At 46.0% G+C, this 102,825-nt stretch overlaps 3 protein-coding genes and 1 pseudogene across 3 annotated transcripts; all 4 read left to right on the plus strand.

Annotated features, from left to right (window-relative positions):
- Positions 1-574: 574 nt before the first annotated feature.
- LOC115310375 lies at positions 575-21,909 on the plus strand. The gene is made up of 4 exons (XM_042286711.1): positions 575-626; positions 9,756-9,874; positions 14,506-14,625; positions 21,859-21,909. Exons 1-4 carry the CDS (start codon positions 575-577, stop codon positions 21,907-21,909), a joined length of 342 nt encoding a protein of 113 aa, XP_042142645.1.
- A 19,432-nt stretch (positions 21,910-41,341) lies between these two features.
- LOC120851142 (neuroglian) lies at positions 41,342-63,656 on the plus strand. The gene is made up of 8 exons (XM_040223722.3): positions 41,342-41,456; positions 43,798-44,059; positions 54,122-54,321; positions 55,325-55,545; positions 56,910-57,229; positions 60,539-60,682; positions 62,416-62,688; positions 63,572-63,656. The coding sequence occupies exons 1-8, from the start codon at positions 41,346-41,348 to the stop codon at positions 63,574-63,576; spliced, it is 1,536 nt and encodes a 511-aa protein (XP_040079656.2). The 5' UTR covers positions 41,342-41,345; the 3' UTR covers positions 63,577-63,656.
- Positions 63,657-69,414: 5,758 nt separating this feature from the next.
- LOC121833431 lies at positions 69,415-70,002 on the plus strand (annotated as a pseudogene).
- A 19,499-nt stretch (positions 70,003-89,501) lies between these two features.
- Positions 89,502-98,446, plus strand: LOC8050804. The gene is made up of 4 exons (XM_040223723.3): positions 89,502-89,554; positions 90,013-90,140; positions 94,493-94,675; positions 97,938-98,446. The coding sequence occupies exons 1-4, from the start codon at positions 89,512-89,514 to the stop codon at positions 98,238-98,240; spliced, it is 657 nt and encodes a 218-aa protein (XP_040079657.2). The 5' UTR covers positions 89,502-89,511; the 3' UTR covers positions 98,241-98,446.
- The last annotated feature ends 4,379 nt before the right edge of the window (positions 98,447-102,825 follow it).

A 102,825-nucleotide genomic window follows, 5' to 3' on the forward strand; every position in this document is an offset into this window, starting at 1 on the left:
CGTTTTTTTTTATTTTTTTTTTTTGGAAACCAAGGGATGTCATCCATGCTATTATTGCTACGGAAAGAGCACATTTAGTTCTATAATGTAAGCGATAACATTTCCTGCTCGTTAATACTGTTTAGAAGAAAAATGCGAAAATGCGCCGATGTCGTGTTCACGCTAACAGTCTCGAGATGTGTACAAGAATGCCAGTACTGGACCATTCTAAAGTCCAGAATTCTATGACACATCTGGCCTGATTTTGTTAGCAATACTGTCAGTCAAGAATGCACACCTTAAAGTTATAAAGACGCCTCAAAACACCATATAGATTTCGCGACTCATTCCCTGAAGTTAAAACAATTTTGGAAGATATGAGGAAATTTGTAAATATTTAGTGGAAATCACTGATTAGATAATGCCAAGAAATCCAAACGGCATTTGGTTAAGAATGTAAAATAATCTTAATATTGGCAATTTAGGAAAAAGAAGCTCGAAATATTTGAGTTTATTTTTTAATCAGCGTATTTAATTGTGTTTTTTTTTTCAGGACGACGATTCCCGTGATAGCGTTTCACGTATTAACGTAAAAATGCAACTGACCCTCTTCATTGTTATTGTTACCTTTACACATTTGTCTTGTGGTAAGCATTTACTGAATACCAATATTTTACTACTTAGTGATATGAGCAATGCTCTAAGAAATTCGGAGAGTCTACTTTCCCGCAAAGAATTTGAAAGATCCATTCAAAAACACTGAACATGACGCTTAAACCTGCTTAGTGTGACAGTGCAGACTGTATTTTAGGCCTAAATATATTTTAAGGCTTGTCGTTCACCAAGCCCTCCCCCACGTAGATTGTGTGACGACCATTGACAACCGTGGTCTGATTGGTTCGGTTCCAGGAGGAGAACTACTCGTGCATTTGTTGCTGCGCTTTATACTCTAGGTATCTATGTACAGTGGGCCAATTTTTTAATAATATCAAGCGAGCGTCGACCGCCTTGACGGTCAGTGCCGTGCCGCGGAGGCTTGCGGCGATACGGGAGAGATTAGGCGCTTGCGCACAAAGTTCTTTCTGGTGGGAGCGTCGTCTGCTAGGCTCTTCCTTTGATCGCACACAGCCTCTGCTCCGTATACACCAACTCATCTCTGTGACGTCACGGCGCGGTGGTGGCGCGTCGGTCGCACTTCCGGTCTGGGGCTGTGGGCAGAAGTCCCCATGCCAGACGTGTATTCCTGCGTTGTTTTGAAGGGAACCAGACAAAAAACTGCCTTCTCGTCGAAACGCCGGGACTGGGGCCGTGCCAAAAGAGTCGAGAAAGATTTGAAGGCCAGTTTTTACGTGCTGGGTTCGTCCGAGAATCTGGATATGTGCCGTGAAAAGGGAAAAGCAAACGCCGACGGACAACGATTGCTTGGGCGGGAAGCACTTTGAGTTGAATTCACGGATACTTGTGGTCATCAGATTTATTTGTTTTATTCCAACATGGACGCCAGAAAACCATCAAGTTGTGCGGACCATCTGCGGACTACGTTCAGTGCGTCTGCAAGTTCAAACGGCCGCCTGATCGTTCGAACTGTCGTCTGCTCTTTCAAACGTTTCTGCTTGTCGTCTGCTCTCTTAGACGACGCCGGCCTGTAGATTAAATGTTGGCCCGGTACTTGCTGTACGAAGTAAGTGCAGGTCTCAAAAGACTTCAGTTTGAAGGTTGGTAAGCAGGCTCGATGTAAACAGTAAATACAAGGAGATGTTGATCATTGTTGCGAGTGGCGGTCACTGACTTGCTATGCCTAATTGACTTGGTCCGATTCTGCTTGCGATTTTCAGAATCGACGTCGACTATCTCAACTACGGTTCAAGCTTTTGCAGCCCGGGCGGCGTCGCGACTGAAAATTGCGAACGAAATCTCATCATGCGAATCAGGTTTTAGCGTGCATACTGCGGCGTCCACGCGGAATGAATCGCCACATGTCACATTATTCACGCGAAGTTTCGCGGTGTAGCGAGCCTCGGTAATTTCGCTGACGCCGCTCAAGCAGTCAGACATCGCCAGGAAGACGTAGAATCAACAATTCGAATGCGAAAAAGAGCAGGGGGACTAACACCGACGCCGACAACATCGCATTCCAAAGGTTTGTTTACGGGCGACGGCGAACTTCTTGCCCACACCCCCATCGCGCATGCGCGGCGCCGGTGGCGTCCGCTAGGGGCGCTCCGGTTTGTTTGTAAACATGAGTTGGTGTATAGACCTTTGTCCGGAAGTGCTCTTTTTAGCCTCGACCGCAAGGAGCAAAAGCGAACAATAATCTCGAACCCAGACGCTCACGGGGAGGGGGGGCTGCGTCGGCCTGCGCCGCCGGTTCCCGTTGAGGGCTTCTTCGCTGGTGTGCCGACTGCCGTTTCGCCGGCATCGGTCCTGTTTACCGCGGTATGTGAGTATAGTGCTCGTAATGTGAGAGCCGTGTGTCCATACGCCACTTTGCCGTTGTTGGTTTTCATCTAGCCGAGCCAGAAAACATCTCGCGACGAGTTGACCGCGCCGCGAGTGACGAAGAAGAAGCAAACATGGCGACGGTTTGTGCGATTGCTTTGGTGGCTCCGGTGTTGAGTGTCTTCAACGTCCTCGTGAGAAGGTTCCCCTGCCCTTCGAAGTTATTGCAAGCACCACGAAAGATGTGGAATCATCGTCTCAACTACAAATAAACAGGCCTTCACGAGCAACAACGGTGCCGAGCAGGCGCTCGGCACATTTGTGTCAGGCTCACGCAGCCAGCGGCACAGTTGTGTTGGTTGTGTCGTCAGATGTTCAACAACGCCGAGGTATTTTCATTTATCATTTGGAATGGCTTCAAGAGTGGGAAATTAATCTATTTCGCGGATTGTTAACGCCGAGGCGAGTGCCCTCCGTTGCAGTGCCGTCGTCGCGCAAAGTGCAGAGAAAACCGGGTGGCGATGGCGGCGGTGCTCTTTGATCTTGCGCCGTCGGGTTCATGAAGTCCGGAGTAAACGTACGTACGTGCGTCTGCTGGATCGGTGTTTTGGACTTCCTCAAAACTCTTTCTCACGCGCATTTTCCTTGTGAAGCTTAGTAGCTCATTACACCTCATCGTCGACCGCGCTCATTTGACTACGACGGACGAGCCTGCGTGATGTGAATTTCACTGCCTAAGATCCTTGGTGTGCTGTAACGAGGGCTAATAAAATATCGCCGCGAACTTCTGAACAAACGAGTCGAAGTTTCGTCTGCTATCATAACTGATCGCCTGTCACAATATTAATCAGTAGCGTTCCTAGACTCCGCCCCCACAGGCACCGTGCTTCGTTGCCCGATAGTAAGTGTCTCCTGGTACCTCGTAGAATTCCAGCTCCCACTTCAAGTAAGTAGCATCCTTTAGAACTGGCAATTAATAGTTTCGAACCCAGACGCTCGCAGTGTGTGTTTGTGTGTGTGTGTGTGTGGGGGGGGGGGGGGGGGGGGGGACGCGTGCTAACATACTCGGAGCCCTCGTTTACGCCGCTTCGCAGCGGCAGACAAGGCGCCACATTACAAAAGAAAGCTAATCCGAGCTGTCTATGTAACTAGACCCATTCGCTAATCATTCGATGAAACGTCGTGGTCTCGTTTTCATTCGCTAAAACTGCGTTCGATCAAGTGAACGCCTCCCACTTATTTCGGCTCGGCAGAGCCGCGCTGCCGCAGAAAGGCAAGCAGATCGCGAAAATCGGTCTCAAACGTGCCACGAATATAATGTCGTATACAAGAAGCCAACAATCAAGCATTTGAAAGCTACAAGAAAGCGGTAGCGAAATATTTACTACGCAATGAACCCGGACTGAAACGCGGATGTCAAGGGTCAGCAGACACCGAGAACATCTAAGACAAGAAAGGTTTTCCCTTATTTTCCTTGATCGAGGTGGGTTCTCGAATGTTCACGACATCTTGCCTGTCGAAGAACGGGCCGCAGAGGCTTCTGGTGAAGACATCTTTCACGATGTGTCGGTGCATTCGGACAGCCTGCCGCATCCAGCTACCCAAAGCAACGCCGCCAACGCAGCCCCCCCTCCCTGCCTGCCAGTTCTTTCCGCGTGGTGGCGCGAGCGTAGATAAACATGGCGGCGCCCCGGAATTGGCGCGGACACTGGTCTATACCAAGGGAGCGCAAAGCGCTTGCAGTGTCGAGGTGCATCGCCGATACGCCCTTCCTCTTGGGATGCGTTCACAATCCCATTGAGTGTAACCTGTGTATCTCGGCTGTTGTTGCTATCTCCCTTTGTGCCACGCCGCCCAACGACATTCTCACAACACGTTCCCGTGGTTGTATAAGCACTTGAGGAAACATAAAAATGTGCGCGCGCCCGCTGGTTAAAGAAAAAAAAAATGAGAGGCGCTATCAAGCGGCTGCGGTGCAGCTTCACACTTGGTTACTGCGCAAAGGAGGCGCACAGCTGGGCACACGGCGGCGCCAGTGCGTCTGCCGCGGCTATGACGTCACTCCTCTGGAATGCGCAGACCGGCGAGGCGCGCGCGGCGGCGGTGGCTCCGGCGCGCCAGCTGTGCGCCGTGTGACGTCACTGCTCCTCGCGCATGCGCCGCACGGCTCTCCAGGAGCCACGCGAAACACCTCGGCCAGTGTAGCTCAGGCTACAAAAGTGTGACTACCCGGCTACATAAACTAGATGACGACAGCAGCAACGTAGCTGACAATACAAAAACCAAGCGGAAGCCCTGTCTATAGTCCGTTTCACTTTGTTTTGTACCGCAGCCGACGCTACGAGTCATCTTGGCCAGTCCATCGCTAAAAGTGTGTCGCGTGGCCTTCCCGTTGGGTACAACTGCACGCGGAAGTACGATGTCACGTGGCAGGGGGAAAGCATTGAATTATTTTTTATGGCTGGTAGCATTCGCTGCAGTGTATAGATCAATGCAGCGTTGCATTCAGTTTGACGTGTCACCGTATTTTTTAAATTTTTGTTGGTACTCACAAATAAAACGCAAACATAAAATGAAAAAAAGAAAAAAAAAAAACTAAGCTCGAGATGAGGCGCGGTTTATGCCACGCCTGAGCAGTATCACGCAAGCAAGCGCCCTTCCGATCTTTGTTTAAAGGCGGTCAGCTTTGCCAGCGGACAACGAACAAGGGTGGTGTGCGCTCATCGGAACAGCCTAGCAGACGACGCTGTCGCCGGAAAGAGCTTTGTGCGCACGCGCCTAATCTCTCCCGTGTCGCCGCATTCCTCCGCGGCACGGCACTGGCACTCCCGGCGGTCGACGCTCGCTTGATATTATTAAAAGCTTGGGCCACTCTATACGCATGTGGTGGTTGCTTGGGAACAGATTACTCTGCAAGGTCTTAACAGATTGCCGCGATTGGGTCTCCCGACTGTTTTGCGCGGAAAGTAGACGTCCCAGATTTCGTAGAGTTATAAAGAAGTAAGAAGTAGTCCAGGGAAGCTCACTAACAAGGTTTATTTTGTGTTATGCCGTCAAGCAATAACCCTCGGCAAGTATGTTTACTAAATATGTATTTTTAACCTGTGTTTTTGATGATCGTAGATTTTAGTGAAAATGAAAGTTTATTTTAAATTATTTTGTAGAAAAAGAAACCTTAAAAATGTATGGGTTTCCAGAGTGGTAAAAGTTACTCTTAAAAAATGTTTGAGATGCAGCTAGATGTTAGTGTAACCCAGATGTAATTGAGCTTCAAACACAGCTGCAACTTTGTAGGTGCATCTCGTTACAGTTACAGTTGCGCTCAAAAATACTGAATGGTCCACCTACCTCTTAGTTTCCAGGGAAGGATAAATAGCGGTTAACTAAGAGAAACAATAAAATCACGGTCAGCTGCTATCTTTTTTAACCAGAATTGCATTTTAACGAATTCCAACACATATCTCGTGAATACGCAAAGCGTGGCGTAGCACATATTTATTTATTTACTTCAGTTACACTATAGCGCCCTCAAGGGCGCTATAAAGTATTTGAAGGTTAGCAGGGTTGGGCATATGCAAAGCACTTGTTCCGCAGATAACCTGCCAAACGTTCGCGTGTTGACGCATGATCAGTCACCCCACACGAGGCTCCGTCGCTTCATCCTGTAAACTCCTCAGCGCGTTGTCGAAAAAAAAGGAAAAAAAAAAAAAAGACGTAAAAGGGGCCAGAGGCGACGCTTTGTAAAGACGCGGCGGCACGTACTGAGAAGGCGGATGTTGAACGTGAGCGGCGGCTGCTTTTCTCATAAAATACAGCTCTGCGCATGGCGGTTTCATCAATATATTCAAATAAAAATTAAACATCTAGTTTTTTTACCTGACAGAAATATTTGAATGTCTCATATGCATCCTTAAGCATTGGCTTTGTTTGAATGTCTCGAAGACGTGAATCGCGATAGTCAAGTTGAGGGGGCTGCAGGCCACATTAAGGAAACCTGTCGGCGATATAAACACAGCATGTTCGTCAACAAGCGGTCAGCTTGATGGTCGTTCGCTGTGTTGCCTCGCATTATTTTTATATTTTGCGAACATCTGCACGATATTGATGACAGTGACGATGTTTTGTTTGAGTAACAGCATATAGGCGAACTAAAACGAGAAACGAATTATGCCGAATGACACATGTTGACCGAATTGGCGGCTAAGTCAATTTTGGACCGGAAACATACCGACACAGATGGCTCAAATTGAAGTGTGTCCCGACAGTAGGTCTTGTATTTTGCGTAGGCATTCGTCTAAATCAAAACTTGGCCGACAATATTTAACGGTATTCAAGCTTTATGTGGAGCTGAAATAATGCGGTATTTTACACGCCACTTTGGAAAACAAGACTTGATAATTTCTTAGCTAAGAAATTGACTAGTAATAAAATTGAAACTTTCCGGGGTGATTGGACGACGTCATGAAGAAACAAAAAAAATAAATTTCATAGTCACTCGGCAAAAAGACATGAAATTAAATAAAAATAACAATGAAAAGACTAGCGATGGCGATTTAATGCTTATGATAGGAGAGAGTTCACGTAACCATGAGTTACGACACCTAAAGATAATGAATTCTTAGTTCCAATGAAACGCAAAAAAGGCAAACATCAAAGAAATTTTAATAATAGGCTCATTGGTAGCTTAGCCTGACGTTGCGGTAGAAAATCTTAGTTATATATCGAGCTAGAAACCTTCTTTTTGTGCAAGGCTCGTCAAAGTAGAAAAACGCAACAATCTGAGTTAAGTTCTTTCTTTGGAACATGTTGACGCTCCGCCCATTCAAAATCACGGCGAAATAGCTCACGCGCACTTTTTGTGAAACACTTACTTTCTCATGGACGACGGTCATCCCCCAGCAATCTCTTGCGAAAGCTAGAATAGCTCGTAAAATCGCATTCCTGTGTCGGGCGCACGCTTACGGAAGTAAAAAAAACAAAAAAAAAAAAAAAACATTTCGGTGTGTCCCCGTGTTCTCTGCAGTGGGTGACGTCACCATCGTTGCCCTACTTAGTACGATTCGGCGAACAGATCTGCTGCCAGGTGAACACAGCAACATGTTTCTCGCGACTTACTCCCACCGAAATTCGTGAGGATTGCCGAAAACATAATGCATTTGTCTCGACAAAAAAAAAAAAAAAAAGCTTCCTCTGTTTTTTTTTTGTGTACGGATGCTGTAAGGGTGCTCAGTTGTCAAACCCATGTTTAAAGGGGCGATGCAACGACTTCTGTACTTTGCGGAAATACCGCTTAGAACGGATTCCTGACCCTGAACTCTAAAAAAAGCCCGTGCGTCTTCTTTCCCGCACAACACTCGGAGAGCCAATCACCGCAACTTACGGAGGCAGCTCAGCGAATGACAATTCCGAACATATGTTTAGACCAAAAAACGCAGTCTGAGTTGTGACATTAAGCAATGCAAAACGTCACACTCACATTGCTTAATGTCACAACTCAGACTGCGTTTTTTGGTATAAACATACGTTTCGGCATCGTCATTCGCTGAGCTGCTTCCTTAAGTTGCGGTGATTGACTCTTCGAGTGTTGTGCGGGAAAGCAGACGCAAGGGCTTTTTTTAGAGTGTAATAACCTATGAAACACGCGTTCGTTTTTCGCCACACCCACAAGAAGTCGCAGAAAAAAAAATGACGAAAAACGAGCAGCGTTCATTTCCTCAAATCGCAGCCAGAACAAGCGGCCACGTGATCTGGAGCCGATTATATTCCGCCAATGTTGATTGAGCGCTGGGGTTGGCCAAGCACAAGGCAGGCGCTGAGTTCCGGACATTGTTATGGTTCGGCTATTGTCGTCATTGCAGCGATTGGACATGGGCCACTACCCGAATGCTACTCGAACTATCAATTATCACGAGACCAAATCGAGTGTCCACCCAACGCTGGGGTACAATCTATGAGCCGCATTCAAGTATCGCCACAGGAGGGTGCTGCGATACCCCCAGTTACATCATCAAGTTATGCGAAGGAAGGAGAGATGGAATGCTGGGGGGAGGGGGGAACACTCGGTTTTGTCCTTGAAATCACACCGGAGTTTCTTGGCCAGTGGCGTTGCGTGCGAGTATCCTTGAGTCCCACTACTGCCAGTAAGCTCGTGTAAAGTAAAAAAACATTTTAATTGAATATTGTTGCACCACCCCTTTAAGAAAAACTGGAAACAGAGGATGGCAGTGAACAACGAAACGAAAATTTCTTCACCGCGTGCACATTTCTCATCAAGGTGATACCGGGTACCACCCTTAACGCATCGAATTCTTAGACGACTATTGGCTGCAGTGTATTTTTTTTGTAATCACTATTGTGACAATAGTGCTTGTGGGATTTGGCAACGCTTGGGGTTACCACGAGAACGATCAGGGTTTTAACTTCAAGCCCCCCTCGGCCGGGATCTTTCCTTGATCAGTATTTCCTCTACTAAAACATACCGATCCATTCTCGGCTCTCGTCGTGTTTATGCCTTAGAATTTACCTGAACGTACTGTGCGTATGAAAGCAGGGTACGTACTTTTTGTATAGATGGAGAAGTAATTCGCAGAGCCAAGAAAGTCACTTTTTGTGTCCGACGCATGACGCTGCGGAACCTTTATTAGTTTGATTGGCAGGTGAAAGTTCGCCTAATTGAATAATCATTGTCAGCTCTACATTCGCCTACTCTATATTCACGGCAATATTCCAAATTTTGAGGTTTTCGGCACATTTGTTTTCAACCCCTGATAACCGCGACTGAGCGAATTATCCATTCCCAAGAGCCAATTCCTACCTAGTTTGTTTCGTAAATTCAGTTGTGGCCCTTCCCTCAAAGGAAATTGAATCATTTGGAAAAAAAAGACATAAATATCTCATAAATAAAATTTTTTGTTACTAAGATTTGCGCGTACGATTTGGCAACCCGCTCAAATTTCAAATGGTTTTCATCAGTAGTGGTGAGGTGCGTCATTAAATATATATCTTTTTTTTTTCTTTTCAAGATTGATTCTTAAACGTGACAAAATATTGTTTTCATAATATTTATGATGTATTCTGCGTATATACGAAGATTTTGGTCAAATGAAATATTGTTATCTAGATATACGCACCCCCGTTTTTAAGATGTATAGTGATGCATATTTAAACCCTTTAGGCATTAGTATAAATTGTTCCATCGAAAGGGCGGGTTTGTAAATGAAGGACATCCTGCCAGAGTGCGTTATGACGGGAGGAAACCAACTAAATGAAATAAGTTGATTGTATTTTTAAAGTTAAAGTTTTGCATCTCAATAAGCCTTACAATGTATTCATTCCAGAGGAACGATCGGAATACATCCCGGATGTCCATGAGCAGTTGGAGTACTTGCCACGAGATTGTAGAGACAATCTAATAAATCAAGCAGAGTACAAATGTATGCAATCATACAGCCACAAGGTAAGCAACTCATTACTTTGGAATATATGACTGTTACTTGCAGCGTTTCTAGATCGACTCATTTGGCAAGGTTCCAACTAGTCAGATTCTGCCTCAACTTGAACGACATTCTTCACCAGAAAGTTCACCTTAGTCGCCAGTGCATTAAAACCTTCTTTCACACTGCGGCGCCTGTCCGAAACGACACCTCCGAACGCAGCCTCAGTGGGCAAAAGTGGTTATGGTTCAATTAGCTGGTGATTAAACTTGAAAGAAGTGGTTCAGACGCTGTATTCAATCGTTTATGCAGGTCAAGTGACCCAAATGTGTGCCCGGTGCTTCGAAAATAAATTATAACTACACTGACTTGACCACTGAAGTAACAAATTACCATTTAAAATTGCTTGCCGTGAAAAGTAATTAAACTTAAACGTTGTTACTTTATTCGACTACTTCTGAGTTACACAATCACAATCATCCAAGACATGCAAGGTTTGCTAGACTCCCCAGGAGCTCCGCCGATTTTTGTATTGTCTAATTTGGCTGGAAATTGGCAGACCGCATCAATAACCGTTTATCAATAGCTGCTAGCCAAAATATTTTTTTTTCAATTTGATTATATGTTTTTTTTTTATTTACACGAGCGCTGTCAACTGTCATTGCTTAAAGAACAGTTAACTCAGTCGCGATCGTGCGGATGTTTCACGGCGGCGCCAACTCTCACTGAGCCGCTTACGATCATTGAGTTCAACTGAGCTGTGCTACATCAGTTATCTGGGGGAAAGAGGGGAGGGGGAGGGGGGTGGGGGTTACATCAATTCGCCCTTTTGTGGCAACAAACTCAGTGGCGCCATCTATTGAGTTGTCGCGGCATACTTTCGGTTCAGGTATATGTCTTAACTTTTTGCCCATACTTTTTTTATCATAGGAGTGAATTAAGTCTGACAGTGCTATAAGTGCCCATTTCCAGACGATAGCGCGTGTATTTGATGTGGCAAATTATGCGTAACCCGCGGTCTAGCTCAGAACCGGAAGTAGATGGGGCTATTTGCACACATGCGCCACCACGTTTCAACTCCCGCGACAAAGAGCGAACAGAGATAAAGATGCCGGCTTCCGCCATATTGCCGCCGATGGCCAGCGCCAGCGAAGCATTTACTATTGCGGAAGATTGAGGGAGGTATCTGGAAACTATCGTAGCAGAAAATGTTAGAGACTTCCAGCAAACCTTATCAGCGTTCCGCGTACCGCACTAACGGAGCCTTTGAAGCAGCCCGATTGATACCCTGACCGTGGAGCGCGCGCTAAAAATCATGCTTCAAACGCTGAAATAGTGCGGTACGCGGAACACGGGAACGTTTTGCTAAAAATCCCTATTGTCCGGAGAGATATGACTGGGGTGCAGAGCTACCGCTAAAACGATCACGGCACGTTGCGGAAACGCACGCTCAGAAAGCGCGGCCATTGTGATGTCGGTGCCGATAAGGCTTTCGTTGTGTCTCTCTTGCTCAAAATTGTGTTAACCGTTATCATTATTGTATCTTTACTTTTAAAATAAAACAAAACAAAACAATTACGTTTTGCCAAAACGGTTATAATGAACATAATGTGCGCATATAATTTATTTGCGCCGCGTAAAGAAATAAAGCTATGGGACATCAGTTTAGCTTTTATCTCGGTTTCCACGGGATCGAAACTTGAGGTTGTTAGGCGTGTGCACCTTGTTACACTTGGTAACACCGGACAACTTAGTTGAGCTCGATGACAGTTGTTAGATGCCAGCGATCGTTGGCTCAATGATCGTTGAAACGGCCCGTGTACAGAGGTATCACATGACGGTGTTTTATGCAGAGGTCGGCATTTTAGGTCGCCCTCACTTACTCTCACCCTCACCTCAGCCCCTCACCCCCATAGCTCCACTACTCCCTCAACCCCTCACTCACCCTCCCTCTCGCACTCACCTTCAGTTCTTCACTCACCCTCACGCACTCGTTTCCCTCACGCCCCTCATGGCCCTCACGCGCTCACGGTCCTCACGCCCCCACGCCCCTCACGATCCTCACTCACCCTCACATTAATAAATTTTCGGGGTTCAGAAACTCACCCTCACCTCACCTGTGAAGATGAGGGTGAGTGAGGGTGAGAGAGGGAAATCATGAGTGAGGTTTGCTGTGGTATGCCGCCAACAAGCAAAACGCCGCCCGTTCAGCGGCGCCTCGCTGTCTGAAGCGGCGAGCGAGCGAGCCCCCGACCATTCCGACCCAGCTTCCTTTTTTCTCCCCAACGTAACGAAGAAAACGGCCAACCAAACGCTTGTTACGCAAACCGGGCTATCAAATAGCGCCAAGCAGCGAGCCTAAGCTCGCGCTAACCGAGCAGACGAGGAACTGGACAGAGAACGAACTCACAAGCCGAGGAACAATGGAGAGCCATGACCGGACTGGAAGCGCGCGCTCTCTTTCTCTTAGAGAGCGCGCGCTCCCAGTCCGGCCGTGGGAGAGCAAAAACAATGACAAACAAAGAAAGAACAACAACAGCAGCTTGCATGGTGCATGGTGCCTGCTCCCTCCTTTTCTAATGTATAATACCGCGGACCCGCTGGGGTCCGCGAAGCCAATTTTGGGGTCCGCGAAACCCTCGCATCAACCTTCAACCCTCCCCCCTTAACCCTCCCCCCTTTTCATGAAAAAAAATGTGCTTTTTTTTTTGTCGAACCTGGCAAGGTGTCGCAAGCAACTGCCCGTAATAAAGGGTACACGCCGTTACCATCTATCCAGTCACTCATCCTTTTACGTGATGTTCCCCACTAGTCTTGTTTAAAACACTAAAGGATGCACTTTTCACACTGCAATTAGTTGTCTTATTTTACACCTACCCCCTTTACCCTTCCCCCGCTAACATAGAGCCCCCCCCCCCCCCCCCCCCCCCCCCCCTCACTTTGGCGGGTCCCCAAGGGGTTCCGACACATCCATGCCTGGGAACCACTGTACTAAATTATAAAATCAGAAACCAAGTGAGGGAAAAAAGCGGGGGGGGGGGGGGGGGGGGGGGGGCGGGGAGGATGTTGGAACGCGCGTGTCATACCATATCACATGAGCAGCCTCATACCACAATCCCTACAAGTACCAGCAGTGAACAAAACAGAACAGCTCAATTAAGAAAAAACGACGGAGAAAAAATACTGCTCTGCAAGCTGCAGATCGAAATTTATAAAGTCATTCTCATCTTCTGCCAAGGATGTAGCGTCGGTTGCCGTGGTGTTTTCCGACGCATCGTACATTCGCACCGTCTAAGGAGGTCTTCTGTCGTTGAGTTTGAACCAGGAAGAATTCACTCCCGGTTGAATGGTTTTTGAAGTTTTCCCACAACACCACACCAAGCATGTACATCACAGGCGTATATACCCAGTAAAATGCACCCCATAGTCTACTTATCATTCACCACTTTTTAGAGGCGAAGCTCCTTAGGGTCTAGTCTTGTCCATCCGTCCGGCGTCCGTGATGACATCGATTGCACTGCCTCCGGTATCGGCCCAGATTATAAAAAAAAGAAAAAACGTACGCGCGCACGGGGGTTTGAACTCAGGACCGTTTGCTTACGTCTTAACCACCACGCTGCAATCCAACGTCGCATGTAGCCGCTCAAGGTCTATACAGGAGAGGGCGCTGCGGTCAAATGCGTATATAATCGCATTAAACTTTGCATGCATTGGCTCAACGTTTATAGACGAGAGGGCGCTGCGGTCAAATGCTCAACTGCGTAGGTAACCAGGATTCATACCACACATTCTCTTTCTGACATGGACCGTGGAATTAAGCGGTGGAGATGCGTTCCCATAGCTTCTAGCGGATCCAAGCTGATCCGCTAGAAGAACCACTGGCTCTGCATTTCACCGACCATAAAGCAGGAATAATGAAGTCAAAACGCAACCCGGAACTCGGCACTACCTATGAAAAATAAAATCAGTATCATCAGCACCACCAGAGCTTCGCCACAATCAACACCATTCACCACGTGGAGATGCGGCATCTTTTTTCATATTCTGCGAAAGTTACCGTATAACGCATACATAAGGAATAGACGGAATTAAAGCATAATTTTTTCTTCGTTAAGCTTAGCGGGTAAACGCTTCCTACTCCATTTTGCGGTAAAATGTCTATTGCTAAATTTAGTGGCTAAGAGTATCCTTTGCCTTTTCCTGAGAAATGTATCACTCTAAGTTTAGTGCGAAGTGTTCTCCCGCTAAATTTAGCAGAAAGTTTACTTACTAAAGTTTGCTACTGAGAACCGACGACTGTGAGAGACGACGACGATCGCACATCACTATCTGCTGGGATTGCGTTTTAGATGCGGATACCGACATATATAGAAATAATCTAGCTCTCAGATTATTCTCGCAGTCGTAAAGTACACTAATAACACAAGAATCAAAATGGCCTTTAATGCCTTTGGGATATAGGACCATATGACTGCAATGTAGATGCAAGTGAATTTCCCAAGAAAGAAAGGTTTGCCACAGAAAATTAGTTTCTTGCAAACTAGCGGTCACGCGACCTTGCTTTTTTTCTTTTTTTTTTCTTTAAGCCATAGCCTCAATTTTTACGCGCAGAGAACCTTGCTGACCGATATTTCATGTAGTGTCCTTTTTTCAGCTTATAGAGATTAAAGATTGCCAAGTTAAATGTGGAAGCGCAGACGAAACCACTGGTATGAAGTTAACAAGTAGCCAAATGTTTCGTATGAAGGATGGCACCCCTTGTGGTCACAGTAGGGTGAGTATTATCAGAATTTCTGAGCGCCAAAGTCATGCGATCAAGCGATTCCATCTAAGCGGACAGATGTAACATTGTAGTAGTGAAGATTAGTTAAAAACACTGTGACGAAAATTACTTATTGCACTCCTGCAAAAACACTTTCGAACAGAGAATTCGCACATACAAACACTTGCATAGAGAAACGGAAGTTGGATGTCCGTGCAGGAATGTGCCACCCGACGTCCTGCCGTGACGCCACCTCAGGTCACGTGGCTCACCGTTTAATGGGACATATTGATATGGCCATGTATAAATTACGTACGTAACGTTAGATCTGTAATGGCGTGACATCCGTTCGTGATGCACTCTTTCATGCACTCTAAAGTGCGCCCCCAGATATGGCGTTCAGTGAATACCCTCTATGCAACAAGTTCACAGGTGTTCCTGTTCATGTTACAGGACATAGTTAACTTTGATGCAACATTTAGAAGAAAAAAACACTTTACACCCATTTAGCAGGGAAACATTCATGCTACATTTAGCGGGAAATGGATGTACACTCCGTGCGCGGGTCATTCGTATATACACTCTAAGCCCGGTCCCACTTAGTAAGAGGGACATTTCTTCGATTTTTTCCCACTTAACTTTAAGGGGGGCGACAGACCTCTTAATATTACATGGAGATGCTCCCTCTTAATTAAGTGAGACACCACCCCTCTTAAAGTAAGCGAGGCGGCGTCTCCCTTAAATTTGAGGTCAGAGTCCCTTAATTAAGAGGGACAGTTTTTAGATATTTTCTTCCTTAAATTCGGAGGGACGGTGGCCCGCTTAAAATGCAGGGGCATAGTCCCCCTTAAGTCGGGGTCACGCTGCTTATACTTCATACAAAATACATTCTGCAGACATGTTCCGAAACGAGTCGCCTCGACATCCGCGCTTCGTACGCCACGAGGTAACCAATCAAGAGGTTACTTTCTCACGTGGCATACAAAGCACGGATGTCGCGGTGACTCGTATTGGAACATGTCTGCAGAATGTATTTTGTATGATGTATAAACAGCGTGACCCCGGCTTTAAGTTACCTCTGTTATTGTATCGTACAATTTCTGCTCTTTCGTGTTTTGAGTGTAAGCTGACATGCTGCACTGCACTTCTCGCACTTTTGCTGATATGGTTTAACCAAAGTATGTGTTAAAGAAAACAGTAACAATCTTTAAGAGTAAACACTGTTTTATTTGCCATGACACAAGAAAATATTTTGATATGTCTTCATCAAAATAATAATTCTATAACGATGTTCTGGTAGCTTTTACGAATAAAAAAAGACTTAGAACGACGCCAGAAATCGGCGTTTCTTGGAAGCTATCACACAAAACATTTCGTGCTGCAGAGTGACTCATTTTGCCTATCATAAACAACAACAATACAATCGTGCTGGAAAAAAAAAAAAAACTTTTTTTAGCGGATAACACAAAAAGAAAAGTACATTCTAAAAAAAAGCCCGTGCGTCTACTTTCCCGCACAACACTTGGAAAGCCAATCACCATAACTCTCGGAGGCAGCTCAGCGAATGTAGATGCCGAAACATATGATTATACCAAAAAAATGAGTTGCGACATTAAGCACAACAAGCGTGATGTTTTGCATTGGTTAATGTCACAACTCGGACTGGCTTTTTTGGTCTAATCTCATGTTTCGGCATCGTGATTCGCTGAGCTGCTTCCGTGAGTTACGGTGATTGACTTTCCAAGTGCTGGCTCGGGAAAGTAGATTCCAGTGCTTTTTTTTTAGAGCGTAGTTACCCACTTCATAGCATTAAAAACTAATTATTCGGCGTCTCTTGCCATCAGCAGAAACTCAGAATTTCTGTTGTTATTGAACGGCCATAAGCGATTTTATGAGCTTCTCCGACATAAACTGAATCGAAACACTTTATTTTCAACGAGCAGACCCTAGAAGAGTCCAAGGGTTTGTCCACATGCCACGGGGTAGGAAAGTACCGTTATGTAATACACCCATAAGCACATGACTAGTGCCCCCTCCATAGTCGTGCTAGCGGTGAGTTTCACTGACCAGTTCCCAGAAACGATCCCTTTCTCCGAAACGAAGAAAGTCTTGGGTCTTGGAACTTTTTCGTCACGGTAAAATCGTCCTGCAAGCAGCAATTCTTAAAAAAAAAAAAAAAAATTGCGTCAGCGTCAAACTTAGATTTCTATTTTTGCATTCGCTTTTTCACATACCATAGGTGATGAAAGAACTTCTGGCCAATCGAGACCGGAGGATGGTCTTAATGTTCAAGAATGTTGTTGGGTTGTCTCCGCAGAAGGCCCCTTTTACCTCCTCCAGGTTTCCCAGCATGGTGACGATCGTGTTATGGAACCGAAGTTGTGCATCCACCTTTAGCTGAATGAAAGACCATATTGTTTTCCTTTAGATACAGAGGGTGGGAATTAGAATAAAGGTAATTGTTAAGTGCTGAGTAATCAGGAGTCGCTTACGGAAAGCACATGCAACGAGTAGCTTTACTCTGCGATCGTGATGGCGGCGTGACCGAATGTGCCTGCATGCGCAGGCACGTACACTGTCTGATGTCGCAGAAGAAGACGAGGGGCGTGTTCTTCTTTTTCCATGTTATGCCGGACATAACACCTCCCCCCACTAGACGTCATGTCCATATCTTTGAGGTGGTCGCCGGTCTCGGGAACTTCTTCGAGTGCCTGAAGTTTCAGGCTCTGCCGGCGGCACAACAGGAAGCGATTCCTCGGGAATAGCAGTTGTGCTGTTGTCCCTGATGGTTGTCGCGGGTTGCGGAGCCTGGTCATCACGGCTGTTAATGTCCCATGCGGGTGCCACAGCTGTCTGTGGAGGTTGATTATGCGATGCCACTCTTCGCGGCCGTATATGGTTGGTGTGCCGGCGAATTGAACCTTGCTCTACCCGAATCATCCAAGTGTTATGCCGGACATAACAGTAATGAAGTGCTTTCACCTGTTATCAAGCAGGCGATAGGAAACAAATGCGAAAATAAAGTGCAAACAGTTCAAAGATTCGGAACCCAATCTGTATGCGATGAAATAGCGAGTGACATTAGCTTATGACGCAACTTCTGCTACTATTAATTTTTGGTACGAGAATAGACTGCAGTTTTAATAAATTTACGAGAATCAATTGTTTCTGTATTACCAAGACAAAACGAAAACGCATTTAGTAGTAGATGAGCTTTAGAAGCCCGATGTGCTTTGGAAAGCATGGATTGCATTTGCGGCTCGAAGCTGCAGAAGTGATCTAGCGCATGTTTTAGAAAGCAACATAATCACATAAAAAAATACATTTCTGTAGATATTTCGCCGCAAGCCATTCATTTTTTTTTTTTTTTTTTTTTTCAGAAGCAGTGCATATGCCAACAGAACGTAAATAGAGCCTACCTACATACCGGAATACAAAAAGTTAACAATTACCGAGTTCGTTGTGAACCGTGTGCGGGTGGCCGCAGTAGGCTCACCACTCAGGGTGGTGCGTTCCACCGTGCAGAGGGTCCCGTTAGAGCTCTTTACACGAGCAATCCGAGCGGAACCCCCGCCTGATTCCCTTCATGTCAACGTTCGTTGCCATTGCCTCACTCTGAAAACAAGATTGTTAATAACGGTCAGTCATTTAACGCCCACAGTCAACGCACTAGCCCTAAAGCGCATAAGAAAGAAAAGAAAAAAAAAGCAAACTTTTGTTTATATATTTTTCGCGGATGCACGACACAGAAAAAAAAAATATTCAGCCAGCTACAGAAAACAAAGAGCATAATAAACATCATAAATAAAATCTCCAAAAACAAAAACATGGTCGGCGCCAAAAAAAAAAAAAAGCCGGTAGCTGTGCCGGCACGACCGTCAAAATATAAAGAACAAGACAATACGCCAAAGAAATACAAAAAAAAAAAAAAGTGTACTCCCTGGCCGCCGCTACACCCTTCCCCCAGACGCCGCGACGCCGACGCAACGCGAACACGCGAAGAAAAAAAAACCTTTATTTCTTCTTTTTGTTTTGTGCTCGTCCAATCCCCCTGCCCTTTTCACAAACATACACACACATTATGGGTTTTTACTCGCCGCCCACTTGAGAAAAAAATGTTCATAATCACTGCAACGCTAACGACGTCTACAACATAACGTTGCAGTGTAAATTGCTGTAATGAATTGTGAAGGCAAACAAACGCAAAATCGCCAACATTGTTTCTGTCAATCAAAGCTCTCGGGCGGTCAACTTCAAGCATTTAGAGTGCACACCGAGAAAGAAATCGGCGAGCCAAGCTTACAAACACTGACTGCCCCAGCTAGGGCGCCTTTATGTTGGCTTTGCCTTAGGGAGGGTGATGCCATCCTTTGTAGTACTCGATGCCGACAGTGTACGCTCACGGATAAAATACCAGGAAATTGCCGGTAATAAAATGCCGGCGTAGCACTGCCAAAGTTAGCAGCTCGAGCTGGGAGAAGATCGATCGCGCGTTCGAAATTGAAAAGTAGACAAGCGTCGGACAGAAAATGGTCTGATATCACCAGCTTAAGACAGACGCGTACACATTGGGACACCCTAACCCGCTAAAAGTGTTTTGTGCGAAAGACAGCCCTGCGGCTCACGGCAGGGCAAACGATTAGCGACGCTTTGTCCTAGCTGAACGAGCAGATCCAGGAAGCGACCGCGTCCGCGGACTACAGCTGAACACTCTCACTCTACATGCAAAGCTCGTGCATCTCACGGCCAGCGTGAAAATATTGATGGCTCGTTATTCCCACCCGCAATGCACCCAAAACAAAAGCGCCAATATGACAGGATTACTCACCCGAAGGAAGTCAAACGAGCAGCATGACGCTTGCGACTCTCTGGCAACGACCGTTTCCAGCTCTCCGTGAATTGGCGCGAAGCCTTAGCACCGTCTGAACTCTTTGCCGTGGATTAGAGCGCCTGCCCCCCTCCTCCTGACCGAACTACATTGGTCCAGTTAAGAGGGACCGGTCCCCTCTTAATATGAAGGGACACGCGTGAATCTTTTTGTCTGTCTTTCCTGTTCAGAGGGACTAACGAAACGGTTTCCTTGGTCTCTCTTAATATGTTGGTGTCCCTCTAGATGTTGCTATTTTATTTTTCAATTTCCCTCTTAAAAAGGGCTGTCCCCCTGAAAGCATTGTTGTCCCCTCTAAAATCAGAGGGACAGCGTTTTTTATGAGGGACCGGTTTTAGAGTGTAGGACAGAGAGTGCACAACGACATGGAGCTAGAAGCGGAGGTATGGTGATCACTTGCTATAGCTTCTTCCAGCACCCCAGCACGGTTCCACGCTTCATGCTTCTGTGTCACCATCACCATGAAATTATCATAGAACTCGCAGCCGTGACATGAGACTGCCCTCTGCACTGTATTTGTGATTTCGAGCTCCTCTCGCCCTTTTATCCTCGTCCACATTTTCTTGCCAGCTCGGCGCAGGGAGCGTTTGCAACCTATCTCACCGGCAGGGCTTTGAAAAAGTTTGTTTTCGCCGGACCTGTCAGTCGCCTCCCGCTTATCTAGTTACCCCACTCTCTATGCGATCTGGGCGATAGTATGTTCAGAAAACGAGATCACATGTTGCAAGACTCACGGTTGACTGGTCTCACGAACATGTCGCTTCCGCCTTTGTGCCAGCTTTTTGTGACTAGACCATAGGAGCTCAAGGTGCCACTGCTACCGGCACATTGATTATCCTCTGCTTGGTTGTCGCGAGACCGCTCTCGCCCTGCGCGATGGTCACAACCTACCGCAAAACATGTCTGCTTTGCAGGGACGTTTATGGAATACTAATTTGAAGGTGTCGATGTTCACGTGTTTGACTTTTTGTTTTGTCAATACAATCTCTCTAAACCTACAACAGACTTTACATTCGTATTTGTAGGGGTGATCGGTGACACGACTATGTTGACGCTCTGAAGCACATGTAGCACGCGCTGACGCGCTGAAGCACACACCTCGCATTGTAGAACGTAGGCACCCTGAGTTCGATCCCATTCCCTGCCCGTCTGGATCTGGATGAAGATATAGTGCTGACGTGCGTTGGTGTATCAGTAGTGCCAGATGCATGTTAAAGACCCTTGGCTTAGGGGGCATGCCACGTCAGTCGGTAAGCGATTGACGGCATTTTTACAGTGCTGTACTTTTTGGCTGACTATGACAATGCCAACAATAAAAAAAAAAAAAAGATTGGTTACCAAGTGGGTTAGCGCACACCAGCTCGGAGCACATGGAGCGAAAGCTCGCGCTGCAGAACCCAGGGATCCTGGGGTCAGTCCCTACCCCTGCCCGTTTCGATCTGGATGAGCATCGTACCGGCGTGCGGTCGTGTATCACGGCAGCGTGGTACACGACAGCACGCCGACCAGAAATTGGCGGTTGTACCACACTGGCTAAATTGTTCATCTACAGCTGAGACACCAGACACCCACTGGGGCAGACCAACTTAATTCCGGCTGTATGAACATACACGCAACAATTTGCTTTGTTTTACCCCAGGCTTAAGGTGGTACTGCGGCGAATAAATTTTTTTATCTACAGCGTGTAAAAATGTTGTCATAAGAGAAAAGACAGACTAAAATATCGCTTGGGTTTGCGCTAGTTGATTTTTAATTATATTTTCGTTAGTTTTGCCTTTTGTGTGTGATTGTCGTCCTTCTTCGTGCCAGAATGTAAACATTAGCACCGCAGAGCAAAAAATAAATTAACGCTTTCTAATTTAACGTTCAATTATATTTTGTCTGTGATGTTACCCCTGATCCTTCGTGGTATACATCTTTGTTCAGAATTGCCCCCGAACAAAAACCCTCCGTCTGCGTTAACATTTGATGCCATAAGGCCTTAACACAACAATATTATGTCAAATATGTCGCATAGATTTCTGAACATCTTTGTGCTCTGCCTGAAATAAAAATAATGACGTTCGGATGCTTGCCGGAATAAACTCTTTTTTCTAGAGGTTTAAGCTTGAGCAGCATTATCGGTATTCGACAAGCGTACGGTTTCTAATGCCGCGACAAATCTTGCCGCAATACGCATATGCACTGTTTCAAGTACACCCACAGGTCATTAAAAAAAGTAATAAACAACTACGCTAGTATGAACGTGTTGCAGGTTTACTGCATGCATTCCTAAAACAATCGATTGAGTAAAATTGTTTAATGACATATTGTTAAACGTTACTTGTTTTATCAACTGTTTTTTTTTTCTTTTATAGGTATGCATAGGGGGACAGTGCGTCGACACATGCCAAATGACCTTCGTATAAATCTATGCTTAAAAGGGCGGATATAACCAATCTACGAACTGGAAACTCGTGTCTTTAATGACAATCCGCAATCTCGATAAATATATAAATAATCCTTGAAACTGAGATGTGCAGTATTACGTTTCCACAATCACTTACGCAGATCTGAAATAAACAGTTAAAGGATAAACAACTGCTTGGTGTTTTCATTTTGTCTCTCTGAAGAGCTACAGTTCACTTGCCATACCTACGAATAGTTTCAGGGTCGAGCTTAAAGTTCCAGCAGACTGCAACATACCATACACTGTATGGGTGCCGCTCCGTGGGATTTAGTGACCACGTCCATTCACTCAAACCTTTTAAAGTAAAAATGTGTTATATGGCTGACTGGTAAACACTTCCTGTAACAAACTTGTAAAATAGAGACTTTTTGCTAACCGTTACCGTGTTCTGCGTATCGCACTACCAGAGTCATTAGACAGTTTTAATATAACGTTGCTGGCTCTTACGTACGCAATACGCAATGGTATAACGTACGCTAAAAATGACCTGCTCGGACCGAATTTAGTTGTGCGTTACGTTTTCGAGTGAACGCCGCGCATGATCTTGGTTAAATTTGCTAGAGCCGTAGAATTCCGCGTGCTTATAGCGCAACCATTCCCCTGGGAAGAAATATTGAGAAAGAAAAAGTGTCCAATCATTTTATCTTAGATTAAACCAAGCCACAGCTGCCTCGTCAAGCGCGCTTTTCTGCGGGGTACAGAGGCTACGAGTACGAGTGCGTAGCCAAATTCGATCACGGAGCCTCCGTCAGTCGTCCCGTGGAAACGGCACCTTTTATCAATGCTATCGCGGAATGAAATTCATGACCCTGATCTCCAGTGCATAGAGAGAACTTCGGCTATTTCTCTTAAAGTCGTTCGTCCGTCGGCGATGAACTGTGGGAATAGGCTTAGCGTTGAGCAGATCGCAGCGTTGACGCACACTGCGAGCGGCGAACATTTCCACTGTGCACTCCTTCAGCTGCACGGCGATCTGATTCGACCGCGGTAGGTCCCAGAAAGAATCGCCGAGCTGAACGCCACGCAATTTCACGTAACACAGAACTTCGAAAACACTAGGTCGCCCTTGCTGCGCCAGTCGAGGCAACCGCCATCTTGAACTGGAGCTCTCGTTGGGTCCGAGATCTCTCGAGAGTGTACCGCAAAGCCCGCTAGCCAGCAACGTATAATCCCCAGCGTTGTGTGCGTACGCAATACGTTAGCCCTTCTATTGCGTTCTGCGCATGCCCACTCACGACCCCCGATCTCCTTGCGTACGCAAAGCTTTAGCGTACGGTCCACTAAAACTGTCCTTTGAAGCATGCTCTTAAGCGCGCTTGTGCGGTCACGGTATCACATGGGCGCGCGCTTAAAAGCATGCTTGAATAGAGCTATAAGCTTTGACTGCATAGCCAAGAAACGCTGTCCCTGAGTAGCAGGAACCGGTTAATTCCGATTCTTAGTTTTATCATTATTCCACTTTATTGCGCCACCATTTTAATACATATATATTGCCGACAACTTTTGTCACCAGTGCATACTCCTGTCGAGCTTCGGTACCACGGTACTTGTCCCCGGTATCCCCGGTATGCTAAAATCAACGTCACTAGAACATCTCAGTTGAAAAACTGCCATTGAGCCTGCTTTGAAAAAAAAAAAAAAAAAAAAAATAAAAATAAAGACTTCTACAATTCTTTGTAACGCCCAATTAGAGCGCAGCTCCTGAGGAGGAGGGGAGGGTACGGAGAGGAGGGTATGGCCCCCCTCCTCATCCGTACCCTCCGCTCCTCCTCTGCTGCTCCCCTCTCATTCACCGGGAAATGTTCGCTAAATTACCCGCTAAATTTAGTGGGAAATTTTTTTCCCTAAATTTGGCGGGGGAATTTTTCTACTAAATTTAGCGAGGAATTTTAGCGGGGAAAATTTTCCGCTAAATTTAGTGGGGAATTTTCCCCACTAAATTTAGCGGGGAATTTCACCCGTAATGCAACGCGCGGTGACGTCACGACTGACATCACTCGTGTCTTTCCTGACGTCACACGTTACGTCACGTGTGACGTCATTATGAAAAACGTCCCATAATGCAACGCGCGGTTATGCCGACGCCGACGCCGCTCAAGCCAGAAACGGGCGCCTAAGAGCTGCGCTCTAAAAGTGACTTCGATCCGTACTCGAGAACCGCACTAATGGAGATCGCAACGCCGCCATTTCTCCCGCAGCGACCCATCCCGTCTGCATGTATCGGTTCAGGTCGAGTCGCGCTAGCGCCGGTGGCGCCATCTCACATTGCCATTTCGCAGTAGCAATATAAATGAACCTTCCTGTTTTGACTAGTCGCTAAAGGATGGCGCTGTTACCGTATTTAGTTTGGTCGCGGTGGACGCGAGCAGTCTGGGTTTCAAGGGCGAGTTTTCCAACTGAGTGTTTTAGTAACGTTGACTAAAATCAAATGTTGCTTGATTTGAACGGTACGTGGTCGCACATGCGCAGTCGGGCCCACGATAACTGTAGTACGGTAACAGTCTGCTAACTGTAGTACGGCACGCAGAACACGGTAACGGTTTGCTAAGAGACCGAGCCTCACACGAAGTGCAGTGCTAGCATTCGGTTGGTACTCGGGCCCACACTGACTGAACCCGAGTCCCAGCCTAAGGTTAAAGCAGCACTCTTGTCTAATCGGCTCTCAGCGCTGGCCTCCGGTGAGTTTGAAAAGAAAGAAGTAAACTTAAAGGCAAGGTCGCATGTCTGGATAACCGGCCTTTCTCTGTGGCAAAGGTACTTTGTGTCTGGAAGGAACAACCACACCAAAAACCAAAGGTAAAAAGGTCTTTCTTTTTGCTTATGTAAGGCTTGTCTGGAATTCTGACTTCAGTGGACGAACCTCTGGGTTCGTGAAAATGCCGGGATTTAGAGTTCCAATTCTGTCCCTCCTACGCTTTTTTTCTTGCCTCTTTCTTTCCGCTTTAAACCTTTCCCTTAATTTCCCCAATCTTCTCCTCTGGCACATGGTAGCCAACCGGTACAATGACCCAGGATAATCTGTCTGTATTTGTGTTCGGCGCGCTCGCACATAGTGAGTTTTGTGTGTGTGTGTGTGTGTGTGTGTGTTTGTGTGTGTGTGTGTGTGTGTCTGGGTGTGTGTGTAGGAGGGGGCTGTTCAGGAGGTGAGAGGGATTAGAGCAATTCGACAAACATATGCTTCGTATGATACAGGGAGACGCGAAACAGCAGGTACAGAGCTGAGGAATGATACCGCAAGGGATGGAAATTCGGCGTTCCATACTCCCGCCGGAGAGCTGGCTTTGGCAGGGATTTTTTTAAGATACGCTACACACTGCGTTGTGTGCGTAGTCGAGGCGCAAAATGCGTACCATGTTCACACGTGCAACAGTACCGCAAAGAAATCCGCAGCATATCTTGTGTTACCACAGCCTTTACCCAACACCTTCTAGAACAATCAATGAACACACACCTACACATAATAAAATGAGCGAACAACGTTACGAAACTGTTGAAAAAAACAGAAGAGAGGGAAGACGCTGAAACACATATCTGCCTGCATGAAACTTCATCACACTGTAGGATGGCATCAACTCAGCAATAGACATTTTCGAAAAATCCAGGATACCTCCTGGTGAGGCCCGGCCCGGGGAATTGTGGGTCTGTACCGACGTACGCTCGTACCGACTCAAACGATTCGTATATTCTGGAAGCGGCACGATTCGTTATCTCTCACCACCAGGGTAGCTAAACTCGTCGAGCACAACTTTGTGTCCGAAAGTTGCGGAACGCGTTAATTGGACTCTCGCGACGCTGACGTCGAGCCGAGCGAGCTGTCAATCATCCAAGCTCTCTCGGTGCTCAAATTCCAGCGAGAATGTAAAACACAAAGTCGTAGCGAGCTCCATCGAAGCGCGTGCGAGCAACACCGTGGTGCCAGCCGATTGAACGGCTGCACTGATGACGTCTCGCCCGAGTGTCCCTACATCCCTACGCCGCGTTACAGTCAATAGGGAGTTTTCGTAGATCGTTTTCGCCGTCCCGCAAGGCCCTCCGCAACCCGCTACGATAGCGGGAACTCCACAGTCAAGGCTATCGGCGCGCAGGCGCAGTAGCAACTTCTTCGTTGCGGAAAGCTTAGCGGAGGGGGCAACGCGGTCTACGAAAACTCCCTAATGATGCGTAGATTGTACCTAGGCGGCCGGAAAATACTCTGAACTTTCTCGTCGCAAGATCGTCGTTTGTGGAAGTTACTGGTGACGACAAAGTGACGTTTCACAACTTTGGGAAGGAGTTATTTGAGGCCAAAATCTTCGCTTCGGAATCGAGGCGAAGATTGAACTTTGTGATGTTGTGGAGCCGTGCGCGGTGTACGCGGGCGGCTTTGTAGAGCGCATCTTCCGCCACCGTCAACAGCGCCACCGGGGTCACCCGCAGGCGGTTTGTGTAGAGACGTCGGTAATGTCTGAGAGATGAGGGGAAACGGGGGATAAAAAAAAAAAAAGCCGAAGAATGGGAAATAAAAAAATTAAAGACGTTTACAAATCTTTGTAATGCAAAATTAGAGCTCAACTCTTGAGGAGGAATAAGGGAGGGTACGGAGAGGAGGGTATGCCCTCCTCCTCCCCTCTTCCTCTCCTCCCCTCCTCCTCCCAGTCAGTTTCTCCGCTAAATTTAGCAGGGAAAAGGACATCACATGACAATCTAGCGGAGAAGTGAATTGGCGTTGAAGTCACGTAGCTGGGAATTGAATTGGTGTTAAGGTCATGTGACGTCAATTTCGCGCTAAATTTAGCGGGCCGGTTACGCCGACGGCGACGCCCACGCCGCGAAACCCGGAAACGGGCGCCGAAGAGCTGCGCTTTAAAGAAAGAATTAAGGTACGACACACACACACACACACACACACACACACACACACACACACACACACACACACACACACACACACACACACGCACACGCACACGCACACGCACGCGCGCACACACACACACACACACACACACACACACACAAATAGGAGTCTCAAGAAGGGCCGTAAAAATTGTTCCCTTATGCCCCTTGCCCCCTCTTTCGGCGCAACTGGGGGAGGGGGGGCTAAATCCCCCCCCCCCTCCCCATCCTCCTGTTTCGACGACCCTGCTTAGAGGTGTTCCAATGAGCAATGACGAGGAACAGCACAGCCTGCAATTTTTGAAATAACGGTTCAAGAGATTCTGGAATTAAAACGGCTCGCGTTCCATGAACTCAAGAGTGGCCATGACAGACTTTCAAGCGAAAGACTCGTGCCAGGGCACGTATATAGTAGTGTGCGGGCGCGTTCAGTGACGTCATTTTATAGTTGGTATTTTTGACGATGGAGTCAGGATTATCAGTTGTGAACGACAAATTTGATGGTGCGTGTTCAAATAGACGATGCCAAGTTTAGTGTCCTTGCGTTCTTGAAGCATCACCGCCAATATTGACAAGCTGACATTACTTTTATTTCCTTATTTCCGTTGATAAACACACTTAAACCCAAACTGACTGATATTCGAATGTCTACCATAAAATGATTTTATCCTGCCGATGAAGGGACAACTGCCCGGAGGCGAAATTCGCCGGAAAGTGGACAATGGTAGTCGGCTGGTTGTGACGACTTTAGTTGTGACCTAGTCACGTCGGGAGATAAATCAAAAGAAAGGCAGGGACGTTTTTTAGTAAATTCTGCTTTATCGACGGAAATAAGAACGATACCAGACTATCAACTTCGACGGTGTTGATTTTAAAATGCAATTCCCAAGCATCCATCGTGCTTTTTAGAGACCATCAAACATGACGGTCGCAGCTGATCATCTTTGCTGTGACGTCATACGTAAGAACCACGGTCGTCTCCGCGCGCTCTCTAGTGTTGCTCTTGTTCGGTGCCTAGGGAGGCGTAGGGATTTTTCGTCCCCTCAACGAAAAACGTCACGAAGGCAGACGGATCTGCGGGTTTGTGAGAAAAGAAAACCTCGGAGGCAATCTTTCGGCTCCTCCCCCCACTATGTCATAACACAAAGAATATTTTTGTTGACGAGTTTAGCGATCCTGGAGCTCGGAACGAACAAAACAGAGCAAACACAAAATGAGGTCATTACATATACTGCTTTGCTTTCTTTTTGCCTTCTCTGCGTTCTGAAATCAAAAAATGTTATACCAATCTCAACGCCGTCTTTCCTTCCTGGATAATCTCACGTGCCGTATACTGGAACGTCACAATCCGTCAAGCAGTCGGTGGAATCGCCATGTATTTCCGGAAAGGGCTGTCGGACTCGAGCCTGACACCGTGCCTCTTTCGACGGATTGATTGAACACGAAGCCCAACCGAACACTGCTACAGCGTTTATGTTTAATATAGATTTTGTCGAACTACTATGGTGCCTGGAACGTGTTTCCAACTATGTAATAACTCCGGTAAGAACAAAAAAAGTGTCCCTCGATTTTCGCTTGATGATGTCACAGGAGCGCAATGTTGTCGCTGGTCGCGATCCTGGCGGTGTCACAGCAAAGATGGAGGAGGTGGCAGACATCCGGGTTGCTGCAGGTCGCTCTCCAGCTTAACAGTCCACGGAAGCTTGGGCAGTCAGTAGTTGGGACGCTGTGACGGCAGCGACACTCGCGTTTGCTCGTACTTTCTACCGAGACTTCTATACTCTATTTCATACTTATCGTGCAACGCTGTAAAAGCTACCGGCGCGAGCATAGGGCTTGATCTCGTGGATCATTTGCACGCTCTCTCGCGCAAACAAAACCATAGATGAAGCAACGCGCTCGCGCCAGTAGCTTTGACAACGTTGCACGCTAAGTATGAAGCAGAGTATAGCACCAACCGCCAGGATCGCAACATCGGACAGCGAGACACTACGGCTTCTTCTTTGACGCTATTTGGTGCCACTTTGGAACAATTTTTGATGCATGAGTAGGATAGGATGCTAAATAGCTAAATACACCAGTCGGAGATGTCTCATAGGCACAGTAAATTTTTAATATTATTTGTTTTTACATACTGCATCCCCAATGGGGCTGTTGCAGGAATGGGGATTATGCAGCGGCGTAGACTTTCCATTTTCCCAGGGGGGGGGGGGGGGGGGGGGGGGCGGGGCAGGCTGAGAAGTTCTCAAGGGGGGGATGGGGGTGCTTTTCCACTTGCGCGGAAAAGCACCCTCCCCCTTCCCCCCGCCCCACCCGGAAGAACGCTGGGATTCCATTTCCCACGTATTTTGTCAATGAAGCCAGCGTGGGCATTATATTTTTACATGCCACTACTAGAAACTCGTTACATGGCACGTAAGCAGCGTCTCGGTAAGGACCATGGCCCGGGCCCGGGGGGGGGGGGGGGGGGGGGGGCACGAGCCCCGATGCCAACCTGCAGTCTACACCTATGGGATTATGTACAGACACTAAAGACATCACAATCAACCGCTGTCAAGGGCACACAGAAATTCTTCAGGTTGTTGCAATCGTCAAGGAGAATGCTGGGAGCGAGATACATGCGCTGCACGCGTTGGCCTTTTCTGTATAAAAGATTCGATGAAAATAACCTAAATAAGACGTTGATGAATGCACGTGTAATGTGCCACAAGTTTTGCATCAGCACAGTTACTACTGCAAAAGGCTGCACGCGCAGCCCGTGTAACCACATCCCCTTCGTTGCTAAAGGGGTATCCACACGAAGGAGAACTCCGCGGACGGAGCTCGTGACGTCAACAACCCGGGAAACTCCGTCCCCGGCTCCGCCGCGTGCACCTGGGGCTTTCGTGCTGACGGAATTAAGCCTCCGCGCCTCCGCCACGGAGGAGAACGGCGCCACGAGGCGTCAAAAAGGAATGACGTATGTCGCACGTGATGCGCGCTCCGCGGAGGAAAGGGGCGGATTTCTCCTTCGTGTGGATACCCCATTAAGGGGTATTCACACGAGGGAGAAATCCCGGGGATTTCTCCACGGCACGCGCATCCCGCGACGAAAACGTCAGGCTTTGCGATGTGCAAAAGCCTCGCGTTTTCATCTCGTGATGGGCGCGTGCCGGGAAGACGTCCCCGGGATTTCTCCCTCGTGTGAATACCCCCTTAAGGAATTTAGCAAGTCTGCGTTCGATCTCACCATGATGACGTCATTATTCTAGTGCGTAGGTTTTAATTATTCAAGGAGGGGTTGCTTTGTTCCAATAGTGCCTCCGTGCAATTAAAAGGGGATAAATTATTGAATAACTCCAAAAAAGGCAATGAGCTTTGTTCAGTTGGAAGTTTGAGATGTTACGGTGATGCCCCTAAAGGGAGCCGCCGTCGTCGTCTATTCTCACGAGCATATTGCGAGCGCATGCAGCTGCTTGAGTCATTGTGTTGAATATATCTTGTTGATATACGCAAACAATAAAAGCAATCGGACTGCCTCCTCACATGGCAAAGTCTTGGATGTGCTGTTCCGCACTACGATGCAAGCATTCATTGTTCCTTCGTTATCAAAATCCTTTGTGTTGTCAATTTGACATTTAAATGCCCCTAAGCACAGTTGCGTTTGAGAGCGTTCGAGTGCGTCTGACAGCGTTGCGTCGAGAACACGCTGGTCGCGAAGCAAAAGCGAGTCGTCGGCACATCTGTGCTTCGTATGAAGCGTGAAATCCAATTCAAGGAATCATCTTGGCACGAGAAATAAGAAGCAAGGATTTCCTGGTTTCTCGCAGCCGTAACGCAGTCAAACGCACTCAAGCAGTCTCAAACACAACTGTGCGTAGGGGCCTTTAGATTCAGAAATCGAAAGTCTGGGGACGCAATGCCGCGCTTCCCCGTTCTTGGGCAGCGCACGAAGAGGCCGTGTTCATTACACGGGGTACAAGCCATTCCGAGGAGTCGCAGTAAATTTGTTTTTATTGTATTTTCAGGCGTCGCATGGCCACTTTTACTTCATACATATTTAAGGCAATACGATTTTTGGTCAGCTGCTGGCGTTGTTTTTCCAGGCCGTTCATTTGAGAACACAAAGAAGTGTGTCCCTCATTGATGCGTATTTTTTTTTTTTTGTTGCATTCACGAGTTTCTGCTTCTATTCGGACCAGACTTAGAGCAGTCTTCGTTACAGGTTTCAAAGGGCATGGGCGGCTGGGTGAGCATGTTTGGGTTCATTGTCACTTTCTGCAGGAGTTCACCTCCATCAAATCATCAATCTGTGGTGATGAGTTCCAGGTCATATAAAACCATGTTAGAACTAGAAAGTTAACAACGAGCTGCTGCCGCGTAGATGTAATGAAATGAAATTTGGCTTGACGTTTTACACAGGTATCATCGTAAATAACGCCAATATGTCCGCAGCATTGTTTTCCGTTGTGTAATTCCAAGCATAAGAGCGGACGCCTTCTGTCCTTCTCTTCGTAAATTTCGCTGACATAGTCTTAAAAATTGCCCATGGGGTGCAGCAGCTTAACGCCACTCCTGGATTGGAAACGATCGTGCTGCATTAGGTTGAAATAATGTCTCGCTGTATATTCGGGCTGAGGCCTGTTACTTTGGTGTCGGAACGCGTAGACTGCACCGCCACAACAAGTGATTCTCTTTTTACTGCCCACACCAACCCGTGAATATGTTGAGCGTTGTCGGCACAAAACCGGTGCAAGATTATAGACGCTTTACACACGCGCCAGATTACAGCCGCCATTGCTGACCTTCGATCTTTTGTCTTATGAAAATACCGAGCCACTGAAACGGGTATTGACGAGCCTCCAGAAAGGCCAATGCTGGGTAGAAGGACGCAATAGAATTTAAGATAGCCATAACCTGGCCTGCTATGGTAATGATGAAGTGAAGAAAATTCAGTAGGAGGAAACAAAAACTGAAGGTCACTTATGGCGGCGCCCATGCACAGCTGCTGCATAGCGTCTATACAGTCGCTCGTTTTAGTGCCGAGCTGTGGATATGTGAATGCTCTTCGTTCTTCGTTCTTCGCTAAAGGTTTTTCTGCAACAACTAGAATCCATTCAAATAACACTCATACACTTGCTGTATAGAATAAACACCAAAAATAAACTTGCACACCATTTGGCAAATATAATAAACGTTTCTTCCATTGCCTCGTGCAGAGACAAATGGGGAGAAACTCAATTATTATTGGACAAAAAGTTCGGGCGCAAACAAGCTGGTGAAGGTTTGACATTTTGGAGAAAACCATTAAACAGGGGGAGGAAGGAAGACAGAACACGAAGTTTCAAACACAGCTGAAATTTATTGGACAAAAGATCGTAGTTTTATAGGGCACAAGTACCCCGAAAACCAAAAGGAAGGAAAAGGGGGGAGGTTGAACTTCTTTTCCCCGCTCGCACAAGAGGGGGAGGACATTGACCAGTAGCACACCGGTACTGTTCTAGAAACAGTACCGGTGTGCCACGATCTTCTGTCTACTAAATTTCAGCTGTGCTTGAGACTTCGTGTTGTGTCGTCCTTCCTTCCCTCTTGTCTCGGGGTTTGTCTAAAATGTAAATTATTCTTGTTTGCATGTCCATATACTCTCATCATGTGGCATCTTCTCTTTACCACCAATGACAACCCCAAGGTCGTCATTTTTTTTACCCTTTCAAACGCTTCTAACGCGTGCGGTGAAACGCACACACAAGATGAAATCACCGCGAAAAACAAGTTTTGGTTCGCAAAAGAGCCCGTCAAAGCCCGTGTCATCCTTCTCCAATTTGAGCTCCTCCTCGCTTGCCTCTTTTTTTGTGACGTAATTGGCAAAGGCATTTTTGAAAACGTTAAGAGGTGTCGCAAGTTGCATGCCTGTAATAAACAATATAGTTTTCATAAAAAAAGCGTTTTTACGGCGACTCTAATGGCACTACATTTGCTGGTCTGCTAGCATTTTTTATCACTCTTTCAACATGGTGGCATACGGCGCTCTGCTGGGGGCGTTGCGAAGGGTGCAGAGAAGCTCTCGGATAACCTCTCCCGCAGCACTTTTCCGACATATCCCCTCACGTCGCTCACCAAGGACTGTAGTAGTAAAAACGTTTATTGGGTGATGCCGCCTTCTGGCCTGAAGGCCTCAGATTAGGCGGGGGGGAAAGGGTGAACGGAAGTGAAAATGATGATGATTAGATGAACCTACCGATCCCGGAGGATCGGAGGAAGTTGATGATTGATGTGTAGATGAGTTTTTGTTCATTCAGAATGGCGGTTGTTGGTTTGGTCCATTCTGTGTAGGAGCAAGGTCGTATGTGGTAGGGGAGGTTGCGGATTGCGGCCTCGCGCTCCGGCGCGGATTCTGCGCAGTCCCACAGGAGATGGGAGCAGGTGGCAGGATCGCCGCAGTGTTCGCAGTTCAGATCGGGGCCGACGTCGTCTGGATCCGTCGGATGGTGAATTCTTGACAGCCAGTCTGGCGTCAGCACTGTCTTCGTTTGGAGTCGGTTGAGCGCCACCCGCTGCCATCGTGGAAAGATGCTCGGAATGCGGTGAGGGTTGGGCGGCAGGAGAGTAGTGAGGCGCGCCTTGCGTGCTGCTCGTTCTTCGCGTTTGACCTCGGAAAGGTCAAAGTCGGCAGTGTCTTCAGGCACCTTCCGAGGACTGAGCGGAGGAACCAGGCCTTGTGAGGGCTGTGTTGCTTGTAGCTGTGCCCTCGCGGCCCCATTCGCCCTCTCGTTCCCAGGGATGCCTTCGTGGCCTGGTAGCCACGCGACAGTGATCGTTTGGTCGTCCTTCGCTTTGCGCACCAGTGTTCGGATCTGTGCGACCACGGCGTTACATGTGTCCGTGCGACGCAATTCGCGGAGCGCCTCTTGAGAATCTGTATATATGCGTGTTTCTGTGATGTTGGCTCTCTTCAGAATGGCTGCCTGTGTCGCCATCAAGATCGCTCGCAGTTCTGCGGAGCACGTGGTCTTCGTGTTTACAGTGATTTCTTGCTGCGTGTCCTGTTTTGTAGGGGAGCACCAGGCTATAGCCGTGCGGCCGGTCTCAGAGCGCGACGCGTCTGTGTAAAACACTTCGACGTGCTCTCCGAGACCGCCGACTTCTCCCATGTGGTTGGAGGCCTGAGTGACTCTTCGTCCCGGAGAGTCGTTCCCTTGGTTTTTTGGAATCGGTTTGGCGACGGTGACCGCCTCCGTTTCTCATGGGGGCGGAGGCGTCGGCATAAATGGGCCGTCAATGAGATTTATTTATTTATTTATTTATTTATACATACTGCAGCCCCACTGGGGCTATGGCAGGAGTGGGAGGTAAACACAGACGGTCCGGACATCACTGTGGACCACTGTCAACGGCACACAGAAATTCATCTGGTTGTAGTGATCGGATGTTTCCTGGTAATAAATTCCAGCGTTCAATGGTGTGAGGAAAAAAACTGTATTTAAACATATCAGTACGAGGATGAAAAGGTAAAATGTTTAATTTATGGTGGCTCCTAGTTGCAGTTGGCTCGAGAAACTTTATGTAGTTATGTAACGAGTCAAAACGTGATGAGTTAACCATGGAATACAGAGACTTTAGGCGCTCGATACCACGACGCTCAGAAAGAAGTCTTAGGCCTAACACGGAAAGATTAGAAGAAGGAGAAAAGTTTCTGTCATACCGACGAAAAGTAAAACGTACCGATTTCTTTTGTACTGATTCGACCTTTTTTATATCGGACTCTTTGTAGGGAAACCAAATAATAGAACCATATTCGAGGATTTGGCGAATCGAAGTTTTAAAAGTTAAAAGCTTAGTATCTTGTGGTGCCACACGTAAGGTACGCCGCAGGTATCCAAGTCTTTTAAGAGATTTGTTACATGTCGTATCAATGTGCTTAGACCAAGATAAATCAGGCGTGAAAAGGAGGCCAAGATATTTATATTCAAAAACTCTTTCTAGGCATAACCCGTCAAATGAATAATTAAACACAGAAGGTGATGAACGCCTAGAAAAGGTCATAAAAACCGTTTTACTAAAGTTCAGGTTCATTTGCCAGGTTTTACACCACGTACAAAAATTCACGAAAGAATTGTTAAGAGTTATATGGTCATCTGAGGAGTTTATCACATGATATAGTACGCAGTCGTCAGCGTAAAGTCGGACCTTAGTGGAAATACAGCGTGGCAAATCATTGATGTATAACAAGAAAAGTAGCGGTCCAAGAACTGACCCTTGTGGAACACCTGACGGTATACGTCAACTGTACTAGACTTGGATGAGTTAAAGTAGACAAACTGAGACCGTTGGGAAAGAAAACTGGATATCCAGTTCACAAGGTGATGATTATTTAGAATTAGGTTAAGCTTGTGTAGGAGTTTAGAATGAGGAACGGTGTCGAAAGCCTTTGACAAATCTATAAATATCGCATCAACTTGGTTACCGACGTCAAGAGACAGACCGATATCATCAACAAACTCTGTTAGTTGTGTCATAGTACTATAACCGCGTCGAAAACCATGTTGGAAATCGCATAAAATATTGTTAGTATCGAGAAACTCTATTACATGCCTGTAGACTATATGTTCCAATAATTTGCATGAATGTGACGTTATAGAAATTGGTCTATAGTTTGACAGTGATTGTGAGTTGCCAGATTTGTATACGGGAATAATTTTTGCGAGTTTCCATGATGAAGGAACTGTGGCCGTTGACAGTGATTTCTGAAAAATAACCGTGAGATACCGACTGCACCATTGGGAGTACCTGACAATAAATGAATTAGGAATGTCATCAGGACCAGGACTTTTTTTAGTGTCTAACTTCAAAATCAGGTTTAGTACGCCCCGAACGTTCACATCTATGTCGTCAACCGCAGACTGCGAAACATGAGTAAAAGGAGGAACTTCGAAATTATCAACTGTAAATACTGACTGAAAGTACGTATTAAACGCTGATGGGCGCGCCCACTCAGTATCAGAATAGTTCTGCCTTGGGGCGTCCGGGACAGGCGCAGGGCTTGGCTGATTCGTTGTTCTTCGGCGATTTCTTGAATGGTATTCATCTGCGCGATGCGTTCGAGCTCTTCCACCCGTGTGAAGCGAGGGAGACCCGTGACAATCCTCATTGCGGCCCGATTCATTGTGACAAGTGTGGTCTCCTGCGTCCGAGTTAGATTTTGAAAGTTCAGTCCATAAATAACCTTTGACACTAGAAGAGTCCGCACTAGACGGCGTAATAGGTCTTCTTGAGCCCCCCAAGCTTTGTTGGTAATTGCTTTGAGGAGGGTCAGACCGTTTTTCCACTGTTTTTTTACGTGCTTCATCCATGTGTTGGCCCTTCCGTGGTGGTCGAAGGGGACACCCAATATTTTCACACAGTCTGCCAGTGATGGGAGTGTTTTCCACGTTAAGATGGATGTCTGTGCGTGATTTTTTGCACTTTGCGTGAATTACCATATACATAGTCTTCTCCTTAGAAAGCTGAAGTCCGGTGTTTTGTGCGAAAGTGGTGACGATGTCAAGGGCACGTTGCATGTGGTATTGCTGGTCGGATGCCAGTCCGGCTGTCGTCCACAGGGTGACGTCATCCGCATAAATGGTATAACGCACCTGTGGAACGGCCTCAAGGGCTAGGGCAAGATCGGTCATGGCGAGGTTGAAAAGGAGCGGCGACAGAACCGCCCCTTGCGGTACGCCGATGTTGTTGGCCTTCCAGGCCCCTTTTGTATTTCCGATCGCCACCTGGTAAGTGCGATTTTTTAGAAAGGTTTTGATAAAATTTAAGGGGCGGCCCTGTATGCCTCGCCTCTGCGCAGCAGCGACCACGGTGGAGTGCGGGATAGAGTCAAAGGCCTTTCGCAAGTCGATGGCGACGAGTGTCCGAGGCTGAAAATTGGAGAGGTGGCGTTCGTAGAGGTCGTGATGAATCATTACCAGGCTGTCTTGAGTTGACATTTGAGGTCGGAAACCAGTCTGCATGGGATGGAGGGCGCCCGTAGTCTCAAGGATCTATTGCAGGCGGCCGATGACCATGCGCTCCAATACCTTGCTTAAATTGGAAGTGAGGGATATCGGTCGGAGATTTCCTATTGCGTGCGGAGTCTTGCCGGCTTCGGAATGGGAGTCACTGTAGACCGTTTCCACTCCGCCGCATTGCGCCTTCCATCCAGACCGCATTGAATGTGTCGAGGAGTTCGTTCATCGCTTCCATCGGAAGGTTCCGGAGCGCCGTTATGGTGACGTGGTCCGGACCTGGTGCAGAGTTCGCCTTCGCAAAGCTAAGGGCGTCAATGAGCTCCGCCCTCCATCCCATCCTAGTGAATGATGCGTCCCCCGGTTGTTCGTTTATGATGGGCAGTGGTGTGTAGACCTCGGCCGTTGGTGGAGTAGGTTGTTGAGGAAAGAACTGTTCCCCGGCTAATTCCGCAAGTTGTTCCTCGGTTATGTTAAGACGCAGAGCTAGATTGCTCCCGGTGTTGCGGGTTTTAATCTTTCCGGCGAGTCCCTTGTACGCATGCCATACCTTCATGTAGCCCGTCCTGTCGTTGAAAGAGTCGCACAACCCTCTCCAGGTGGTGCGGCAGAGCTCGATCGTGTATCTTTGGGCCTTGGCTGTGGCCTGATTCAGGCAGATCTTGTTCGTGAGGGATTTCTTGGCCCTGTACCGAACGAGCGCCTTGAGGCGTTTTTCCCACAGCGTGACCAGGCGGAGGTCGAGGGGTGGCGTGTCCTCTTTCACCTGGTACTCGGTGCGGGCCTCTTTGAGCGCGAGCTGGATGCGCTCTGCGAGGGGGACGCCGTTGTGACGACCTATTGCGGTACGATAGTTGTCCCACTTGGTGAAGGTTGCTCGCCGTCTTGGGGAGGAGCGAATGGAGAGCTGGATAAAAATGGGAAGGTGATCGCTGCCCATGGGGTCCGACTGTACTTGCCATTGGATTTTCAATTTCGGTGATGCCCAGGTTAGATCGGGTGACGTGTCGTTGTGTCCGGGTATCTGGGCCAACCGGGTGGGTACTTCAGGGCTGTTGCAAAGCTTGAGCTTGGCTGCAACACAGGCTTTTTTTAAGCTCTTTCCCCGGGCGTTCTCGTCGGGGTATCCCCACGCGGTGTGACGAGCGTTGAAGTCACCAGCCAGGATGGTGTGCCGGCCCATTGCTACAAGTCCCTTGATCCAAGCAGCCTCGTTGGAGCTCACGGACGGCCTTATGTGTTGTGTATGTCGATCACAGTATCCCCGAGTTTGACCCGCGTAGAGACAACCTCACGGTCGTCTGAACACGCTGTCTCGGAATTTAATTGTGTTTGTGTATGTTTTTTCTTGACCAATGTGGCTACGACACCGTAGTTATTTGTTTGTCTTTTAATGCTCGGCTGTATATATGTGTTATATCCTCGAATTTTGATTTTGTCAACATTAGCTTCCTGAAGAAGGATAACGTCTGGTGCGCGGTCTTTTAGTGCTTGCAGACGAATTTTAAGTTCCGGTAGCTTCGGCTGCAACCCTCCGCAGTTCCACTGAAGTATGCTCGGGGATGGGTTGGAACGCCGTGAGGTGTGTTTAGGTGTGGGGGGTAATTTCTGTTGGTTGACGTTTGGGTTGAGTTGATTAGTGCTTGGCATTATGCGTGTTAATGAGCATATGTATGGCCGCCGTGAGCGCGGTCATCTGTTTTTCCAGTCGCGCGAACCCTGCCTGCTGGGCGCGCAGAGTTTGTAACATCATGCCGGCCTCTTGTGATTGATGTGCTGGTGGTGTCTGGGATTGAACCGATCCCGTGGTCTTAGCTGCATATGAGGTCCCGCCGCCTAGGTGTGCCGGTGGCGCAGAAGCTGTTGGCAGAGGTGGAGGTTGTTCCTGTCCTTGATCCTTTCCTGCTGCTGGTTTGTGGTTGTTTCGCCGCGGTGGGATTGCTCGCTGCGGGAAGTCTTTGCTGGTGGCTACGTGGGCACCGCCGCAGTTCCTGCACTTTGGGGTTTGTGCACATCCTTCCATGCCGTCGTGCTCGGAGCCGCACGTTCCGCATCGAGAAGCGTCCCTAGGGCACACATCCTTCTTGTGTCCGATCGCGTGACAGCGAAAACACACCAGTGGACGTGGGCGGTACTCGTGTACATTAAGGACTTCGCTCATGTAGCTGACTTTCTTGGGGAGAACTCTGCCTTCAAATGTCACAAGGATGGTGTTCCCCTTGGGTCCCATCGGTCTTGCTGCAACGACTTTGTGACTCTTGGACACAATGTCTGCTTGTAGAGACTCGGCGGTCACCTCGTGTCCCTCGCCCGGGAGGTAGAGTACTCCCCGGCATTTGTTCCCTGCCATAGCTTTATAGGGCTGCAGTTGGTGTACTTCTGTGCCCTTTCGTATTTCCTTCACCTTGAGAAGTTTCTCCAATGTTAGGGGGTCGCGTGTTTTTATGGCTATTGCATTTGCCTTTTTATTACGATGAGCGGTGTACTGCTCATTGCTCTGAACGCCGGTTTGCTTGACAGCGTCAAAGATTTCCTGCCCTGTGAAGGCATTCACCGCCTTTCTTCCAATGGACCGAAGTACCACCGTCTGTGTTGGTTGTGGAATTGGTTTTGACGTTTCCGCATCCTCCGGAGTCAGTGGGTTTCTTTTCCTCTTTCGTGCTGTGGCGCCCGGGAGCGGCCACTCTTGATCGTCATCTCCCTCCATATTCTGAGATGCAGCTTGCGGTGGCGTTCCATGTTGCAAGGGCACCTCGGTGTTGTGTTCTTGGTTAAGGCCGCCATGGCACTGAGATGCGGTGACTGTTGGAAACTGGTTTCCATGCGGTGTCAGCGAACGTGCTGTATAGGAATGGTCGCTATCCGGAATATGCCGGTGCTCTTCTGACGAGGTCGTGTTATCTTGCGTATTTGTTTCGCTTCTAGGCGAGCGAGATCTTACACTACATCGTGTCGATGAACGCCGGTGCCGTGGTTCCTTTTGCCGCACTTGTTGAGGTGGGCAGTGCTCAGCTTGCGGAGGTGGTGTGAACTGCGCCATAAAATGATTCAGTGCCTCGAGGAATGCGGGGTTCTGCTGAATCAGTGTCGCTAATACATTAAATGTATGTTCGAGACTTGGTGGCGGTGGTCCCTGTGGTTGTTCTTGAGTTGATGGAAGGCTTACTTGCAGTGGGTGAAAGGTTCCGTATAGAGGTCTGTCATTGGGGAAATGGTCGGCTCCGGGTGGTGGCTGTTGCTGGGTGAGCCTGGACATTTCTGTGCCGGACGCCTCCGGCGGCGATGGTAATAGGTCACCACCCGAGCTGGTCTGGCCCGAGGCCAGGGCCAAGGCCGCTGGGAACCCGCAGGCCAGTGAAGTGGGCGCTAGCCCTAGTAAAAAAAATCATTTGTATGAGAAATTTCTTGTGTCCAATAAACACATATGAATCATAGAATATATATAAGAACATACAAGAACATATAAGAACCATATAAGAATTATATGAGAACTATATAAGAATTATATAAGATATATAAGAACCCTATAAGAAACTTATAAGAAAGTTCCCACTAGTTTCTTATATGGTGCTTTTATGTCCTCATATATCTTATATAGTTCTTATATAGTTCTTATATGGTTCTTATACGGTTCTTACTTGTTCTTATATGTTCTTATATATCTTGTATGATTCATATGTGTTTATTGGACACAAGAAATTTCTCATACAAATGAGAATTTTCAGTAGGGAGGTTAATCTCGCAGGAGCCGTAAAAAATACGTCCTATCAGTTCCGAACTCTTCTTCTTCTCCTCACCAAGGACTGCTTTACGGGTCGTTTTCTTCCTTATCTTCTTAGTTTCAACACTGCTAAAAAAAGAGTGACGCGTCGTCTGCACGCAAAGTCTCGCGCAATACTCTCGCGGTTGGCTGGTTGGCACGTGAACGTGCCCACGAACGAAGAGGGAGAAATTTAAAAACGTTAAACGAAACCTCCTGTTTGAAGTCACCCCTAAACGCACCATTTCGGAAACTGTGTCATAAATTCGGGCGGGCGTTTCACGTCAAACTTTCTTTAAATATATTTTTCTCTCTAAATACACAGTTCTCAGGCCTAATATTTTTAATGGGATCCCTGGGAATCAATTTCAGTTGTTTGAAATAATAAATAAATATCTATGTTGGGTTGGTCAATGGCCCTTTAATGACCGAAAACCTGCTGTGATAAAATCCTTGGTGGTTTACGTGACGGCCACATGCCGGTGGTCTGGAAGTGCTGCTCTCTCCAAATTCTAAAGTCAAACGGCGACCTGTCTGCGACCATTTTCTGACGCCGTCCTCGCTGCGATTATAAAGCTCTTTGGCCGTTCTCCGGGGCGTTTTGAAGGTCATCTTTTTTTAGATTCTGACATCTCCCACTGCGTAATCTAAGGCTGACTTCGACTCCGGGCGGTGTTGTCGCGTTTTTTGACCTTGACGCTGTAACGTGGGTGAGATCGTTTGCGGACAGCGACGCGTGAGATCGTTTGGATCTTCTTGCGGTCAGAGATGCTTCACTCTTTAAGGATGCCGGCAGCGATTTTACCATGGCTTCTGACATTGGTTGGGGCAGCAGCGGTGTGGATACCATCGCCACCAACGATCATCAAGATCCCCAAGAATGAACAGCTCTTCCAGGTACCTTACTCGTACCAAATCTGTCGGCCGATTAACATTACTGTTATTGCGGATACGCAAAGCGTTTATATATATATATATATATATATATATATATTTGAGCCTACTTAAACGTTGCCTGGAGCTTTTTTTCGCGAGCTTCGTGAGTTTAAGGGCGATGGCAGAAATAATCGTACCTATAATTTCGAGTGCGTATAGGTGTATGCAATGCGTTACTCCGTGATGTGCTCTGCTTACAAATTCTGCTTGGGGCCACAGCATCAATAATCTTTACCTAAGTTTGGCATGTTGAAACTCACAGACGGTTGCTCGCATCTATATAAAATGAGGCTTAGATCACTTAACTTTATTTAAGTTTACAGCCACTAAAATTTGACGTCATGATGGCGCTTAAGGCGAGGACAAAAGGGAGACAGACAACACGGAGTGCTACTTCAACTGTTTATTTTTGAACAATAGTGGGGGACATATATACACTCACACCGCTTCACGTCAGCCAATCCCGGGCCTAACCGTCGCTCGCAAAAACGCTATCTCCTTGTCTAACAAATCAATGGAGGCAACGCTGACACATTGTGCTCCAGACTGTTTTATCAAGTCTGCTTCTATTATTTCCCTGACCGTCTTATCCTTGTGTCTGGCTAGAATCGCGCACGTGTTGAACAAGGGCCTGCATCCACAATCGTGACAATGAACTGAAAGATGACCGTCACGGTGGTTACTAACATTCATATTGTGCTCCCGTAACCTATCATTTAAGCATCTGCCTGTTTCAGGCAGATGCTTAAATGAGCAACCGGTTCCGTGTAAGTATGCATATCTTCTGTCGGGTTATATGTAGAATCAATGTCTTTTTCTGTAATTACGCAATGGATATTAAACGTGAATTATTCTACGTCATTATTCCTTTAGTTTGAGCCTGAACCAGTGCCTGGCTCTGCCTGAGGCGCATATATTTTTTCATGGTTGAAGAAGCTTTGTTTCATTGTATACTTAGTCAAGATCTGCTTGTTTGATATCGTTCGATCATAGATTTTATATTACAAAGACAGCAATACATTTTAGAGGACACAATAACACATATATCATTTTATATTTATTGTCAGTTGTATTGAACATCGCAATAGTACAACCATAGCAATATGCACAGATGAAGCATACGGAGGCAAATACAGGGTGAAACAAGGAGACGGCAGGCTCTTTAAATCGACCGGAAAATTCGGTTTCTCAACCTATCGCGCTACGACTTTGTGTAGCGTTGCCCACAAATGGTGCATTTTTTTTTTTTTTTGTAAAATTTGCAAAGAGCGAACTTACCTGAGGAAAAAGTAAAGAAAGAAAAAGGCTTAGCTCCTATGGAAACGCAGCGACGCCACCGGTCTTCAAACAACACGGCGCCGTTTCGCATGGGAGACAAGAGATGGCGCAACGAACGTCGCCAACGATCGAGCATACGGCGCCGAGAGCCGGCACTTTAGCAGACGATCGTTTCGACTCAAAAGCGGCTCGCATTCCGCAGGCGGCGACAGTCGCAGAAACAAAAACAGGCGCGGTAACAAGGAACGTCTGCTAAATACGCCGGCTCTCGGCGTCGTCTGCTCGTTCGTTGGCGGCAGTTGGCGTCGCGACCGCTTGCGCCATCTGTTGTCTTCCATGCGAAACGGCGCCGTGTTGTTTGCAGACCTGTGGCGTCGCTGCGTTTCCATAGGAGCTAAGCCTTTTTCTTTCTTTACTTTTTCCTCAGGTAAGTTCGCTCTTTGCAAATTTTACAAAAAAAAAAATGCACCATCTGTGGGCAACGCTGTACAAAGTCGTGGCGCGATAGGTTAAGAAACCGAATTTTCCGGTCGATTTAAAGAGCCTGCCGTCTCCTTGTTTCACCCTGTAGCGTGCTCCTCTTTGGCCTTGTCTTGACTCATGAGGTTTACTCGTGTCGCGAGCATTCTGTTCTACTCTTTATCATCTTTTACTGTGTTTCAGATATTCTTTGTCTTCAGTATATGTTCAGTTGCATCGCAACTGCACATTTTTTTACTAATAAATTTACTAATTGAAACCTCGTGCTTGTTTTTGTGGCGCCCTTTCCGCTAATGCTGTTCCCTAATATTCAGCCGCCGATTGTATCTAAAGGCTAGGGTGTGGACAGTCGAACTGTATTTTAGTGTGCTGTACGAAAACGTAAGTTATTAAAATTTATACAATTAATAAGAACTGTACATGAGTGCGTTTGTAAAATAACTGATGCGTCATAAATAAACAAATATATATATATATATATATATATATATATATATATATATATATATTAAGGTTAATTGCCGATCTGCAATTGTTGGCGCAGGTGTCGGTGTCCCCAGAGGAAGTGGCCAAACCATTTGTGCTGGAATGCGAGGCCGAAGGAAACCCCAAGCCGACGTACCAGTGGACCAAAAACGGCAATGAGTTCAACCCGGTTGCGCACGACACGCGCGTCTCGCAATTGCCCAACAGGGGCACGCTCGTCTTCACCAAGCCCGAGGACATGGACGAGGGGCTCTACCAGTGCTGGGCCACAAACATCCACGGCACGGCCGTGTCCAACGCGAGCATCGTGCGCAAGTCAGGTCCGTTCCCGGCAGCTTTGCTTCTGATCGTTTTCGCCGGCTAATGACGAAATAAAATTGAACGAGAGAACTAGACGAAGAGCAAAGAGCTAGTTGATGAAATACAAAAATTAAACAAAGAAAAAAAACACTCAGGGACAAGGACAAATATCTGTAACGCGTATGTTTATCAGGGGGCGGATCCAAGGGGGGGGGGGGGGGGGGCGACGGGGGCGGCCGCCCCCCTTAGCCGAAGTCGGCTTCCCCCCTCCCCCGTTTCTTGGAGGGCAATTTGACATGGGTGGACCCGTCGGTGCACAAGAAAGAATGGGAGAGTATTCTTACAACCCCCCCCCCCCCCCCCAAACGGGGTTCTGGATTCGTCCCTGATGTTTATGCAGCCGAAAGAATGGGAGAGTATTCTTACAAATTCCCCTCCCCCCAAACGAAGTCGGCTCCCCCCCTCCCTCCTTCTTGGAGGGCAGTAGGACATGGATGGACCCGTCGGTGCACAAGAAAGAATGGGAGAGTATTCTTACAAACCCCCCCCCCCCCCCCCCCCCCCCAAACGGGGTTCTGGATTCGTCCCTGATGTTTACGCAGCCGAAACTTAGTCTGCCTCAATGGGCGCGTTGTCTCAGGTGTAGATGAGCCATTTAGCCGGTGCAGTACTACCGCTAACCAGTGTTGGAGGTAACGCGTTACTAGTAACGACGTTACTGGTAACGCGTTACATTTTTCGCTAACGCAGTAACGTACTCGTTAGTATTCTGAATGACTAACGAGGAAAGTATTTCCGTTACTTTTTTACGGTATCGGCTGTCAAATTTCGTTACTCGTTACTTTTGACCAAAACTGGTGAAATCCTGCACTAGCTAATCTCTAAATCCTGCACCAGCTTATCGCTGCACGGAACCAGCATCCGTCACAGTAAAGTTAAAAAAAAGACTCGCTTCTCGAAGGCGAAAAAAACCGGCTACCAGCTAATTCCGTTCATCATCCTTTTTTTTTTTTATAGTGTTACCACCCACAAGGATTGAACGAACCACTGCGTCACAGCCTCCTCCCCTCCCTCCTCTTCCCCCCCCCTACTTTGTGCAGCAGAAGTGGACAGCGGGGGGGGGGGGGGGGGGGAAGGGGGAAGCCGTGGAGAGACATCCGTTTACAACAGTGGACAACTAGTGGCGAAGCGATTTGCTCATTTCTCAAGTTTCAAAAGAAGAAACACCCTTTGTGGAATATGTTTATCTCGCTCTCCCCCTCGCTGCCTGAAAGTTCCTGGTTCCTGACCCACTTTTGTACACAGAAGTATGATTCGCTTGATTAGTCATAATAAAAAACAAAAAAAAAAGTTTTAAACCTGGAAAGAAAACTTAAACACGAAACCCTTTTTTTTTCACATAAAAACTAAGAGCTACTGCTGGGTAAGAGGCAGCAAGTGATTATAGCCAGTGTGCTGGTAACCGGTGTCCTGTTCCAGATAGTGAAGTAAATCAGTCTCTGGTAATAGTATGAACCGGACTGTTACTAAAACCGGCGTACAGATGAGGGGTGTTGGTTGGCTGTTTGCGTTCCAGCAGTCCTCGTTCGCGCGCTGTAGTTTATAAAAGCCGATTGACTAACATCTCCGACTCATTCTGCGCGTGAGATGGGCATGAATAACGAAAGTCCGTCGCCATGGCCAGCAGGTCTGAATGAAATGCATCAACTAAAGGAGACAGAATCGGGTAATTTACAGTTTCAATGCCTAATCTGCATGCCGAAAATTAAGCTGCTTCGCGCATCAAAACACTATGAAACCACTCTGTAAATTTTTATCTTGATCCAAGCTTGTTAAGGAAGCTTATCATACATCTCTGCCAAACCTATGTACTCGAACAGAAAAGTAACGTAAAAGTAACGTTCGTTATTTTTGAAAAGTAACGGTAACGGTATATCGTTACGTTTGTAAAAGAGTAACGTAGCTCGATAACGCGTTACTTTTTATCAAACTAACGAGTAACGCTATTTCGTTACTTTTTTTCGGTAACGGGCACAGCGCTGCCGCTAACCTGGGGCCTTTAACGTGCACCACGCCGTATAGCAATACAAGTCGGTACGATGCTCATCCAGATCGAAACAGGCAGGAGATATGGAGGAGGGGGGGGGGGGGGGGGGGGGATCGAATTGAGCATCCCTGGGTTCTGCTGCGCGAGCTTTGGCTTCGCGTGCTCCGAGCTAGTGTACGCTAAAGTCGCTGTATCCCGGAAAAGTAGCGCCAAGCTTCCCGAAATATCGCCATTTTGGCTCATGTCATGAGCAATTTATCCTCGACCTTTCCGTCCTTGGTGAAACATTCTAAGTTCACTGGTGATGGCTAGCTTTATAGAGACGTTTTTTGTATACCGAGATTTTGCTTTCCTCACACCGACAAAACAAACGTACATCTTGCTACACCGCCACCACATGCGGTGTCGGTTCTTGGAATCATTGAAAAATCATTTTCTTGTCTTCCAATACGCAAGAACAATATACTAACTGTAGGAGATCCGTTGAGATGGGCGTGAGAGTGCCATGGCGATGCGTATACTGTGCCAAATAAGTTTATATAGGCGAGGAACGCTGATCAGTACGACGATGCTTTATGGCGATCTTGGTGCGACTGGTTTAGAACGACCCTCTCGAAGCTTTGATGATATGACAGGGCCGAAATGGCGATCGCCATGGCAACGGACCTCAATCAGCCAGTCACCTCGCGAGGTTCTGGTCGTCTGTATGATGGTATCTGTCTGTGTCGAGCTATATTCTATTTCAGCTTATGATGTACCGCAGGAAAGGCAACGAGCGCGAGCTCCTTGCTCTAGGGCACATCTCGGCGGCACAAGCTCTCGTGCGTTCAGGGCAGCAGCCAACGCGATGAGCTCGCTCTCTAGCCTTCCCTGCGGTACAACATACACTCTAAAAAAAAAGGTATCACCTTACACCCGTTTGTCCCATATACAAACCAAAAACTTCATTTCGACGTACAGCGCCCTATAGTCGAACAGACGGCCCCAACGTTTACGAGGGTCTTGATAAAGGTGCGAAACCCTAGTGAAAAAAAGCCATTTGTATGAGAAATTTATTGTGTCCAATAAAACATATGAATCATGCAAGATATATAAGAACATATAAGAGCTATATAAGAACCACATGAGAACTATATAAGAACGATATAAAATATATAAGCACCATTTAAGAAACTTATAAGAAACTTCTCACAAGTTTCTACTATGGTGCTTGTATGTTCTTATATATCTTCTATAGTTCTTGTATGGCTCTCATATGATTCTTGAATGTTCTTATATATCGTGTATGATTCATATGTGTTTATTGGACACAAAAGATTTCTCATACAAATGAGAATTTTCAATAAAGTATAAATTTTTAAATAGCAAAATACATATCAAAGACCACGTAAAGAAAACACTGAGTTTTTACAGTAAAGCCAAGAAAACCCCGATTATTTTAATAAGTTGTACCACACGGCTATCAAGCCCCTCGTAAAATTCGGCACCGTCTGTTAGACGTCAGGGCGCTGTACGTCAAACTGAAGTTTTGGGGTGTATTATATGGGACAAAGGGTGTTACAAATACACCCTTTTACATTCCTTTTTTTAGAGTGTAAGGTGAAACGGAGTATAACAGGGAGAGAAGGCAATGGCGCTACTTCCCCAGGATCCAGAGACTTTAGCGTGCGCTAGCACACTCGGTCACCTATCCCCTTAGGGACAAGGCCAGAGAGCATAGGTCTTTGAACTAGCAACGAACACTTACAGATGTCTCCTTCAATGTGTCCATCTCCCTCCCAACTTCTTAATCTGACAAACACAAAAAACACCTCCCCCCCCCCCCCAAAAAAAAAAAAGAACCCGAAGGAAAAAGACAAGAGTATAAGAAAGAAGATGACAAAAAAAGAAAAAAACTATTGACAAATTTAATTGACAAATTCATTTTTAGAGCGCAGCTCTTTACGCCCGTTTCCGAGTTTTGCGGTGTCGGCGTCAGCGTCGCCGTGGGCGTCGGCGTAACCGCACTAAATTTAGCGGAAATATTGACGTCACGTGACCTCAACACCAATTCAATGCCCCGCTAACTTTAGCGGGGTATTGAATTGGTGTTGAGGTCACGTGGCGTCAATTTTCTCGCTAAATTTAGTCGGGAAACTGTGGGTTGAAGGGAGAGTATGGAGGAAGAGGGCAATGTACGGAGGAGGAGGATCGGAGGGTACGCAGGAGGAGAAAAGGGGGGTACGGAGGAGGAGGGAAGGGTATGGAGGTGGAGGGGGAGGGGGAGGAGTAGGGGCATGGCCCTCCCCTCCTTCTCCTCAGAAGCTGTGCTCTGATTTCACATTTAAAAGATTTGTAAACATCTTTAATTTCTCTTATCTTCTTTTCTCATCCTTTTATTTCGCGGTTTTCTTACTATCAGTAAGTGTTCGTTGCTAGTCGAAAAAACTCTGCTGCCTGTCCTTGTCCCTGTAGTGTCGTTTGTAGGTTGCCGAGGGAGACGACCAGGAAACGAACCAAAACTCATTACTTTATTTAACATCGTAAGCCTCCCGCGTTTGTACTCCTCCGACCCACCGCCATGTATTCTCCCCCTCCGTCACCCCCTCGCCTTTGGGGCTCTTCTAACGAATACCAGACAGTGGGAATGTAGCGCCATCTGGTTTTTGGACACCACATTTCCTCTGGTTGAAAAAACCCAAGACTGCGGGTAAAGGACTCAACACTAAAAAGTCTAGAGACTTTTTAGTGTTGTGTCGTTTACCCGCAGTCTCGGGGTTTTTTCAACCATGTGCAATGTACACCAGCACGTTTGCGCCCTTACATTTTGATCGCATTTCCTCTCTTGCTTAAAAAAAAATAACTTCCCAGCGAAAGTTTATTGCTAATCTTTTAACTGGGGGTGGTCTCGTGTTCCCTGTTGATCGGACCGGCAGCTGTCTCTATGAGGCTTGAGGGGTTGCTTCAAGCGGACCAATGGAGTCGCCAGGAGCGTTTATGTCAGCGTGTCGATCGTCTTGATCTGTGGGCACATAGTCTCGAATTGGATCGTCAAAGTCATCGCCAGTTGCAACTTCAGAGGTCTTCTCGATCTACTTGAAGAATGAGGAGTTTGGAACCGTTCTCTTGCCCCCTCTTTGTGCAGTCATAGCTGTCCCTTGCACACGTGTAATCGTATAAGGGTCTGGGTCATATTGGGACTGATGTGTTAGAGTCACGGGCCGTTTCAGTACCACGAGATCTTAATTTTGAAGGTTATGAGGCACAGCGTGGCGTTTCCTGTCGGCATACAGTTTCACCTGTGCCTTCTTGAGCTGATCTCTTTCTCTCACTTGCCCATCATTCGCTGTGGCGGTGACTTCAGGGAGCTTCGTTTTCATTTTTCGCCCGTAGAGTAGTCCTGCTGGAGAGAGACCTGTCGTTCCTTGTGTCGTCGCCCTGTAGTTCAACAGGTGCTCTTGCAGTTCAGGTTCCCACTTTTTCCCCTCTATTGTCGCTGCCTTGACAGTCTTCTTGATGTTTTTGATGAACCTTTCCGCTTCCCCGTTAGCCTGTGGCCACAGCGGTGTCACCCTATGGTGTTTTATTGCGTTTTCGGCCATGAAATTGTCAAAATCTTGACTGAAGAACGGCGGTCCATTGTCAGTCTTGATGCTCAGCGGCAGGCCGTGGACGGCAAACATTTCTTGCATTTTTGACGTTACTCCTTCAGTGTTCAGAGATGGCAGCGTCGTCACCAGAGGAAACCGTGAGTATTCATCCACTACAACCAGGAGATATTTTCCTCCTTGAAAGGGACCTGCAAAGTCTGCTACCAACGCCTTCCAAGGACCAGCAGGAAGATCCGTCATTTTGAGTGGGGGTGGCTTCTCTTTCGACACTGTGCTTTGACAGGCTCGGCAGTTCTTCACCACAGATTCTACTTTCTTATTCAACCCAGGGAACCAGTTTTTCTCTCGAATCAGCTGCTTAGTCTTCACGACACCTTGGTGTCCTCTGTGAGCGATTTCTATCGCTTTCAGATGTACAGCCTCTGAGAGTATTAGTCTCGTGTCTCTCAGGATGACATCGTTGTCAGTGACAGTGAGCTCTTGACGGATGTGAACGAAAGGCCTTAGCGTCTCTTCTCCCCAAATATTGTGTGACGCCCTTTTATCCTCTTCTAGGATGGCGTTCTTCAGTTTCTGCATGAGTGGGTCTCCATCATAGGCCTTCTCCACCTACTCCATTGTCATCGCTTCTGGCGCAGCCGTGATACACACGTAGCAAACATGTTCTCGAGTGGCTCTGCTTTCTTTGGACTCCAACTCAGAGTCTCGAATGTGTCTTGACAAGTAGTGCGTGAGGTTGTCCTTTCCAGGGATGTGTTCCACCTTGTAGCTCTACTGCTGCAATATCAGATTCAGTCGTTCCAACCTGGCTGACAGTTTCGCACTTTGATTTTGGAGGATGGATACTAGGGTCTTGTGGTCTGTCTTGATTGTGAAGACTCCTTCTGCTAGGTACACCCTGAAATGTTCCACTGCTGATACTATTGCCAACATCTCTTTGTCGATCTGGGGATATCGTTGTTCTGTCGGCGTGAGTGCTCGGCTATAGTAGGCCAAAATGTTGAGCTTACCCTTTCTTGATTCTTGAGTAAGCATAGCACCCAGTCCACTTGGACCGGCATCTGTGATGAGATATGTGTCTCTTTGGTGTCGTCATAGTAGTCGAGCGAATGGCTGGCAGCCATTTCCATCTTGATTTTGTCTAGAGCCTCTTGGTGCTCTTTGGTCCATTTGAAGACGTTCTTGGCATGAGTCAGCGCTCGAAGAGGTTCGGTCATTTGCGCTAGTCTTGGGTACAACCTGCTGCTGTAGTTTATTATACCTAATAGGCCTCAGACCTCAGATGGATTGCTCGGCGGGGCCATTCGAGCGACTGCTTCTACCTTGGCTAGGTATACAGTGATGCCCGATGCTGAAAACACGTGTCCAAAGAACTTGAGAGTGCTTGCACCGATCACACACTTCTTTTCATTAAGGGTCAGTCCGGCATCCAGGAGGGCCTTTAGAACCAGGCGAAGTCTATTGTCGTGTTTTTCTACTGTTCGCCCTGACACCAAAATGTCATCACTGATGTTGATTATGCCCTCTTCATCAGGAAGAACTTGTAAGACGACGTCTTGAAAGATTTCTGCTGCAGAGTTTACTCCGAAGGAAAGTCTCTTGTATCTTCTGAGTCCCTTGTGTGTTGAGAACGTGGTTATCTGCCTTGACCGTAGGCATGACATGCCTCTCTCGTTCTATCGCAACGTTGGGCTCTCTCATGTCCACGCACATCCTCACCGCTTGGGGGTTGTTCTGCTTCGGTACTACCACAATAGGGGAAAGCCAAGGGGTCGGACCATTGACTGGCTCAATAATGTCCAGTTCTTCTAGTCTCTTTAGCTGGTCTTCAACTCCTTTTCGCATCTTAAACGGAATTTTTCTGTGTGGGCGAGCGACTGGTTTGGCACATTCCTTTATCTGGAGCTTGACCTGGAAGTTCTGTAGTTTTCCCAATGCAGCGAAAAAGCTGGGGAACTCCTTAACAGGATCAACTTGGGTCTTTTCTTCAATGCTACTCAGCACGTGAATGAGACCCAAACTTGTTGATGTCTGGTAACTCAGAAGGGATGCATGATGCCTCTTGATGACGTATACACTCGTGTGGGTGGTGTTCTTTCGAACTTTCATCTTGGCTTTGAACACCCCAACCACTGGAAGAGGTTGCTTCATTCCATAGGGCACTAGGCGGATGTCGGTCTTTTCCAAAGGTGCTTTAAGCTTGTCCCTCCAAGTTGTTTCTCCCATTACGTCAACTCCAGCTCCCGAGTTCACACAGACTACGATCTCGACTCCTTCTATTTGTACAGTCACACTGGGGATCTTGGAGTGTTTCTGCTGCACGTAATACGGTTCTTCGGAAACGCCTTCGCTCCGAGTTGGTTCCAGTTCTTGAACTGTTCAGACTTTAAAAGAAACAGTTGCAGTTTCACCGCTTGCCACTCGATGAACCACGTCGAAGCACTTGGTGCAGGCTCATCGGTTTGAGGGACCCCGGGTCTACGGCCATTCGTATATGCTCGGAAGATTTAAACACTGATTGTGATTACAGCCACATTCACAGTGTTCTCCGCAGATGCGGCCGTTGTTTTGAATTGAGACGGCGGCGGCGCAATCCCGGCAGCAGAAGTACTCTCGAGCGGTAGGTGCTACTATGCACGACTTGCAAGTGCACCTTCAAAGAAACAAAACATTTTATATCTCTGTTACTTCCGTACATCTGAATATACGGCCGAAACGTATACCTAGCATTGCGTTCTTTGCAGCCACCCCACTCCTCATCGTCCGATTCTGATGAATGACTGGAGTCTTCGCCGGAGGACTCGCCGGCATACCGGCGTATGGGACTAGTCCCATGCTGTTGCTGTAGCGCAACATATCTAATTGAATTTCCCTCAGCTGCGATGTGTCCGCGGCTATCGCGGCGATGAAAGGCGCCGATTCAGAAAACACGTCGGTGACATCAGCGCCATCAGCGCAGTTGTAAAACCTACCGACGCACCCCCAACTCGCGGCCGCTAACGCTCCCATTCTCCTACTGCCGAGAGGACTTCCGGTTCCTGTGCCAGAGTACGTCACGACCGTCAAAATTACGCCGCAACTTGTTTTGCGGTCAGTTGGAGTTAATAAACCGAGACGAAAACGGATCCCTGTCAGGCATTCAGTGAACATTGAAGGTTTAATGTAAAAGTTATCTGGCAAAATTAAAAGGTCATTTCATGGTCCCTCTTAAGTTTTTTCAGTTATTCGCCGCCTCATTATTTGTCATTCCCGACAATATATCCTTGTATTATCCCAAATTAACCGTTACATCACTGACGTAGACCTGCAATGCTAATGAATGACCCTGTTGGAGATAAAAAAAAAATAGTTTTCTCATTCGAAAGCCGAGATAATAAAAATTGATTTCTGTGTATGTTCTTGAAGCAATTACGTTTTCGAAGGCCATTCTTCTATAAGATTAAAAGGAAAAGGAACTACTGTCAATAAATATAGAAGCCGTATGTCTCAAGTACATCTAGGATGATGCTCCTGTTCCGTCTCCCACAAGCTCGGGGTTTCACTGTTTTGACAGAATCCGCAGACTGGAAGCTTCAAAAAGAAATAAATTTCAACATCTTCGAACCTTTCTTGACCCTAAGCTTCTGAAAGCATCCCTGAAAGGAAAAATAAATTTTCTTTTTTAAACAGTGTTGGGGAGACACGCGTGTCAAAAAATTAATTTTATGGGAAAAAACTTTTTTTTTTTTTTTTTGAGCAACACTGACGGCGCAAGACGCGATTTAGTCGGTGGTCAAGCCCTTTCCACTTGTTTTCTCTCTCAGCATTTCGGGCGCGTGGAGGAGAGGTGGGTCGACTTCGCCTTCACGTTGAAGGGGAAAGAGCGAATGACCAAGTGACCATCTCGTTGAGCGAATGACCATTCCGTGACGTCATGGACTTTGCGCGCAGAATTTCCAAAAATACTCTCGCCGTCAAAAATTGCTCTAAAATATTATTTTTCGCGTAAAATTTATTTTTCTGCATGGCTGTCTCAACCAGACTGTTTAAAAATACAGTTTTTTTTCTTTTCAGGGGACCTTTACTAACATTCTTTTATTTGCGTGGCTCCCTTCGTTAAATTTCCCTGCCATCTAGTTGCCTGCCTATCAGGTAGTGAAAAATACGAAGATTAAAACACAACGAACTAAAAAACGCAAATGCCATCATTGCAGGCCCATTAAGAATGAGACCCTGCGGTCACAACTTGCTTATCAATTACCCACTTAGGATGTCTAACGTCGAGTGTGACATAATGTGTCAGCGAAATTTAGCAGACGTCTGTATTTTATTTTCTATATGTCCTTAAATTGTTAGAGGGGAACGTGTGTGTCAAATTTAGGAGCGTTTTTTTTTTTTTTCAAGCTGGCTGCCAGAGCATCGGGATTATTTGTCCCGTGTGAAGTGATAGAGCTGCCCCGTTGCAGAGCTGAACCCGTTCCCGGAAGAGAGCCCCAGGGAGGTGAGTGTGGTGGAAGGCGATCCACTATCGCTGGACTGCAACGCTCCGATGGGGTACCCCAGGCCTCACGTCTACTGGCTCATTATGCACGACAGCGGTGCCCTGCGCGGGTTGAACTCTTCACGTATCACGTCCGACCCCGAAGGGGGCCTGCACTTCTCCAGGGTGAGTCGGCTACCTTCCTCTCATGTGTTTGTTATTTTTCATCTCTGCAGTGAAGCTCAGAATTCCCAACGTAGGTGCTTGTTTTTTCAGCGCGTTTCCCCCAATGCCTTGTTCCCTTTACTTTCTGGGGAAAAGCCGCTGTGGTTCTGCGGCTGGAATAAAAGCGAGGAAACGTCTATCCGCAAACAGAGACGAAAGCGAAGATGGCGAAACGAACAAGCGCGTGTCCTTGTGTTCCCTTTTCCAGTTCGTCTTTGTTTGCGTATACAAGTTTCCTCAGCTTCATGCACCAGTTAGCCCAACAGCAACTCTTTTTAGACTAAAATTAATGTCATGTACTGACATAGCCACAATACTTTATCACAAAGAAAACCGAAGGTGGTCAGATATGAAAGGAACATCCACTAAATGACCTGTCTTAAGTGTCAGTGTGGCAGCCGATTTCTTGCCAAGAAAGATGGCGCCATGCGTTACATTAAGACAACTCTCTTAGTAAAACATCGGCTCTCAGTCCAGGGTTTCCATGTGGTTTGTGTTCAGAATGGTCGGGTTGTAAACAACTAGACTTAGTTAAGCTCTTTTCAAGATACTGTGAACTTAGAACCTGTTCATAGATGTCATGGCGTCAGGAATCACCTTTACGCTCCGTCACGTGGTTAGCTGCTCTAAATTTAACTGGAAAATCGTTGACATTGTTTCCGCCTGACTTTACATAAAGCTGCCCATAAAGTTACAACTGTCTGTGACTTTACAGCTCTTTTGTGCCGTGAAATCTTTCTTTTTCGCCAGAGTCCCCCCCCCCCCCCCCCCCCCCCCCCTCTCTTTCTTTGAGCTCGAAAACATACTCTGCTGTGACTAATTTGTAAAATGTGTTTTGTAGATATTGAGAGGTTACGTTGCACTAAATTTGTGGGGTTGAGTGTCAACTCGGAGCCTCTCTGCAGTTTTAGAGAAAAAAAAAGGCGTGTGGCATTGACATCCTTGGCCTTCACCGTCGCGGCAGGTGGAGCGAGAGGATGCCTTGCAGGATGCGGTGTACGTCTGCGCCGCAACCTCGGTCTTCCTGCATCAGTACAAGATTGGGAATAAGGTCCGGCTGCGGGTTGAACGAGTGCCGAATGCGTCAAGTACAGAGCACGCTCCTGTAAGACAGTACCTGTCACCAGAAAACTTGGTCGCACTTGAAGGACAGGAGCTCAAGCTGTACTGCATCTTCGGAGGATCGTGAGTCCCTGGTTTAGTTTTTCGGGCACATACGTACACTTTTCATCTTCCCCGCAAGCGCACGGAGTGTGGAAGTTTCTTTCAGTGTCATCAGTTAACACCGCCTAGAATTATCACAGCCCGTGTGCACTATTGCATTTCGACGTCATTACAGTGAGCTCCAGCACAGGCACAAATTAGATGCGAGGGGTGCGTCAATGTTCGGCTGTGCCTATTGTGTCCGTCTTAGGCCTAATTGCTAAGTTGACGACTTCAGAGTGTGATGACATATCAAAGAAGTGGAAAAGGCTGTTAACTGATTTCGATTCTTCTAGGTGGTGTTGCATCAGCTCACACTTGTCTTCATCGTAAACCAAAGTTTGGATGATATACAGGCGCAATGTCACGGTGCACTTTTTTCATTCATTAGACAAGACGGTGATGATACACGGAAAAAGATAACAAACGTACAAAGTGGTATTACGCTTTCAGAGCTTCAGGACTTATCCTATCGCTTCGTGCGCTCTGAAGCAAGTTGAAACAACGTAAATTAGGTTGCAGCGGAACGGAAGGGAAAGGGTCAAATGCATGCATTCAGTGGGAAGTAAGTTTTTTTTCTTAAAAATATGGTTACTCAAGTAGCCACATGATGACATCTAAAGTGATTGTTTGAGTAAAATGCATAATACGGTAAAGAAAGCTTGTCTTCGTCATAAGGGGGCGATTAGTCCAGTGAGGTTCGTTGCAGAACCGGAGCCCCTAGCGTGAGTCGCGCCAACACAACGTGCATTAAAAATAAAACTGGTTGGAATTAAACTAGGGATATATTGTCAAAACTTTCCTTTCACGAATTAAAGACTGCATTGTAGCAGAACTGAAACAGCCTTCGGGTGCACTTTGTTTAAATTTTCAACGAGAAGTACTAAGGTGAGACGTTGTAAGCGCTAATGGCATTTAATTGACTAAACTGCAAGCGAAATGAAAATCCGCGTTATAGCTTTACTGATAGATTCCGTTTTAAAACCTTGTTCACTATTGACACTGCACACTATGGAACTTGAATAGTTCGAATTAACCAGGCCCCATAGAAGATTTATTTGCGTAAGCCATTGAGTGAACTTTCGAATGTCATAACTCAAGCAGAAAAAGAAAATCCTAACTCAAACGTATAAGGCTGTGTTGTTTCTGGAATGATATCAAGAGAAGTGAATAATAAATGGGGTATAGCTTCGAGGAAAGGCCCCTGTAGAGGTACGTGGGACTGACTGTTATTAGGTCCGCTTGCTGAGCAATGAAAGGCCATGTTCTTGCGCTGTGAGCATTGAAGTGCTCGTGTCTTTTACAATCGGATCAACGAACTAAATTAGCGGAACATTTTTTTTCAGGCCCCAGCCACAGATCACTTGGAGGAAGCTTGACACGAATCCGGGATCTTCGTACTTCACCACTGCCAATTACAGCAGAAACTTGGTGACCATCCCCGTCGCACTCAAAGACGAAGGCACGTACGAGTGCGAGGCCTACAACGGCGTGGGCGTGGTTCAATCCCATGCCATCAACGTCACGGTAGAGTCCGCTCCCTATTGGCTACGCTCGCCAGAGAACACCAACGCCGGCGAGGACGAGAGCGTCTCCTTCGAGTGTGCGGCCTCTGGCAGACCGGAGCCGAAGCTACAGTGGTTCATCAATGGCGTTCCCCTTCAGAGTGAGTTGCATGGAACACATGTGCTTTCCTTGAATTTGAAAGGCCTCATTGCCTGTGGGCCAAGAAGAAGGAGGGCTCTGGTCACACAAATATGGTCAGGCAAACCAGTATCTAGAGAACTAAAGCCCTAGTACCACTAGAGCGACAAACAACAGAACTATTCAGCACGCGAAGTTATCTTTGGCAGGACTGAAATCCCTCATGTTTGTGGTTGCTGCTGCTTGTCGTTGTAGTGGTACTTGGACATGGAAAGCTACGCAAAACCTTGGTCATTGAGAAAGACACAATGAACTTCCTTTCCAGTGTTCTACACAACAGCTTTTTCAGCTGATTTTTCGAATCTAAAGAACTAATCAGGTAAAAACGGAACCTGACGTAGTTCAAAAAGCTTATCTGAGCAAGACTAAGCTATCGTGAAATCGCATGTACAATGACAGACCGCTCTAAATTTTATCACTTTAATCCCCAGTCACTCGTAGCGTTATTGTCGAAGTAACTAAACGTGTTTAGTTTTTTCGTAACTTAATTTTTTTTTTTTTTTAATTCAGAAACGTAACTGTATCTGAGGTACTGAAAACATGACTTTCAACACACTTGCACAGGCTCTGAGTTTGGAAAGTCCGACACATTTTGATCTGGATGATTACCGTAAGGATGTGTATCGCTACCGCGCGAGGCCGTTGGCGAATCCAAGCTAGCAGTCATTCTGTACTTCCTAATTTTCTGATCGACGGCCAGAACCTGTCCTGCCATACCATGGCACACTGACCTCACGCCGCTTGAATGTCCAACGTCGAAAACTTAGAAGGACACAATCTTTGTATAAGCTATATAGCGGTTATTATAACATGAATTCGAGTGATTATTTATTTATTGATTTATTTTACCCTCAGGGCACATGGCATTACAGAGGGGAGTGGGAACAATAGTAAACATAAACAATTGGAACAAAATATACAATACTTCAAGAACAGGAAACATGAAATTGGTAGTAGATGTACAAAAAACTGCGCGGTCATTAATTGACGTGAGCGATGCAGGCAAGCGATTCCAGTCTGTGTAAGTCCCGGGAATAAAAGAGTCATAATAAACGTTAGGGTTGCAAAATGGGACACCGACTTTCCGACGATGATCAAGGCGTGCTGAAACAAAGTAGGGGGGTATCAAGTTGTGATTTAAGCTGAGGAATACGGTGATAGATTTTATGAAAAAGACAAATACGAGAGACTGTGCGGTGATGTGCGAGGCTTGGGAGTAACAAATTATCTTTCATTGATGTAACGCTTGCGGTGCGGTTATAATTGGCCATTATGAAACGTGCAGCTCTTTTCTGAATACGTTCCAGTGAATCAACGAGGTAAAGGGTAGAGGTATCCCAGATGGAAGCTGCATACTCTAGCTTGAACCTAACTAATGTTTTATAAACGAATAGTTTTAATGATGATGAGGCGAGATAAAAGTTATGTTTGAGAAAACCAAGCATTCGATTGGCGTTGTAAGTCACATAGTTAATATGAAGTTTCCAGGAAAGGTCAGCACTTAAAATCACACCCAGATACTTGTATGAGTTTACAAGTTCTAGGGGTGTGTTATTAATACTATTATTAATACTATATATTGATACTATATAAAATACTATACTAACACGTTTGGATACGTTTGGAATCAACCCGTACAGCGGATTGATGCTTTTAATTATACTCTTTTCTGGTAAACCAACAGATGAGTTGTGGAACAGCTTGGATGTCATATTTTTTTTTGTTCAGATTGATAAAACAGAGAGTTTTGAAAAGGTGTTCCTAGATTTTTGTTTACAGATGTGCTAGTTCTCTTGAAATGGTGTTAGTTATGATTTCGTGGACGCTCATTTTGAACAGGGAAATCGCCCTAATGATGATTGTATTTGTGGTCGTTGTTTGCTGTACAGTTCTTGTTCTTTTTATTTTCTTGTTTCTGAAAGAAAAAATGAAAGACGTTTACAATTCCCTGTAAATCTGAATTAGAGCGCAGCTTTTGAGGAGGAAGAGGGGAGGGTACAGAAAGGAGGGAATAGCCCTCGTCCTCTTCCGTACCCTCTGCTCCTCCCCTCCTCCCCCCTCCTTCCTCCTCCACCCACTTCCTCCCTCCTCCTCCTCTCATTCTCCACATCTGCTCTTCCCTTCCTCCTACCCCTCCACGGCCAGGGCCTCCCTCCTCCCTCGTGACGTCCCTCGTGAAGGCCTCGTGAAGGTGGTGACCTTCACTATGAAGTCGTGACCTTCGTCATGGCCTTCACGAATGACCCTCGTGACGTCACACGTGACGTCACCTGTGACATCATTATTGTAAACGTAGCATAATGCAACGCGCGGTCACGCCGACGGCGACGCCCACTGATCTCTATTGTAGTAGGCTGGATCGCGAATCGCGGCCTCGGAAGCTGGGGCCGAGTGTCGCCACCGGCGGCCATTGATTGACACCAGCCAATGCATGGGACTCTATGGGACGAACAAGAAAAAGTGCCGTTTTCCCCGTTTCTAAGCTGTTCTCGGCACTGAAACTTTTTGGATGCTTTTCGATAAGCCCGTCAAATAGCTTGCTTACAAACATTAAAACTGACAGCCCTCTCAATTCTTATAAATAAATATTTTGTGGTCGAGAGTGACTCCGCAGTAGTGCAGCTCAATGATGCGAGTTAACTAGAGTTACCGCGGAGTCGGTGACGGTTTCGTTGAGTTGGGTTTAGCAAACGACAAGCTCCAAGGCTTTTCAACGCGGAATTCGCTCACTCCCGGAAAGCCGCTGTCGAGATGGAACTTCTTTGTCATTCATCAACTTCTGGGCTTCCCTGAGGACGGTCTTATTGACGGAAAGTTCCTTTGTTTACTTCACTGCGAGAGCAAGCTTGCCTGCTCAGCCGTAGGTGCTCCGGTACGTTTGATTTTTTTTATTTGGCGACCGGACGTTTGACAAATACCGATTCGATCTCCAAACACCCGACATGAAGATCGCAGCGCACAATAAAATACTCGCCTCCGAGCACAGCGTACATGCTTCAATATGCTTACTTTTGTGCGTTTCTCCCATAGACTTGCGTGTATTGCCTGGTGTCAAGCAATGGCCGCCGGTGGCGACACCGACGGGATCCCGATCCGCGATCCAGCCTACTAAAATAAAGATCAGTGGCGACGCCGCTCAAGCCGGAAACGGGATGCCTAAGAGCTGCGCTCTAAAAAGAAACATATTTGCAACTCTTGTGAGGCATCCTGGGCTATCAGTATTTTAAATATATAAATATGCCGTTTTTATTTCACCAGTGCGTGTTTGCAGATGCGGAACCGAACCCCCGCCGTAAGGTGGATGGTTCACGAATGACCATAGAAGGCTTGACCAAGCAGGACACGGCTGTGTACCAATGCAACGCTTCCAACACCCACGGCTACGCCTTTCAGAACTTCTACCTCAACGTCCTCGGTACGAAACACGGGTCTGGGGGAGGGGGGAGGGGGGGGGGGGGAGAAGGGGCGTAAAGGTTCTTTTGTTTGAACACCTTCCGGAATTCGAATCCTATAGTGCCGTCCCATAAAAAAAAAAACATGATAACAACGAACCAAGTGTAAGCTGAACTGTCGAACCTTCGTGTTTGATAGAGGTTCCTTGCAGGGAATGGGTAGCATTCTTTTAGTATTTCAGGTAAAGCCCAAATATAACAGTCTAACTGATGGAGGTATCAGAGATTCTGTTATAATATCTGGAATTTTACTAGTTTATTCTCTTTTATTTAGAAGTCGAATAGCTTTTCCAGTTACCAAAACCACGCTATCAGAAACAGTAGTCATAGCTCTAGTGTCACCGCGACCAAGGCGACGTGGACGAGAGAGCGAGACCTCGCCTTTGAAATGTTCTTCTGCAGAACGACCACTCGCTTTAGAAAACCACGTCTGAATTCACGGTGTACGGGCTAGCTCGAAATTATTTCTCTGGCTAAAAGCTACAAAGCTTCAAGCCAAAGCTTCAAGCTGTTCTTAGAGAGTAACTCTTGTACATTTTCTTAATTTTGGAGATACCACGGTTTTTAGTAAACGAAGGGTCACTGAAAGACGAGGTGTCAGTTTCTTTTTTCTCGATGCCTTGTATAGATTAGTAGATACCCTATCTGAAAGTTTTGTTTCGGGGTCCTACAGAAACTACCGGCTCGAGCATGATGGCAACCCTTGTGATCAACTGCATAGACATGCTGTGACGCAAAGTTTGTACCGCGCTACCGCAAAACGTACGGCTGGCCTAGTCGCGAGAGCAGTTCCGATAAGTCAGTTCAGATGCTACGGCTGCTTTATGGCTTTGTTTCGTAGATATCAAGTGTCTGTAGCAATTATTAATATGCATTCGTAAAGTTTCCGGCCGCAAAACGAGTTTCCATGATGAACCCAGGCTCAGAACGAGTCCCCGAATTTCTTTTGAGAAGAACTACAATCTTTGTGGTGTGCAATTCACGTTTAAGAAATGTTGTGGAAGTTAATCGCAAGGTCGCGTTGAGCAGGAACGGACTAAACAATGACCGCCAGTGAATGCCATTTTCGGCACCAGGACGCTTGAGCTTGCAGGGAGTCAAACCTTCGCGCTCGATCGCAAGCAGGCTTGTCTCCACAACAAAGTGCATCTCAGTCGTTGCAGTGGTCGGATTTCGCGTGCTTGTCTCATTCCATGCGTTCCTAAGACTAATGTTTTAATCGCTAAAAACAAAAATGACGATATTTTCATATAATAAACTCGGAGATGCATATAGTATATGTCGTGAATGAGTTAATCGCATGCTTTGTGTTTGTGTAACGTCACGATACGTCATGAAGTCTTATAACTAAGTGATATGTGACTGACAGAACGTCACGGTACCACGTGGTCTGATGGCAGTGCGTGAAGTACGTCACAACGCTCGAACTTGACGGCAAGCCACGTGACGTCAGAGTGTCACGTAACACACTGGCGTCAAGGTCATATAAACAATACAGACTCCTGCAGTGTTATATTGATTATACTTTATACGAGGTTGACCCGTGTGTTGGTCGAGGTTAACGGTCGAAAGTAGCGTGTCGCTCTTCTGATTAACATGGGATGTTGTATGGGGCATGCCAGATCCCGTGTTAAAACCAAGATTCTCATACAACCCAGTAATGACGTGAAACACTTTAAATGAGCTTCTTTTTCAGCGCTTGCCCCAAGCAGCGTGGGGGCGCTGCAGCATACTACTCTTGCGGAGGTGTCGTCACTGGTGACCCTTCGCTGCCCGGTTTTTGGGGTCCCGCGCCCCGAGGTCAAGTGGTTGAAGGAAGGGCAGGAGCTGACCGGAGGCCGCTATAGGGTGTTGGACAACGGGGACCTCCAGCTCCACGACCTGAGGGTCAGCGACCAGGGCTCTTACACCTGCCTCGCAAGGAACAAGTTCGGGGAAGTTTGGATTACAGAGGTCCTTCAGGTCACGGGTAAATGTTCCGGACGGTCCGATTAGCGCCTTCCGCTGATAGTTTTGCACAAGGGAATGAATACTTGAAGCTTTTAAGTGGAAGAGGAAATTTAGATAAAGACAAGAAGGGCGGCCCTTAAAACAAACAAGTACATCACTAGGAGAATACGTCCCGCTCCAATCCTTTGCATTAAAGAGCGCGAATACAGCTCCAAATCAGCTGGGAGGACACGCCGCGTTCGACAGAGCTCACGCGCATCGCACTGACCACGCTGTCGCCGGCACACGGAGATACCGGACTCGTCGAGACAGCAGAGACGGCTGTCTCCGCTGTCTCAACAAGTTTTGACAACGATAGATGGCCCCAGCCACCATTCCCCATTCAAAAGGGAAAGACCCGGAGGCTGCGCGCGTCCAGCCGTTTTAACTATACAGAAATCCTCTCGGCGCCAAGGCCATTGGATTTTCGCGGGGTACGATGTATTCCGTACTAAAATATTTGGAAATGCAGCAATAGGGGAACACCTCTTACTATATGAAAATCCACAGTGATTGGCGAGGGCAGGATTGGCGTAGTTTGAATGGCCAGATCGCCGCAGCTCCAGGGCTTTTCATTTTGAATTGGGTGGGTGGCTGCCCCCACCCATCGTCGTGATTTCTCTGCGGGCCAACAGCCGTTTCGACTTTCCAGAAAAAAACCCCAAAAAACTCTAGCTTGGATACGCCGGCAATGGCCATCTCCCTCAGCGCCGTGCGGAACAATACGATAGGCATATATTTCCTAATGCGCAACGTTTCTCCCGCTAGAGGAGGATTCGGATCTGTAGGCGCGCCGTCTAATGCAAATGAGCGTAGTGTTACCTTTTATGTCTAGTAAAGTAATTGCTGGAAATTTCTTGCAGGTTAGTTTTCCTGTACAGCCTGAAGAAAAGGGAAAAATAAAGCCTCCTTGATTATAATAACTTTATCATTAAAACAATTTTTTTTCATGGGTCCTTCATTTTGGAACTCTTCGGTTTACTCAGTTACAAGCTTCCAATCCCATCTGGCATCACACGCGTGCAAGAACTTGCGCGCTTGTAGATAATTTGTCAGGATGGCAATTAGGCGCGCTTGCCATTAGGAGCAGAGGTACGACGACGCACCGATGGCACAACACTGTGAAGTCCTTTATCATCGCTCACGCAGCTGTGTCAATAATGCTTAGAAAATGTGCTGCGCGCTGGAAATTGTTAGAGTTCACTCATTTCCGTTACATGACTGATTGGCAATGAACGTCAGCCCCAATGTCTGACGGCATATTGACCATCTCTTCGTGCCTCGTCTCTCTCTCTCTCCCCCCTATCGAAAATACCATCAGGAAAATCCTGATGGTCTGATGGAGTCGTATTTTGAGACGTCTGATGGTTTGATGGTCTGTTGGCCTGATGGTTTGATGGTCTGTTGGCCTGATGGTTTGATGGTCTGTTGGTTTGGTCTGATGGTCGAATGACCTGTCGTATTTTGAGACGTCTATTTTTTACGGTTTGCTTATGGTGGTTTCATGGCTAATTTGAAACAGTTCGAGTTGGCCACAACTTAAAAAACACAACAATATGTGAATGCATAATTTGGAAACTTAATTATGCCATGTCTGGAGCATGACGAGGTGCATATATCCCACTTAGAATTTATTTATATTGTCCACTGCACACTGGTAATCGCCAGCCCGACATTTTAGTACGGCAAATGCAACTACTAAGAAGAATAAAGTCAAACAAGCTGCATTGCTTTGATATTTTAATTATGAAATTATGAAATCATACATTGTTTCGCTGGGCGGAATGACTAGGTGGTACAGAAAAACCAGAAACATTTGAGGAAGCACTATTGTGACCAATATTAGTTGAAGCGCCATGACGCATGGCGTGTCAGAGCCACCTGTCGGATTTTCAGTGAACCTCTGTGTTTGCTGAGGTTTAGGCAGGTTGCTTCTTGCACTCATTGCGCCACTATGAGCTGGAAATTGACACGGAACGGCATAGTGGTGCAACGAGCAGAAGAAGTGATTTGTTTCTACCTCAGCGCATACCAAGGTTTGCTGAACAATCTGAGAGACAACTCTCACCGCGTGCCGCGTGTAGTGGCGTTTCAGCTCATATTGGCTGTGCTAGTACATTTGTTCCATTTCAATTGTATTGGCAATATATACATTAAGCTAAATTAATATGAAGAAAAGGGTAAAAAGGCTACAACGTAGGGTGCAAGCGATGGCAGACCTGCAACAGCATGGGCAGTCCGTGGTGGGACCACGCATCAGGGGAGGACAGGCAGCAAAGGGATGAGCCTGGACAGTGGGCAAGGCAACTTTGCAAGGATCACGTCGGTTGATATGCCACAGTTATTTACCATTCAGGTGCTGCTGTTGCTGGGCCAGTGCTCTTCGTCGGCGGCAAAAGCAAACCAAACGAAGATAGGATTCAGCGGAGGCCCCGTATCAGCACCGGTCATCGCTAGCGGAACATCGCCCTGGCATGATGCTGCACCGGTCATCGTCAGCGGAACATCACCCTGGCATGATACTGCACCTAGGGCATTGTGGGACGACGGCCCAGCTGTTATAAGAACTGTACCAGACGCGACAAGCTTCAGTGGGCACGGCAACTTTGCAAGGATCACGTCGGTTGATATGCCACTGTTATTTACCATTCAGGTGCTGCTGTTGTTGGGCCAGTGCTCTTCGTCGGCGGCAAAAGCAAACCAAACGAAGATAGGATTCAGCGGAGGCCCCGTATCAGCACCGGTCATCGCTAGCGGAACATCGCCCTGGTATGATGCTGCACCGGTCATCGTCAGCGGAACATCACCCTGGCATGATACCGCACCTAGGGCATTGTGGGACGACGGCCCAGCTGTTATAAGAACTGTACCAGACGCGACAAGCTTCAGTGGGCAAGGCAACTTTGCAAGGATCACGTCGGTTGATATGCCACTGTTATTTACCATTCAGGTTAGTACTGAAACTTACTCAACTTGTAGAAGTGATAATCGGTACCTCATTGTCCTGCCGTGCCCCAAAGTGTTTTACGGTTGTGTCTTGCATTGCTATGAAATGATGGTGCTCCTGCTGTCAGGTGATGTCGAGCTAAACCCGGGCCCAGAAACAAGGACTGAAAAAATGATGTTCGAAATGCTAGAAACCCCAAAAAAATAAGCTTTGACATTAAAGAAATTAAAGAAAACCAAAATAGCTTCCATAAAAGAATGGACGAACTCACAAAAAACATTAAACAACTTGAAACTTCTGTCAAGAACAGCGACGCCAAAGTCAGTGGCCTTGAAGATACCGTTAAAAAGTTGAATGCGATCATTCAAACCCAACAGGAGAAACTTGTCGACCTAGAGGATTATAGTCGAAGAAACAACTTGGTAATCTTTGGTATCGCTGAGAACCAAGACGAAAAAAACGAAGATTAAAAAGCAAAAGTAGTCACAGATGTTTTCCAAAACCGCCTTGGAGTTACAGTAAAGTCGATCGTACGAACGCACAGAATTGGACGGAAGCAACCCAACAAAATTCAGCCAGTAATTAGGAACTTTGCAGACTTCAATGAAAAAAAAATAGAAATCTTTCGTAAATGCAAAAAATTGAAGGGCTCAAGAATGTCTATTTCAGATGACTTTTCACGGACCACGATAACCAGACGAAAGTTGCTCTGGGAAAGCGCGAGGGCAGAGAGGGATGATGGCGCCCGAGTAAAGCTCGTTGGAGATAAGGTGAAGATAAACGATGATTTCTACTCGTGGCATGACGAGGATGACTGCCGCGTTAAACTTAAAAGGAATAGATCCGATAATATTGAAGGGGGACTCGCTGAACAAAAAACCGCGGATTTACGTATCATAAATCTAAACGCGCGCAGTTTAGCTAATAAAGTTATTGAACTCGAGCAGGTACTAATGCTTTATAACCCCCACGTTGTCGTAGTAACAGAAACATGGTTACACCCAGGAATAAGTGATGGAGAGTTACTGCCACCGGGGTATAAGATGGTAAGAAAAGATAGAAAGACGAGAGGAGGCGGCGTAGCATTGATTCTTAGAAATAATATCGACTATGTAGTAATGAAAGACATTCAGGACGTTGAATGTATATGGTGCAAAGTGAACTTTTACAATACACACTACGTAGTCTGTGCATTTTATAGGCCTCCGGATGCTCCTAATTCAGTCTTGGAAGCACTACAGGACTACCTTAATACTAACATTAGACTCGGAACCAGACTAATTATTGCTGGGGATTTTAATTTGCCTGGAATTAATTGGGACGAGCTTGATGCAGGACATATGGATGTAATTAATAGCGAACTTCTTCTCGATATTGCGTTCGACAATTGTCTTACGCAAGTTGTTACGGTTTTCACTCGTGAAGTTGGAAACAGCTGCTCGTTGTTAGATTTAATATTTGTAAGTAGTCATTTACTCGAGTATGATGTGACTGTTTACAAGGGTATCTCTGATCATAAATTAGTATTTTCATGTTTCAAAACTGTTAAAATCTGCAAACAAACAAAGTGTTCTATCCAAGTGCCTAATTTTTGTAAAGCGAACGACGAAAGCGTGCTAGATTACCTCGATCTGTCATTTTCTCAGTTTTCAACTTTCGATCGTACGGGTGACGTGGATTTTTTATGGGCTGAATTTAAACGAATTGTTACCTATTGCTTAGAACATTTTATACCCAAACGGAAGAAATCAATAAGAAAATCGAATCCATGGGTAACCCGAGAGATCGTACAACTCAAGCGTAAGATAAAACGCAAACGTCGTAAAAGAAAGGAAAACGAAGAAGAGTTCCTAGAGCTTTCATGTCTTTTAAAGCAAAAGTTGAGTTCAGCGAAGGGACGTTATTTTTCTGAAACCCTACCGAATTTTATGAGAAATGCACCCGACAGATTCTGGCGTCACTTAAAACCACGGAAAGAACGATTAGAATATATCATTGAAAACAATGAAATTGTGACCGATCCAAAAGATATCGCCGATAGGTTTAATAACTTTTTCCATAGTGTATTTGTTAATACAGATGGCGCTACAGAGGACTTGAGCTTAAATGCGACAAGTAGTACTATGGGAGATATAATAATCACTGAAGAGGGAGTCTTTTCATTACTATTAAACTTAGACGTAAAGAAGACAACCGGGCCAGACGAAATACCCAACAAGTTTTTAAAAAGATATGCAGAATGGGTTTCAAAATACCTTACCATTATTTTTCAAACATCACTAAAACAACACCAAGTACCCCCCGATTGGCGCAGTGCGAGGGTCGTACCAATCCTTAAAAAAGGAAGTAAGCATAATATTGAAAACTACCGCCCCGTATCTTTAAAGGGATACTACAACGAAATTTCAGCGCTCATTTTTTGCTCTATATGTGTTCAAAAGAGCAGCATCACATGGAACATACCAATATCTTGTTAAAAAAGTCTCGAAAAGGAATTTTAAAACGAATTAAACGATTAGCAAAGAGCACCTGGTGGATGTCGCTAACGCCTCGTTTGTAATGCTCGTCTAGGAACCTTGACAGCTAGTGACGGAGGTTGTCTCGTCTCCGGCCACGACGAGAGAAGGGGGGAAGGAGGAACTCCCCTGTTCCCGAGAATCCCTTTTGTGTGTCGCAGAAGTCGCTATTGTCCCCCTAGAAGATTATAGAAGATTAACCCGTCACTCAAAATTCGTACAAAAGCAGCCGCTTCGGTGGCTGGAACGACTAGGCCATCCTCTCGACGTCAGCCGCGCCGTAGCTTTGCTCGTCTTGAGACGACGTACGTCACGATTACGTTGGATGTCACGTGCTCTAAGCTGGGCCTTCTTCGAGTGCTTGCCAGAGTGGGCCGTTTATAACGAAAAATACAGCCACCAGGATCAAAATACAAACGTGCGATTGTCATTTACGGATATTGTGGATCATATTCAACCTATTTTTGAACACGACGGGAATATTTCAAATTTCGTTGAAGTATCCCTTTAACGTGCATAGTATGCAAATTATTTGAGCACATTATTTCTAAAGCTTTATACAAGTATTTTGAATCCTCTAGCATTTTTCATTCTAACCAACATGGGTTTCGCCAGAAACTATCGACGGTCACGCAACTCATAGAAACATTTGACGATTTTTCAGCTTCTTCTAATGAGAGAGGACAGATTGATGCGATATGCCTTGACCTTTCTAAGGCGTTTGATAGAGTACCACACACTGAACTACTTCATAAACTTTCTTTGCATGGTGTAAATCAGAACGTGATATTCTGGATCAGGGCGTATTTATTTAATCGGGTGCAGTATGTAGAGGTTAACGGTGACCGTTCAATTGTATCTGAAGTGCCCTCGGGCGTCCCCCAGGGGTCAGTACTCGGGCCAATATTATTTTTAATTTACATTAATGATATCGCGGCGGAAATAAATCAAGGGGTTGCTGTGCGACTATTTGCGGATGATTGTCTGGTATATTCGAAAATCGAGGAGCAAGACGACCAGCGCAGATTAAGTGCATCTGTTGGGTCTATTCAGGACTGGTGCTGCTCGAAATGGAAGATGAAAATTAATACACAAAAAACTGTTTTCGCACGAATAACTAACAAAACTAAGAATGTTCTTTCTTATACTTACGAGCTTGATGGGAGTCCTTTGGTTGAAGTTGATAGTTTTAAATACTTGGGTGTGACACTTTCTAAAGACTTAAGTTGGAGTAAACACATAAATGAAATATGTCACAAAGCAATGAAAAAGCTTTGGTTTTTAAGACGGAATCTGGCCAGTGCTTCGCCTAAAGTGAAGTTAATGGCCTACACAACGTATATTAGGCCTACCTTGGAGTACGGTGCATCGGTATGGGACCCCTATAGAAAAAATCAAATTGGTGAACTCGAAAAAGTTCAGAGGAAAACGGCGCGATTTATTCTATCCAAATACAAGCGACTTGATTCTGTCACAGATATGCTGAACAGCCTCAACCTCCCCTTACTTTCTGTCCGTCGAAAAATTGCTCGACTAAAGTTTTTCTTTATGTTTTCTCATCACCTGTATAACATTAACCCGGATTCTAGATTAACACATCGCGCATCGGGAGAACTCAGATACGTTAGCACAAATCAGTTTGAAGTGCCCAAATGTAATATTGACGATTATAGGTTTTCTTTTTTCCCTAGAACTGTGAAAAACTGGAATGATCTCCCACAAAATATATTGTCATTGGACTGTTTAGATGATTTTGAGAGCGCCCTTTTGAATATGACTGGTTTGGAATGATAAATAGTAGTTAAATATTTTTTGGAAACTTCGTTAAAGATTTCGAGTGCTGAGTGTTCATATTGTTGAGTGCTATATAATATATTGAATGTTTGTGCTATTTCAGCCCCTTTATTTTAAGTGAATGTCGCTGAATGTGTACTGTATTGTAGTCCTGATGTTGTATGTTTCAGTGCTCTTCTATACCCCACACCTGTTAAAGCCCCATACTTGAGGTGAACAGTATTCATAAATAAATAAATAAATATCAAGGGCAATTCAGAGATCAGCAATGAGTCCAAACACAGGACAACCATTGACATACGTAAACAGCAGAGTGGGCCTAGAGACGACTAAGGGGCAGTAAGAGTGACGTGCTTCATTGTAATTGTGTGACCAAGCAACTTTTTGGAGAGTGAGCGAGCACGGCCTGATGGGATGGCAGTAGCGACCAAGCAACCCACAGCCTTTTTCAAGTGGTCAGCTGATCAACACACTACTTTAAAGTTGTTTGCATAAACATTTAGATATATTAAGCTCTAAATAATTGATCTATACCATCATTTAAAATAATTGCTTGTAAACTGGAGATTCAAAATAGTATATTACTTAATTAAGGAAGTTAGAGTATAGATGCACATACCTTTGTAGTGATTTCGCTTGAGATTGGACAGCTTTTCTGACAGGTACCGCCGTATTTTCTGGTGCCGGGCTGCCCTTTCAGCCTGGCAGTACCTTTCTCCCTCAGGTGTAGCCAAAATCAGCCTGGAATATTGAAAATTCAGGGTAATAATTTTTTGCTGTGCTCAGACTTAAAACAATATAGAACGTCATAGATACAGGCTGGAGGATCATAGTTTAAGACCAAGGGTAAATTAGTCTCAAATGAAAGCAGTTAAGTGGCAGCTGGCACCTAACAAACCTTCAAAGTTTCTTAGTATTTACAGTGTTCAGAGATTACCATAAAAACAAAAGCACCGCAGTATCCTGATTTATGTTTCACTCCCAAAAGACAGGTCACCCTGGCTTTTGTTAGATTCTTTTAAGCACAAAACAGGTAGCTCATGTCTATAAATCTCCCTGCTAGGCTAGTGACTTTGTAAGAAATAGGAGCTACAACTGTAGATAAATAGACAATGAACGTTGGAAACTGCTTATACTTGGTTGTCATCCCTCGCTGTGGTAACAGCTTAGACAGGCCACAGAATTAAAAAAATAGCATCATGAACCCGGAAAGAACAATGCAGTTATATATAAAAACAATCTTTCACATTCCTTGAAAGATCTTCCATTCATGGCCTGGCTACAATATTTATAACCCTTTTTGGTAGCACTCTACAAGGTAGACTACCTTACATTTTTTACCGAATTTCTCAAATTTAGGTGAGGCTACCTTCAGGATATTATAGCAATGCTCGGTTTTAGTTAACCTTCTAAAAGTCTCCATGCCATTATTCCTTTCTTATTGCATAAAGTGATGTTTGCTTCTAGAGCACTCACGACAGTAGTCATAAGTATGCCCATATCCAATCTAACAATCTGAGATCTGCATAGCAAAGTGATCCTTAGGTTGGGAGTCACCTGAAGAAAGAAGAGAAATTGATGGTTAAAATGAATTCAGAACATTTACCTCCCTACAGTTGGCATACATCATGAAAGGTGAATTTCAAACCTGCAATACACATGTCAGCAAGCAGATTATATGACCATAAGAAAATTAAATGCAAATGCTAAGAGGATCAGTTTATGTTGCCTTTCTTTTGAACTAATAGCCAATAGACTGAATGCCTTTCGTAGCTTGGGCTGTTAAAAACCATGAAATGTTTGTTACTGCATTGTTACCCATTTCTGTTTTACTTCAACATGCTGCTTTGGAGTTTAATCTGATGCATGTCTAAGGAAAAGAAGTAGATAAACAAACTAAGAAAAAATAAGTAGATAAACAAAGCAAAACAAACAAGTTTTCCTAATACCGAAATTATTTCCTCTAGGCATTAGCTGGTGCTTTTCGAAGAAGTGTGCCTCCACAAGAAGTTACACAAATGCCAGAATGTAGCTTACAGCAGATCTTAAAGGGGTACGAAAACGGAATTCCAGCAATCATTTGCTAGCTTGGATGTGGGCTATGTGGCAGCATCACCTCAAAAACAACAAACTTTCGTGGAAAGGCACAAGAAAACTAAATTTAAAGGTAATTAAACAGTCTTTCAATGTGCACCTGGTGGAGGTCTCCGAAGCTTCGTTGGGAGGTACTCTAGCAATGTTGGGGATCTTGGACGTAGTCGTGACATGGCAAAAACCGCTATGTAGCGGCACTACACATCGGAGCAGCCCCGCTCTTTGGAGGTATACTCAACTAATGGAGTAATCTCGCGCTGAACGCGATGACCTTGACATGACTTTTCTCACACATAGGCCCTTAGACGGCTTTGTCCGTGTTGGTCCACGTAAAGCCCACAGGTGTTTCAAATGGCTATGATGTAACACGCCTACGCCACCACTATGCACCCGAACGGCACAGCTCGTAGCCATGCCAGCTTTGCCGGATAGCCCACAACGCATCGAGCTCTTCGTTGACTTCTCTTCGAACACTTTGCTCGAGTTTGTTGCTTAGAACGAAAAATAAAATTATCTGTTCAATATACGAATGTGCGATTAATATTTACGGTTATTATCTGTTATCATTGACTCATTCTTGGCGGGGTACCCACATCACACGTCCAGGTGTTAGCAGACAACCTACTGGAGTAAAATCTCGGTGATACTAACTGGTACGAATTTTGAAATAAAACAAATTCGCAAATTCTCCGGCCGAAGCGCATTGTATACGACGTGAAAATATTTGGGTGTTCCAAATACGGAAATACCTCTACGCGCTGCGACGGGTGATACGATTGCGTGCTCCACAACCGATGGTGGCAAGGAGGCCACGATCGGCGACTGTAAGCTCCCAAGGCTCCGGGCGGCTGATTGCCTGCTGCTGCCAGGGATTAGCCGCACTTTACCCAAAAAGTGGAGCTCAAAATTACATGCGTGTTACAATCGGACCCAAAAACCAAAACTAAACAAAATGCTAAAAAAACTGTGCAAAGTGGCCAGCCCCATCACCATCAACACATGTTTCAAATCCAATCCAATCTGAATCCAAATTCGCTTTTTTGTTTTTGCGATCTCGTGGAATGGTGTTTCAGCCTTGGAAAAGCAAAACCAATTTTACTATAAGGTTATCTCTAAAAAAGAAAGTAACTGCGTTGGCAAAAACAGAAAACCGAGTGATGTTGGTGGTGTCTTCGGTGTGGTCCACGGTAACATGCGAGCTTGATTGGAAAGACAAAGGAACCGAATTTTTGCTTGCAAGTTTTTGATGTAGGGCTTCAACAGCACATAGTGTGGGCACTTTCCGAGTATGTGCATTTGATAAAATGTTTTCCACAAAGTGTATGTTGTTCAGCCGTCATTATTTTATCTGCGCAGTAAAATCGACATTAATTAATTTTTTTAACATTCGTAGGTTGATTATAACCGTGTGTTACTATCGGGGGCGTGTTAAAATCGTGCAAATTGCATACAAGATATTTTTTGCCATTAATAAATCCACATTCATGCATTCATTGTGTTTCAAAATAAAAATTTTGTTTCGCTTTTGTTGATACGAATTTAGCATGAAATATTTTACGCGACTCCGCGAGGTTCATATCAAGATTTTAAAAATGTTTGCTTAATGAGAGAGCCTGCACCTTGCGCTGAGTGAGTGGGGCAAACGCCTTCTCTTGTCTCGCTGCCTTTGCCTTGTTGGAGAGGGTGCCGGTCAACGACCTCTCCAAAAGCACTTCCACTCGCCCTATGGAAGCAGCAGGGATCTTGCAAAACATGGAGTCGCACTCTGCTTTCCGCATGTTGCCCGGATTCCTGGTTGACGTGCACACCTTGTCCGACATGGATGTGTTATAAACAACAGCGAGAAACAGCTTCACACATACCAGTCGTTGACGCACAGTGGTAGTGTATACTCCAAGATGCATCGAAAATGCACTAAAATAATTACATGCATGAAATTTAGGCCTTTGAATTTAAGACAGCACTACCTATGAATTCCTATCTTCATGGGCGTCCGCGAAGCTGATGGGCCTACAAAGCTTCATGGCATTTGCATGAAACAGGTACGTAATCCCTTAGTTGCATCAGGTGAGCATGACAATAGAATGTTTTCCAGGCCCTGGCTTTAACTACAAATAAGAGCCTGGCTACAATAATGTTTTAATGACTTCTGGTTGCAATCGATTCAATCTACTGTGCTTACACTATCTCAGGAGTGGCTAAACTGAGGCTCGCGAGCCGCACGCGGCTCTTTGCGGGTCTAAGTGAAGCTCGAGGCTCCCTGGAAAACGTGTCCCCATGACGCGTGTCTCCTAGTCGAAAAGAGTTCTAGAATTTAGAAAGAGCTCACAGTCTTGGCAGCCTTGCAGCACACTACATATATACACCTGGAATGCTTTTTTCCACATAGATGCGTCGAGTGACCCTGTTTCCTTTGTTGTTCTAGAAAGACTTTCAACGGCATACGCATAACAGTTGTCAGGGACAGTGACTGGCTAGTGAATCGTGTATTAATTTTTGCTTAGCAGTGGAAAAGACCTTCTGATCCATAGTGTCATTTGTCTTAATCGCCCATTATACTTGTCCTCTATGGAAATAACTGTTCCCTCCATATTGTTTCTCGTTAAAAGTAGCCCCCCCCCCCCTTTCTTTTTTCCAGCGACTCTAAACTTTCGTATTGTCTGCGGCTCTAACTCCATGTCACTCTGGCGACCCCTGCACCAGGGTTCGGCAGTATCGCGATACAAAGGTATCGCGATAGTATTTCAGAAATACATTTCGTATCTGTATTTCTGTATCGCGATACATTTTTTTTGCCAGTATCTGTATTCCTGTATCGGAATACATTTTGAATGCTCCTTTGTATTGCAATACAATCAGGGTGAAATGTATTTCGTTACATTTCTTGAGAAATACTCCCCCCCCCCCCCCCCCCCCCGGAAAGAAAATCCCACGCATTTTTTTTACTTCTGAGGGCACCCGGGCCAAAGAGGCGCTGGGGAATTGTTATCATACTGACCAAGGTTCCTTCCGAATCTCCAAACTATTTTCCTATGCGTCCTCTTCTCCCTTCTGAGAAGTGTTGCGTAGTCGGGGACTCGAACTAGGTGGCGTGCCAGGAGTGGAGTCAGAGCATCTTCTGCCGCAGGTCCTTAGGTAGACATTTCTCGAGTTATTATTTGCTGACATCCAATGCCCGCTGCTAACCGTCTCTCTTGCCTTAGCGTACGCAGTACACCCGGCCGGCAAAGCTGAGTCACAGTCTGTTGCAGCAAGAGCCTGGCGGTGGTTGACTTGAAATAGTAGGATGACTCACGCAGTGAAGTTCAACACATATTCGAATGCGCCTGCGGCTGCGCCCGTAATATTGCATGGCTTAAGGGTACGTCATCAGCCGACGTGAAAGTAACCCGCTGTTCTGGTGATCCGAAACCCAGGAAGGAAGCCAGACGTGGCCTCGCTGTGCCGACCCAGACTTCGTACACCTGCGACTCGTCTCGAGCTCGCTATTTCTCGGAGAGCTCGCACTTGTGCCGGCAATATCAGGTCGCAATCCACGAAGTATCTATTTGGAGTATGCAAGACCGAACTTGAGAACTGCAACCCATGCGTCGGTGGCAGAGGGCCGACAGGAAAGGCCTTTACAACAGGGATGCCACCTTATCGTTTTTTCAACCGTAAGAGAAGATAAGACAGGTGTTCCAGGTTGCTTCGAGTAGTCCACTATTCTCGAAAAATCCAAATGACACTGCCTGCTGGTTCTTCAACGAGGTAAACTACAACCAAAGTACGTATTGTCCTTTCATACAGCAGCGTGCTAAAGTTTCATGTTCAAGGCCACACCTACAGATAAAGAATTCCAGTTCATTCCACCGTGACGTCATGTGATAAATGTTGACAGGGGCGTCCTTATTGAACAGGGACGTGGTGATTTAGGATGACATATAATTTATTTAGAGGTCGAAGTCTCTTCGCATCCCTCATCAGACAGACAAGATGTCGGGGAAGGGACCACGGTCAGTTCTTGATGGAACGTTTTTTTGAGTCCACTGAGGACTCCTCGTCGTCCGAAATGGGTGTATCTCAAAACGTCCCATTCGCATTTGAACCTTGCACATTTCAACCCATTCTCATTTGGTCCTTCTCGTTTGAACCTTCTCATAAGATCCGAATCGCGTTTTTCGCAACTGGACCCATTCGCATTTCGCCCGTTCGGGCTACGACCGAATGGCACTAGTTCGGCATGCTTTAACGTCGTTATGCCTTCGCGGCTTTGTTGATGAGCCTTACCTTGCTTCGACCCCCAACATACCATCAGATATATGTCATATGTAGAGGTACGCACTGATAATCGTATATTGACGCCTGCTTCCCTTCCTCTAAGCAAACGAGAACAAAAAAAAAAACGATGAACATTTAATTTGGAAACTTTGTTTGAACAGAAATAGCATACATAATAGCAGTGGTTCTCAACCATTGATGTTTCGCGGACGCCTTGTAGAAAGGCGGAGATGATGGAAAACCCCGTTCTGGGTGAGGGGAATAGAAAGGTATAGGTTATCATGATAATGATCTAATAAATGGATATAACTAATTGTTAGTGTAAAGTAGACTTATCTCATTGACATACACACTAGAGTACTCTCCCGAATATTTTAACGTTTCTTCTCAACGTGAAGAAAGACAACTAATATGCCCTGCCAGACTGATGAGACAGGGCTTCGCCGACCCCTAGGATGTCTTCGCTGACCCCTTTTTGAGAACCACTGTATTATAGAAGTGGTGGCATTGTCCCAAGTCGAGAGATCTCAAACAACTTGACATTTCGGAATATGATCTGGCTGCGATAAATAGTTGGTCTGTTTCAATATCAGCTAGTAGCTTTTCACGACGACCTCGACGCACTGCTCAAATCCTTAGCAGAAAGAGTATGCCTGTAGTTTTCGCACACACACACACACAAATATATGAATGTATTAATACGTATTACCCTAAACAATCGATTTTGGTATAGAAACAGTCAAGTGCGATGGGTCAAAGCGAGATATGTTTGAGAATGGCTGTTTTGAAAAGGGCCAGGTGAGAAGGGCGAAACGAGAACGGGCCCAAATGAGGAGAGTTGGAATGCGAAAGACGAAACGAGAAGGTAGCGGCAAATGCCCCTCAAAGGGAATCCTATATCCCTCCGCCACCTCCGCATCCAATAGCGTCCCATCGTTTCCGTGGCGTCGCGGCCAGCGCGCTAGGATTCTTGCCTTTCTGTACATATTTGATTTATCTTTCGACTTTGACTTAGCATTGTGGAAGCCACGAGAGGGAGATTAGAGTTTTCCCCCTCCGATGGGGACAAATACGACTTTCGGGGATTAGGTTCCCCCTCCGATGGATACAAAGGCTGCTTTCAGGGGCTCGGTTTCCCCTCCGATGAATACAAAGGTCGTTTCCTTAAAACGTTGGACCGGAGACAAGTCGGCATCACCCTGTAGCCAATGTCTATCCATTGAAGCGGAAGAAGGAGCGCTTCCAAAGAACTCTCCTTTCGGCTACGGAGGGATTTGAAAAGGGCGCATCACGCTTGTGGGAGGAGCTTCTCCTACCTTCTTGAGTTGTAATCGACTATACTCTTCTACACCCCGACGACGTCAGCCTTGCCGCTGCTTTGCTGATCCCCAGGCAAACTACGTCTTGACTGCGCCGGATGTGACGTGGCGGCTCTCCGAGCGCTTGCCAGGGTGAGCCGCTTATATAAAAAAATACAGCCATCAGGCTCAAAATACAAACGTGCGATGGTAATTTACAAATATAGTGGATCATATTCAGCTTATTTCTGAACACGGGGGTAAATGTCGAATTTCGTTCAAGAATTCCTTTAAGGGTCGCACGATATTGAGCAATGTGCATGTTGTCACAGCGACAACCGCAGGGTAGCGCTACTGCAAATATACCTCGAGAAGGCGTTTGATTGTGTGACAAACATCATACAATTTTGTTTTTTTCATCATGTTGGCGTCGGCTAAATCATTTATGAGGGGGTAGAATTTGCGTATAAAAAGTTTAGGACCAGTTTTACCATCAACAAAAAAAGTGACTACATGCATTCCAGTATTACACCAGGGGTGCCCTCTTCAACCCTTGTTGTGTGCGATATTCCCGCGAGCGCAGCTGACCAAGAAGGCAGCGCGCACGTGGTCTAACTGTTATCGCGCGTGGTTTCCACGCAGAAAGCCAGGGTTCGATTCCTGGCCGCCTAGGCGCATTTTTGTTGACTCTGTAAAGCAATGTTCTGGTAAATTCGAGAACCATGTTCCTTGTTCGAGGTCAGAATGCTCTACACGCCGAACCTTCTACGCCGATTATTCCAGAAGCCCACAAGTGTACATAAGGCGCTCCGCGTGGCGATCTGCAGTCAGTCTCGCCCCAGCGCTCGATCCTCCGATTTCGCCGACATCGACGCCCGCGACGCTCTGCTGTTATCTTCTGTTTCCTTTTTATTTCTTGGGCACAAGTTCGCCCCATTAAACGTTTCAGTTTCCTCAGTTATTCTTTGTTTCCTCTTTTGTTCCTTCGTGACCAGTTTTACCATCAAGAAAAGAAGTGGCTAGATGCATTCCAGTATTCCACCAGGGATGCCCTCTTCCACCCTTGTTGTGTGCCATATTCTTTAAAATTTAGTGCCTCAGTGTCTTTAATCCTCTCACGCATCAAGTCCACACATGAGGACAGATGTTTTTAGTTTTTTTTTTCTCAACAGAATATGTTCTCATGCCTTGCCTTCCTGCATGGTGTCCTCAAATGAGGACAGAAAAAGCTTTCCTAGGCGGCCGACAGATGGCAGCACTCGCCGGATCTTGCACAGAGGGCATCGTACCTCGTCTTCATTCGTGGAGAAGCCATATGAAACAGTTCGTAAAAGTAATTATTTTTTACTAGCAAAACTTTGTATGAAAACTGCAAGAAAAATTGTTTTCAGATTGTTCTAGACACACTTTATGTATTAGTATTTAAAGTTTTGAGATAGTTTCTTCCGATTTTTCCTTTTGATGCCCGCTATATCTGTCCTCAAATAGGGACACCATGCAGGAACACTGCATTGCTCTCATTCCGCTTCGCGGGCTTTCCGGCATTTGCGCGCGAGAAACTTTGAGCTATGCTGTCATATTTTTTCTAACTAACTCTTCAGTGTCTTTAGCTGTAGGTCTCGGCAGAAGTCCTCTCCTCTACAGCGGGTGAAAAAACGGGCCAAGCATGACGTGCCATTTGAGAAGAGTCTTGACGGTGGTGCACATTACCCCAGGAAAATGACTGAAAAATGCGCAGCGCTGTCGCAGTAAGAACTGTATCAGCAAGATGCTGTACACCTGTGGGCGTTGCGAGGCTCCTTTCTGCCCTGAGTGCTTTGAAGAGTCTCAAGCCTCCTGAGATGTTCACTTTCGTCTTTCTTTAGCTGAGAGCTGCTTCTTTAGCATGGTGGAAGAGAAATGAAACAGTATTAACGTGTTCTAACCCGAATATACTCATTATTTTGATTAAAATGACCATTGCACAAATACCAGAAGTTGAATCACTTGACCACTGGAATGCACGTTGTCCTCAAATGAGGACATGTAAGTTCTGCTATTGTAAATGGGGTTGAATTTTTATAGACATTTTTTTTACATCATTGGCGGTTCACGTGAATGCCACAACACGGTATAAAATCTTTCTGACATTCTGATCATAATTCATTCATGAGAGGGTTAATAGCATATATTTCTGTGGTTTTATCATAACCTCATAAACGCCGACATAATTCGACCAGAGAAAAATTGACTACTCCACCGCCGGGAGGAGGAGGCGGGGTGATGTTTTTAGTTTTTTGTGCCCGATCCCCCAAATGTATGCTTGGCGGTCATCTTCATGATCTGGTGATAGTTAGAGAAATGAATTTGCTTGAAAGGGGAAATAAGGTTTTTGTTGTTTTTAGGCTAGGTGGTGCAAGCTAACCCTCGGTATAAAGGGTGCAGCCGTTAGTATCCATCCATCCATCCATCCATCAATTTATTATGACTTGAGCAAAGCCTTTGACCTTGAGAACCATGATCTATAAGTGCAGAAGCTATCGGAGTACGGAGTGTGTTTGCCGTTTTGTCTGTGGCTCAGTCATATATTTTTTCGGGTGCATTAATAACGTTCGCGTTAACGGTGTGTTATCAAGATGTATATATAATCATCTGGCGTCCCTCGGTGTTCTCTTTTGGGACCCTTGTAGTCTCATATGTTTGCCAATTATGTCTTTCATTGTGTAAAACATTTAAAATTGCTTCAGTTCGCTGATTATATTAAAATCTTCAAACAGATAAAATCGCATGCGGATTACGAGCTGCTACATATGGAACTAGCTGCTATATCGTCATTGTGTGGTTAACAAATATTACGTTTAGACCGGGGGTCTCGAAACCTTTTGGCTAAGGGACCTGTCGCAGTCTGCAGAGCCATATAGTCAACACGGCAATTTAAATGAAGAATTACTAAATACATCAATCTTAAAAGCATTTAAAAAAAAGCTTGAGCAAAAAAAAAAAAAATGAGAGGCGCTATCAAGCGGCTTTGCTGCATCGTCAGACTTGGCTACTGCGCAACGGAGGCGCACAGCTGGGCACGCGGCGGCGCCAGTGCGTCTGCCATGGCTATGACGTCACTCCTCTGGAATGCGCAGACCGGCGAGGTTCGCGCGGTGGCGGCGGAGCGCTCGACGACGGCGGCTCCGGTGTGCCAGCTGTGCGCCGTGTGACGTCACTGCTCCTCGCGCATGCGCAGCACGGCTCTCCAGGAGCCACGCGAAACTGCTCAACCTCGGCCATTGCAGATCACGCTACAATAGATCGAAGGTGGGAATACATAGACTTAGTTCGACGTGAGCGCGTTGGTGGAGTTATATAAAAACAGAAACAATAAACATAGGGACGGACAGAACAGCAACTGTTCTGTCCGTCTCTATGTTTATTCTTTCTGTATTTATTTAAGGAATACATATTCTTTATTTTTAAAGTCACCATGTAGCTAAGAATGACATCGCAAATAACTCCAAATAATACATGATCAGAGCGCATGTAAACTATGGCATATTCATACAGGGCAGAAGACTTGACACTGGTACATCGAATGATGACAATATGCATGCGTTGTGTAGCAGGACGCTAAGCGCTATATCGATGGAGAACGCAAACGAATTTTACCCTAGTTACACAAACATAAAGCAGGGAACTACGAAATATAATGCTGAAGATGACAATGTAAAATAAATATTATAAATAGGTACCCACATTTTAATGGACCAGTTTCCTCTGAAGAATTCTGATCTCTTCTTCGTCTGCGATTTAGGTGCGCGTCGCGGAGTAATTTTGTACCTGATGCGCGCTTATTTTGGCGTTTGTAGTAGCGGGTCGCGGGTCGCGGGCCGGGATTGAATGATTGATTGAAATCTTGTCTTTACTGATGAGAAAGGTTCGCCCGCCTATGGTCTGGTGAGCCTGAGGCAGGAGGGAAGGGGTTTTGAGGGTTGTAGGGAGGGGGGATGATGATTAGGCTAGATGAATTGCTGGACCCCGGATGTCCTGATAAAACGTATCAGTGAATCGAGGATTTGCTTTCTGTGTTGTGTCTTTCCTTTTGGGTGGGTCCAGGCTTCTAAATTCCTTGGTTTCGCCTCACTCGTTAGCGAGGCCCATGCGTCTTGTCTGAATTTCTCTAGACTCTTGCAGACCCATAGCATGTGTGTTGTTGTCAGCAACCCTCCTGTGATGCATTTCTTGCACACAGGGTCGATGTCTTCATTTCCTTCTTCCTCTTTTTGTAAATGTTGCTTTTCTTGCCGGTGTTAAGGCTGTACCGGTCCTGATTCTTCGTAATCGTACATTCTCCCACCTCGTGTACCCTTGCGGGTACGCGGGAGTTCAACTTAGAAGACCGCGCCATTCGCAGGCCGGCAGAATCGCTTCCGCGGACCGGATCTTGCCCGCAGGCCGGGTTTGGAGACTCCGGGTCTAAACGGTAAAGCAACTTGTTATGTCACTATCACTCAAAAAACGTACGTTTAATTTTTTCTTTTTATAAACTAGACAATTAACCATTGCGACGTGAAATAGTTAGGTGACTTTCGAGCTTATATTTATTCATTCATTAGTTTTATTAATCATGCGTCATATTTGTTAAGTTCCCGTTTGCGACTTTTAGGTATGTTTTTGCGTATGGCCCGTCATATAAAAAATCCGTCATGTTTTTTTTTTCTTTCAGATTTTACATGTCCATTGGGGGTTTTGAAGCTGGAATTCTGCTCTGTAGTCTGGAATTGTCTGGGAGTGGGGGAGGGGGGTTTAGCTCTGAGAGCCCAGAAGGTGTGAGGAGAAAACATAGGCACGCGTTATGTACGACCGTCATTGCGGCCGCCGGTTCTTCTTTAGCTGCGAGTCAATGTTGCTTAGGCCAAATTTGCAAGCAGTGATAGCTCGCCGGAGTTTTCGAGATATTATTTTTTGTATAAAACTGTACAAAGCAGAATACGTTGCCAGACACTTGTTTTTATGCTTTCTCCACATGTCCCATGCGTGAACTGTCGTCACCACAACGCGTTCTACGTGCAAGACATGTGTTTATTTTCCCGCATTTTAAGAATTCAGAACAATTTCAGCCTACTCTGTGCAGTGGTTGACATTTTTGGGAGTTAGCGAGATTTTAAAAATGCACACTTTTACTAACACCAGTGTTCTGTTTTTTACTTTTGCTTTTATTTTGTGTGTGCGTTTTCATAAAAATGTATGCATGCGTACGCATGTGTTCCAGTACTCGGCTGCGTCTGGACATAAGAAAAAATATATAAAAAAGGCGCCCATTATTCAGCGAAACGGACGTGCCAACTTCCCTCTGAACATCTGTGCTAACTTTTCTGGCAAACTGAGTTAAGCCTAGATGTTTGGTAAGCTTTCTTAAGTACAAGGCTAACTAATCGGCCAAATAAAAAAAAAGACCAATAAAAAAAGGAAAATGAAAAACAAATGTTGGATTTATCTGAGTCTAAAATGCGACACTCAGATAAATGCGACACTTGATGGTTGTCTCAACAGTTTCACGGAATGTCTGCAATACCGCCTGTTTTTGTTATGGTGGCTTGGAGTCTAGGAGAGCAACTGAGGATGGTTGTTGTTGTAAGCGTTGAACTTCAGCTAAGGATGGGATCGGCCAAGTATCGTAATGCTAATGAAAACGGGATATGTTAGTCGTTTCTCTCAGCACCGTAGTGTTTTTTCCGCGGGTCAAAGAAACAGATCTGCAACAACTTAATTTGAGAAGATCGTTCCTTCTTCCAAGGCCCAGAGGAAGAAGGTGGTGGTGATATGCATGGTTAAAAATAAAGCGAGCGCGCCGGTGAGTTGGTTCAATGCTGACATAGTAACTCAGAAAAGGGGGGGGGGGGGGGGGGGCATAAATCTCCTAACACAGCTATGTGTGGCGCTTTGCGTGGTTCCTCCCGTTTTTCCCCCGCTCCTGTGTTACCATCGTAGTGATATTTCTTTGTGATCATCTGTATGCGGGTGTACGTGCCCCTTATGGAGAAAGAATGTTGTAAGATGCTTCTATTGCTGCTTTCGGGAGATGTAGAGCAAAACCCCGGACCAACGACTGTTAAAGAATCACTTGAAAAATTGTTGCAAGGACAAGCTGTCATAACTAGAGAGATTAAGGACGTTAAAGAAAATCAGGTTCGACTGGAAGATAAATTTGAAAAACTTTCTGAAAGAATACAACGGTTGGAACATGACTTCCAGGCCGTGAAAGTCTGCGACGAAGTTTTTTATAGCTTACAGAACACCGTGAAAGAAATTCAAGGAAAGTTAGTTGATCTGGAAGATAGGGGCCGCAAGAATAATCTTCTTGTATTCCTTGTATTCAGTATCCCTGAAACGATAAACGAGACAGAAAGAGACATAAAAGATAAGGTTATCAAGAACCTGTTTTTCGAACCGTTAGGGGTAAGAGTGCAGTCTGTTGAACGAATTCATAGGCTTGGGGCTAAACGTGGAAACAACACTAGGCCGGTTATCATGAAACTATATGATTATAACGAAAAAAATGGAGGTCTTACGGAACTGTTACAAGCTAAAAGGGTCAAACATCTCTGTATCGAACGACTATTCGAAAGAAACGCTAGGAATACGAAAACGTCTATGGGCAAGCGCGAAGGCGGATAAAGACAGCGGTTCGAAAGTCAAGCTACTCAATGATAAGATACAAATCGATGATGGATTGTACCGCTGGGACGCTGAAAACAACTGTCGCTCCCAGGTTTCAAGAACGCGAGACAAACGACCTGCATGACAGCTTAGTCGATCTGCCAATCGTGACTTCCTGTTGATAAACTTGAACGCTCGTAGTTTAGTAAATAAAGTTGACAAACATGAACATGTTTTGTTATCATATAGCCCTGATGTTGTTGTCATCACCGAGACTTGTCTACATGGTGATATTGATGATAATGAGATTTCTCCATTGAATTATAAAGTACACCAAAGAGACCGAGGGTCACGTGGCGGTGGTGTGGCGATCCTAGTCAAGTCTCACGTTGAGTGTAGCCCTCTGCTCAATCAAATTCCAGACCACGAAAGTCTGTTTCGTCAAATTAAATGGCCCAGTACACTGATCACTGTCGGTGCTGTATATCGTCCACCAGGTACGCCTATATCATTTATGGAAAAGTTGTATGATTACATGGAAGCTATTATTAAACATAACTCACATGTTGCAATAGCAGGCGACTTCAACCTGCCGGGCATCTGTTGGGAAAAACTTGCACCAGGTACTAGCGATACCAAAGACTCTGAAATTATTCTCGATCTCGCTTTTAATTTTGATTTTACGCAAGTTGTCAATCGGAGTACCAGACACGGCAGATCTGCTGACACAAGTCTGGATTTGGTATTTTTGAGTAGCGACCTATGAGATTATGACGTCTCAGTGTACGAAGGGCTATCTGATCATGATTTAGTTAGCGTGACTTGTCATTTGAATTCAGATAGACCATCAAGAGAACGTACGGGAAAGTTCGTAAGAAACTTTAAGATGGCAAGTGACGTTGACATTTTAGACTACCTTGAGATGGCTTTGTATGAGTTCGAGCGCCTCAGGCCGGTAGATGAAATGTGGGAGGACTTTAAGCGAATATTTAACTATTGCATTAAACGTTATATTCCCCTGAGGCTAATTAAAAAGAAGCAAAACCCATGGATCACCAGGAAAATTTTGCATCTAAAAAGGCAGATAAAGCGACAGCGTAAAAAGAAGTTCGTTAATGAGCAAGCAATTTCGTGTTTATCTGATAAATTAAAGGATAGTCTACGTGCATCAAAACAAAAATATTTTACTGTCACTATGCGAAATGTCATGAAGTCGGACCCCGAGCAATTTTGGCATTATCTCTCTCCTACAAAAAAGCCCATATCAAATCTTGAAGTTGACGGTGAGGTTGTTAATAATCCAGAGGTTATGGCCAATGTATTCAACACTTTCTTTCAGTCCGTGTTCTCAAGTAACGTGCCCAAATTTCCTGGTCACGATGTGAGAGGCGGCGTTGGATGCAACGGACATATAATGACAGATATTTCTATTTCAGAAGGGAGGCATTTTTTCTCTTTTGTTGCAACTTAGAGTGCATAAGTCTGGGGGACCCGATAACATTCCAAACGCATTCTTAAAACGGTACGCTGAGTGGGTTTCAAAATATCTAACGCTTATCTTTAAAGATTCGTTATCGCAAAGTTCCGTTCCCTCCGACTGGCGATTCGCTAAAGTCGTGCCTATTTTGAAAGCTGGCAACAAATTATCCCCAACCAATTATAGGCCAATATCACTGACGAGTACCAGCTGTAAAATAATGAAACACATTGTCTCAAAGTTATTATACGACCACTTAGAACACAATAACCTTCTCTATACAAACCAACACGCCTTTAGACAAAAACTTTCAACGGTTATCCAGTTAAGTGAATGCATTCACGACTTTTGAAAATCTATTGATGCCGGGGGACAAACTGACGCAATATTTCCAGATATGTCGAAGGCTTTTGACCGAGTCCAGCATAAACACTTTACAAAAAAACTTCAATTAATTGGAGTCAGCTCGGAATTGGCTAATTGGATAAGTGCATACCTCAAGGAAAGAAGACAATTCGTTGAAATAAATAGCACGGCATCTAGCGTTTTACCAGTATCATCGGGAGTACCACAAGGCTCCGTTTTGGGTCCAGTTTTATTTTTAATATATATTAATGACATTACGCAAGCCATTGATGACTCTATTATGGTACGATTATTTGCCGATGATTGTCTTTTTTACACAGATATCAAAACTAGCGAGGATCAAGCTAATCCGGACAGCGCTCTACAGAAAGTTGGGTCATGATGTCAAGAATGGGGGATGGTAATTAATGTTGACAAAACTGTACTTCTAAGGATATCAAATAAGAAAAATATTCTACCTTATGTATACACAGTTAACGGGTCTCCTTTAAGAGAAGTGAATAGCTATAAATATTTGGGTGTAACTATCGAAAATAACTTAAAATGGGGAAGCCACCATCTGCTGTTCTGCTAAGCGTACATTAGGATACTTGAAAAGAAATTTTAGATATGCGACTATGAGTGCCAAGCTGATGGTCCATAAAACAGTCATGCGACCAGTATTAGAGTACGCAAATGTAATATGGGATCCCCATAAAAAAATCACATTTAGAAATTAGAGAACGTACAAAGACTTTCAGCTCGGTATATACCCTCCAGATATAGACGAACCGACTCTGTCGCTGGCATGTTAAAACAGCTTGACCTTATACCCCTTTCTGAGCGGCGCAGGAATACTAGACTAAAGTATATTTTTATGATGTATCATGGTTGTTTCAACATTGACTATACCCTGTATTTGAAACCCCGTATAACTCGCATTCTAAGAAATAGCCATTCAAAAATGATCCAGCTTTTCAAAGTAGAGTTAATGTATTTCACTGTTCTTTCTTTCCCAAAACAATAGATGAATGGAACCTTCTACCGCAGGAAGTTGTAAACTCAAGTTCCCCTACAGAGTTTTAAAATAATTTGAAGCGCATGCAGAACTAGTTTGTTCATTGTTACTGTTGAGTGGTGCCTGCCGTTAGCTAGCTTAATAATGTTGTCTTCGTAATATGATTACAAATTTTACTTGTTGATGCGGTGTTTTTCGTTTTCCTGCTGCTGTTTAGTTCCGCCCATTTTTACACTCTCCTGTAATGTATGCGGTGCTCTGGTTTTGCTGCTGTTGTTTATTACTGTACATTTTTTTACCCTCTCCTGTAATGACCCCAAGAGGGGTTAACAGTATCTTGAAATAAATAAATAAACAAAAAAAAAATAAATAAAAAATGACGTCAAAGCTGATTGCCAATTATCTGTGAGTCTGTCGCCTGATCGTGTGTCCTTCCTGTAATCTTAGTACACTTTAAAAAAACTGCAGCTGATTTTTCAGCAATATCAAGTGAAACATGACCTGCAAGCTCAAAGTCATGTCGTGTTTGTGAAGCCCGTGCAGCAGTCCCTGACGCCATAAGAAATTCCGGGCATAGCTCATGATGCTCACCCTCCCTACTTCTTGATTCGTTCATCGTCGTTGTTATCATTTAAGACGCCGCACCTTCATTGGCTGCCCAATAATATGAACGGGACTTCCCTGCGTCTCCTAAGAAGTCATCGACTCTAATATTGATTCAAACTACTCGGCCTTGTACATGTCAGTCAAGAAAAGTAATCGTTTACAATTACAATTGCTCTTGGTTAAAACGTATTCAATAAGATAACTCAATATCTTGAAATAAAAGCAGTTGGGCGTTACTTGAAAAATAAAACTTGAGATTTCTCACACTTTAAGAACGGAATTTTCGCACCTTCCATTATTTAATTAGAACCATGTAAATATGAGTTGCTTATCTTTTGGTAAACCATCTTCCTGTGTGAGACTTGATTAAGGGATCTCTCGGTAGAAAATGTGCAGATACCGAGAGCGCAATTAGAAAGGGTACGAGCACTTCCCAAAGTAATTTGGGGTACTCTTGTGATTATATTTTAATAAATGTAATAAAATGATTGCAAAATTTCTTCAAAAAGTAATCAATTACAAGAAATGTGATCGCTCGTGATGACTACTGCGCAGGTCTGAAAACTCCCGCAGGAAAGACTGGTCATGCAGTGTTTGCAGCTCTGGCGATAGTGATGACGCCAGGGCCAAACACGAGGGAACATTTGACCCTGAGCTAGTCCTACAATTCTTCTCTCGCAAATAAATTTTTATCGGTTTTTATTTTCCCTAAAGGAAGAAAAATATTACCAAGAAATGATGCACTTTAGAAACACGAATAGATTCCGGCATAAAGGAACGCCAAAGACCAAATAACAAAGCAAAAAGTGGTATTGTAATAGGACACATCCTGCTTTCAATAAACCCTCAGTCGACATAAAATTAAAAAAAGACACGTTCGAGCTTTTGATATGATTTCTACCAGTTGCGATAGTCACTGCCACCTTAAAAAACGCGGGGCCTTGCTTATAATGATCACAATTTTTTTATTTGTGGTTAGTTACTCGGTATTACCATCGACCGACGCCGCGATCTCGTTTACATCTAACCGTTAATAAGAGGCTCAAGACCCACCCTGCCTTGTATTTCTCAAACTGGGAGTGACTATTGCTATAAATATCAGGATGGACACGAGGCTTTATCCGGGATATCTCATTTCGAAATGAGGTTTCGCAGATGCCGTGCGAGATTCCGACTGGTGGTCCAAGATTTGAGCGAACATTGACCTGGATTCCTTATGGCCGAATGGCCACAGAGACCAATGTAACTTGGATATCTGGTGACAGACTACTCCGTTTGCAAGAATCACTTTACAGGTCAAGTAACTAGAGAAGCGACCTCCAAAAGCGCCGGGCTTGTTTTTCAAGTTCCACCCCGCGCAGACTCTGATAAGCAATCTGACGTTGCCCCCCAAACAAAATGGTCTCCTCTTCTTAATGTTCTTAATTTTGTTATTGAGAAAGGGAAAGCTCAAGCTAATATAAACCAACCGCTGGTTGGTATACTTGGATATCTCGCTGTGCGGCTGACGATTGTCACGCGAATTTCTCCGTCCGCGCAGCAAGGACTCTGTGAGCATCCAGTTTTCGAAAATCTTCTTGGTCTTGACATTTCAAAGTAGGTACTCATCTTTGCTTTTATGAATTGCTTCCATTAAGGCATTTTAACTTTCTTTGCATGGTATCTGCCTTCGTGGCAAAACAGAAACGGGACGACACTTTTAGAAACACATAACTGTGTGCCACGTTTACGTGTGTATTTTCCATAGTTACATTGTACAAAAATATCGGTGGGTGAGTTTTTTTAATACTCTATTTTGTCCTCAGGTCATCAAGCCCAGAAATGCTTTGGTGCGGGTTCCTATTTCTTGGAGCGCTGAGCTATGGTAAGAAAACCAATTTTGTTCAACTTTCGCATATATAAAAAAACAAAAAGACGACTATTCTGCTAACCCAATCTCGCGCGATCCACACACCGAGTGTCAAGCGTTTTCAAAAGACTCGGCGTACTCAAAAGTCATAAAAAAGATCGAGGGACGGAGAATGGGAAGAAGCACGTCACTTCCGCTGTAAGCATAAATTAAGGCTTATGACGTGCCTTTCTGGGCAATTATGGAATTTTATAACTCGAAGCTACATAAAGCGGTCCGTCCTTTTATTTGGAGAAGCTCCATCTTAAACGCGCCCCCATCGGGTTCGAACAATTAAGAGCAACAACGAGAACTTTATTTTCTCCACATCTGACACATTTAAACATTTGGTGTGCCAGCTTACGTAAACGCCAGAGGCGAAAGACTCTCATAGCCGCGGGTTTAACATATTCTGCAACTTTCATTGTTTTTAGCGCACGCAGCCACGGTCAACGAGGCAAACAACTTTGTGGACACCGTTCTCAACGAGAAACTCCGACTCGCCGTCAGGCTCTCGAGGTCCCTGTTCCCTTTCGCCCATATCCCTGTCTTCAGTTTTGTGGTAAGACATTTCCGAAGTCCCTACGTGATCATTCAAGCCGCGGTGCCACTGCTAAGTCCATCATACGAAAGACATTGCGGGGACACCGCATGAGTCATGCTTCTTCCCCGTATGACGGCCTTGTCAGGCTGGTCGTGAGAACTCATTGCAGACATGTTCGAAGCTTACATATGTATGTAGTTAAACATGGATCGAACATATCTGAGGCATCACGTCTGCAGCGAATGTACGATGTATGGGCGATACGACTACGCCTTTGCAGTTAGCACGCTACCGAAAGATATGTACCAATCAAACTTTCTAAGGGCGCCCGCATCGTTCTTTTACTGCTCAATGACTGCACTTTTTTGTGTGTGTGTGTCGCACTACGAGATAGTTTTGCCTTTCATCCCTCATCTCTCGACAATTATTGTAGAAGGGAAAGCCACTGGCCAGCTGACGGTGATTTTGTCTTCACGTCAGCCGTAGGCAAGAAGTGGTACTTTTCTCTTGATGCGTTAGCATTAGAATGCTGGTTTTGACGAAAACCTGCCGGTGTCTTTCGTTTGTCAGTTGTCGCGTGTGTGACGCTCACATTGGTCCGAAGCGCTGACGTGAGCACGCGTCAACCTCTCCCTCTCTTCTCGGCGCTGACAAACTGACAGACACCGCCGGGTTTTTGTCAAAACTAAAGTCCTTTGATACTTCTTTTATAAGTGTAGTAGGCCCGAGTCGAGGGGTGTACTCAGGGTTTATTCCAATACAGCAGGTCAGAGGGACATGACCAGCTGTCAAGATTCCAGCTCGCCAAAGAACGGAATGCACCCCTCGACTCGGGCCTACTACACCGCCGAAAAGAAAAGCTGGAACCTTTATCAGATAAGCTTTCAAACTTGTCTCGACGTCGCTAAGGTCACTACCAACGGGGACAAGAGAAACTCATTGATCACTTCAATTGGTCCTGAGACATTCAAGCTGCTCTACTTCCTAATCCCGTCCTCGTCGCCAGTGTAGTAGGCCCGAGTCGAGGGGTGTACTGAGGGTTTATTCCAATGCAGCAGGTCGGAGGAACATGACCAGCTGCCAAGATTCCAGCTCGCCGAAGAACAGAATGCACCCCTCGACTCGGGCCACCGAGAAGGAGAGCTGGAACCTTTATCACATAAAGTTTCAAGCTTGTCTCGACGTCGCTAAGGTCACTGCCGACGCGGACAAGAGAAAATTATTGATCGCTTCAATTAGTCCCGAGACATTCAAGTTGCTCTACTCCCTAATCCCATCCTCGTCGCCAGTCTAGTAGGCCCGAGTCGAGGGGTGCACAGAGGGTTTATTCCAGTGCAGCAGGTCAGAGGGACATGACCAGCTGCCAAGATTCCAGCTCGCCGAAGAACGGAATGCACTCCTCGACTCGGGCCACCAAGAAGGAGAGCTGGAACCTTTATCACATAAGGTTTCAAGCTTGTCTCGACGTCGCTAAGGTCACTGCCGACGCGGACAAGAGAAAATTATTAATCGCTTCAATTAGTCCCGAGACATTCAAGTTGCTCTACTTCCTAATCCCATCCTCGTCGCCAGTGTAGTTGGCCCGAGTCGAGGGGTGTACTGAGGGTTTATTCCAGTGAAGCAGGTCAGAGGGACATTACCAGCTGCCAAGATTCCCGCTCGCCGAAGAACGGAATGCACGAGCTCCCGTGTCTTGAGCTCGTGGTGACTGCCAAAGACGATGGTCTTTTGCTGTCACCACGATAAGTAACGACAACCAGTACAAATGACAAAGCACATTCCGCTGGGACAGAATTGCGGCATTCAGTTCAAACCTTTGTTGTGCGCTGCCATTCGCTTCCTAAGACCTGCACCGTCACTCAGTCGGTGCTTCAAAGAATGTCGCTACTTGTAGTAAGCTCCTATCTAGGCACTTTAGTTAAAACGAGTCCTTTCGTTTTCCACAAAGTCACGCGCACAGCTGGTGCCGAGCCAGAGAGGAGGAGTCTTCGTGCAACACCTCCTAGATAACATAGCCGCAGTGCTGAATGAGATATGGCTTAATGAATGAACGAATGAATGTTTATTTATTTCCGGAGTCAACCGTAATGGAGACAGGGACTAAAGGCGTGAAGCCTGACAAGGTCTCTGTCCCCAGTGCAGCGCTTTCCAGCAGCACACAGTTTCCAAAGTTAACGCTTAGTAGTAAACGAAATATTCATTTTAAGATTATACCAGAAAAACAGCTAGTTATTACATACAGATTCAGATAATATGCGTTTACCACTGCCTACCATGAATGTCCTGAGATCCCTTTAAAATTTACTAAAAGTGTTATAAGAATCTATGTGGTCCAATTGTTATTGAGAGCTTTACTGACTTGATTTTCCATTTTTTTTTGTTCCATAATTTGTACGGGTGTGAGGTTGCCGCTTAAGTGCATGTCGAAGAGGGTATGCATGCATTACATCACTTATATCCGTCACATATAGTTTTTGCCTGTGAATCAGTTGTAATAACTTAAAGTCATAAATCTGATTGGCCCTGAGAATCCCATTTTTTTTAAAGTGGTGCAGTGTGCAGGTCTTGTAATTTACCGTTATCATTTTCGAATAGGCGCAATATTTTTTTCTGCAGTGTGAGTACGCGTCACCGTTCGCCTTCCAGTCACGTTTGAGCCGAGTGTTGACGCAATCGTCGTGTCCAATCTGTACCCAGCGTTGGCCTTCTCTGATGACGTCATCTCATTTAGCACTACGGCTTTGTTATCTATGAAGTGTGGCGCCGCGGCGCGGTGGAATGCGGGCGTGCTCAGTTGCCGCTCTGTTGTCGACGATTCTTCTTCCCTCAGGGTTTCCGTAGTAGCGGTTCTTGGGCAGTGATGTGTGAGTGGAGTTAGAATTTCGATGGGCGCGGTGTATTCTACGGGTGATATGAATGCGGTTCCTTCCACGACTGGCATGCACGCATCATGGGGGGGGTGGGGGGGGGGGTGCCCATATACCCCCCCCCCCCCCCCCCCCCCCCGAAACTAACTCCTGGCTACGTGCCTCACGACTGGTATGGATCTGGTTATTTCCATGAGGGATATGGATGACCGTATCCTGGCGCGTCGATGTCCGCTGACAGGCACAGTACAAAAGAAGGGGTTCAAAATAGAAAGATGTTTGCAATACTCAAGCAAGTAAATTGTTGTGTGTATATTCATACAGCCGGAAGTTAGTCTGCCTCAGTAGGCGTCTGGTGTCTCAGCTGTAGATGAGCAATCTAGCCAGTGCGGTGCAACCACTAGCCTGGGGTCTTTAACGTGCACAACGCAGTAACGATACAGTAGTGAATGCCGAATTAGAGCGCAGCTCTTGAGGAAGAGGGCGAAGGGTACGGAGGGGGGGGGGGGGGGGGAAGTAGGGAGGTAAATTTATCAGAAAATTATTGGACAATTCACACTAAATTTGGCCAGAAAAATTCCCCGCTAAATTTAGCGGAAAAAGTTGTCCGTTAAAGTTTGCGGAAGAATTTCCCCGCTAAATTTGCCAGAAAAATTTCCACGCTAAATTTAGCGAACGAATTGGCGGATTAATTTCCCCGCTAAATTTGACTAAATAAATTGCGGAGAAATTTCCCGTCTAAATTTAGGGAAAAGTTTCCCCGCAAAATTGATCTGGGAAATTTCCCTCTAAATTTAGGGGGGACATTTGCCCGCACACTCTAGAGGAAAAATTTCCGACAAATTTAGGCGCCGTGTGACGTGACAAGGATGACGCACACGTGACATCACTCAGGATCCTCATGACGTCACGTGTGACGTCAATATGCGAAGCGTTCCATAATGCGACGAGCGGTTACGCCGACGGCGACGGAAGCGACGGTCAAGCCGGAAACGGCCGCTTAGAGCTGCTCTCTAAAAAAGTTCAGGAAGATCCATTGGTGGAATCTTAGGGAAGCCGTTAGCATGACCCTTGCAAAACTCAAAACACGTCTTCCTTCGCGAAACGCTAACACTGGTCCCGTAACGAGGCCAAAAAGAGACAGAAAAAATAAAATAGAGGAAGCAAAAGAGAAAGCTAAAAGATAAAAGTGAAAGGATTAGTGAAGGGGGACGGGTGTCGGCGTTTCCAAGGTCACGCTAACGCACTCCCGAAGAATCAAGCAATGAATATTTCTGTATATTTTTACCGATGGCCTTTATTTGGAAGAGTTAATCTCCCAATCTGCGAAGCCGACCATGTATTTTTTTTAAACTTTCAATATACTGCAGTGAATTATATCTGTTGAGTTGCGAAATGTAATTAATAACAGTCAAAACTACATGTTCTCTCTCTCTCTCTCTCTCTCTTTTTTTTATTTTTTTACGGACCCGATATTGTGACTTATTTATTCTTTGAACGCAGGTTCCAAAGGACGCCACCACCGACCGCGATCTCGATGTCGAGATGACGGAGGGTCTGATTCGTGGCCTCGACACCGCGTTGCGACGGACGGGCGACTGTCAGTCGAGGGATGTCCAGGGTGGCTCTCCAAGCATCCTGTGCACCTTGGACTTCAGCGGAGTCAACACCACGTTCCTGGCCCTGGTAAGAACTGCCAAGCTGCTTGCCTACTGCCTGCTGGATTTTGAGGAATAACGATAGTCAAGATTAACAGTCAAAACGTGCAGCAAATAAGGAAACAAACTAAAAAAATGCGTATAAATAAAACAAAACGCCCGTTTTCTGTTTAACTAGTGTTGTAAATTTGATCAGTGGTAACAGCGAAGCTTGAGTGAAGAGAAAGAAAATACCGTATTCTTTTTTTTTTTTAATGAAATCAAGAATAATTCTGGCAGTTCAACATATATGCGGCTTGGGATTTTGCGCTAAGTGTGCGAAGTAGGAAAATTAGGTAAAGCTGCACCTACGTAGATCCCTGATACTTGAGCTCGGCGCCATACAAAATATTTCACAAACTACTTTTTTTGTGTTTAATTTCGAACAATGTAGCTCTGAAAGGAGAAGCAGCACAGGGGACTTTTCCCGCTAGATTTTTCCGCTAGATTTAGTGGAGAAATTTTTCCGCTAGATTTAGCGGGGAAATTTTTCCGCTACATTTAGCGGGGAATTTTTCCCGCTAGATTTAGCGGGGAAATTTTTCCGCTAGATTTTTCCGCTAAATCTAGCGGGGGAAATTTTTCCGCTAGATTTAGCGGGGAAATTTACCCATAATGCACCGCGCGGTTACACCGACGGCGACGGCGACGCCGACGCCGCTCAAGCCGGAAACGGGCCCCTAAGAGCTGCGCTCTAAAAAGCAATCAAAGAACGCAACACACCGAAGTCTTCCCCGGCGATGGGAGAAGCATGCTCCGAAACCAGGACCACTGTCACCGACCGGTGAAACTGCGGAGTGATATCTCGAATGCGCGCTGCTCGTTGCCCATGCAGCCCGGACTACGATTCAACCCAGGGAGTGCTCGAGAGCTGACGACCTGACATATCACTCCCGTGGAAAGCCAAAAAAAAAACAACATATTTTGCTGTTTCTGAGGCGATTATTGCGCTATTATGTCCCCTCTCCGCGAAAAATTAACATTTTCTCGCTACTCTTACTTGCTTTTATCATCTACATAGGAATTCACATTTTGTAATAACAGCGTTTGCAATCTCAACGAAATGCCGGGTTTCCATTGGTCACATGCCGTCCCGGCTGCCCTCACAATGTTCCTCCCGTCACCGGAGATAATTTCGAACTTTTATTGCCTTCTTATTGGGCAACTTGGCAGCGCATAGTTATGATTAATAGACTTGTAAGATGCTTAGAGCTCGCAGAGTGAGTTATCCCCATATTTAGGCGATCTCAGAAACATCTTCAGAACACTTATTTTTTTAGCAGTCTGGTTGATACACGCGTGGCGAAAATAAATATTACGCGAAAACAAAATATTTTTCAGAGCAGTATTGACGGCATGAGATTTATATTCAATACTGCGCGCAAAGACCTTCAAGGGGTTTTCACACAAAAAACGAATAGCGGGAAGCGTGCACTTTTACAGGAGAGTTTTGCCTACTTGTTACGCTACGTCCCGTTTTTTGACGGGAGGTACCCGGATGCGGCCTTGGAAGGCGTGAGTGACGAAACCACCGGGCGCAACCAATCACAGGGACAAGGGAAGTGGAGAATAGCGGGCCAAGCAGGCGCGAAGCTGCAAACAGGGGACCTTTAAACCGGATGAAGAAAGAGAGAAGCCAAGAGAGGCGACGTACGCGAAGAGTAGGCGGACAGAGACATTCTGAAGGGTTGGCCATGAGTGACGTGTCTCTGGCGACTGACTCGACGTCACGCGCACCTCTCACCTGGATGTGTCCGTCTTGCTCCGACAAAAATCATGACCAAACCGAAAAACAAAACGAAGCGCTCCCGCTTCCCGCTAAAAGCGCACACTTCCTGCTTTCCGCTTTTGGTCTGGAGACTCCTTTAAGGGTGAACGGGATATAGTCAAAAACTGAAGACCCGCGAGCAAAGCAGGCTCACCTCGGGAAGTTAAGGCAGGAAAAAGCAAACGCACAGATATGAAGAGCACAACTTCGTCTGCTTCTTCGCAGGGGTTGTGGTGACGTCAGAACGCCGAGCTCCTATTAGTTCTGAATGAAGGATAGTGGGTAGACCTCAAAGCAGCTTGCCTTTAGGTCTACCCACTATCCTTCCATCAAAGAATTTCAGAGCTGGGCTTTCTAATGTCACCAGAACCCCTGCGAAAGAAACAGACGAACTTGCCACTGGTTCGTTAAAGGACACAATTCTGGAGGCGCCCGCCCGCCACCCCTTTCCTACTCTGGTGGGGTTTTTGGCCAGAAAACATCGGGCCCCCTCGCGTGACAACGCACGATAACTCGCACTCTTCTGGTGTTATGAAACAATACTCCTCGGGAGGAAAGTCCGGGATAGCATCGACCAGTGCTCTTGAGGGAAAACGAATCGACTGCGTTCGTGTCAAAAGAAAGAAGTTTTAGTCATTTCCTCAACGTTGTACAGAATGGATTCGAGAACGATAGATCCCGTTCGCCAATGGCTACACATGGGGCAGTTTAGCACATCTAAAAACAGTCGTTACGTTTTCATGTAAAAACGAGCTGCCATGGCCCGACCAGTCGAAGTGAACGACGTCTCCAAAATCGGGAGGACGCAATCACATCAGCCATTAACCGATTAACTTCACCATTTGATGAGCCAAGAAACCTATAAGGTGTCTGCTTTAGTAAAATCTTGAGAAGCTCTACATTACGTTTACACTGCCGTCGTCACGGGCACAAATTACTGCCTGAAGGAATTTAAAAGTGATTTCGAAGTTAGACTCAATACTTTTCGAAAGTAATTGTAATGCAGTTGCTTTTGGCCTGCGGTAGTTCGTAATGTAATTTATTTACATTCGCGTATTTCTGAGAAAATTAATGACTTATGCAATTCAATTACTTTTGAAAAAGTAATTTTACCATCTCTGCCGTCGTGTTTTGACTGCGCATATTCACGTACGAAGGTCAGGAGACGCTGTAGCGTTATCTAAGGTAGTAAGCACGCGCTAGAGGCAGAACAACTGAAAGAGGTTGCAGCCATTCTTAACCTGTTAGTGACTGTAATAGTCTTGACAAACACCTTTCAGGCATGGTATAAAATTTTGTGAAGGCGGGGACAATCCTGGGGGATAACAGTAAGGCTAGAGCACGCGCCAAAGTGCGCTTGTGTAGAGAACCAACTTTTAAAGCGGATTTCAATACCGATGTACAAACGATAGTTTATATCTTGATGATTCTTGATGAGAATCTTGATGATTCGGATCTTGACGCCGTGTTTTTTTCATTTCAGACGACAGGCGACGACGTGCCGGGAGAGCTGAAACTTATCTGGGTTCACGTCGTCACGGTGGATTCGACCGCTCGTCTTGAGATCACGGGGTCTGAATCCCGCGTAGCTTCACTCCGAGCATTCGATATCCAGAACCTACAATTTACAACCACCAACAACCAGGATTTGCATCTGAACACCGATCGTTTGAGGCAGTTCAAGGAACGTGTTGAATTGAAGGTCAGGGAAACCTTGCAAGGTATCATGCAGAATGAGATGAAGGCTCTGCTCACCAGGTCCGTTGCCTCCGTCGCTTTTCCGTAAGCCAAGGATTTCACTCTCAGGCTCGCTAGCGAGTTTTAGAATACCGTATGCGATAAATAAGAGTAGTCACCGAGTGCCAATCCAAAACACGGCTTGGGCTTCACGCATGCGCCCGAAAAATAATGCTATTTCTCTGTGTACCCAATGCTTGTCCCTGTGACATTCTAAAATCCACTATTATTTGTTGGTGTATGCAACCGCCTCCAACACTTCGAAATCAATATGATTATTTTTTTTTTTTACGAGTTTCATTTACGTTGAGCAACAAATTTCGGTTTTTCGTGGTCCGGATGTTTTAGCTTTATGGTGGAAAATAAATATGTATTGGCAGTCATGACAATAAAATGTACCGAATGAAGGCTTCAAATTCGTTTTTTATCGTTTCGCTAATGCACAACTTTACTCTTTACTGTGCTAGTACTCTGAATCGAATACATGTTCTTCGGTGGTATCAGCATCATAGTATTATTCAGTTTCAGATGATACCCAATCAAGCAGGAAAAGGCATTCTTTCAGGTGTGCATATTTCGCCGAATTAAGTTGGTCGTCAGCGAAGGGATCTCAAGGAATCTTTGTCAAGGTTGTAATTCAAATATAAGGGGATGTTATGTTTCCAGAAAAAAATTATAACCATAAAGCTGTAAAGAAATCGTATAGATCAGTAAAAATAGTGAAAAACTAATTAGGTAGCTAGTTGTATCAAAGTTCAAACCGAGTCTAGTGGAGGCATTGCCTACTAATATTTCAAATAGTGTCAAAAAAAGACTTGAATTGTTTTTACGGAACTGTTGCAACAGATTATGACAGATCAAACTATGGCCTTTTTTCTTTTTTTCATAACTCACATATTTAAGAGATATCACAATAATGGGAAGACAAAGCTACGCATCGGACGTGTGTTCTAGTCTCCTCTATTTTCATTGAATATTTTGCTTACGTCGACTTTATATCAGCAAGTAGCTTCTCAACGTCGTTGGGAGGTCCCTATAGTCCCCTCCAGGGCCTTCTGACCCTTCGATCCGGTTTTTAAACCGGCGAGGTATGGACACCACGACCGCCCCTGCAACTGCCATGGATGAAACACCCGACCCGACCGCGCAGGATGACGCCGCAAGCCTGTCCGACTCGCTGATTGAAGACACTGAAGGTCCCTTTCAGGAAGTGACATGCAGAAAGAAGAGACGCTGCAGCAGCCAAAACTCTGGCTCCAGCGACGCGACCATCGTCACCCTCCCAGAGCCGACAGTTGGTTTGGTGGTTCTGTTCACGCCACTGGATCCAGACGTGAGCATCAACTCCATTGATTCGGTCCGCGTCTCTAATACCCTGGAGACGCTGGTGCCCTCATGCGTCATTGAGGCTCGATTCAACAGGCGAAAAAATCTTCTCGCGGTTGACACCCGGAATGGCCAGACAACGCGGGTGCTTCTCGGCTTGACCACGCTTTGCGGCATAAAAGTTCGAGCCTTTGAGCCCCGTGGAAAAGTTTCCAGTGTAGGCATCGTGCGCAACGTTGACATCGCTCTCTCAGACACCGAGATCGTCGGAGCGCTACGGTCAAGTGTAAGCATCCGTTGTGTTCGTCGGCTTGGAAAATCAAGCACAGTTCGCATTGAGTTTGCATCTGCCACACTTCCCCAACACATTTACGTTGGCTTGGTCCGGCACGAAGTCGACCTGTACGTTAACAACCCTCTGCAATGCCACCGATGCAGGCTCTTCTGTCACGTTGCGGCTGGCTGCAAGAGGAAGTTGACTTGCCTCCGTTGTGCGCAGCTCCACGCAACTGCGCAGTGTGACGCCTCTGACCTCCACTGCGTAAACTGCAACAAGTCGCATGAAGCAACGTCTCACATATGCCCGTTCTGGCAAGCCGAGCGCACCGTGTGCCGCTATCGCTGCGAGAACAACGTGCCGATTGCGCAAGCACGAGCAGCATTTGACAAGCCTACTGATGCGCAGGCTGTGCCGGAAGCACAAGCTGCACCAGAAGTCGTCGGCTCTTCCCCGGAACACCCACAGAGGCGAAGACATTCGCGACGACGCCAGGTGCAACAAAATTGCGCTGATAAGTCGACCTCTTCACCTCTCCCCGAGACATCAAGTGCCGTAAACATCGATCCAGGTACCACGTCGGTCCGCATGTCATCTGTCAACGAAAACGAGAAACGAAGCTTCAAAGACGTACTGTGCAGCAGCTCTAGAACGTCGGCTCCTCAAGTGCAAATGCGGCCTACACCGAAGCCTGCACACGAACTCCCAGACACCGCACCGACAATCGCAGATTCACGTCCGCCTCAAATTTTCTCCGGCTCCTCTTCGTTCTCTAGCATCGTTCGCCAGATATTCATTGCAGTACGAGAATTTTTACCATTCATAAAGTACTCATGGGCCGACAAGTTACTGCATTTCATTGGACTGATAGAACCTTTAATCGAAAGCTTCCTGCGATGAAGGTCCTTATCATGCTTAGCATTATCATAATGGCAGTCTGTCCCTCTATTTTACAATGGAATGCCCGCAGCATCGCCTCTAAACTACCTGAGTTGCAATATTATCTTGCCTCTATGCCAGTGCCTATACTTGCAATCTCGGAAGGCCGGCTCCCACCTGCATCTCGAATTCAGCCATATGTTCATTATGGAAGTGCCGTATCTGACCCAAACAGCCTGTCGCGAGCTTCGGTTTTTGTTCACTCCACCATTCAACAAGCTGCAGAAGATGTGTCACATCTGTGTACCGAAACAGCAGAGTTCGCGGCTTGCACTGTCATATTTGGTTCTTTTAGGATGACTATTGTATCCGTGTATATATCTCCTGCGGGTCGCTTTGATGCGAAGAGCATTCAAATTTTACGTCGACAGTTCCCCGGTTCTCTGCTTCTATGTGGAGACTTTAAAGCGCATCACCCTTCGTGGGGTAGTGAACGCACGACGCCGCGGGGCACATCCCTTGCAGACGCCATTGAATCTACAGACTTGGTGCTCTTAAATGATGGCTCTCCAACATTTTTCGGCCATCGCGGGAAGCCTAGCGTCCTCGACCTTAGTTTCGCCTCGCCCGATCTTGACGTATATTGGTCGCTGGACGTGGACACGCGCGGAAGCGATCATCTCCCAGTTTTGATGAGTATAGCCAGGGTGGGCCGCTTGCCGCGTCGTCTGTACCATGTAACCAATTGGGACCTGTTTCGGAAAAGTCTTCTGCCTCTCGATCCGTCAGAGGATATCCTAAAAGCCATTCCAAGCTGCCTCGTCTAATCTACAACAAAAATCACACTCAGAGTATCGCAACCTAGCCCGGACTTAAAATTTCTTCGTCTTCGGGCAGCTCGCCGTCGTGCCCAGCACCGTGCGCTCCGCTCTGGCAAGATCGCCGATTGGGTGGAGTGTCGCCGTATAACGTCAGCCTTACGCCGGCACACCCGAGTACTTCATCGCGGACAATTTCGCCAGTTCTGCTCGTCACTGACCCCATGTACACCGAAGCCGAAGATCTATAAAGTGCTCAGAGGTATGAGTGGATCTCCGACACCTCGAGACGTGTTCGTTGCTCTTAGTTTAAAAACTGGCTTGGCATTATGTCAACTTGCCGACGAATTTGCGATACGCTTTGTCGTTGCTCCACGCTCTGTAAGGTCATCGCGGCCCCTATCGCTGACTGGCCCATCGCGAAGTCCGCAGAATCTGGACCACCCCCTCGCCATGTCAGAACTGGAAGCTGCTCTTCGAAGATGCAATCGTCACAGCGCTCCCGGGCCTGATCACATAACATATCTCAGCTATCAGTCACGCAGCTCCTTACTCGAACGTCTAAATTCAGTTTGGTCTTCGGGTGTGATCCCTCAAGAATGGAAACACGCATTAGTAACACCCCTTTTAAAGCGCGGCAAGCCCTCCTCGGAGTCGTCATCCTATCGCCCGATATCTTTGACATCATGCGTTGGCAAGCTTTTAGAGCGCCTGGTCCTTACACGCCTTCAGTGGTTCCTCGACGATACTGAAGCTCTTCCCCCTGAGCTCGCAGGATTCAGAAGCGAACGTTGCACCGCTGACTGCATTGCGACTCTCACGTCAGCATTGGAAGACGCCCGTTCCCAGGGACATACAGGCTTGGCAGTATTTTTAGACGTGGAACGCGCATTTGACTCTGTTCCCCATGATGTTGTTCTTGCGTGCTTGAGACATCTTGGCGTAACGGGAAGGATGTTAAGATATTTCGAAGACTTCCTGAACGGCAGGACTATCAGTGTCCGCCTGGGAACGTTTCAAGGTGCTGTTCGCCCACTGCTGCGGGGACTACCTCAAGGTAGCTGTCTAAGCCCGACACTCTTCAACGTCGTAATGGCAACTCTACCACTGTGCATGGACTCATCACCTCATCCTAGTGGTATGATAATTTATGCTGACGACATTTGTTTGTGGGCTTCCCATTCCGATCGCCGTATACTTCGCCCTTTTATGCTAACCTGCCTTAAGCGAGTTGCAAACATGCTGGAAGACCTCGGTCTCTCCATCTCGGCAGAAAAGACGGCTGCGCTCGCATGTTCCCGCCGTCCTCTTCGCCACGGGTTTCCACGTTTAAC

The sequence above is a fragment of the Ixodes scapularis genome, unplaced genomic scaffold (assembly GCF_016920785.2).
Source record: "Ixodes scapularis isolate PalLabHiFi unplaced genomic scaffold, ASM1692078v2 PGA_scaffold8__174_contigs__length_109621045, whole genome shotgun sequence".
Taxonomy (NCBI): Eukaryota; Metazoa; Arthropoda; class Arachnida; order Ixodida; family Ixodidae; genus Ixodes; species Ixodes scapularis.

Coding starts and splice junctions, on each gene's coding strand:
- LOC115310375 (XM_042286711.1), top strand. CDS start 575: ATGCAACTGACCCTCTTCATTGTTATTGTTACCTTTACACATTTGTCT. Junction 627..9,755: donor CTTTACACATTTGTCTTGTG/GTAAGCATTTAC, acceptor TATTCATTCCAG/AGGAACGATCGGAATACATC. Junction 14,626..21,858: donor CCCCTTGTGGTCACAGTAGG/GTGAGTATTATC, acceptor TTTCTTTTATAG/GTATGCATAGGGGGACAGTG.
- LOC120851142 (XM_040223722.3), top strand. CDS start 41,346: ATGCCGGCAGCGATTTTACCATGGCTTCTGACATTGGTTGGGGCAGCA. Junction 41,457..43,797: donor AGAATGAACAGCTCTTCCAG/GTACCTTACTCG, acceptor TTGTTGGCGCAG/GTGTCGGTGTCCCCAGAGGA. Junction 60,683..62,415: donor CTTCTACCTCAACGTCCTCG/GTACGAAACACG, acceptor CTTCTTTTTCAG/CGCTTGCCCCAAGCAGCGTG.
- LOC8050804 (XM_040223723.3), top strand. CDS start 89,512: ATGCTTTGGTGCGGGTTCCTATTTCTTGGAGCGCTGAGCTATG. Junction 90,141..94,492: donor TCCCTGTCTTCAGTTTTGTG/GTAAGACATTTC, acceptor CTTTGAACGCAG/GTTCCAAAGGACGCCACCAC. Junction 94,676..97,937: donor ACACCACGTTCCTGGCCCTG/GTAAGAACTGCC, acceptor TTTTCATTTCAG/ACGACAGGCGACGACGTGCC.